At 42.2% G+C, this 128,456-nt stretch overlaps 3 protein-coding genes across 6 annotated transcripts in view; 1 reads left to right on the top strand and 2 right to left on the bottom strand.

The window, feature by feature from the left end:
- The window catches only part of si:ch211-165g14.1, a 13,843-nt gene extending 10,636 nt beyond the window's left edge, over positions 1-3,207 (top strand). Inside the window, exons 6-7 of one of the 4 annotated variants that reach the window (XR_004565594.1) lie at positions 2,758-2,871; positions 2,970-3,207. The gene's annotated coding sequence lies outside the window, so the exon portion shown is untranslated. Of the gene's footprint in view, positions 1-2,717 lie in introns of all 4 variants that reach the window. The other 3 variants (XM_034190185.1, XM_034190187.1, XM_034190186.1) reach the window with 3 other exon arrangements.
- A 9,875-nt stretch (positions 3,208-13,082) lies between these two features.
- Positions 13,083-24,699, bottom strand: LOC117527719 (serine/threonine-protein kinase SBK1-like). The gene is made up of 3 exons (XM_034190188.1): positions 24,432-24,699; positions 17,114-17,316; positions 13,083-14,183 (listed from the first exon to the last, which is right to left on the bottom strand). The coding sequence occupies exons 1-3, from the start codon at positions 24,601-24,603 to the stop codon at positions 13,371-13,373; spliced, it is 1,188 nt and encodes a 395-aa protein (XP_034046079.1). The 5' UTR covers positions 24,604-24,699; the 3' UTR covers positions 13,083-13,370.
- Positions 24,700-65,769: 41,070 nt separating this feature from the next.
- si:ch73-281f12.4 (RA_Radil_like and Myo5p-like_CBD_Rasip1 domain-containing protein) lies at positions 65,770-128,171 on the bottom strand. Its single transcript, XM_034190449.1, has 16 exons — positions 127,744-128,171; positions 125,316-125,654; positions 124,608-124,843; positions 117,787-118,115; positions 113,315-114,040; positions 113,103-113,140; positions 110,875-111,041; positions 110,670-110,782; positions 101,443-101,662; positions 92,674-92,846; positions 85,999-86,143; positions 78,813-78,994; positions 78,373-78,712; positions 68,221-68,342; positions 65,980-66,119; positions 65,770-65,900 (listed from the first exon to the last, which is right to left on the bottom strand). Exons 1-16 carry the CDS (start codon positions 127,854-127,856, stop codon positions 65,798-65,800), a joined length of 3,486 nt encoding a protein of 1,161 aa, XP_034046340.1. The 5' UTR covers positions 127,857-128,171; the 3' UTR covers positions 65,770-65,797.
- Between the last annotated feature and the right edge of the window lie 285 nt (positions 128,172-128,456).

The following is a 128,456-nucleotide window of genomic DNA, read 5'->3' as shown; positions in this document are numbered from 1 at the left end:
GACAACTTTGGATGCTGTAGCTCCTCTGAAAAAGAGAGCTTTAAATCAGAAGTGTCTGACTCCGTGGTATAACTCACAAACTCGTAGCTTAAAGCAGATAACCCGTAAGTTGGAGAGGAAATGGCGTCTCACTAATTTAGAAGATCTTCACTTAGCCTGGAAAAAGAGTTTGTTGCTCTATAAAAAAGCCCTCCGTAAAGCTAGGACATCTTTCTACTCATCACTAATTGAAGAAAATAAGAACAACCCCAGGTTTCTTTTCAGCACTGTAGCCAGGCTGACAAAGAGTCAGAGCTCTATTGAGCTGAGTATTCCATTAACTTTAACTAGTAATGACTTCATGACTTTCTTTGCTAACAAAATTTTGACTATTAGAGAAAAAATTACTCATAACCATCCCAAAGATGTATCGTTATCTTTGGCTGCTTTCAGTGATGCCGGTATTTGGTTAGACTGTTTCTCTCCGATTGTTCCTTCTGAGTTATTTTCATTAGTTACTTCATCCAAACCATCAACATGTTTATTAGACCCCATTCCTGCCAGGCTGCTCAAGGAAGTCCTACCATTATTTAATGCTTCAATCTTAAATATGATCAACTTATCTTTGTTAGTTGGCTATGTACCACAGGCTTTTAAGGTGGCAGTAATTAAACCATTACTTAAAAAGCCATCTCTTGACCCAGCTATTTTAGCTAATTATAGGCCAATCTCCAACCTTCCTTTTCTCTCAAAGATTCTTGAGAGGGTAGTTGTAAAACAGCTAACTGATCACCTGCAGAGGAATGGTCTATTTGAAGAGGTTCAGTCAGGTTTTAGAATTCATCATAGTACAGAAACAGCATTAGTGAAGGTTACAAATGATCTTCTTATGGCTTCGGACAGTGGACTTATCTCTGTGCTTGTTCTGTTGGACCTCAGTGCTGCTTTTGATACTGTTGACCATAAAATTTTATTACAGAGATTAGAGCATGTCATAGGTATTAAAGGCACTGCGCTGCGGTGGTTTGAATCATATTTGTCTAATAGATTACAGTTTGTTCATGTAAATGGGGAATCTTCTTCACAGACTAAAGTTAATTATGGAGTTCCACAAGGTTCTGTGCTAGGACCAATTTTATTCACTTTATACATGCTTCCCTTAGGCAGTATTATTAGACGGTATTGCTTAAATTTTCATTGTTACGCAGATGATACCCAGCTTTATCTATCCATGAAGCCAGAGGACACACACCAATTAGCTAAACTGCAGGATTGTCTTACAGACATAAAGACATGGATGACCTCTAATTTCCTGCTTTTAAACTCAGATAAAACTGAAGTTATTGTACTTGGCCCCACAAATCTTAGAAGCATGGTGTCTAACCAGATCTTTACTCTGGATGGCATTTCCCTGACCTCTAGTAATACTGTGAGAAATCTTGGAGTCATTTTTGATCAGGATATGTCATTCAAAGCGCATATTAAACAAATATGTAGGACTGCCTTTTTGCATTTACGCAATATCTCTAAAATCAGAAAGGTCTTGTCTCAGAGTGATGCTGAAAAACTAATTCATGCATTTATTTCCTCTAGGCTGGACTATTGTAATTCTTTATTATCAGGTTGTCCTAAAAGTTCCCTAAAAAGCCTTCAGTTAATTCAAAATGCTGCAGCTAGAGTACTGACGGGGACTAGCAGGAGAGAGCATATCTCACCCGTGTTGGCCTCTCTTCATTGGCTTCCTGTTAATTCTAGAATAGAATTTAAAATTCTTCTTCTTACTTATAAGGTTTTGAATAATCAGGTCCCATCTTATCTCAGGGACCTCGTAGTACCATATCACCCTAATAGAGCGCTTCGCTCTCAGACTGCAGGCTTACTTGTAGTTCCTAGGGTTTGTAAGAGTAGAATGGGAGGCAGAGCCTTCAGCTTTCAGGCTCCTCTCCTGTGGAACCAGCTCCCAATTCAGATCAGGGAGACAGATACCCTCTCTACTTTTAAGATTAGGCTTAAAACTTTCCTTTTCGCTAAGGCTTATAGTTAGGGCTGGATCGGGTGACCCTGGACTATCCCTTGGTTATGCTGCTTTAGACGTAGACTGTGGGGGGGTTCCCATGATGCACTGTTTCTTTCTCTTTTTGCTCTGTATGCATCACTCCGCATTTAATCATTAGTGATCGATCTCTGCCCCCCTCCACAGCATGTCTTTTTCCTGGTTCTTTCCCTCAGCCCCAACCAGTCTCAGCAGAAGACTGCCCCTCCCTGAGCCTGGTTCTGCTGGAGGTTTCTTCCTGTTAAGAGGGAGTTTTTCCTTCCCACTGTTGCCAAGTGCTTGCTCACAGGGGGTCGTTTTGACCGTTGGGGTTTTTCATGATTGTTGTATGGCCTTGCCTTACAATATAAAGCGCCTTGGGGCAACTGTTTGTTGTGATTTGGCGCTATATAAAAAAAAAGTTGATTGATTGAGTTGACTTAGAAATCATGGAGGGGTCTGAATTTTTTATCTTAGGGCATGTCCACTGTGAGAGACATAATCTAACATAAAAAAAAAAATCCGGAAATCACAATGTATGTTCCTCACTGTACACAGATGCATACCAGTAATTATTATAAGCTAATGAAGTCAGGCTTCTTCTACGTCTCCTTTCACCATGAGGTGGTGCTACATGTGAAAGAGTGTCCGTTTTTGCAGATCAATTCATTTTCCAGCATTTACAAATTTTTGTCTTGCAGATCAGGCTCAATGTTGAAATGTGCGTCTTGTGACATTTGTTCCAGAATGATCCACTGATCTCCTCAGGGCGTGGCGTGCTCCACCTTGTGCCACCCTTTGCCATTTGACAACACTAATTAAAGCGGGCACGCTCGCTCAAGCAGAAGGCAGACCTTCTGGTAAGATCTCACTCATCACGAAGGAACGCTGAAGCAGGAGCCAGTCAGGAGGCTTAAAGACGTGTCTTTGTTTTCTTCGTTCTCTGCTTCACTTGTAGGCCTTTCACACAGGCAGGTACAGCTGTTGGACTGACAAACTGAGCCAAGAGCTGGTGTGTGTGTGAGACTGACCCGCCATGTCAAAAATGGTGTTTATTATTTGAACACTTTCTTGTGCAGGAATCTTCTCTGTCCGGCTTCTTGTTTTTGTCTTTCTACAGATTTTGTACTACTTTTGTATTTCTATTCCTGTTCGGCTCCAGTTGTCAAATAAGTTATTTTTATCAGTTGCATGCACAGTTGTTGTCTGCTACGAAGCACTTTCTTAGATCCTTTTTTAAAATGTCAGTTTGTATGTCTGTGATTTTAAACTGAACTGATGTGTGGGAACTACATTTATTCTAAAGCTGCACAAAGTGAAAACTTGCACATTAAAATGTAGAAATTGTGTTGAGCAAATCCAAATCTCAGAGTAAACCTGCAGCACAGACCAACACCCCGAGAGCACTGACTAAGAAACACATGGTCGGGTAAAGATGGATCGAGACGAGCTGTGTTTATTTGATCTTATTTAATTTTTTTTAAACATTTCATATGATTTGTGCAGTCATGGATGTCACAGGCGCAGGCGCCTAGGTTTGAAGGTTGGGTGTCTGGTTGCACTCCAGGCAATTTTTTTTTCTTTTTAAAATGATGCACATGGTTTGCCTCAGTGATGTCAGCACCCCTCAGCCGGAGATGGGCCACACGAATGAACGACAGGATTGCACCATCTGTGAGTAAAAGGTACGTATTTCTCTTTTTGTGTTTGGTCCCAGGCGCTCTCACTACGCTCATATTAATTTCAGAGTCGCGACAGGCTCTTGATGATCTGTGGATCATGGTCTAAAGTGTGCAGCGCAAGTACATTCGGGGGTGTGTCTGACATCACTTTGCTGTTTTCACAAACAGTCGAAAAGGACTCACTAAGAGCACCGACGTGTAACGATGATACGTCCTTCTATAGAAGCCACAAGTCTACATAATATTCACAAAAACAAGTTTTATTCATGATGTCACTGAAAAGAACTCCACTACCCACAATTCTACATTGAAACTGTGACGCCTGTGATTGGTGGACATTGCTGTTGCCGGTAAACATTTTTTTTAAACCCTACAACGAGCAAGGTAACCACAAGACAAACATTCTCATCTACAAAGCTGTTGTCATGTCACCTGAAGACCTTTCAGTCATTCCACGAAAGCTTTGCACCCTAGAACTTTATTGCCCTGTTAGTAGAAATGCGGCATTGGCCATGCCCCAAATGCACTTGTGCTGTGCTGTTTAGATTGTGTGGATTACATCGTCAAAATGGTGTGAAAATTTTTAGTTTTAGGCTCTTAACTGTTGATTTTTAAAGACCTTATATTGAATTTTAGAGTCCTTGTCCACATGAAGCAGGTACTAACCTTCAGATCGGGGTAAACTAATCCTGGTCCTGTGGATCATATATCCTGTGTGTTTTCCTTGCCAGGATATAAACAGCAGAAAACTCGTTTTACACAGATGCTTGCATTTACACAAGATTAATATGACTTTCAAAACGGTCCTGTGGATCATTTTGCAGAAGGAAAAATGTTCAGACTGCATATATGCGCTTATTCCGTATACGGCACATTCCAAAGTAGCACAATACTCAGGATTTCTGGTAATTACTTCACCCCACCTCCCCATTTAAAGTCTCTCCTGCCCAGATAATTCATGCAGTAAGAGATTTATCAATCAGTCACAATGCATACATGATAAGATTTTCATGGAGGCAGAAGAGGAAATATTTTATGGCTTTGGCACATGAACCATGATTCACTTTCATCAGTAAGTTGAGAAATTAGACCCATTTTTAACCCAAATGTTCACTCAGTTGCCACAGCAGAGCTGACCTGTTACACAGACAGTGGGTGGCACAACACACTCAGCGGGGTTCAGACTGTGACACGTGTCTAGGATACGTATATGTCGAGATGCATCATGAAAAACTGTCTGGGTGTGTTGTGTATAGGTTATAGGCACGCCAGTCGTGAACATGCATTGTTGCAGACCTGTTTGAGGGAAAAGCACTATGTTTCTGGACCATGGACAGCTCTCACCGGACTAACAGCCAAAAGAAAGTCTTAATAATAAACAAATTTAGGCCACACACACAAACACAGTCGACGCACACCAATGTTGCAACCATCATGCACACGTGTTAATATGTGACTATATTCTTGAGGGGGCAGCAACAGAGATTGTCAGCGATGCTCTTAAATCACCAACAGTCTTATCGCTGTGATTGGATCTTAAGTCAGGTGTGTGTGCCCAATCAGCCAGGAACCACCAGGCGTGATGAATCCAGTACAAGAGGAAAACATGCAGGTTTGGAGACCTTCAAGAGCAGCTGGATGAACAAACGGAGGTGACAGATGTGGACTTGTCTGTTTGACCTTTACCCTCAAAGTGTCTCAGACACCAGCAGAGCGCTGATCATCTCTGTGCTGCAGACTCCAGGTAGTTTATTCTTCACTGCTGATACCCCAGAGCAGCAAAGGAGAGTTTCATCCAACTTATACACAGAATTGAATTTGAAAGCAGAGTAAGACCAAAAATAATAATAATTTGGTGATTTGAACAAGTCGAGCCGTTAATTAAATCACTTTGTGCAGCTTTAACGATCCATGTTTGTATGAGTTCTTGTGTTTTAGTTCACATATGTTTGATACTACTGTGCTGATGACGGCAGGTGATGAACAGTCAGGGGGTCACACCGTGCACAATGGTTTCATGTCAACCTTTGACAGTTTACTAATGGTTTTTGTTAATAATCCACAAACATCCACACTGCTATGATGCTGTGGATGTGCAAAAACTGTTTCAGCCTCTGTGATGTACAACAGCTGTGTGTTTAAAAAGTGAGTAAAGCTCAAAATCCTTAAAATAGCTTTTATTTCCACACACACAAATGCATTGGGAACACTTAATAATCTGTGTGCACTCTGACCCCTTTGAATTAATGATGGTTTCAGAAGAGTATTAACTCAGTGTGTTTGAGTCCATGTTTGCACAACAAATTATTTAATAAAAAGAAGTATGTCAAAGTGGACCTGAATCTTTGTGCTTAATTTTTTTTAAAATGCTTTTTTGTTTCAGTGTTCTTGGAAATCCTCATAAATGTAGAGATCAAGTTCCTTTATTGATTTGGTTGTTTATTTTTTGCTGACACACGAAATGTAAAACGATCTGGAGACATCAGGAGGGTCTCACATTCAAATTTTAAATTTGAAATGGAAGTTCTAATTTGTAATTTGCTGTAAATGAATAAATACTCAAAATCATCCGGTTTGAAACAATAAGGGCCAGATTTTTGAACACCCCCAAGAGGAAGAAATCTAGAGCTGCATTTCCAGAATAGATTTGCACAAAAGCCTAGTGATATTTTCAGAATGCTGACAAAGCAGAACAGTGGAATGACGGTGTTTTTGTTCAAAGGGAGTTTTTCTTACCACTGTCTCCTGTGTTCTTGCTCTGGGGGTCAGTAGGTTAGACCTTACTGGTGTGAAGCACCTTGAGGCAACTTTGTTGTGATTTGGTGAGATAAAAATGAAAATAAATTGAAATGGCATCTTTTGCCACCACCAGTTTGTCTGGGAATAGACTTGCCGCTTACACCTGCTGAATTAGCACCATGCTACACTATGAGCGTAGGGTCACCGTTTCCATGGCAAACAGCCTGCTGCAGTTCTTTGGCAGCGCAGTTCAGATTCAGGTGGGACACAGGTTTCAAATGAACATGCTGACAAACTGCTGAGGATGTGCATGAGGACTTTGTGTGAGACGGCAGGATTCTCGCCACGTTCAGCCTCAAAGGAACGCCTGGAAACGTCAGCCTCAATAAAACGGGGCACTAAGATGGTTTATAGCCATGTAGCTAACAATGGTGTGTGAGTAGAGCAGGAAGACATGAAAACATGCAGCCAGGCGAGAGACCTGCAGGAACTGGTTTTGGGAAGCTCTGGTTTATAGACGTGGACTCACTGGAACATTACGAGCCTGACATCTGGAACAGCATGAGGTCATGTCTGTGCATTGCTCAAGCCATTCTGCCATCTTGTGGTGGTTGAATTGAAATACAAGTGAGTGACAATGGGTGACTAAGGCTCGATCTTCGCGGTAAAAGTCCAGGATTTTGTTTTTAATTTGCGTTGAGTTACTGCCCCCCAGTGGAGGAATGTAAATATTTTGTGGTCTTATTCGCGAGTGGGGTAAGTTGGAGCGTGAGATCAGCAGAGTGACTGGGGAGGCATCTGATGTTTCACGGATGCTGTACCGGACCGTCATGGTGAATAAGAAGCTGAGCCGGAAGATGAGACTCTCAGCTTACCAGTCAGTTGTGAACCACTTGAACTTTTACATGTTTGGAATATTTTAGGAAGTCAAAAATACAAAACAAAAATTCAGAATTTTTATATTAAAATTTCTAAAATGATGCCTTTTAAAATCACAGTAAAAAGTAATCTGTACATCATGAATTAAAAGAACTAAAAATCTAAAAGCCAAAATGATGGTGTGAATAAGTAAATAGCATTTATATAGCCCTTTTCCATCTGCATCAAAAGCTCAAAGTGCTTTACAATAATGCTTCACATTCACCCATTCACACCAATGTCAGGGTGCTGCCATACAAGGTACTCGCTACACACACTGGGTGTTGTGTGGGCTGCCAGAAGAGGAGGTACTGCTGGCCCACCACCAGAGGGCGCCCTGCTTGAAGTGCGGGCTTCAGGCACGAGAGGGCGCTGCCGCCACGGACACAGCCCGGGGTGACAGCTGTCACCCATCTACACTACATCATCTCACTCCATAAAGACCGGACATCATCTCCACCTCGTTGCCGAGATATCTACCTGTGAAGGTAATTCTCTGCTGTACTGAAAACTGTGTCATAGTCTGAACTCTTTTGCAGCCGCTTTCCTGTAGTGTGCCTTATCTGCTGGATTGGCGTTTGGTGTGAACAGCGACGGCTTCGCTTCACACTCCAACCAGATAAGTGGTTAGACAGGAGCTGCACGACTGTGTGATTAGAGGTGGAGGTGACTTTCCACCTGTTTTTGTTACTGGGTGTGCACACACCCACATCTCACTGTTTGTGCTCCTCGCCAGCAGTACCAGATCTGACAGTCGGGGACGGTGATCACCTGGGAATTCGGGACTTGGCGGCTCCAGTATTCTCCGGGTTCTGTGGCGGTGGAAATCGTGTGGTCCCGGCTCTTCTCAGAACAGACGTCTTCTATCCTTGAGCCTGCCCACACGTCACCTTGGTGTATTGACTGCTATCAGATTCTGTGATTGTCTGTATAATCGTTGTGCACATTCACAACATTAAATTGTTACCTTTTGGCTCATCTATTGACCGTTCATTTGCGCCCCCTGTTGTGGGTCCGTGTCACTACACTTTCCCCAACACTGGGAACAACTAGGGGCTTAAGGACCTTGCCCAGGGGCCCTTAGTGATTTTCAAGTCTGGCAAGAATCCTCTGGTCTGAAGCCCAACGCTTAACCACTAGACCATCACCTCTTCCTTTAATAGTAAGTGACCTCTTTAATATAACATTTACAGTTGTATGCAAAAGTTTGGGCACCCCTGATAACTTTTAGGGTTTTCTTTTATAAATCATTGGTTGTTTGGATCAGAAATGTCAGTTAAATATATCATATAGCAAACAAACACACTGATATTTGAGAAGTGAAATGATGTTTCTAGTATTTACAGAAAGTGTGCAATAATTATTTAAACAAAATTGGGCAGGTGCATAAATTTGGGCACCCTTGTCATTTTATTGATTTGAATACATTTAGCACTAATTATTGGAACACAAAATTGGTTTTGTAAGCACATTGACCCTTGACCTCCTTACACAGGTGAATCCAATCATGAGAACGGGTATTTAAGGTGGCCATTATGTTTCCCGTCTTTGCATCTCTTCTAATGAATGACAATATGGGAGCCTCTAAACAACTCTCAAATGACCTGAAAACAAAGACTGTTCAACATCATGGTTTAGGGGAAGGATACAAAAAGCTAGCTCAGAGATTTCAGCTGTCAGTTTCCACTGTGAGGAACATAGTGAGGAAATGGAAGACCACAGGCACAGTACTAGTTAAGGCCCGAAGTGGCAGGCCAAGAAAAATCTCAGATAAGCTGAAGTGAAGGATGGTGAGAACAGTCATAGTCAACCCACAGACCTGCTCCAAAGACCTACAACATGATCTTGCTGCAGATAGTGTCTCTGTGCATCGTTCAACTATACAGTGCACTTTGCACAAAGAGATGCTGTAATGCAGAGGAAGCCTTTTCTGTGTACACGCCACAGAGTCACTTGAGGTATGCTAAAGCACATTTGGACAAGCCAGCTTCATTCTGGAATAAGGTGCTGTGGACTGATGAAACTAAAACTGATATTGACATAACAAGGGGCAGTATGCATGACTGAAAAAGAACACAGCATTCCAAGAAGAACACTTGCTACCTACAGTAAAATTTGGAGGTGGTTCCATCATGCTGTGTGGCCAGTGCAGGTACTGGGAATCTTGTTAAAGCTGAGGGTCACATGGATTCCAGTCAATATCAGCAGATTCTTGAGAACAATGTTCATGAATCAGTGACGAAGTTGTGCTGGATCTTTCAACCCTAAACACTGCTCAAAATCTACTAAGGCATTCATGCAGAGGAACAAGTACAACGTTCTGGAATGGCTATCTCGGTCCCCAGACCTGAATATTATTGAAAATTTGTGGTGTGATTTTAAGCAGGCTGTCCATGCTCGGAAACCAACAAACCTGAGATGTTTTATAAAGAAGAATGGTCCAAAATACCTTCAACCAGAATCCAGACTCTCATTGGAAGCTATAGGAAGCGTTTAGAGGCTGTTATTTCTGCAAAAGGAGGATCTACTAAATATTGTATTTTTTTTCAGTTGGAGTGCCCAAATTTATGCACCTGCCTAGTTTTGTTTAAAGAATTATTTCACACTTTCTATAAATCCTATAAACTTCATTTCACTTCTCAAATATCACTGTTTGTCTGCTATATATTAATTGAACCAATGATTTAAGGAAAATCATGGAAATCATCAGGGGTGCCCAGTCTTTGAGGATGGCGTATGTTCCTCGTGGGATGGCCTGCAGTCTGTGTTGTTGGATCTGTTTCCACCATTTCCTGAGGAACTATCACTGTCTCTTCAACCTCAGTTTCCTGAGACACTGTGATTTTCTCTGACTTGTTCGGTCCACAATCAAAATCAGAAGCATAATGATTGTTCACGTCTGTGACCATGCTCTCTGAGTTTACATCCTTTCTTTTCTTTTCCAGCAATTGGTTTACATGTCATTTGATACATGTTCCATTCACAGATACCATATAGGTAACAGGACCCAGAACTTGGGTCATTCACTCTCATCACTCCTCCCCTGTAGATGTTGACAAGCACTGCTTAACCCACATAGAATTCCCGAGCCTCCCTTTACTTTTTGCCTGTTTCTGTACAAGTCGACTGTACAAGTTTCTGGACTGATTCAGAGACATTTGGTTTCAGCAAAGACAACCTTGCGTGAACTTGTCTTTTCAAAAACAGTTCTGCTGGTGTTTTCCCAGTTGTCACATGTGGCATGTTTCCATATCCAGTCAATAAATTTGCAATACAATGGTGCAAGGACATACGACCAAGTGCTTTACTTTTTGCCAGTTACCTCTTAAAGTTTTGTACCAGCCGTTCTGCCAGTCCATTTGAGACTGGGTGGTAAGATGGGGAGTTGATATGCTTGACTGCATTCATCTTCAAAAACATCTCAAATTCTCCTGCAGTGAATTGAGGTCGGTTATCGGTTACCACCTCCTTAGGTAACCCATAAGCGGCAAACAATTTTCTCAAAACTCCAATGGTTTTGCAGCCTGCATAGGAATCTCTGGCCATCTGGGATATGCATCTATCACTACCTGAAACATTTGGTTCTTGGATTCTGCAAAATCCTCGTGTGTTTTCTCCCATGGACCTGAACACCATTTCAAAGTGTGTACTGGTAATTTATCAGGAACACTACGCTGATATTTGCAAACTTCACACAAATTTACTTCCGTTTTAATGCCCTCATCCAGTTTAGGCCACCACGATAAAACTTCTAGCCAAGGACTTCATTTTGACCATACCGCAGTGGCTATTGTGACTGAGGGACCTTTGTGGCCGAGACGGCGGTGGGATCGAACCCTGGACTGCTCAAACTAAAGACCAGAGATCTACCAGGTCAGCCAAAGGGGAATTCCCCGTTAGCCAAGCTTGCGGGAACATCTTTTCAATCCGCACTTCACCTTGCTACACTATCATGAAGCCCTGCCAGTAATCGTTTCTTCAGTCTCTCTGGAATGAATACACAAAATGCCCAAAGGAAGGAATCCTCTTCCACTGTTAGATCAAACTTCCGTCTCACATAAGGCTGAATGTTTGCATCTGACACATTTTGTCCAACCTGACAAAATGTATTGTTTCACCTTAGCCAGTGTAGGATCTTTATCAGTTTCACAGACAATCTGCAGAGCTGTGAGCTCCTCCTCACCTCCTCAAGCTTCCCCACCGCTGCGCGCAACTGATGCAGACATTCCTGCGTTATTAGATACGCAGCATATGTACTTGAAGCAGGCTTGGTGTGAAAGGGGCTTCTGATGTCCTTCACCTTTCCCAGGCTAAGTTTAAACACCTCAGGGCATCTCCAACACAGTTCCTCAACATTCTTGGGTGCCACTCTGTTTACAAATGATCAATCCAGCTTTAGCCATTCCATCTTATCTCTTCCCATTAGAGCTGGACCATTACCGCTTACCACATACAAGATGAGTGTATGACTGTTGAGTCAGTAACAGAGCAAAGAGATCAGATGTGGGTTGTTGCATCAATGCAAAGTCCAGATCACAGTTATGGCAGGTGTGGAGTGTTGGAAAATAGATGGGGGAGAGGGGGGACAGTGTTCTTTCAGGAGATGGATGTCCTGGGGGTAGAGGCTGTTGGCCATTCTGCTGGTTCTGGCAGGTTAGCATTCTAGCATAGCTTCTCAGCATCAGCCACAGACAAAATGGGACGAATCCTCGCTATATTTTGCAAATGGAAGAAGGCACCTCTAGTAACATCCCTAATGTGAAAACCAAAGGACAACACAGGGTCAAAAATCACCCCAAGGTTCCTCACCCTGTCCGTGTGATGCAGGACACACAAACCTAAGACCGGCTGAGTAAGATACTATCAAATTCTGTAAATCTAGGTAATACCTCAGTAATGGAGCCCACCTCAATAGCAGGGTGAAGTGGCTGGGTTGAGGCATGCTGGGATATGTTTAATCTAATGTCTTCTATTTTCTTCTCTAAGTAATCCAGGAAATCTTGTGCTGTAAAAGGACAGCGAACTACAGGTGGTTGTCCATGAATAAGTGTTGCCACCGTGTCGAACAAGAACTTTGAGTTATGCTTGTTTTTGTTGATGAAATCAGAGTAATAGGTCCACTTTGTAGCCAATAATGTGCTTATAGTCTAAGATAGCATCACGCCATGCAAGGTGGAATACTTCTAATTTTGAACTACGCCAGCTGACCCAACTGAACCTGACAGCAGGTGGCGAGCTCGCAGCAGTCTGAGCATAAAACAGTTTAATGGGAGAACTTGTTTATTTTAAACAATGACTTTTACTGACAACCACAAATATTTTTTGTTGTACAGCACATTTATGCATCATCAGAAAATATAAAAGGGACCAGAAACATGAGGAAAAACACCCAGTCATTTATCTATATACATCTACACCAGAGGTCATGTTTTAATAACAATAATAACAAAAGCATGATGATGAAAATAAAAATGGCAATAAATTTAACATTTCTTCAAGCTTTTAAATAATAAAGGCTTTCAGTCTCTGATGGTACAAGTGAAATAAATAAATATGTCTTCAACATAAATAATTGAAATAAAATGTAAACCCTCCTCCACACACAAAAATAAATCAAAAAGAACAAAAAAGACAATGTATGAAAATGGTGTAATACAATTCAAACACAACAGTCTCATCAACAGTTCAGTGACACAAAATGTCGCACTGATTCAGATTCAGTTTCAGTTTGAATTCGACATTTGACTGTGTTGCTCGTGAGAAGTTTTTTCTTTTCCACTTCTCCAGGTTTCTCGATTCTAAACCACAGATCAGAGACTCCGGTTTGACTGTCTCATGTTATCAGAGTGCACCTTCAGCGGAAACAAGAAAAACCGCTGTGACGCTCGATGGAGCATCAACGTCCCCGACACCAGTCACCTCTCACACTTCCATCTTTCCTTCCATCCTCACGTTTCTCCTTTCTCCCTCGGAGAAATATTCCTTCTCACTGGTCCCCCGTAAGGTGATGTCCACTGCTTCTACACACAGATTTCAATAGGGGTAGCGACTACAACGCGGCCTCGTTCATGGTTTTCGTGATTAACGCGCACAAAGCTGCTGGTGGAGGACGGCGAGCTGTTTGTGGACGTGGAAGAATAAGTGTCCATCATGATGCTCCCCTTCGCCACCACACAGGCGGGTGACAGGGTCTGCTGCTTCAGTCTGTCCACCAGCGCGTCCTCCTCGGAGGAGGATGAGCTGATGTCTACAGGTGGTGCACTGCTCACCAAGCCCGCGCTGCTGCTGTTTCCATTCTCCGTGTCCAGCATCCAGAACTCACTGAAATAGCCGAAGACCTCTTTGACAGAGCAACGGCGTTCCTGCTCTACCGAGAGCAGTCTACGGAACATCCTCAGGGCTTCGTCAGTGAAGCGACGCCACTGTGACGGTATTGTGACCATCTGGCAATGCTGCCAGCATACAAACTCTTCGTAGAAGGCGTCACTGGGCATGGCCTTCTCCCAGGGAAAGTTGCCCGTCAGCATGCAGAAGAGCAACACGCCAAACGCCCACACATCAGTGCTGTAGTCCACGCAGAAGCCCTCATGTCGCATAGTGTCACACAGTTCAGGCGCTGTGTAGGGTATAGTGCCACTCACGCGCTTCACAGGGGAGCCGGCGCGCCGTGTCATGCCAAAATCCGACAGCTTGACCTTGTGACACTCTGTGTCAAAGATGAGGACGTTCTCCGGCTTGATGTCCCTGTGGACCAGCTTTTTGCAGTGCAGATAGTCCAGAGCTATGGCCACCTGGTGGACGCAGCGCTTAGCCACAGCCTCAGGGAGTCCCACCTGAACGGAAGCAAAGAGGACACCAGAGTCACAGCAGCACAACAGAAGAAGTATTTCAGCAGTTCCCAGAGGAGCTGTTTCACACCCTGTCTGTTCATTATTACAGTGAAGTGATGAACGGTGACACCTGTTGACACATTTTTGGATTTATAGGAAACTGCTATTTATGTGGGACATTGTTTGACCAACACGGTGTATGTGACTAATGATGAGACCTCCTAACGAAAACACCAACCATGGCTAGCATACGCACTGTCATGCTAACCATGAATTAGCTGATGCACTGTGACAAACGCTAGAGAACTAACGTTTTAGCCCCACGCGCGGTCAGAGTGCTGCCTCCCATCCAGGGGACACTGATAGACAAATAAAATGTTCAGCAAAAATAGAGTTTCTCCCAAAATCTGTAAACCTGCTGATAAAATACAAAAAACTTTAATCACTGTATTGACAAGTCAAAAAATAAGCTTATATTTCATATGTATATTTTTTTCTGTGATATGTGTCACTTTTAACAATGTGTGTGTAGAAAAATCATACGAGCATATAAAAGAAAAGCCAAATGGCGCAGCAGCTGGCTGAAGACGACCCAGTCCAACAGAACCACAACACAATCGCATTCAAGAATCAGAGTTTTATACCTTTTTTTCAGCTTTACCTTCAGCAACACAGCGTCTGTCCTGCTGTCCAGACACGTACATGTCAGATTATGATGGACAGCACCTCTGACTGAAAGTTCTTACTCCTGACTTTACTTGATGCTGAACAGCAGGTTCTTTAACAGGAGTTTTAACATCACTGTGCTGTCACTGGTGGGGGGGTTCTGCTCTACTACGTCAAATCTTTGACATAATCAAAGACAAATGTTTGTTGAAACATCAAGTCGGCTTCAGCAGCAAATCAACAGAAATGCAGTAGGTGTAAATACATAAACACAAGTGAGGTGCAGCAGCTGCCACATGCACACAACACAGCGGGTGTGAAAGAACCTTCACAACAATGCAGCTCCATAGATGTGCCAAAATGATTATTAATTTCCAAATTAATGGTTATTTGCCTTTTTTTTTTTGGCAATTCATCTGTTATTTTTTATTGGAGTTATTAAAAAAATGTTTCTGCCCTGGTGTGAGTTCCTGTTGGCCTGGTGGCCTGTCAGGCCTGTACTATGATATAGATAGCTTTGTAAGAGTTAGTCTGGAGATCATCTGTGCAGCTTGTGGTGAATATTGGGCCAAATTGATGTCTTATTGAAAAGTCCATTTCGTGCACATTTTGCATTATATCTCAATCAAAAGTGCCTCAGTCACTCATTTTTCTGTGATTTATTTACCTGCACCTCCAAAATTGGATGGAGGTTCCACTTTTATGTTTGTCTTCCAGTTATCCGTTGGAAACCAAGTGCCAAAAAGCATTGACAGATTGTGCACAGCAGAGAAAACCAACGTTCTGTGAAAATGATCTGAGAAAGAATTTAGAAACTGAAAAAAGTTGAGAAAAGTAAAAACCTGAAAACCCCCCGCAAAAAACTTCAAGTGCATGAACTAAATACATCTAATTTAGTTTATGAAAAGTCACTTCTAACAGGACTTTTTCCAACATAAAAGTTTGTGGAAATGGAAACTGGTGCTGGTGTGAAGTTAAATTTGCCTCATTAATACCTGCAGACGCACAGACATTTGAAGAACTGAAACTTCTGTTTGTGAAGTGTGATTCAGCACTGGTTGATCACTGATCACACGCATTCATCACTTTGCTCAGTTACGGAATTTTGAGATGTTCTGAGCACAAAACACATCGCTCAGTAGATGGCAGTGTTGTTCTGTGCATTTTGATGCCTTCGCACATTGAACGTGGCAACAATTCAATTCTATTTCAATTTATTTAGTTTATATAGTTTATATCACAACAAAGCTGCCTCAAGGTGCCTCACACAAGTTCTAACAGGCGGCGGAGGTTTCTTCATCACTATCTGGCTTTTTGAGAGCCCAGTGAACAAGCAGGACAATTATGGAGTTAAAGTTCATCTTGGATTCGTGTCAGGAAAAAGCACAACAGCCTGGGAGAAGCTTTTTTCAGCAACATCGGGCACAGAGACACAGCAGCCGTGTTACTGAGCAGGCACTCGATCCAAAATTCTTCAGAGTTGGATACCTGCGTGAAGCTGCCCCCCCCCCCGCACTCATCGCAAAGCAATCGGTGATTAGTGATGCAACATTCAAATTGGGTTGGTAAAGTTTAATCTTACTTGTGTGAGGCACCTTGAGGCAACTTTGTTGTGATTTGGTGCTATATAAATGAAAATAAATTAAATTAAAACTTGCACGATGTGTAATTTCTCCAATCACAGCGACAGAAGCTTGTAACCTTCTGGGTGTCTTGGTGGCTTTCCTCACTCTTCTTCAGTTTTTGAGAACTGTCTCCTCCACACAGATTTAAAACAGAGTGTCATACTGTTGTATTTCCTTCATAACTGATGGAAATAAAGTTCAAGACATTCAGTGACTTGGAAATGTTCATGTATCCATCCCCTGACTTGTCTGAAGAAAATTGGATGTAAAAGTGATGGTTTGTATGTGTTCTACTAAAGGGGGCACTTACTTATTCACACCATCATTTTGACTTTTACATTTTTATTTATTTTAATTCATCATGTAGAGATTACTTTTCACTGTGAGTTTAAAGGGCAGAATTTTAGAAATTTTAATATGAGAAGCCTGTATTTTTTGTTTTGTTTTGTTTTTTGATGTCCAGGATGTATGACCTCACATCCTGTTTGGTGCGTTGTGTCGTGAAGGTTTAACGCTTTCAAAATGTCACACAGACAGAACTGTGGGACACCATCTGAAGATAACAACTGGACAAAATTTGCAGCCTGTGTCAAATTTCCAACATACATCTAAAATGCCTGTGAATCAGTCCGATGATGTCACCTGAGGAGGGATGATGTCAAACAGGTCTCCTGCTGGAGCAAACTCCTGAGCGAAGACGTAGTAGTCGTCGGTTTCGAAGGCGATGCCGTACATGTTGATGATGAAGGGGCAGGGCGACACGTACAGAGACACGCTGTACTCTCTCAGGAAGCTCTTCAGCTTGGTCGTCTTCTTCCTCAAGAACTTCAGCGCCATCTTGGAGCCTGGAAAGAAAAAAGGAGGTGGCACATTATGCGTCTTCTTCTCCAGTCTCGCTCCTCGCTTGGTGCCCATTTTTAAACACATGGGAGGATTTTCTTCATGCCTGTTTAATGACGAGTGTGAAACTTAATTAGAATTATTGTTGTTGACTAACGTGAATAATTAAACTTTCTGATGTCACCAAACTAAACCCAGAGGCAGCAACAGCCTCAAAACATCACATTACTACACATTGTGAAGTCCAAGAGTAGAAGAAAACTCAATATGTACTGAAGGACTCATGATGCACTAAGATAATACTGTATCATATAGGCGCACTGGAACGATACCCTTGAGCACCTGCCCAACCTCTTTTTAATTAAATTAATTCTTAAATGGCCACCCTAAATTAATTTTGTTAAAGTTGTATTAAATGCCCGCCCTAAATTTAATTTTTTTTTATTAAAATTGATTAAACACTCACCCTAAATCAAATAATTTATTAAAATTGATTACAACCCCAATTCCAATGAAGTTGGGATGTTGTGTGAAATGTAAATATAAACAAAATACAATGATTTGCAAATCCTCTTCAAACTATATTCAATTGAATACACCAAAAAGACAAGATATTTAATGTTCAAACTGATAAACTTTTTTGTTTGTGCATATTTGCTCATTTTGAAATGGATGCCTGCAACACATTTCAAACAAGCTGGGACAGGGGCAACAAAAGACTGGGAAAGTTGATGAATGCTCAAAGAAGACCTGTTTGGAACATTCCGCAGGTGAACAGGTTAATTGGAAACAGGTGAGTGTCATGATTGGGTATAAAAGGAGCATCCCCAAATGTCTCAGCCGTTCACAAGCAAAGATGGGGCGAGGATCACCACTTTTTGAACAACTGCATGAAAAAAAATAGTCCAGCAGTTTAAGAACAATGTTCCTCAATGTTCAATTGCAAGCAATTGAGGGATTCCATCATCTACAGTCCATAATATAATCAGAAGATTCAGAGAATCTGGAGAACTTTCTACACGTAGGCCGAAAACCAACACTGAATGCCCGTGACCTTCGATCCCTCAGGTGGCACTGCATTAAAAACCATCATTGTGTAACGAATCTTACCGCGTGGGCTCAGGAACACTTCAGAAAACCATTGTCAGTTAACACATTTCGTAAATATTTTTTATTAAAATTGATTAAATGCCCACCATAAATTAAATAATTTTTATTAAAATTGATTAAATGCCCACCCAAAATCAAATATGTTTTTATTAAAATTGATTAAATGACCACCCTAAATTTAAAAAAATATTAAAATTGATTAAATGCCCACTCCAAATCAAATTTTTTTTATTAAAATTGATTAAATGCCCACCACAAATCAAATTTTTTTTATTAAAACTGATTTTATGCCCACCCAAAATCAAATATTTTTTTATTAAAATTGACATTGAAATCAGTGGAAATAGCTGCCAGGAGCTCTTGCTTGCCTCTACTGGTGGTTGGCTCTCACTGCGGTATTGTATCACTTCCTGTTCCGGAGCACAGCGGTGTTTTTCTGTATCTGTTAGCTGTTTAATCTGCGCAGTTAGATTGATCTAGTTATCTAGATTACGATTTGTTTCCCATTGTAATCTTTACGTGCCTTAACTAAAGCACTCATTCTGCTGAATCACCTCTAAATTATTTACACATTATTCACTTTGCGTGTTTTTAGGAATCCGCTAGCTTAGCGTAGCTACTAGCTCTTAGCCGATTTAGCATGGCGGCTTCTCCTGTCTCTCCCGCACTTTTCTGCTCTGGGTGTGAAATGTTTAGTTATTCCTCGGCCTCCTTTAGCAGTAATGGTACTTGTAATAAGTGTAGCTTATTCGTAGCTTTGGAGGCCAGGCTGGGCGAATTGGAGACTCGGCTCCGCACCGTGGAAAATTCTACAGCTAGCCAGGCCCCTGTAGTCGGTGCGGACCAAGGTAGCTTAGCCGCCGTTAGTTCTCCTCTGGCAGATCCCGAGCAGCCGGGAAAGCAGGCTGACTGGGTGACTGTGAGGAGGAAGCGTAGCCCTAAACAGAAGCCCCGTGTACACCGCCAACCCGTTCACATTTCTAACCGTTTTTCCCCTCTCGACGACACACCCGCCGAGGATCAAACTCTGGTTATTGGCGACTCTGTTTTGAGAAATGTGAAGTTAGCGACACCAGCAACCATAGTCAATTGTCTTCCGGGGGGCCAGAGCAGGCGACATTGAAGGAAATTTGAAACTGCTGGTTAAGGCTAAGCGTAAATTTGGTAAGATTGTAATTCACGTCGGCAGTAATGACACCCGGTTACGCCAATCGGAGGTCACTAAAATTAACATTAAATCGGTGTGTAACTTTGCAAAAACAATGTCGGACTCTGTAGTTTTCTCTGGGCCCCTCCCCAATCAGAACGGGGAGTGACATGTTTAGGCCGCATGTTCTCCTTGAATTGCTGGCTGTCTGAGTGGTGTCCAAAAAATGAGGTGGGCTTCATAGATAATTGGCAAAGCTTCTTGGGAAAACCTGGTCTTGTTAGGAGAGACGGCATCCATCCCACTTTGGATGGAGCAGCTCTCATTTCTAGAAATCTGGCTAATTTTCTTAAATCCTCCAAACCGTGACTATCCAGGGTTGGGACCAGGAAGCAGAGTTGTAGTCTTACACACCTCTCTGCAGCTTCTCTCCCCCTGCCATCCCCTCATTACCCCATCCCCGTAGAGACGGTGCCTGCTCCCAGACTACCAATAACCAGCAAAAATCTATTTAAGCATAAAAATTCAAAAAGAAAAAATAATATAGCACCTTCTACTGCACCACAGACTAAAACAGTTAAATGTGGTCTATTAAACATTAGGTCTCTCTCTTCTAAGTCCCTGTTGGTAAATGATATAATAATTGATCAACATATTGATTTATTCTGCCTAACAGAAACCTGGTTACAGCAGGATGAATATGTTAGTTTAAATGAGTCAACACCCCCGAGTCACACTAACTGTCAGAATGCTCGTAGCACGGGCCGGGGCGGTGGATTAGCAGCAATCTTCCATTCCAGCTTATTAATTAATCAAAAACCCAGACAGAGCTTTAATTTCATTTGAAAGCTTGTCTCTTAGTCTTGTCCATCCAAATTGGAAGTCCCAAAAAACCAGTTTTATTTGTTATTATCTATCGTCCACCTGGTCGTTACTGTGAGTTTCTCTGTGAATTTTCAGACCTTTTGTCTGACTTAGTGCTTAGCTCAGATAAGATAATTATAGTGGGCGATTTAACATCCACACAGATGCTGAGAATGACAGCCTCAACACTGCATTTAATCTATTATTAGACTCTATTGGCTTTGCTCAAAAAGTAAATGAGTCCACCCACCACTTTAATCATATCTTAGATCTTGTTCTGACTTATGGTATGGAAATAGAAGACTTAACAGTATTCCCTGAAAACTCCCTTCTGTCTGATCATTTTTTAATAACATTTACATTTACTCTGATGGACTACCCAGCAGTAGGGAATAAGTTTCATTACACTAGAAGTCTTTCAGAAAGCGCTGTAACTAGGTTTAAGGATATGATTCCTTCTTATGTTCGCTAATGCCATATAACAACACAGTGCAGAGTAGCTACCTAAACTCTGTAAGGGAGATAGAGTATCTCGTCAATAGTTTTACATCCTCATTGAAGACAACTTTGGATGCTGTAGCTCCTCTGAAAAAGAGAGCTTTAAATCAGAAGTGTCTGACTCCATGGTATAACTCTCAAACTCGTAGCTTAAAGCAGATAACCCGTAAGTTGGAGAGGAAATGGCGTCTCACTAAGTTAGAAGATCTTCACTTAGCCTGGAAAAAGAGTCTGTTGCTCTATAAAAAAAGCCCTCCGTAAAGCTAGGACATCTTTCTACTCATCACTAATTGAAGAAAATAAGAACAACCCCAGGTTTCTTTTCAGCACTGTAGCCAGGCTGACAAAGAGTCAGAGCTCTATTGAGCTGAGTATTCCATTATCTTTAACTAGTAATGAGTTCATGACTTTCTTTGCTAACAAAATTTTAACTATTAGAGAAAAAATTACTCATAACCATCCCAAAGACGTATCGTTATCTTTGGCTGCTTTCAGTGATGCCGGTATTTGGTTAGACTCTTTCTCTCCGATTGTTCTGTCTGAGTTATTTTCATTAGTTACTTCAATCCAAACCATCAACATGTTTATTAGACCCCATTCCTACCAGGCTGCTCAAGGAAGCCCTACCATTATTTAATGCTTCGATCTTAAATATGATCAATCTATCTTGTTAGTTGGCTATGTACCACAGGCTTTTAAGGTGGCAGTAATTAAACCATTACTTAAAAAGCCATCACTTGACCCAGCTATCTTAGCTAATTATAGGCCAATCTCCAACCTTCCTTTTCTCTCAAAAATTCTTGAAAGGGTAGTTGTAAAACAGCTAACTGATCATCTGCAGAGGAATGGTCTATTTGAAGAGTTTCAGTCAGGTTTTAGAATTCATCATAGTACAGAAACAGCATTAGTGAAGGTTACAAATGATCTTCTTATGGCCTCGGACAGTGGACTCATCTCTGTGCTTGTTCTGTTAGACCTCAGTGCTGCTTTTGATACTGTTGACCATAAAATTTTATTACAGAGATTAGAGCATGCCATAGGTATTAAAGGCACTGCGCTGCGGTGGTTTGAATCATATTTGTCTAATAGATTACAATTTGTTCATGTAAATGGGGAATCTTCTTCACAGACTAAAGTTAATTATGGAGTTCCACAAGGTTCTGTGCTAGGACCAATTTTATTCACTTTATTATGCTTCCCTTAGGCAGTATTATTAGACGGTATTGCTTAAATTTTCATTGTTACGCAGATGATACCCAGCTTTATCTATCCATGAAGCCAGAGGACACACACCAATTAGCTAAACTGCAGGATTGTCTTACAGACATAAAGACATGGATGACCTCTAATTTCCTGCTTTTAAACTCAGATAAAACTGAAGTTATTGTTCTTGGCCCCACAAATCTTAGAAACATGGTGTCTAACCAGATCCTTACTCTGGATGGCATTACCCTGACCTCTAGTAATACTGTGAGAATCTTGGAGTCATTTGTTGATCAGGATATGTTCATTCAAAGCGCATATTAAACAAATATGTAGGACTGCTTTTTTGCATTTACGCAATATCTCTAAAATCAGAAAGGTCTTGTCTCAGAGTGATGCTGAAAAACTAATTCATGCATTTATTTTCCTCTAGGCTGGACTATTGTAATTCATTATTATCAGGTTGTCCTAAAAGTTCCCTAAAAAGCCTTCAGTTAATTCAAAATGCGCAGCTAGAGTGCTGACGGGGACTAGAAGGAGAGAGCATATCTCACCCATATTGGCCTCTCTTCATTGGCTTCCTGTTAATTCTAGATAGAATTTAAATTCTTCTTCTTACTTATAAGGTTTTGAATAATCAGGTCCCATCTTATCTTAGGGACCTCATAGTACCATATCACCCCAATAGAGCGCTTCGCTCTCAGACTGCAGGCTTACTTGTAGTTCCTAGGGTTTGTAAGAGTAGAATGGGAGGCAGAGCCTTCAGCTTTCAGGCTCCTCTCCTGTGGAACCAGCTCCCAATTCAGATCAGGGAGACAGACACCCTCTCTACTTTTAAGATTAGGCTTAAAACTTTCCTTTTTGCTAAAGCTTATAGTTAGGGCTGGATCAGGTGACCCTGAACCATCCCTTAGTTATGCTGCTATAGACGTAGACTGCTGGGGGGTTCCCATGATGCACTGTTTCTTTCTCTTTTGCTCTGTATGCACCACTCTGCATTTAATCATTAGTGATCGATCTCTGCTCCCCTCCACAGCATGTCTTTTTCCTGGTTCTCTCCCTCAGCCCCAACCAGTCCCAGCAGAAGACTGCCCCTCCCTGAGCCTGGTTCTGCTGGAGGTTTCTTCCTGTTAAAAGGGAGTTTTTCCTTCCCACTGTAGCCAAGTGCTTGCTCACAGGGGGGTCGTTTTGACCGTTGGGGTTTTACATCATTATTGTATGGCCTTGCCTTACAATATAAAGCGCCTTGGGGCAACTGTTTGTTGTGATTTGGCGCTATATAAAAAAAAAATTGATTGATTGATTGATTGACTAAATGACCACCCTAAATTTAATAATTTCTTATTAAAATTGATTAAACACCCACCCTAAATCAAATATTTTTTTATTAAAGTTGTTTAAATGCTGACCCTAAACTAAATAATTTGTATTCAAATTGATTAAATGCCCACCCTAAATCAAATTTTTTTTTATTAAAATTGATTAAATGACCACCCTAAATTAAATAATTTCTTTTATTAAAATGGATTAAACACCCACCAAAAATCAAATATTTTTTATTAAAGTTGTTTAAATGCTGACCCTAAATTAAATATTTTTTATTAAAATTGATTTTATGCCCACCCAAAATCAAATATTTTTTTATTAAAATTGACTAAATGACCACCCTAAATTTAATAATTTCTTTTATTAAAATTGATTAAACACCCACCCTAAATCAAATATTTTTTTATTAAAGTTGTTTAAATGCTGACCCTAAACTAAATAATTTGTATTCAAATTGATTAAATGCCCACCCTAAATCAAATATTTTTTTATTAAAATTGATTAAATGACCACCCTAAATTAAATAATTTCTTTTATTAAAATGGATTAAACACCCACCCAAAATCAAATATTTTTTATTAAAGTTGTTTAAATGCTGACCCTAAATTAAATATTTTTATTAAACTTGATTAAATGAACCACCCTAAATCAAATTTTTTTATAAAACTGATTAAATGCCCACCCCAAATGAAATATTTTTTTTATTAAAGTTGTTTAAATGCTGACCCTGAATTAAATAATTTTTATTAAAATTGATTAAATGCCCACCATAAATTAAATATTTTTTAAATTAAAATTGATTAAATGCCATTTTTTATTAAAATTGATTAAACACTTGTGGTTCTTGTGGTTTGGCGTCAAGCACACTGTAAAAATTTGATCAGTTATATATGACACAAGCATCATGGGAGTTAAATAAATGTCGAGTGGGAGTTGAACCTTGCAGTGGGCACTGATCCAAACACACGTTACCTCTGATTTTGTGGATGACCAGGTCCACTTTGCCATAGGTGCCTTTGCCCAGTTCTCGGATCACTTCATAATATTTGTTGATGTCCAGTTTTTCCAGGTTCTGTGCAGCGATTAGCTGCAGTTCTTCCAGGAAATCGCCGGCTGTGCGGGAGCTGAGATGGGAGGAGTTCATTGTTGTGGTGAGGGTCGTCTGGGGCAGGGGGCCGCTCTGGAGACCGAGGTTCCTGTGGGACACAAAGAGGAGCGGGAAGGAAAGCACGGGTCACTATGTGAAACACAACCACCCACATCTCCATCCCCAAAACATCCATCAATTTATTAGCATTCACACACCAGTTAGAGCTGCCAGCGTCACGGAAAACTGGAAGTGTTAAAGAGCCACCCGGCTGATGACAAACATGATCCATCAGAGACAGTGACAGAGGTTCCTCCATCTGGCACAACGCATTTTTACCTGCTGAGATACTGGACTTTAAACACCCCAAAAACTGCAGACTTTAAAAGTACGGGTGGAGATATCTTTATCAAAAAATAAACAAAAACCTGCAGGATTAACAGTGAACGTTTGATGTGCAGTAGTTCGGTTTTAGGGTTCAAGAGTTAATGAAGATGGTGGAATCAAGCTCAAATTCTGATATCTTTTTCTCGGCACAACTTATGGCCCAACATCCAGAAACCAACAGTTACAGGAGAGTTTACAAAGTGCTCAAACATGGGGCAAGGATTTATTTTATCTGAGGTACAGGGGAGATAGTGCGTTCCGGTGTCGCTGACCGAAAGGTTCCCCCTAAAAATCGGTACGCCCTGCCTTCACACCAGCGATTCACCGATTATCACCTCATTTCTGCTTATAACTGCCTCCAGTCATCATCTGTCTAAGCAACAGATATCTGAAGCATCTGTACAACAATCATTTCTACATAAATTCAGCATTATTTCATAATAAAAGAGGGAAGAGCAATCAGAGTACCACAGCAGCATGTCTGAGTCTAACTCTCTGAGTCTGACTCTCTTCACCCTAAGCTTTCAAGGGGATCAATATATTAACCATCAGATGACAAATTAAAACCTCTGAAATCATACTAAAGTCAGTTTGAAGCAGAAACAAGGTGATAATTGGTGAATCGCTGCTGATGCTCAGAAATGATGCAGGCACAGTGAAGGCGGGGGGGCACCTTCAGTCCGCGACACTGGCATCCGGCATGTTCACCATCTGCACCACAAGAAGCTGCCACCTATTATTTTCACTCAGATTTTCTTCTGTGAACACGCCGCTGAGGCTCTGTATCAAATTTCAGAGTGTCGTCATGTCACACAAATAATAATAATAATAATATAATAAAACATTCGACACAGTCACAGGCGGCTGTGATCATAACTGATTTGAAACATTCTGAAATGAAGTCATTAAGTTCTCTCTCACTGTCTGGCTTGCTCCCACAGCAAACAGCGGCGTTTGTGTGTTTTGGGGGCATGGTCTTGAAGGGATGCTGAATTTCTTTTTTACTTGGCGGGGGGGCAGTTTTACAGTTAAAACTGTGCTTAATTGAAGACATGAGAGTGAGAAATCCTAAAAATTCTGAAAGTTTTCCAGGGATCTGCCCCTGGAAGCTCCGGGGTTTTAGGCAAAATTAGGCCCATTTTAATTCTTATTCTGGCTTCAATAAATTGAAAACACACTTTTCACATACATAGAATCTTCAGACTGCCAGCAGGATGGAAAATATCTGAAAATGCAGATACTGGTTTTCAATATTTATTATCATGAGAACACAAAGTCTTCTGACGCTTTGTTAACCAAATATAGAACAAAACATCTGTCTGTCGCTTGTGTGTTTTACCAGAATAACATTTAAAAGAGTGAAGAAAGAAACTTTTCTGTGCCAGAAGTGCAAACGCTTCTGTGAGGTCACAGCAGGGACAAAAAATATGAAAAATGAGGCAAATAAATGTGCCACAAGGTGGCAAACCCCCCAATGGTAAAGAACATTTTATTGTGTGGTCATTTCATTTCTTTAGACTAAATCACTCATGAACATCATTTTAACAGGCTTTAAGAAGCTTTAACACACTCACCACAAGAAGCAGCATAAACTTTTTAAAGAACAGAATAAGCAGACAATTATTTATGGTTAGCGTGGTCCCACAATCCTTTGCACTCCTGTGACATCACTTCACTGCCTCATGCAATCTGACCAGTGAAAATAACATGGGCCAATTTTAACATAAAATTACAGGAGGGAAGCTGTTTTCTTTATGTGTAGTAGCAAATGAAGATTGAGGTATTTTTATCATACGTTTTTATTTACTTACCATATTTTCCAGAGTATAAGTTTTTTGTACTAGTTTGGGAGGTCCTGCAACATGTACTCCGTAAAATACGGTATTTAAATGATAAAGTGAAAGCTGCTGTTCAGTCCACACAGGTGTCTGTTGTAGGTTTTGGCACCAATGAGGCTGCACGTCTGTTTCTAACATCTCATGATTACTAACTCTGTGCTTATTAATTTGAGGAAAATAATCGGCAGCAATACTTTCTACTTGCAGTTTCACTGTTCTACCACTAGATGTTGCGTGTACATTTACACACATTCCTACATCTAAGTCCAGACTGATAAATTCCGAACTTTGCACAGAAATGTTCTCACACACACACACACACACACACACACACACACACACACACACACACACACACACACACACACACACACACACACACACACACACACACACACTTTAAACACAAATCTGTGCATAAGAGCAATTAATACATAAGGCCTCTAGAGGGCAGCAGTGTGAAGTTTGCGTGGCCAAAATGTCTCCATCCCTCTGTCTCTCTCTCTCTCTCTCACACACATACACACACAGTGCCAGTGATGGCGTGAAGGAGTCGATGTGCTGCTGTGGTTAAAGATCATCTGCAGAAAGACAGCGACTGACTGGAACGTTTAGTTCTGACCCGACGTCTTTCTACTGAGTTCGGCACACTGCAGATCAGTCTGACCTTGAATGATGATGTCACAGCAGGGTAACACCATCTCTCATCAACAGAGGCGAGAGTGTTGAATAAGACAGGATGTTAGACACATCCTGTGCAGCAGGTCCATCTGTGCCAGCATCAGAGACGGCTCCTGTCCACGCTGTGTGTGTGTGTGTGTGTGTGTGTGTGTGTGTGTGTGTGTGTGTGTGTGTGTGTGTGTGTGTGTGTGTGTGTGTGTGTGTGTGTGTGTGTGTGCGCGAGAGACAGAGAGAGAGATGGAGACATGCACACAAAACTCAAGCAAACAGCATGAAATAAGAAGAAACACCCACACAGGGCCCAGGTGGGATCCCATGACCTTCTTGCTGTGAGGCAACAGTGCTAATCACTAGGTACCGTGCCATACATACATACATACATACATACATACAGGGCTGGATCCAGAGTGAAAATCTGACAGATGCATTATTGCCCAATGATAAAATAAAAATCGTATGCGTCTTGTTATTCAATAATCTTCATTCTTTTATTCATGTGCAACATACACTGCCACATTTCTTTTAATATATTATGGACCATAGTGAACACTTCTTATTTGTATAAAGTGATGTCCTAAAAAAAACAACACTAACAAAAATTGACATGGTGGATCCTTGATCTCTGGACATAAATAGGAACAAACAAAATCTGTAGTTTTTGTCAAAAGCATTTCCTTTCAGACATTATTGGCATGAATGTCTTTCCATATATCTGAGCTGAGCTCTTGCAGCTGCTGTGCTGCACATTAGGATGAAATTTGTAAAGAAATACAGCACATCTCATTTTGGGAGGAAAAAAAAACACTTTAGTCGATTGTAGTTTCCTGTCTGTATTACAACGTTTGTAAGAGGTGTCATTTTATTTAAAGCAGCAATTCATTTTGAAGTCAATACCGATCGGACTCTGTCTCAGCAGAGAGCCGCGCAGTGTTTGGAGCTGTGGCAACGGAACAGAGGATGATTCTTGTTTCTTGACTGCAACAAGACAAGAGTCCCAGTTAGTGACTTTAATCCACACAAAAGTGACTCACGGTATTTTAATGGCTTTGAGAGGGGTTAAGAAGCGGACTTGGCATTTCTGAAGAGCAGTGAATTAAAGAACCAACGAGCTTAGTGGATCGAAGCATTGCTTCAATGGTTCACGCTTCAATGTGGAGTCGTGCTGCAGAAATGGTTGATTACAGACCCGCCGCAGACCAAACCCTGAATATCCGACTTTATTTGTATGTCCGTATGACTCTGAAACTCGGAAAAATCCATATAATTTACGGACAATACATATAGGTTGACATGTATGGTCGGAAAACCACCGAAAATGCAATTTCAGTCATCATAGAATGCCTTTCAAACACACTATTGTCTGAAAACTTTTTATAAACCACTCACCATTTCTTGCTGAAATAAGCGCCCAATTTTTTTCCTGGATGCCATGATCATCGACTCAACTGGACTGACGGTATGTTTGTTTGATCCTGTTTGAATTTTCCTGTGTACACCTGCGCGGCAAAGCCCCCCGAAGCAGAAGCTTTTTGAGGATTTCGAGGGGTAAAAAGCTACATAAATTTCATTTGAAACCCAAAATGTATCATTTTAGGAAAATACAAAACGTTGATATCCAGATCAGAAAAAAATCAGCAGAATTCTCGGGGGGGGGGGGGGGGGGGTCGGTTGAACCCCCTGAACCCCCTCTATATACGGGCATGCACATCAAAGGACCTGGTCTGATCCTTTTTATAGAGGATGTCTGTGTTGATGTTCCAGTCCAAGTTGTTATCCAGGTGAACACCTCGATGTTTGTATGTGTGCACACAGTGTCCTGTCCAAGTATGTTTACTGGCTGGATAGAGTTCCTTTCCTTGCTTATGGCCCAATGGTGTGAAACATTATCGATCGATTCTCTAGGTAAGTGTTTCCCCCACAGCTGGGCCCTCCTGTCTGTGGATGTCCTCCTACCTATTGAAATCCTATCTGTGGATGTTCTCCTGCCTGTATGTGAACATCTGTATGTGAACGTCCTCCTGCATATGGAAATCCTGCCTGTGGGCGTCCTCCTACCTGTGGGTGTCCTCCTGTCTGTGGATGTCCTCATGCCTGTGTGTGAATGTCTGTGTGTGTCCTCCTGTCTGTGGATGTCATCCTGTCTGTGAATGTTCTCCTGCCTGTGTGTGAATGTCTGTGTGTGTCCTCCTGTCTGTGGATGTCATCCTGTCTGTGAATGTTCTCCTGCCTGTGTGTGAACGTCTGCGTGTCCTGTCTGTGTGTGAACGTCTTCCTGCATATGGAAATCCTGCCTGTGGGCGTCCTCCTGCCTGTGGGTGTCCTCCTGCCTGTGGGCGTCCTCCTGTCTGTGGATGTCCTCCTGCCTTTGGGCGTCCTCCTGCCTGTGGGTGTCCTCCTGTCTGTGGATGTCCTCCTGTCTGTGGGCGTCCTCCTGCCTGTGGGCGTCCTCCTGTCTGTGGATGTCCTCCTGCCTGTGGGCGTCCTCCTGTCTGTGGGCGTCCTCCTGTCTGTGGATGTCCTCCTGCCTTTGGGTGTCCTCCTGCCTGTGGATGTCCTCGTGTCTGTGGGTGTCCTCCTGCCTGTGGGTGTCCTCCTGCCTGTGGGCATCCTCCCACCTGTGGATGTCCTGTGATTCTGGTGTCCACGCTCAGCGCTCATGAAGCTGTGCAGCATATCAAAGCGAGCAGACTTTAAGCAACTCAGCCTGAAGCTCCGGGTCTTTGTCCTGGCACGTCACTGGGCGCCGTGTCGGCTGTTCACCCCTACAGACGGGAACGGCCCCCTTTTTTCTGCTGTAATCTGTCTTCTATTTCTTTTCACTGTGTCTGCTAAAGAATCCAAACAGCCCGTCAAACGTCTCAAAAACAAACAGCAGAGACACGTCCTTTCTGCATCCCAGTTTAGGAATGTCTCCTGCACCATTTTCCCAAAACCAGGAGTTTTCACATCAGTCTGAATTTGTAATCATGTCCGTGTATCAGTCCTTCAGTCCAGACGGTCTGAGACAGACCTGCCAACTGCAGCGCAGACATCAAGTGTCAATCACAAATCTCACATGTCAACAAACAATTGTTTTCAGGACAGATGGATCGTTTCTTTGCCGTGATTAAATCTTCCTGTTTGGACACGGGCTCTGGCTCACAACACAGATCCAGATCTCCACCACTTCTGGTACTTCAGACTGTGCACACATGTACCGCCACCACGATCCAGTTCTTCTCTCTGTGCAGAGGCAGGAGCTCGAGTGTCGGACACTAGTCCTGAATCCCGGCTGTTCTTCCAGCACTTCCAGAACTGCAGTATTCCATCCATTTCTCCAGCACGTCCAGTTATACATCCAAAGGGGCTCAACGTACGGGTCTGTGCTACTGCTGCAGTCCAGAATGGTCCCCCCTCAAAATCAGTCTGCCCTGCCTTCATGCGTCATTTTGGAGCGTCAGTAGCGACTCACTGATTATCACATGGTTTCTGCTTAAAACTGACTTTAGAATTATTTAAGAGGTTTTACTTCATCTGATGGTTAATAATCACATTATTTCCTTTGATCACTTTGGGTGTAGAGAGTCAGACTCAGAGAGTTAGACTCAGACAAGCTGCTGTGGTCCCAAATGATGCATGCGAAGGCAGGGCGGACCAATTTTTAGGGGGGGACTGTTCACTCGGCGACACCGGACCTCAACCACTTTTGGGCACTTGAGATGGTGTCCGTGTCAAGACCCCTGCTGTATTCCAGCTGCTCTTCCGTCTCCACCCAGCCTCTTCCTCCAACACCGATCTGGACTTTTCATCTCACACATAGCCTATTTCTCGTCGTTCATTACATCTACAAAATTCTTTTGATTCTTTCTGCATTTTTTTTTTTTTTTTGCACTTGTGCAGAGACTCTAGTTCAGGTCCAGATTTCTCCCACATTCTGGTATTCTTCTAACCTTGTTGGACTCATTACATGGACTATTGTTCCGGCACTGACTGGCTGAGGTGGTTATCAGCTGGTAACATAATAATCAGGCCTAACCCGAACCCCGAGGCTGTAGTTAACCTAAACCCTGAGAACCGGGCAAACATGGAAACGGTACGACTCCATCCTCGCAGCTGGATCACCTTCATTGGCCCTGACCCACAGAATCGTTGTATTTACACAGAAATGAATAATTTAAACAACATTTTCAGAGTGTAATTACAAATAAAAACAAATGCAGAAATAAAGCATAATTTAAAAAGAACAGTAATTTCATTTCCAATGATTAAACAGACTAATTATCCCTAAGTTAAATGAGAATAAAGTCAGAATGTGAGAGTGAGTTCAGCCCCACTGTTCTGCTCAGGGTCACGTGGTGCACACTCAACTTTACTGTTTTTTTTTCTATAAAAATGTGAAAATTCATCTTTAAAATGTGGTTTTAGACGCAGATCCGCCAGCTGCTAAAGCAAACAAAGACAACCCGAGCTGTCAATCAACCGGAGGGACGAGCGTAGGTCGGTTCGGTCCGGACGGGAAACGCGGTCACGTGTCTTACCTGTCTGACGGAGCCGCGCGCGGGCTGCTGGTCCGCGGGCGGCGCGCGCGCGCACAGCTTCCAGCTGCTTGTTTGTGTGCAGAGGAGCCGCAGAGGACGCGGTCTGTCTGTCTGTCACCGTCTATTGTTTGTGCGCGAGCCGCCGGACGACACGCCCACCGCCTCCGCTAACCAATCAGAACGCAGAGCGCCGCAGCGCTCCTCTGCAATGATGCTGCCTTCCGGTGTTGTAGGATTTCTTAGTGTTGATTGTTAAAGGTGACGCTGCTGTGATCAGCGGATCATGTTCGAAGGGGTTTTTGTGTTTGACAAAGATTAAATGGTTCAGTTTTGGACAGAACTGATACGACGTCGAGTCCACACAGAACCATTTATTATGACAACATTGAATCACAAACCTGCAGCTTCAAATCATCAAAAGTCAGGGTGATATGGAAATACAAAATAAATAAATAAAAAACAACAAAAACTGATTCTTACATTTACTTTGACTTTTATTTCAATGCAGACAGATAGCCCCCCCATGACCCTTGATTGGATTAAGTGGGTATAAAAATGAATGAATGAAAGTCACAGATTGGATTGCTTTAATATATCTTTTCTTTTGACTTTGAATAATTGCAGAACAGGTGGATCAGTGGGTTAAGGTGTTGGGCTACAATAAGTACTGTAGTCGTGGGTTTGATTTCTGGTTGTGCTCCCTGACTGTTTCCTTCGGAAAGTGTTTTCCAGAGTCCATCCGGCTGAAAATGGTCCCAGCTTTGGCTGTCCTAATATTACACACGATGGAATCCAGGGATAAACACCGTCTCCAGTGGACCTCAGGACCGATTTTACTTTGTCCCTGTTGTTAGGTATATTTGTGAGTTTAACTATAGTTTTGTTTTCTTTGTTTTGGTATTAAGTAATTATTTTACTTAATGATTGTATTCTTGGCTTCATATACGTTTATTCTGTTACTTGTTGGAATGTGCATGTCGAACTGGATTTAACCGGTTTTATCACTCAGACCAAAGAGATTCAGGTTACATTATAATTCATAAACGTCCTGTTATCGCGCGGGTCAGTGGCAGCGGGTGGGACCTCCCCTGAATGCCCACGGGGACCAATAAGGGAAGGATTTTGTGAAATAAGGTCCACCTTTGTTACGTCAATCTTGTCTTTTATATAAACTATTTGTGTCCATTATTCAGGGTTCTGAACGGGCGGGTCTCATGCATGAGAGACGTTCTTCAGAATCCAGGCCTGATTTCCACTGTGACTTTGAATAAATTTGAAAATGCGGAATAGACTGAATTTGTACTTTGTGAGGAGCAGCATTACAGTAAGAGCCGGGAGGGAATAACACCAGCTTTCACAGAGTCCAGCCTCTTGTCACCTCGAGCTTAACCAGTGGACATGAAGAATGGATGGAAGCCTGCGTTTGTGGTTCCAGCTGGTGAGACTCAACGCGGCGTTCAGCGTGTATCAAGAACACATGTGAAGCTGTGACTGAGTCAGACACACATCAGGGATTTACAACCAAGATCTTTTCAGAGAAACAGTAGGTGACTCACTCACACCGTGTCATTTCCAAATGCTGCTTCAGCACAGCAAGATGTTCTTCTGGAGGCTGAGGAATCATCTCAGGAGAGACAACCCAAGAGCCACAGACAAAGAGAGGCAGCGGAAAGGGGATTTATTGATTATATATTTTATTAATCACTGCTAGATTTATTTGCATTGATAATGTGGTTGTTACTATTAATCTGTTTGTGCCTGTTTGGAAACTGCTCTTAATAACTGTGTCACATATGTTTTCTATTTCAGGAAAAGTGATTAACGTGCAAAACTAGATTATGAAAACTACAAGATTTAACATCCCCTGAAATCACGACACTGATCACTCACAGGGAAAAAAAGGATGAAACTGATTTGTTTAGGTGATGGTTTAGTGGTTAAGCGTTGGGCTTTGGCCCAGAGGATCCTTGGTTCAAATCCCAGCCTAACCGGAAAATCACTAAGGGCTCTTGGGCAAGGTCCTTAATCCCCTAGTTGCTCCCAGTGAGTAGTGAGCACCTTGTATGGCAGCACCCTGACATCAGGGTGAATGTGAGGCATTATTGTAAAGCGCTTTGAGCGTCTGATGCAGATGGAAAAATGCAATATAAATGCAGTCCATTTACAGAAGCAGTGAATTTTGTCTTCCAAGTTGTGTTGAGTAATACATGTAAATTGCTCTTAACTCTTAAAAGTGTTTGTTAGTTGGAAAACCGGCCTTGATCAGTGAAGCCCTGCAGCCGGCTTCACCTCCTTAACAGAAAACAGTGATAACTTGAACATGCTAATATTTCACTTGTTGTGGATATACTGTATCTTCCGGAGTGTGTTATGTTATTTTACTAGTTTGGTAGGTCCTGTGAATTATATAATGAAAAATCACACATTTGCTATTTATACTAATAATTTTAATAACTGTACAGACCTTTCCCAAGAATCAAAGCACTAAACAAAATAAACTCTCAAAATAAAATTTTATTTTAACCAATAATAAAAAAGTACACAATAAGAATGTACAAAAATATCAAATTAAATAAATATAGCATAGTGCAAGTTTCACCAGGAAGACAGGTTTCAAATTTTCAATCATTAATCAGGAACTGCCGTATCTCTTTTCAGAAGCACTTGGTCCACAATTTACTCATCAACTGCAGCCAATTTCATCGTGACTCAGCTCTCTGCTGCTTGCAGTCACTGTCCGGGACTTTGCCTCCTCCACCCTGTTGCCTCTGGTTGGTCCCTGTTGCTGGCTTGGGTCACATCTCCTCCATCCCACCGGCAGCAGTTAATCCCTGTCTGACACTGGGGGAAGGGTCCGACAGAGGGATTTGAGTTCGATGTACCCCAACACTGTCAGCCACTCCCAAAGACAGTCTTTCATTCATAGAAGTTTATATCTGTGGAATAAAAGTTTAACAGTCTTTAGTCTCCTGAGTCTTAATAGTAACTGATTATACAGAAAAAAAGGTGCAACTTATACTCAGGAAAATATGGCTCATAAATGGAGGTCTGTGGCAGCGCTGGGCCACAGACCAGGGGTTGGCTGGTCAGTAAAGGGCACTAGGGTTCTGCCTGCTCAAAGTAATGACTAAAGAAACTTAATACAAGATAATTAATGAATATGAAATAAGTTGTGGCAATCCTTTGGTGGTGAAGAATGGTCTCTTCTAGAGACGCCTGTGTGTGGGTTTGTTTAACATGGGAATGTCACTGCACACCAACAAACACACAGTCAGTGATGGACCCTTAGTCTGCTCTGATGGCTGGGAAATCCCAGGCGATCAGGGTCTGAGGACCTGCTGCAGCCTTCATTACTCCCTCCACCTGATCCACCTTTGAGGACTTCTTGTTTCACCAGAGCCCCATTAATGGTCTCACGTCCACGGTTCCTGTTGGGCCTTCATAGCTACTGTAGTAGCCACTGGGCACACAAGGTCCACATCATATTTCACCCCGACAGGCAATCCCCTGCTTGATCCATTGTCAAGATGAGGACAAGGGCTGGATTTGGACACCCATGAAATAAGTATGTTTCCTCAGAGTTACTGTCGGTATGTATTTAAATGTGTTCCAACACTTCATTTCAGTGTATTAGAGTTCCAACCCACTTCCTGGTTGTGGTGAAGACATGAAGGTGGGCCCTCTTAAAAATTAGACCTCCGTTTTCCTGGTGGAGTCTGGAGAGCAGATCGTTCCCTGGCTCATGGACCTGATTGCCTCCAGTGTTTCATCCAAGTATAAGGAGACCTCGAGGAGAGCGTCTCTGCACCTGCTGCTCTTCTTCATGCACACATCACTTTTCAGCAGGTAACACAAACCCACAAGTGGCAGATTCTGATTTTCATCACAAAATGCAGAATTAATCACCCTGTTTGGTGTCCCACGTTTGTCCTTACTCACACCCACCCAAAAAACAAATAAAATCCACCTAACAGCTGTGGCTTCTTCCATCATGGTTGCAGGGACAGGTTCCCAGAATGCCCTGCAGAATCCCTCCTGGGCTGATGCCCAACGTTTCTAATCCTGCCAGGAGTCAGACACGGGACAGACAGCGGCGTGTCTCTCTCTGTTCGGAACGCTCTTCAGATAACCAGACTCCATTTCCAGCCTGATGACTATCTCGGTGTGCTGGCAGGATGAAGCAGAGCCGCAGACCGGCTTCAGATCGCTGATGTTACACAGTGATAGTAAATGTTTAATTTGCATGGCAAAGGGAATCCGTTAGCCCGCTGTGGCCTGCAGCTGTTGCTGTGTCCTGACACTGAAGGATGAAGGTGACCTTATCTGGAAACCTGCCACGCTGAAATCCAGCCCTGACTGAACCTAACCAACACCGGCCCAAACATTCTGCTCCCTGCCTGGTTGTTTATGTCAAATCAAAGTACAACTCCAATTCCAATGAAGTTGGGACATTGTGTGAAATGTAAATAAAAACAGAATACAATGATTTGCAAATCCTCTTCAACCTATATGCAATTGAATACACCACAAAGACAAGATATTTAATGTTCAAACTGATAAACTTGTTTTTGTGCAAATATTGCTCATTTTGAAATGGATGCCTGCAACACTTTTCAAAAAGACTGGGAACGTTGATGAATGCTCAAAGAACACCTAATTGGAAACAGGTGAGTGTCATGATTGCGTATTAAAGGAGCATCCCCAAAAGGCTCAGCCATTCACAAGCAAAGATGGGTGAGGATCACCACTTTGTGAACAACTGCATGAAAAAAAATAGTCCACAGTTTAAGAACAATGTTTCTCAACATTCAATTGCAAGGAATTTAGGGATTCCATCATCTACAGTCCATAATATAATCAGAAGATTAACAGAATCTGGAGAACTTTCTACACGTAAGCGGCAAAACCAAAAACCAACACTGAATGCCCGTGACCTTAGATCCCTCAGGTGGCACTGCATTAAAAACCAACATCATTGTGTAACGGATCTTACCACATGGGCTCAGGAATACTTCAGAAAACCATTGTCAGTTAACACAGTTCGTCGCTACATCTACAAGTGCAAGTTAAAACTCTACCATGCAAAGCGATAGCCATACATCAACAACATCCAGAAACGCCGCCACCTTCTCTGGACCCGAGCTCATTTGAAATGGACAGACACAAAGTGGAAAAGTGTGCTGTGGTCTGATGAGTCCACATTTCAAATTGTTTTTGGAAATCATAGACGTCGTGTCCTCTGGACAAAAGAGAAAAAAAGACCATCCAGATTGTTATCAGCGCAAAGTTCAAAAGCCAGCATCTGTGATGGTATGGGGGTGTGTTAGTGCCCATGGCATGGACAACTTACACATCTGTGATGGCACCATCAATGCTGAAAGGTACATCCAGGCAGGGGCGTAGGCAGAAATCATAAAACGGGTGGGCCCAGAAAAAAAAAAAAAAAAATCAGACAGGCCCAACCTTTGGGGTTGTAGGTAAGGTATTATACCGTTTGAAAAAGTATGCCTCGTTTGGACATCGCAAGCAACGTTATCACTTAGCCTACAGCACTGGCAAAGTGAGCACACAGAAGCGACACGTCACACACAAGTACTCTTCATGGATAATGCAAGATGCAGTGCAGCGCAACACACACACACACACACACACACACACACACACACACACACACACACACACACACACACACACACACACACACACACACACAGTGCAAGTCTGGTAGCCTACTTGGCTGGGCCTAAACCCAAAACGTCAATAGGTATTTAAATAAGGCATTGTTTCACAAATGAATTCCAAGTTTAATGATGAACACATCTCAGCCAACTGCACAGACGCTGTGTGCACAGTTACACAGACGCAAAGTGTCAGACAACAAGCACCCCATGGACAATGCAAGCACCAACGCAACGCTTAATCATGTAAAGTCCTTTAAAATAAAACTCAAAATATATCCGCAATATGAAAACAGGTTAGCTCGGCGGCCAAATTATGAAATTGATAAACAATGGAAACCATGGCTCGGCAGCCAAAATTAAAAAACCAGCAGAATGGACACCAACATGATTCATGGCAGTTGCAATATAATACACTCAACAAAAATATAAACGCAACACTTTTGGTTTTGCTCTCATTTTGGTATGAGATGAACTCAAAGATCTAAAACTTTTCCACATACACAATTCACCATTTCCCTCAAATATTGTTCACAAACCAGTCTAATCTTGATAGTGAGCACTTCTCCTTGCTGAGATAATCCATCCCACCTCACAGGTGTGCCATATCAAGATTCTGATTAGACACCATGATTAGTGCACAGGTGTGCCTTAGACTGCCCACAATAAAAGGCCACTCTGAAAGGTGCAGTTTTATCACACAGCACAATGCCACAGATGTCGCAAGATTTGAGGGAGCGTGCAATTGGCATGCTGACAGCAGGAATGTCAACCAGAGCTGTTGCTCGTGTATTGAATGTTCATTTCTCTACCATAAGCTGTCTCCAAAGGCGTTACAGAGAATTTGGCAGTACATCCAACCAGCCTCACAACCGCAGACCACGTGTAACCACACCAGCCCAGGACCTCCACATCCAGCATGTTCACCTCCAAGGATCGTCTGAGACCAGCCACTCGGACAACTGCTGAAAAAATCGGTTTGCATAACCAAAGAATTTCTGCACAAACTGTCAGAAACCGTCTCAGGGAAGCTCATCTGCATGCTCGTCGTCCTCATCAGTTCGTCGTCGTAACCGACTTGAGTGGGCAAATGCTCACATTCGCTGGCGTTTGGCACGTTGGAGAGGTGTTCTCTTCACGGATGAATCCCGGTTCACTGTTCAGGGCAATGGAAGACATCGTGTGTGGCGTCGTGTGGGGTGAGCGGTTTTCTGATGTCAATGTTGTGGATCGAGTGGACCCATGGTGGCGGTGGGGTTATGGTATGGACAGGCGTCTGTTATGGACGAAGAACCAGGTGCATTTTATTGATGGCATTTTGAATGCACAGAGATACCGTACGAGATCCTGAGGCCCATTGTTGTGCCATACATCCAAAAACATCACCTCATGTTGCAGCAGGATAATGCACGGCCCCATGTTGCAAGGATCTGTACACAATTCTTGGAAGCTGAAAATGTCCCAGTTCTTGCATGGTCGGCATACTCACCGGACATGTCACCCATTGAGCATGTTTGGGATGCTCTGGACCGGCGTATACGACAGCGTGTACCAGTTCCTGCCAGATCCAGCAACTTCGCACAGCCATTGAAGAGGAGTGGACCAACATTCCACAGGCCACAATTGACAACCTGATCAACTCTATGCGAAGTAGATGTGTTGCACTGCATGAGGCAAATGGTGGTCACACCAGATACTGACTGGTATCCCCCCCCCAATAAAACAAAACTGCACCTTTCAGAGTGGCCTTTTATTGTGGACAGTCTAAGGGCACACCTGTGCACTAATCATGGTGTCTAATCAGCATCTTTGGTATGGCACACCTGTGAGGTGGGATGGATTATCTCAGCAAAGGAGAAGTGCTCACTATCACAGATTTAGACTGGTTTGTGAACAATATTTGAGGGAAATGGTGATATTGTGTATGTGGAAAAAGTTTTAGATCTTTGAGTTCGTCTCATACAAAATGAGAGCAAAACTAAAAGTGTTGCGTTTATATTTTTGTTGAGTGTATTATATTGCAACTGCCATGAATCATGTTGGTGTCCATTCTGATGGTTTTTAATTTGGCTGCCGAGCCATGGTTTCCATTGTTTATCAATTTCATAATTTGGTCGCCGAGCTAACCTGTTTTCATATTGCGGATATATTTTGAGTTTTTATTTTAAAGGACTTTACATGACTAAGCGTTGCGTTGGTGCTTGCATTGTCCATGGGGTGCTTGTGTCTGACACTTTGCGTCTGTGTAACTGTGCACACAGCGTCTGTGCAGTTGTGTGCGTCTGTTGAGTGTATTAACAATTAGTCCTATTTAGAAGAAAAAAGTAATTAATGGTCTCACACTTACATTTGATGAATCCTTTTAATGCATGCTACAGCAGGAGACGACTGGGTTTTTTGTTGAACTCTCTTATCACGTCATCATAGTCCAACGATTTGGTCAGTTTTCTTTCAAGGGAAAGCATGGAGAGTGCATGCAGTCTGTGAGTCAACACGGATGTTCTGGTGGACGTTTTTATCCATTTAACAGTAGAAAACAGCGAAATCCGCAAAGTAGTCAGCGCTATTTTTTGCGATTATTATAGTTGTTTTAAGGCTGTAAAACCCCTCATTACACACTTTATACACTTTTCTCAAACAGACATTAACATTTTCTCACTTTTCTCTCTTGAGAGATAGATTATCTCGTCAATAGTTTTACATCCTCATTGAGCACAACTTTGGATACTGTAGCTCCTCTGAAAAAGAGAGCCTTAAATCAGAAGTGCCTGACTCCGTGGTATAACTCACAAACTCAGGGGCGGTCCTGGAGGCGGGCCGACCGGGCAGCCGCCCGGGGCGGCATCGCGGGGGGGAGCACGACCGTGCGGGGGGAAAAAAAAAACCTGTCAAAAAAAAAAAAACCCCGGGGGTGGGGGGGTTGTTCTGACGGGGGGGGGGGTTCGTGGTTACAACGCACTCAACTTTTGTTCAGAATCAGCTTCTTATCACTGATAATGACCTCACTCATTCCCACAGCTTCACAGTGCTTTAAATGGTGTGGACGCTCAGCGTCCACAGAGTTCAATAGCGACACAAAGCATGCAGCGAAACGAGACGAGTCATTGGAAAAATGCTGGGCTTTGTCCCGCCCATCGGACGCTCAGCGTGTCTGAGGGTCTATGGGGCAGTGGGCCAATGTGAGTGCAGAATATTTTTTGCATCACTCTCTGGGTTTGCCACATTTTTCTCAAAATCCACAAAGAGGATGTCTTTTCTTGAGTCTGCAGGCTGCTCAAGGTTGCCCAGAAATGCTCCTACTCGATGGAATTTCACATCACGGATAGTGAGCACTGTAGCAAACAATTATGATGCCCTCCTGCAAACCTTTGAGATGATCATTGCAGATAAGTCCATGGATGATGACACATTAGACTGTGCCAATTTCTTTGTGTTTGTTATTGCAGTAGTCATTAAAACCGGAAATTTGTTCTTAAAAATAGCTGTTGTGAGTTAATTTGTGGGATTGTGGGTGTTCTGGATGAAGTTAGTGTTTTCATGGGTGGTGGGGTGGAAGTGGTGGCCATGTTAGTGTGTGCGGGGGGGGGGGGGGGGGGCGCACGCAGGGGGTTTCGCACGGGGAGTAAATCACTCTAGGGCCGCCACTGCACAAACTCGCAGCTTAAAGCAGATAACCCGTAAGTTGGAGAGGAAATGGCGTCTCACTAATTTAGAAGATCTTCACTTAGCCTGGAAAAAGAGTCTGTTGCTCTATAAAAAAGCCGTCCATAAAGCTAGGACATCTTACTACTCATCACTAATTGAAGAAAATAACAACCCCAGGTTTCTTTTCAGCACTGTAGCCAGGCTGACAAAGAGTCAGAGTTCTATTGAGCCGAGTATTCCTTTAACTTTAACTAGTAATGACTTCATGACTTTCTTTGTTAATAAAATTTTAACTATTAGAGAAAAAATTACTCATAACCATCCCAAAGACATATTATGTTCGACTGCTTTCAGTAATGCTGGTATTTGGTTAGACTCTTTCTCTCCGATTGTTCTGAGTTATTTTCATTAGTCACTTCTTCCAAACCATCAACATGTCTATTAGACCCCATTCCTACCAGGCTGCTCAAGGAAGCCCTACTATTAATTAATGCTTCGATCTTAAATATGATCAGTCTATCTTTATTAGTTGGCTATGTACCACAGGCTTTTAAGGTGGCAGTAATTAAACCATTACTTAAAAAGCCATCACTTGACCCAGCTATCTTAGCTAATTATAGGCCAATCTCCAACCTTCCTTTTCTCTCAAAAATTCTTGAAAGGGTAGTTGTAAAACAGCTAACTGATCATCTGCAGAGGAATGGTCTATTTGAAGAGTTTCAGTCATGTTTCAGAATTCATCATAGTACAGAAACAGCATTAGTGAAGGTTACAAATGGTCTTCTTATGGCCTCAGACAGTGGACTCATCTCCTGTGCTTGTCCTGTTAGACCTCAGTGCTGCTTTTGATACTGCTGACCATAAAATTTTATTACAGAGATTAGAGCATGCCATAGGTATTAAAAGCACTGCGCTGCGGTGGTTTGAATCATATTTATCTAATAGATTACTATTTGTTCATGTAAATGGGGAGTCTTCTTCACAGACTAAGGTTAATTATGGAGTTCCACAAGGTTCTGTGCTAGGACCAATTTTATTCACTTTATACATGCTTCCCTTAGGCAGTATTATTAGAAAGCATTGCTTAAATTTTCATTGTTACGCAGATGATACCCAGCTTTATCTATCCATGAAGCCGGAGGACACACACCAATTAGTTAAACTGCAGGGATGTCTTACAGACATAAAGACATGGATGACCTGTTGTGTGGGCCGCTGAAGAGGAGGTACTGCTGGCCCACCACCACCAGAGGGCGCCCTGCCTGGAGTGCGGGCTCCAGGCACCAGAGGGCGCCGCCGCCTCACGTGAGCAGCTACGGTGACAGCTGTCACCCATCACCTGAGACAGCTGACGGCAATCATCTGTGGGGTATATCAGCAGGACGGCACCTCCACCTCATTGCCGAGATATCGTTTCTACCTACGAGGTAACGTATCAAAGCTGACGGAGTGTATCCTTTTGGATTAGTGTATAGCTTGTGGATTACTGTTCCAACGAGAGGTGGAGGTAACTTCCCTGCTGTTCGGAGTCTTGGGTGCAAACGCGCCCCCATCTAACTGTTCTTTGTTCCTCGCCAGCAGTACCAGGTCCGACACGCGGAGGCAGTGGCCACCTGGGAGTTCGGGACTTGGCGGCTCCAGTATTTCCGGGGTCCTGTGGCGGAGGAAGCCGTGTGGTTCGGGTCTTACCTTGGAGAGGCGTCTCCTATCTTCGAGCCTGCCCACACGACACTTTTGTGAATTGACTGTTGTCCATTTCGTGATTGGTTGTATTCGTTGTGCACATTCACAACAGTAAAGCCTTGTTATTTGACTTTCTCCATTGTCCGTTCATTTGCGCCCCCTGTTGTGGGTCCGTGTACTGACACTTTCCCCAACATGACCTCTAATTTCCTGCTTTTAAATTCAGATAAAACTGAAGATATTGTACTTGGCCCCACAAATCTTAGAAATATGGTGTCTAACCAGATCCTTACTCTGGATGGCATTACCCTGACCTCTAATAATACTGTGAGAAATCTTGGAGTCATTTTTGATCAGGATATGTCCTTCAATGCGCATATTAAGCAAATATGTAGAACTGCTTTTTTACATTTTGCGCAATATCTCTAAAATTAGAAAGGTCTTGTCTCAGAGTGATGCTGAAAAACTAATTCATGCATTTTTTTCCTCTAGGCTGGACTATTGTATTTCATTATTATCAGGTTGTCCTAAAAGTTCCCTGAAAAGCCTTCAGTTAATTCAAAATGCTGCAGCTAGAGTACTGACGGGGACTAGAAGGAGAGAACATATTTCACCCATATTGGCCTCTCTTCATTGGCTTCCTGTTAATTCTAGAATAGAATTTAAAATTCTTTAAAATTCTCAGACTGCAGGCTTACTTGTAGTTCCTAGGGTTTGTAAGAGCAGAATGGGAGGCAGAGCCTTCAGCTTTCAGGCTCCTCTCCTGTGGAACCAGCTCCCAATTCGAATCAGGGAGACAGACACCCTCTTTACTTTTAAGATTAGGCTTAAAACTTTCCTTTTTGCTAAAGCTTATAGTTAGGGCTGGATCAGGTGACCCTGAACCATCCCTTAGTTATGCTGCTATAGACTTAGACTGCTGGGGGGTTCCCATGATGCACTGAGTGTTTCTTTCTCTTTTTGCTCTGTATGCACCACTCTGATTTAATCATTAGTGATTGATCTCTGCTGTCTTCCACAGCATGTCTTTTTCCTGATTCTTTCCCCTCAGCCCCAACCAGTCCCAGCAGAAGACTGCCCCTCCCTGAGCCTGGTTCTGCTGGAGGTTTCTTCCTGTTAAAAGGGAGTTTTTCCTTCCCACTGTTGCCAAGTGCTTGCTCATAGGGGGTCGTTTTGACCGTTGGGGTTTTTCTGTAATTATTGTATGGCTTTTGCCTTGCAATGTGGAGTGCCTTGGGGCGACTGTTGTTGTGATTTGGTGCTATATAAATAAAACTGATTTGATTTGTGTAAACACTCTTTTTTCTTCTGGGCGAGAAGATTATAACAGACACACGCAGAACTCGCCCTTTGCTCACTGCCTCCGGAGGTACTGATGCGGGACCCGCAAAGAATCCAAGTCCTCTCTCAGTGGCCACGGAGCTCTGCGGCTGCGGTCAACATCTGCATCAAAACAGCAAGTGTAGTCTCTGGACCTGTTGCCAGATTTGACGCAATTCTGCACAGCAGACAGGAGGGCAGTGAGTGGCCCGCTGCTGCATTTACCGAGCCCGCAGAAAGCGCATCTGAGGCAGTGAGAGCAATCGCGGTGATGCCGACCAGTGCCGCGACCAGTCCACCCGATAAGGACGCAGAACATAATGCGCAGTTTAAAAATAAGCATGCAAAATTGCTCTAAAAAAAATCTGCGAAACTGCGAGGCTGCGAAAGGTGAACCGCGTTACAACGAGGGACCATTGTCATTGTACTCAGAAAATGAATTAATAAAAATCACAGAAGATGAACCAGATTTTTTTGACAAAATGTATTAATTGTCGCTCAGTGTTAATGCAATACCATGTCATAGGAATACAATGAGGCAACAACAGGTGACTGTCGAGTGTCGACTCAGCCTTCTCATTGGATGGGGCGGGCCAGGCTGACAAGTGGGTGGGCCTAGGCTCATCCAGGCCCACCCCTGGCTATGCGTAAGCATCCAGGTTTTGGAGCAACACATGCTGCCATCCAAGCAACGTGTTTTTCAGGGACGTCCCTGCTTATTTCAGCAAGACAATGCCAAGCCACATTCTGCACGTGTTACAACAGTGTGGCTTCGTAGTAAAAGAGTGCGAGCCTGCCTGCAGTCCAGACCTGTCGCCCATTAAAAATGTGTGGCACGTTATGAAGCGCAAAATACGACAACAGAGACCCTGGACTGTTGAACAACTGAAGTCGTACATCAAGCAAGAATGGGAAAGAATTCCACCTACAAAGCTTCAACAATTAGTGTCCTCAGTTCCCAAACGCTTATTGAGTGTTGTTAGAAGGAAAGGTGATGTAACACAGGTGGTAAACATACCACTGTCCCAGCTTTTTTGAAATGTGTTGCAGGCATCCATTTCAAAATGAGCAAATATTTCCACAAAAACAAAGTTTATCAGTTTGAACATTAAATATCTTGTCTTTGTGGTGTATTCAATTGAATATAGGTTGAAGAGGATTTGCAAATTATTGTATTCAGTTTTTATTTACATTTTACACAACGTCCCAACATCAGTGGAATTGGAGTTGTACTGAACCATCCAAAGCTGTGATGGTGAGAGTCGTGCTGATTATATGCACAAAGCTGTTGAGCAAAGATGACAAGAGCAAAGCAGACCTGTGCAAACAGCAAATTTTTTTTTACATTTTTCAGATGTGACTGATTCTTTGTGGAAAGAATCACTGCTTCATTGGCTGCACAGCAGAGGTTTGGAATAAAGTGTTCACACCTCACAGAAGAGAAGAGCATCTTATTCACAAAACACAAATTATTTATATTTACAGTATTCATGTTTCAAATACATGTTTTTGTTTGCATAAATCAGTTTAACACTTTTCACACTTGATTTGTGAGGAGTTGGGAAATTTCAAGGAGCAAAAATGTGGATTAAGATAATATTACTTTTGATGACGACACTAAATAATAATTGTTCATAATCAACAATACAAGGAAGGTCTGTTATATTCGTAAATTATTCCAGATGTAGTATACAAGATGCACAAAATTCCAGGGATGGATCCGGGGGGAGGCGTGGACATCCCCTTATCAGCCACTGCCCAAAAAAGAATAAAGACATGAAGAAAAAAGAAAAGGAAAAAATAAACCAAAATCCCTCCAAAAATAAAGAAAATAAATCAAGATAATTTTTTAAGTTTGATAAGCTAATGTGTGCCACAACTTCTTCATCACATCGTACACTGAAAAAAACGCTGAACATATCTCACTGTTTTGAACAATATGAATTAATTTTTATACAGTATCATCTGTCCATAGAATGAGGATAAGCCTCTATATTATTATAGATGAAAATGTTTTGGACAATCTGTAAAAAAAAAAAAAAAAAAAAAAATCACTAGTTATTGTGTTCGTTAGGGTGTGTGACAGGATTGAACCTAAAAATGCAGACATAGATCAGCCAGGTGTAGGGGAAAATAAGTCAATGATTTATTTACCAGATGCTGAGGAACAGTTCACACAAACAGGAACACAGGAGCAGAGTCAGCAGCAACACCAGGGCAAGTTTGAACAAACACAGAAAAACTAACCCAAGAGGAATGTGATGAACCAGAAAAACCCAGCAACTGAGGACCTCACTGTGACAAACTTAAGTAGTAACACTAAGATGAGTAGACAAGCAACAGGCTGACAAAGACAGAGTGACAAAACCACAAACAACTCTCAGGGTGAGTAAAAACAAACACATACCATAACTAAATACCAAGCTACAAGGGGAACCACACAGTAACAAAGTCCCAAAACCAAGGAACAAAAGCTGAAACTAAAGTGGAACTCAAAAATGGCTAAAGCATGCAAAACAACACAACCAACAGATAAGACACAGGGGACAGACCACAACACTACTGCCAGTTTCTCTACTAACAACTGATGTTGGGAAAATATTTAAGCAGAACATGAATATTTTACTTTGTAAACTTTACATTTTTATATCAGTATTCATGATGGAAAGAGTTGCTTACTATAAAAATTACAATTTATTTTTTTTATATTAGTGACAATATTATGCTATCATTCCATGAATGAGCAGATTGCAGGCCCCCACATCAAATCTTTCTGGCTCCGCCCCCACAGCACACACCCACATCCGGTGAATCAGGGAGTCAGTCAGAGTTGGAAGCGCTGAGAGAAAGTCCACAGTAAGTTAGTCCCTTTGACTGCTCCCTTGTTTTCACTCATGGTAGACGCTCTTCATGATGCACGTCCACATTGCGGGGGGGTGAACTGGGAACATTTCACACTCAAACCAAGCGCATTAGCCACTTAGTCCACAAAAAAAAAAATCTCCATATATATTTACTCAGTCTAGTTAAATCAACCAGTTCCACAAAACATGATTGTTTAAATGCAAAAACTAATTGTAACAAATTATTAAAATTGTATGTTTCCCATATAAACAACTTGTGTTTACATATAAATTCTATTGTACCTGCATTAATAGTAAATGTCCATCAGGTGGAGATATTGTTCCATTTCAAGAGCGTTGAGTACATGCCGCTGCTGGACATGATGATAACCAAGCTGCTGCTGATCTTAGCAGATAAAGACCTCCAGATCGGAATCTTTTGGAGCATGTTTGAAAAACAGATATTGAGTAATTGTATTTTTTTTTTCGTCATGGTGCCTGACAGTGTTTTAATTCAAGGCTGTATAAGGAGGTGAGGAAACAGGCCATGATGGCCCTCAGGGAAGACAAGGAGGTACTCATTGGAAGTATCTGAGTCAGTGACTCTGATCAAATCAACCAAGATGAAACATTAACATTAATGTGAATGACTCATCAACTACAAAGTTCAGGACTCATCACGTTTAATATTCAGGTTGACCTAAATTCAGTGCCGTGTACGAGTGATTCAGCATTTCATGATCATTTATCAGAACTTTGAGGCCATGTGAGTTCATGGTGAACACGTGAAGCTCAGACTGGAGAATTCAGAGACTCTTGATTGGATTATAAAATTTTACAAGAAATCCTGTGCAGGAACTGACATCACCTGCACCAGGATAATATGTTATAGTCTTACTGATGGTCAGGATTCTGAGCAGAGACTCAGGCTGCTCTGAGCATGCATGAGCTGCTCTGAGCGTGCACGAGCTGCTCTGAGTGTGCAGGTGCAACAAAACCCATGACATTCTATTCTATGTGCACAGGAGAAAAATCACAGAACACACTCAGGAATGATCACATCATCCTGCACAGGATCAGTCAGGGAAAGTGGTCATATTTTTAATGTTCTTTTAACACACACACTCATCTTCAACCACTTAGTCCAATCATGGGTTGCGGGGGGCTGGAGACTATCCCAGCAGTCACCCAGGACAGGACGCCAGTCTGTCACAGGGCCACAAACAGACAAACAAACACATTCACACCCACTCGCACACCTACGGACAATTTAAAGATTCCAATCCACCTAATCTGCATGTCTTTGGATGTGGGAGGAAACCCACGCAAACACGGGGAGAACATGTAAACTCAACACAGAAAGGCCACAGGTGGGAATTGAACCCACGACCTTCTCGCTGTGAAGCAACAGCGCTAACCGCTCATCCACCGTCATGTCCTGTTCTTTTAACAGTTAAATATTATTTAATGTTTGCAGGTGATGCATGATGAAAATATGGGTTTTTTCCAGGTTCAAATCCCTAAACCGACATTAACCGTTTCTCATCCTTCTGATTAAAACAGCAGCTGACTTTAATGCATTTATGTTGATATTATGTAATCCAGCACTTAATAAAATGACTAAAATGACAGAGGCAGAGGGCTGAGAGGACGAAAACATCGAGTCTGCTGCTTCATCAGGAAAGAGAGAAGCTCAGGTGTCATTTGTTTTCCTGTAGGCATTACCTCAGTGCTGTGTGTGTGTGTGTGTGTGTTGCATTCATTCATTCATTCATTCTGCACGTTGGCTCTTCAGTAAAACCCGTCTGGTTCTGAAAGCTTCCCCTCAGTTTTGCTGAAGATGTTTTACACTTTATCAAACACACTCTTACAAACAGACGTGTTCATTATAAAGTTATATTATTATGAATAATTCAATCAGGCTGCAGTTTATTTCTCCTGACGTTTAATTTGAGTTCATGTTTCCAGAGTACTGAAATGACTCCATGACTGATGGAGTCATCAGTCAAGAGAAAATGAGGTGTCAGTTTCATTATTTTAACCACAAAATTCATCATTTGTGCCTCTGAGCACCATAAATCTCAGCATGCAAACATGTCAAATATTTGCTGGGTTCTGCTTCTCTTTGCTTCATAGTTTAATGAATGATGTCATGAATCTCCCAAATAATGACGAACAGTTAAAGATGCAAAGTTGAACCTGGGTGACAGAGTTCCTGGAACAGTTCTCTTCACGGGACAGGAGCTGGGCCACCAGTACATCACATTACATCACGTGACATGTAAGCCTTTGTGTAGTGACACGCCGTCATACTGTAAACAGCAAACAGAACAACAGCTATAAAGTCCATGTTCTGAGCAGGATTTGGTACCACTTGAGGAGACTAAACCACTTTCAATCCAGCCTGCACAAATGTATGGTGGCCATCCAGGGTAGCAGCTGTAGCCAGGTAGGGGTCAATGAAAAATTACACAGGGGTCAAAATCTAAAAATGCTCTAATCATATTGTAAAGTATGCCACATTATTTCTCTGATCATAAAGATTACAAAAAGGTATAGTTTGGACTCTCTATGGTTCTGGAATTATGGAGTAAAAACAGCAAAGATGGTGACAAAAGTCAATTTCAGTTTGTACAGGTTCAGTTATGCAGAGGAGTCGATCCTTATTCAAAAACAGTTGGTGACGAGGAAAAAGTGAACAAATAGTCACCTGCATCAACCCGTTAACATATAGCATACTGCTAACATTCACTTTTAAACATTAGTTTAACAAGGAGAATTCTGTTACAACACTATGGCTGAAGGAGTCCTCCAGGATTACTGTCCCACCTGGAAATCTATTTAGAACAATCAAAGAGGAAGCAAAGATGACGCTGCGATTGCTGGCTAGCTAACGCTAATGCAAAAAAAAAAAAAGCACAAAACTGCAGTCTTTTCATTATGAATGAAAAACACTTTCCAACAAAAGGGAGCAGCTGGACCTCACCATATCTACACATAAAAAACATGAAGGACTGATGTTTTACGATTATTAGATGTCGTTCAACTCGGCGATAACGGGAGAAGCTAGAAATGCAGCTAACCACTAAAACAGGAAAGAATTCCAGTAAGATCAGATCAAGACTTTATATACATAAAAATAACAACTGGTGCACAAACATATATGTAAGTCATAAAAGCTGAATATGAATAAAATGTCCATGTCACATTTACAAATAATCTGCTGGGAGAAAAATTTGCTTTTTCCACATTAGTTTTTATTTTTAATTAAAACTTAAAAAAAACTTTTTCACATTGCCATTATGGGGTATTGTGTATAGAATTTTGAGGGGGGAACATTTATTTAATCCATTTTGGAATAAAGCTGTAACATAACAACATGTGGAAAAAATGAAGCGCCGTAAATACTTTCCAGATGCACTATATTCCCGAAATATAAGTATAAATATAAATATGACGTGATGATGCAGAATCATTTATTGGGAAATTGTGGTTTAATGTAAAATTGCAACATTTTGGTAGTAAATCTACAGAATTACCCTACAGCACACACACACACACACACACACACACACACACACACACACACACACACACACACACACACACACACACACACACACACACACACACACACACACACACACGTGTGTGTGTGTACGCCTTCCTTTTTATTTCCCTGCATCACCAGCAGAGGGCGGTGTAACCACATATATTATTATGCACAGCCGTAGTGGACATTTTCAAGCGAGGTTGCTCAGAGATGTCCTCACTCATTACACCTTCTCCTGATAGATTGTGTCTCTGCCTCCTGATCTTCTGATCCTGGGATCCCAAGCCTCAGACTGAGACTCTGCTGGTTTTGACTTGGTTCACGTCACCTTGGTGTCATTTCCTGTCTTCACTGTTAGAGAAGAACATGAAGGATGAGCTGTTAGAAATCTTTCAAGCTGATGAAATGTTGATTTGGCTTTAAGGCAGATGTGCGTCCGGGATCATATTTAATTTATATTTTTACTTTGATTTCTATGTTATTAGTACTTTGGTGTGTGTACTGATACTGATACCGATATTTTTTGGGTGTTGGCACAAGTATGTGTTCTCTGAGCTCTCTCAAGATCAGTTCCATCTTTATGAAACAAAATTAAAATTAATGACAATTTACAAAAGCAGTTTCAAGTATTTCTACTCATATTCAGCTTCCCAGTTTTTGCTGCGGTGCTGTGCTGGTAAAGGTCGGTAAATCTGCACTCGCTGCATGCTGTCTGTTTTTAAAATGGGATGTTCTTTAGATGGTGTGTTTTCTGACAGTTTTTCTCAAAGCCACACGGCCCACTGCCTAGAAATATTGTGTTGTGTCATGACCTACAAAAAGGGTGGGTACGATTTTTTCATGATTTCATCAAAAATATTACAAGAAATGTTCAACATCTTTTCACACACAATATCTTGGTACGTTATTTAGTAATTTGGATTTTTAAATCATTACTTTGAAGATCTAAATATCTGCTCAGCCTCAAACAAAAATAACCAATTGGAAGACGTGTTCGATACATCACTTTCAATTGACCAATGACAATCACCGTAGCAGAGCAGTTCAGTCATGCGTTGAGACAACATGGTGACTTCCAGTGAGGAAGATGCGTTGTCTTCAAGTGAGCACCAAAATGTGTGTTATACGAGGTCTGTCAATAAAGTATAGGTCCTTTTTATTTTTTTCAAAAACTAGCACGCCTTGTGGGAGTCGTCGTCCAGCCCCTCGTCGGAATTCCTTTGTCGGAGAAGTTGTTAAGAGACTGGCGCTTTGTTTGATCAAAAATTTTTTTAAACCTGTGAGGCACATCGAAGTGGACACGGTTTGAAAAATTAAGATGGTTTTCGGTAAAAATTTTAACGGCTGATGAGAGATTTTGAGGTGATACTGTCGCTTTAAGGACTTCCCACGGAGCGGGACGTCGCGCAGCACTCCCAGGTGCCGTCGTCAGCCTGTTTCAAGCTGAAAACCTCCACATTTCAGGCTCTATTGATCCAGGATGTCGTGAGAGAACAGAGAAGTTTCAGAAGAAGTCGGTTTCAGCATTTTATCCGGATATTCCACTGTTAAAGGAGATTTTTTTAATGAAAGACGTGCGGACGGATTGCAGCGTCGGCTTGCAGCCGCCGCGACCCTCTGCCACAGGAAAAACACCTCTTTTGGAAGCCTTAAGGACAAGTTGGAACATGCCCAGCTGTTAAACAATTTCTCAGATACTCACTCCACTGAAAGCCATCAAAAGCCGCCTGGATTTTACAAATGGTTATCAACACGGAGCTGTTTTTCCTGTGCCACCGCACCGCGCCGGCTGTGTCCCGACTTCTAAAATAATCTTTCTTGAACTCAAACTCAAATCAAGTGTCTACAACTTCATATAAATTAATTAAAAATATAAAAGCCAAGATGATGGGTTGAATAAGTAATCAGCCCCTTTGGTATAATACCTGTAAATAATCAGTTTTATTGCCAGTTTTCTTCAGACAAGTCAGGAGATGGATACATGAACATTTCCAAGTCACTGAATATGTCTTGGACTTTATTTACCTCAGTTATGTAGAAATACAAACAGTATGACACTCTGTGGTAAATCTGTGTGCAGTAGACAGTTCTCAAAAACTGACTGACTGTGCAAGAATAGGGAGGGGTGTTATTTAAAAAAATTTGTAAATCTATAAATGTTTGCATGGAATATGGAAATATACACGGAATAAACCATAGCAGGATAAATTTAGGGTCATTTGGTTCCAAAAACCCATATGGACAGAGCCAGTGAAGATATCGGGTTCAAAAATTGCCAAAAATATCGATGAAAATGTCATACTCATATCTTGAGAACCGCTGCACCTAGAGACTTGAAATTTGGCTCCAAATGTTGCTTGACCCCCAAGTTTATATTCAACTTCTATAGTAACAATAAGCCGATCTGGTGTTTTTTAAGAGTGACAAAAAACCTAATTTCAGTACATGTATTACGATCAATTGTAACAAACATAATCTATGTAGCTTTTATTTCAAGAACATCAGTTGAGTATAATCATCACATGTAAAGAATGACATGGCCACAATGAACTAATTATAAGCAACAGAGTGGTTTTCTACTTCAACAGCACATATACGACACACGCCTTTACTTGAAATTTTCAAACGCTCCGTCCATATGGGTTTTTGGAACCAAATGACCCAAAATTTATCCTACTGTGGTTTATTCCGTGTATATTTACATATTCCATGCAAACATTTATAGATTTCCAAATTTTTTGAAATAACACCCCTCCCAGCAAGACGGAGAAGAGTGAGGAAAGCCACCAAGACACCCAGGAGAAGTTACAGGTTTCTGTGGCTGTGACTGGAGACATTGTGCACAGTGTGTGTTTTGTAGCTCCAGTTATACAGCTTCATGATGAAGTAGTGGCAGAGAGGAGGGTTTTCTTTCACCAAAACATCAGATCTATGCCTCATGTCAAATGTACCTCCTGGCAAATTGTAGCTGAACTTTCAGGTTTTCTTTTTAAGACAAGCCTAAACAAACTCTGCAACTTAATAAATTACTGTTAAGTAGATTAAATAGAGCTGTTTATTTTTAAATGGTTATTATTTAATAACATATAATACATTTAATTGTAACCGTGTGGATGTAATTCACACATCAGTTTTGACCTTTGGCCCCATGGCCCTCGGTCCAGATTACATTAAGCGCCTCTCTGCTTTCATCACCTGGTTTTGAAGTGACGTGTATCTTTTCTGAGAATTCTTTTTTAAGTTTTGGGATCTGATGGTTTTCCTGTTCAGCTGCAGACAGACAGACGAGGATCCACCTGAAGGATTCTGAGCAGCATCACTCAAATCTTCTTCTTGCTTTCATGTAAAATTATGGGATTTAGTGGAATTACTAGATTATATTCTGGGACTGGAGAGGGACGCGGGTGCGAGTCCAATAAAACACTGTGGTTGACCTTCAGTGTTTATGCCTGAGGATGAGTCAGATGTTTGATAGTGGAGGCTGAGGCTGGTGTCCTCATCCCCGTCCTCAGATAAGAGGAGGTGACTCTGGGAAACAGAAGCAGAACAATGTTGCTTTTGTATGTCAAACTTGCGACTGAAGGAGCCGTTAATCTGCCTCAGGTCAAAGCGCCTTTGATGTGTGAACACTGACGCACGTTTGTTTCACTGCTGATGAATCACAGAAGTCGAACAAACTGTTAACCAACTTTACTGAATTCTCAGCAACTGCGAACAACGGCCACGTGTACGCAACGCAATGCCGAGCTTCTTCTTCTCCACATTCAACAGCCTATCCTATTCATCTTGCAGAGCCACCTACTGGAGGAAGAGTGCAGTGACAGTCCAAAGTGTTAATGTTCGCAGCAGATAAGAGAATATTTAGAGCGGAATCCTGCAAATGGTGATAAAAGCATCAAATTTGTCACACATACTCCTTAGACATTCCTCTTTTGAATAAACCAATTGGCCACTTGAATTTTCAGTCGGCAGTCAGGTAGGGGTCAATTGAAGAATTACACAGGGGTCAAAATTAAAAGATGCTCCAATCATATAGAAAACTACACCACATTATTTGTCTGATCACAAAGATTCCAAAAAGGTATAGTTTGGACAATCTGTGACTGAATGTTATGGAGTTATGGGATTAAAACAGTAAGAATGGTGACAAAGGTCAGTTTCAGTTTGTACAGGGGTCAAAAGTTAAAGTTGCTCTAATTGTGGCAAAACGTGACGCAAATTATTAGTTAACAGGGTTTTTAAAAGGGAATAGTTTGCACCATGTGTCATGCTCAGTTATCACGTTACACAGTAACATATGTCACATGTCATAGAATCTAATGGACATTGACCTTGTTTGACCTTTACTTTGGATACCAAGCATTCAACATTGTCAAAAGTATTCATTTATTAATCTTCAATTGGCCTCTACCTGACCGCCGATTGAAAATTCAAGTGGCCAATCGATTTATTCAAGAGAGGAATGTCTAAGGAGTATTTGTGCCACATTTGATGCTTGTATCACCATTTGAATGATTGTTTCAGTTATCTGCTGCACTTGTTGGACAGAAGTCCATGTTCCCCAGCAGTCGTTAGACAGCACTGAAGCGCCACCTGGTGTCGAGTCACTGCTGGACATCATACAGCTCATTTACTGCTGAATCAGCACCTGTCACTTTTCTGCTGCTGCTCTTCTTCCATTCTCTGATGCATTCACTGTCACACATGAATCCCGCCGTCTCTCACCCACCCCATCTCTTACAGGAGCCACGCTGCTCTAAGAACAAGAAACCCACTCATTTCTGTGGAATAAAAATTGCCAGATTTGTCAGTAGACTGGATTTTTAATCAGTAGTGACGGTTAGAATGTTGTTAAATCTACAGACATAGTTGCTAAACTGGCAGTGCTGTAGGCGGGCGGTTAGTGGGTTTGTGGGTTGATAATGTGCGCAGCATCTTGACATGTTATAAATGACAAAGGATTACAATATTTATGTATATTATTGTTTTACCAATGGTGCATTTTCTGTTTTTAGGTGCACGTGTGTGCAGCTAGCAACTAAATAAGAATAAAAACAAATATATGCCCATAACAATTACTTCATTTTTAACTTTCCAATGCTAACAAGAATCAGTGATTAAAAAAAAGGCACATTCTGAATGGCTGTGGACTTTGTCCACTTTGGACTTGGCACGTGCAGAATACCGACGTTCCGGCTTGGAGAAAATGGCGGTTGCATCAACGAGGGTCTGTTATCACGTAAGTCAGTGGCCACATTTGTCACTTTCTATGTTTAGATTACACTTAGTTTAATGTAAGTAATGCTAAAATACCGCCAGTGTCACCCGGCCGCACAGTGCTGGAATTCAACACATCTTTTTATAAAAACGATATAATAAAACCGTCCGCCACATGACGTCTGAGAGTAAGAAATGAGATCAATCAATTAATAAAGTATTTATGTAACGTTTTTATGAGGTGCTTTCCAAAAGGAAAGTGAAAAGGTCAAATAAGCCGTAATTATGCAAAAAAAAAAAGAAAAAAAAATGCTTGAAACATTTCATTTATATATATATATATATATATATATATATATATATATATATATATATATATATATATATATATATATATATATATATGAATTAAAAACTTTATTTCCTCAAATAACTGACCCAAAAAAAAAAAAAAAAACTCCCTATTATTCTGATGTTTCAAGATGCACATAGAGAGGATTTTTCCAGGTATAAAGACAGGAAATACAGTAGTGTTCAGAATAATAGTAGTGCTATGTGACTCAAAAGATTAATCCAGGTTTTGAGTATATTTCTTATTGTTACATGGGACACAAGGTACCAGTAGATTCAGTAGATTCTCACAAATCCAACAACACCAAGCATTCATGATATGCACACTCTTAAGGCTATAAAATTGGGCTATTAGTAAAAAAAAAAAAGTAGAAAAGGGGGTGTTCACAATAATAGTAGTGTGGCATTCAGTCAGTGAGTTCATCAGTTTTGTGGAACAAACAGGTGTGAATCAGGTGTCCCCTATTTAAGGATGAAGCCAGCACCTGTTGAACATGCGTTTCTCTTTGAAACCCTGAGGAAAATGGGACGTTCAAGACATTGTTCAGAAGAACAGCGTAGTTTGATTAATAAATTGATTGGAGAGGGGAAAACCTATACGCAGGTGCAAAAAATTATAGACTGTTCATCTACAATGATCTCCAATGCTTTAAAATGGACCAAAAAAAAAAAAAAACAGACGCGTGGAAGAAAACGGAAAACAACCATCAAAATGGATAGAAGAATAACCAGAATGGCAAAGGCTCACCCAATGATCAGCTCCAGGATGATCAAAGACAGTCTGGAGTTACCTGTAAGTGCTGTGACAGTTAGAAGACACCTGTGTGAAGCTAATTTATTTGCAAGAATCCCCCACAAAGTCCCTCTGTTAAATAAAAGACATGTGCAGAAGAGGTTACAATTTGCCAATGAACACATCAACTGGCCTAAAGAGAAATGGAGGAATATTTTGTGGACTGATGAAAGTAAAATTGTTCTTTTTGGGTCCAAGGGCCACAGACAGTTTGTGAGACGACCCCCAAACTCTGAATTCAAGCCACAGTTCACAGTGAAGACAGTGAAGCATGGTGGTGCAAGCATCTTGATATGGGCATGTTTCTCCTACTATGGTGTTGGGTCTATATATCGCATACCAGGTATCATGGAGCAGTAGTGATGGCAATTTCGAAGCCTCATGAACCAATGAACCACTGCAACACAACTGGCTGAAAATCGACATACTGCTTCGACACGTTTGATACAGTTTGAAGGGTGACATCTGCTGGATTGCTTTGAGAATTACCTTGAGCAAGTGCCCTGACAAATGTTTGCATTAATTCATGACTGATGTGGTTTGTTCTTGAAAAATAATCATCATAAAAAAATCTCATATGTATTATTGTGTCTTTCTAATGTAATAAATAGTCCCTACAGATGCACACATAATGGTTATGAAAGCCTTTATTGTAGACTATATGTAGATTTGTGTTATCATTCCTCAAACTATATTTGGATAAAATGTGATGGGAAAAGTGAGAAAGGCATGTGCTTCTGCAACTGGTGCTTATGTTACTGTAATTTGTAAATTAGAATAGAGAGGATAGGAGATGGTGATTGTGCAACTTTCAACAATTTTTATTCAAAAAAAGAATAATTTCAACGGTGCTGGATTTAATCGGCTCCTCTTCTGCCTCATCACCTCTCCAGCTTTGGAGAAGACCCGCTCGCAAGGTACTGATGTTGCTGGCATCGACAAATATTTTTTTGCCCTTCTCTGTAAATTGGGATTGACTGTGACTCATGTCGCCCAGTATTTGAGCCGGTCTTCTCCTCTGAAGGTAGGCATACGAGGTCTGTCAATAACGTAACGGACCTTTTTATTTTTTTTTTAAAACTATATGGATTTGATTCATATGTTTTTACGTCAGATAAGCTTGAACCCTCGTGCGCATGCGTGAGTTTTTCCACGCCTGTCGGTGACGTCATTCGCCTGTGAGCACGCCTCGTGGAAGGAGTGGTCCTGCCCCCTCGTTGGATTTTCATTGTCTGGAAATGGTGGAATGATTTGGACTTTTTTTCCCCATCAGAATTTTTTCAGAAGCTGTTAGAGACTGGCACCTGGAAACCATTTGAAAAATTTATCTGGCTTTCGGTGAAATTTTTACAGGCTTCACAGAGAATAAGGACTGTTACTATAGCTTTAAGGACGGCTTTAAGGACGCTCGGCGCACTGCGCTCCGAGCTGCGATGACGAGGCAGAAAACGCCAGATCATTTCTAAGCTGATGGCTCTGTGGATACGAGACCGTCGTGTGCACATTCTCTGGTTATCACAAGAGCTGGACATCAGCCATTTTCCGGCAGATTTCAGTGACAGAAATAGAGGGTTTTCAATCACGTGACCGATTTGCTGCAGGACAGGTGCTGTCGCCATTCTGGATTACAAGGAGGCTGACGTGTGATAGAAAAATGAAGAGAATGTACGGTTATTACGATGCTTTAAATCCTCGAGATAAAGCTATTTATCGTGATAGATGTGTAGCAGTTGGTTCAGTGGATCTGTATCTTATACCAGATGGTGAGTTTAGTGTTAATGTAACGAACTGGCCGACCGTGTCACACTGCGATATTGTGAACTAGGAAGCTGCCGACCAGGTCAGCCTCGCCGGCCTTCTGCAGAGCATCACAGCGGAGCTCTGAAAGCGGAGGTCGGTCTTGAAGTCCTGAGCGATTTCTCTCACCAGGCGCTGGAAGGGCAGCTTGTGGATCAGCAGCTCAGTGCTCGAGGACCACAATGTAAATAAGCATCTGTCTTGGAAGCGTTCTTGTGTTATCATCTGCAGTATTTTTATGTATTGTTATATAATTTTATTGCCGAATAAAATAAAATAAAATTCTGGGAACAGTGGATTTCTGTTAGCGGCGGATCTCTCTCAGCGCCACAGTGCCGTGAGGCTTCTTCACACCGACATTGAAACTTCTGCAATTGTTCGCCAAATGCACGAAGTGTAATCACAGCGGCCACCGCGTCGTAATCCAGAATGGCCACGGGACACAAAATGACGTGACTGATACGTCACATGAAAACCCTCTATACTATAAACTCTAAACTAGACCTAAATATAAACTAATGCTTTCCTTGGCTCCGATTCACATGGTAATTGGCAATAGCAGTGTCACTTGCAATCTCCTCCTCTCTCAGACTGCAGGCTTACTTGTAGTTCCTAGGGTTTTTAAGAGTAGAATGGGAGGCAGAGCCTTCAGCTTTCAGGCTCCTCTCCTGTGGAACCAGCTCCCAATTCGGATCAGGGAGACAGACACCCTCTCTACTTTTAAGATTAGGCTTAAAACTTTCCTTTTTGCTAAAGCTTATAGTTAGGGCTGGATCAGGTGACCCTGAACCATCCCTTAGTTATGCTGCTATAGACTTAGACAGCTGGGGGGGTTCCCATGATGCACTGAGTGTTTCTTTCTCTTTTTGCTCTGTATGCACCACTCTGCATTTAATCATTAGTGATTGATCTCTGCTCTCTTCCACAGCATGTCTTTTTCCTGATTCCCTCCCCTTAGCCCCAACCAGTCCCAGCAGAAGACTGCCCCTCCTTAAGCCTGGTTCTGTTGGAGGTTTCTTCCTGTTAAAAGGGAGTTTTTCCTTCCCACTGTCACCAAGTGCTTGCTCACAGGGGGTCGTTTTGACTGTTGGGGTTTTTCTGTAATTATTGTATGGCTATTGTCTTACAATATAAAGCACCTTGGGGCAACTGTTTGTTGTGATTTGGAGCTATATATAAAACTGATTTGATTTGAAGTTTTCTGTCTTGACGCTTTGATGTCTTCCTTGGTCTACCAGTATGTTTGCCTTTAACAACCTTCCCATGTTGTTTGTATTTGGTCCAGAGTTTAGATACAGCTGACTGTGAACAACCAACATCTTTTGCAACATTGCGTGATGATTTACCCTCTTTTAAAAGTTTGATAATGCTCTCCTTTGTTTCAATTGACATCTCTCGTGTTGGAGCCGTGATTCATGTCAGTCCAGTTGGTGCAACAGCTCTCCAAGGTGTGATCACTCCTTTTTAGATGCAGACTAATGAGATCTGATTTGATGCAGGTGTTAGTTTGGGGATGAAAATTTACAGGGTGATTCCATAATTTATTCCTCAGAATTGAGTGAGTCCATATTTTTTTCCCTCTGCTTGGTCTAAAAAAGTAACCGTTACTGACTGCCACTATTTTTTTTTCTTGATTTCTTATAGTGTTTCTTAAAGCCAGAAAGTTGCCATTTGAAATGACTTTAGTTTTGTGTCATGTCTGTGATCTGCTTTTTTTCTACAAAATTAAACAACTGAATGAACATCCTCCGAAGCCGGTGATTCCATAATTTTTGCCAGGGGTTGTACTATTATTGTGAACACCCCCTTTTCTACTTTATTTACGAATAGCCCAAATTCATAGCCTTAAGAGTGTGCCTATCATGAATGCTTGGTCTTGTTGGATTTGTGAGAATCTACTGAAACCTTCTTTTCCATGTAACAATAAGAAATATACTCAAAACCTGGATTAATCTTTTTAGTCACATAGCACTACTATTATTCTGAACACTACTGTATGTTGCAGTATGTTGAGTATTCCCTGGAATACAAACCGGGAGTTTTGGGTTGCATCATCTGTTTCAGTCCTCGTTGTGTTGACTCTGGGTTGCGTGTGACTTGATCGATTCTTGGACCGGTGGAGACTTTTAGTTCAAATCAGTCAAACAGAAAATGATATTTCATTCCTTCACATTCCAGATCACACGCTCACGAGCACCACTAGCTTAGCTTATGGCAAGCTAAAAGTGGATGCTCTCATTTTGGCCAAACTTCCAGTTTTGGTATTTTCTGTGTTAGTATGCGCCCGCAGCCTACGTGCTTCATGAATTTCTGTGCAAAAAGTAGTTCCCACATAATTGTGATATTTGGCACAAGAACTTCTGTATCTCGTGTGTTTTTACACCTAAATGATCATAAGTCAATACTCACACTCATCCAGCAGCATCTTCTCATGTCGGCAAATTAAGCGCCATTTTGCAAACAACCGGAAACTGGGTCAGGCGAAAGTAGTCCGGCGAGGTCAATCTGTGGGCGTGAGATATCTATCCCACAATGCCAAAACAGCAGATATGTTGCTCCAACAAGAGGGGCACTCTGAGCACGGTGATTCCAGAGGGGGGTGATTTTAGTTCAGACTGACAAACAGCATCTTGCTTTTGGACACCAAACCTTGAGCTGCAGCGAGTCCGTACATCAGGTTGTATGACGACTCACACATAGAATGCAAACACCGCCATGGGCTAACCAGCTACAGAGGACGAGCTAAAAACACAAAAACACTGCCAAGAAACACCTTGTTGCAAAAATGAAGAATTGGTCAAAAATGTCAGTGTCTGGCAGCAGAGAGGCGGTCCTACAGCTGTAAACATATCTATGTTTACCTGGCTAAATGTTAATAAACCTTTTAAGATGAACCGTTATACAGTTGACCATTTCTTGGAGCCTCCTTGCCATCGGGTGGCACTGCTGCTTTCCCTCCCGAGACAAGTCAATTCCAGATGATGGGTTCATTCTGTGACACAGAGGCATTTAAGTGTTAATTGCACCGTCCAATAACATTGTATAACTGGTTAGCCCAGAGCCGTGTTAGCTTTTTAGCTCAAAACCATTGCGAATGAATTCATTTTTGTTGAGTGAAAAGATGACCCCCCCCACCACCAAAACATGTACAAGAATAAGATGAAAAATGGGTATAATTTCAAATATAAGCATATATAAGTAATATGGATTATATATTAGATTAGATAGAACTTTATTAATCCCTTAGGAAGACTACCTCAGGGAAATTTAAGTTCCAGCAGTATAGCAGCACACAGGGTAAGAAGCACACAGAGTATCAAACGTGACATTACAAAAGAAAAACAGTTTGCAAATATTAATATAAATATACAAATATAAATACCATAAACACTGATCAATACTGGTCCTCTGTCTTCCTGTTACTCCTCCTGAGTGAGGAGTAACAGTCTGATGGTCTGAGGGACAAAGGAGTTTTTCAGTCTGTTGGTCCTGCACTTGGGAAGCAGCAGTCTGTGGCTGAAGAGGCTCCTCTGGTTGCTGATGACGATGTGCAGAGGCTGACTGACCAAATCTTTTATTGGCCTTTTATTTCTAAATTCATCTAACTGCTGTTTGTCTATCTGGAATGAAACCAAAAAATGCTGACATTTGCTTTGAACGTTTTCAAACCTAGGTTTCATTTTTTTTGTGCTCATCTAAAAACTTCATTTGCTTTTTAATGTGTTTTGTCATTCAATGCACCAATGTTGGTGTTTTGCACTTCAGAGCCACCATACCTTTTATAATTTTAGGCATCAGTAATTAAAACATTCTTTCATTAATTCGTCTGATAAACGGTAAACTATTAGCTGTGATTTTTCTCTACGCTGCAACAAAAGTTCAAGTTTTGGTACTAAAATGGGGTTTACGTCATAAAGCAGCAGGAGGGACTCAAACTCAGCACCCTGTGGCACGCTTACACATCAATTACACACAGGCGGAGAACTCAAACCAGACTTTACATCTTAAAACACAATCATTTCAACAACACCACCACGAAGCAGGTCTCCGGGGGGCGCTACAGGAGCCCTGCCATCAGTGGAAAAAGTTCTGTATGGGTGGAAACCACATGAGGCTATAAACAGCAGCCGACACACCCAGAGCAACCCGCTGCTCCACCCACACATGCTGCTGGTCTCCAGCTGCAAATCCAACCAGAACCAGAAAAGAAGCTGGACCCTAGGCAGGGTTCCACACACACAATAACATTTATTCCCCCACTTCACAACATAAATATCACATAGCGGAACAGCTTTGGGGACATTAACACTGTTTACACGGACAGAGACACATGTCCACATTTATGTCCATTCATCAGGTTACACTGTGTTTCTACATCGTTTTCTGCGTTTGCATGGTTACTTGAAAAAGCTGAGAGTTGATTTTTGGGAAACATTGTTGAAATAACAGGAAGAACCCAACGTATGTCAAAAAACAAAATAAAAAATTAAGTTTTAGCATGTGGTGAAAAGGGGGTGGGACTAACAGCTCTGCTAAAAGGGGCGGAGCCACAAAAAGTGTTTCAAGACGGGACGATTAACTCGTGACGCCACTTTGATGGCGCGGGTGCAAAAAGAGAAGAAAAGCACAGCAGTTATTACCAGAGGTGGGATGAAGTCACGGTCAAGTCATTTGCAGATTGATGACTTGAGAGTCCCAAGTCAGCTTGCAAACAACTGGTGCTCATTATGACTTGTAGTGTTGTTTGCTCTGTTGTGGTGAAATATGTTAGTTTGCTGATTAATCTATATTGCTCTGCTTGTTTTTTGTTATTAGTATATAATGTTATAATGTTATTAGTATATATATATATATACTATAATATATATAATGTTATTAGTATATATATATATATATATATATATATATATATATATATACGATCTCACCCGTCTGGTCACAAGGTCGAGTCTCTGGCAAATACACACTGTATACTCCAGTCTTAAATGCCACCATGTTCCAATCCATATAGATGCACCACAGCTGTGAGTCCTGACGAGCCGCAGGTGATCAGGGTGAGGTCCTGATAACCTCAGCTACACAGCCACTCAGTCCCAAATGCAAGCCACCTGGAAGGAAAACCAAAAAACTGGGGGGAAAAACAAGAAGAGAGAAAAAAAACAAAACATACAAACAAAACAACCCCAACCCCACCCCCTTGGCGCAGTGGAAACTGGAAGCACGTCCAGTGTCACCAACCGTGACTATACCCCAGAAGCCAACCGGGAGGAGTGGAACAGCGGTTATGGCAAACGGCACAAAACGGCGCCACTCCTCCGACTTCTACACCAGCCACTAGCTGCGGGTATATCCCACTGCCCCAAACCTCAGCCACGCCGATGGCAGACGGCCAAAGGCGTGCTGAAGCCGGAGGTGGAACAGGGAATCAAAAAACACCCCCCCCCCCCCCCCCCCCCCCAGGTGCAGAGGTTACCCGGGAAACGCCCAGTATAACCAAACTGCACCACTCCAGCAACGCCGACACTACGGCTCACCGGCTGGAGCCAGAGGAGAAGAGACGGGACGCCACTTTGATGATAACAAATTGTCAGTTTGGTGTGGATCAGATCACATTACCTTTGACGTGCAGTAAATCCAGATAAAGAACTGGAATAATAATTTTTAAGAGTGCAAACCCCACACCGAGAGGACCAGGTGGGATGAGAACCCACAACCTTCTCACTGTGAGGCTAACCACTAAGCAACTGTGCCGCCCAACATGATTTCATATTAGTGTTTAATAGTAATTGTATGTTTTCATGCTTCACACAACACACACACGACCACAGATGGACACCCCCCCCCCCCCCATGTCTCCTGACGCGGGTGCAAAAAGAGAAGAAAAGCACAGCAGTTATTACCAGAGGTGGGATGAAGTCACGGTCAAGTCATTTGCAGATGGATGACTTGAGAGTCCCAAGTCAGCTTGCAAACAACTGGTGCTCATTATGACTTGTAGTGTTGTTTGCTCTGTTGTGGTGAAATATGTTAGTTTGCTGATTAATCTATATTGCTCTGCTTGTTTTTTGTTATTAGTATATATATATATATATATATATATATATATATAGCAAATGGTAAAAGCGGTGGGTGTCTATAAGCTTTTGCGTGGGTCTGCCCCCCTTCAGCCACACAGGACTGGAGAAGTGGAAAGTTGCTATGAGTTTTGTTTTGTTAAATGAGAGATTTCTTTTCCTTGTTAAGTATGTGTGTGGGACTTGATTTAGGACTTGCTGATTCATGACTTGAGAGTGACTTGATGGTGACTCTGTCCCACTTCTGGTTATTACAGTTAAATGCAGGTGAGTTTTCTCTGCATTATATTTAGATACCAAAGTGTAATTTGCTTAAAATAGTAGTAATAATAAGAGAAAAAAAAAAAAATCAGCCAGAAGTGGATAAAACTGTTTGTGTTCTTTTACTTTTCTCTCAGAATCCTGAAGGTTCTGGACTTTGTGCTCTGTGGAATATTTTAAACATTTTCAGACAGTGAGATGAAGTTTTTGTTGTGGAAAATCGACGCTGTCACATTTAAAACAGTCAAAGAACGTAATGACTTCTTTTTTTTAAGGGTGGTTCCAGTTGACGCCACACAGTAATCAGTTCTCGCTTTTCAGACAGAATTCAGTGTCTGTTAAATAGTTGTCGGACTGTCAGGGAGCCGCGGAGTCCGACAACGCGGTTTGATTACAGGCCGCAGAGACAATGACGCAGCAAAACCTGCGTTTTAAAAAAACAACCAACAATAACAAACGGGTCGTGACCATGACACAGCTGTGCTCTGTGCTGGGCACAGCTAGGTGGCGCTCACGAGCCGGCCCCGCTGCTTCCGTCGTCTCAGTGCTCCACGCTGTTTTCCTTTGGTTTCGTTTGTTTTGTTAAATTCCCCTCACAAGCCGAGTTCAGCCTTCAGCATTTGGTCGCAGCCCGGCCGCGGCTGCTTGTTTTTGGATCCATCTTGGCCACCAGCAGCCTGAGCGAGTCCGCTGAAGATCGAATCAGCTCCCGGCCACTTCGGGGAAAAAAAGCACAGACGGTGTGAGCAAACAGAGATGGGAACAGGTCAACGGGTCACACCTGCCTCTACTTACACCGTGTACTCCACGCCCACCAGGCTGGCACCGTTAACGGCCAGGATCCGGTCGCCCGTCCTCAGCTTCTGACACCGGGCGGCGGGTGAGTCGGGCACCACCGACTTCACGTAGATTCCGCTCATTCTCAGTGGCGTTTTCTACAGAAGACAGAACAAACGGTAAGAAGTGTGAACGTGGACGTGCACTCAACACCGGGTTCACCTCAGGTCTTCATGATGCCACGACACACGTGTCTGACATTTGATCAATCCTGGAAAAAAAAAAATTCAGCCACTCGGTCCAACGAGCTCTAAATCTGCTGTAAAAACAAACAAACAAACAAACAAAAAAAAAAACACTCTTCTCAAGAAGTCTCATTTGGATTCTGGGTTGTTGGAGAATTACAGATTAAAAAAAAATGTTTTTTTTATCTTTTTCTTGAAATTGCTGGAAAAAGTGGCTGTAAATTAACTTATCTTCCACCTGTCAGAACGATTATTTTGTTTTGACATTCAGAACTCGTTGCACTGAGACGGCACTCACCAAAGCAGTGAACAACCTGCTGGTGACCACGGATGCAGATTCTCCGTCACTGTTGCTGGAACTGAGCGCAGCCTTTGATACAGTGGAACAATGTACTTTATTGACGAGAACTGAAAATCACTTTGGTATTTCTGTACAGGTGCCTGAATGGCTCAGATCTTATTTGTTCACTATAACGGTACAACATCTGAATTCTCAGCTATAAAATTTGGGGTACCTCAGGGTTCTGTTTTGGGCCCCTTGTTGTTCTCCATACATGTGGCACCTCTTGCTCAGATTATTTGGAATCACAGTAATGATATTCAGTGTTATGCTGACGATGTCCAGATGTCCATGTGAGTCTCTATTGGTGATGTTAGAAAAGTGGAGGCTTGCTTGGTTGTAAAGATCCCACATAGTAAATTTTGCAGAGTAAAATTTACTCTGCCGGGACATTTGGTCCCAGTCTAAACAGAGTTAAATATACTCTAATCACAGTGCTAAATTGACTCTATCACAGTGTAAAAATCAACTCTTATTGGAGTAGAAACACTTGATTTGACAAGATGATAGAACTGATTTCACTCTACAATAGAGTCTATTTTAATCTATTTAGACTGGGACCAAATGTTATTCCAGCAGAGTAAATTTTACTCAGCAAAATTTGTGTACTGGGAAAAATGTTGAATAAATCTTGACATAGACATAAAAGATTTGCTGGATATCTGCTAGACAGGTAAAGTAACACACATCTACTGTGTCAGTTGTCCATTAATTATGTTTTCACTTGGTTTGGCAAAATGGATCAGTGGTTTTATCACAACCTAAACTGGAAGCCAAATTTCCCAGTTTCCACTGAATATAACACAAACTTCAAACCTCAAACACTTTGTCACTGATATTGGGAAATCATTATACTTACCATGGAACCCACCCCCCCACCCACTCCTAAAAACACACACACACAAAAAAAAAAACAACTTTGCCAGCAATAAAATTATTTGGAATTTTGTGATATACCACAGAAATGAAGTCACTTCATAAAAAACAGACTTCAACATGCCAAACAAAATCAATGTTAGGAAAACAAATTGCTACACAGGCACAAACTTTGACCTTGGCCTGTGATTGTGTCTTATAACCAATCTGACTCAAAATCAGACCCCCGTGTCCTCAACTGACTCTGAATCATTCCACCAAGTTTGGTCTAAATCAGATCAAAAATCTACAAATTACTGTCCACACAGATGAACAAATGCACGGGACTGGAAACAATGTTCTAGAATGTGCTGTTGCCACTGCATATGGATTTAATGATCAAAGAGCTTTAGAGTGAACAACAGAGGGCGCCGAGTTATTGATCAACTTCAAGGCCATTTGTTTACTGTAAAACAAACAAAAAACAATGAAAGCATTTTCTCAGAAGCATCGTGATAAAGTATGAATCTGACCTGGAACAGACGTCTGAGAAGGTTTGAGGTGTAGCCACAAAAAGGTGTGGAACATTCAGAGGAACCATTATAATATGTAATATTTAAAAAGTAAAAGCAGCACGTTGGCTGGTGCATGAGATCAGACGGCATCCACCTGATCAGGAAACACATTTAGTTTGATGAGCTGAGGGCCCTATCTGTTAAATCCCTGAAGGTCTGATCTGATTAGTTTCCTTAAAGCCCGAGTGACTGCTCTGGGTTTTTTGTGCTTCATCTCTTTAAAGTGAAAAGGGCGGAGCCGTACTGTTCCATCTACGAGGGCCAAGCCCAGACCATGAGGCCCCCGGTGCAGCTCCACTGTGAAGACTTCCTCTCTGTCATCTGCTTCGTCCACATCCTCAGTCTTCCTCTCTGCACCTCCGGCGGCTGAACAGAGACACAGCAGAACATGTGCTCAAAACACAAAAACACTCAGGGCACATTTACAGTCCTGCCACTCCAGTTGGATCCTGCAGTCCAGGTTCAGGTCATCATGACCACATTATCACATAACATAAAAGGAGATTAAAAAAACAAAACAAAATCTGACTGTGTGACCATGTAAAACAGGATCCTATAGAAGAATGTTTCCACAAAAGCTGCTGTTCTACTGGAACCTCCTCTGTGGTCTGTCCGAGGTCATGTGATTGCTTCTGTTTGTCTCTAAAATATCTAAAAGGGTCATTTGATGATAAAAAAAAAAAGAGTAGGTGGTGAAAACTGATCCTTTGATCTCTTTATCAAAGTGAGATCCCGCTCAGACTGGGATCTAAGAGACCCATTTTACTTAAAAAAAACAAAAAACAAAACAAAAAATATTACATACTTTATGACATCACAAACATTTGTAGATACCTGCCCTCCTCGTTCAATTACTATTTGTATGTGATATTATTCTCTTTTTGACCAATTTCCTTTTTTTTTTTTTTTTTTTATAAATTCCGGTTCTAACCTGAATGTCATAAAAAAGTTAGAAAAGCAATATTAAAATAATAACTTTTCCTGGAATGAGGAGAAACGTTTCAGTGTGTAGGAGAGGAAAGAAGTAGTCCACTATCACCCCGGCTCTGAAAGAGGATGACAGATGAGAACCTGATTGGTTGATTTCACATCACACTAAAAGTATGCCGGGGACTAAATAGTGCAGGTGATGATGCACAAACGGCTTTACACACCTCGTGCTCAGACTGCAGACAGTATAAACTGCACTGTGGAAGGCACTCATGCTGTAGACCGTGCAACCCAGATTAGCAAGATAGGGCCCACCGCCTTTACAGGCAGAACTGATTCAGAAGTGGAGTTTGGGCACAAGGGGAAACTTCATATTGCCCTCTGCACCATTGACAGCCCAGTGTCTTGTATGTTCCTCCAATCAGATGCAGGCAGGGGTCACGTGTCTGTGACCTACTGCACATGTGAACATGGACGATGTAGCGTCAGGGAAACATGGAAATGCTGTTTTTCTGCAGTTATATTTGTTGTTAAACCTGAAGCGATGAGCTTTTTTTGTTTTTTTGCCCCTCTTCCTCCGACTCACGTGGGACATCCTGTCACAACCCAACAACATCAACAGCAGCATTCCCCTCACACTGACCCCCCACCCCCGACCTCGGCCCTAACAGCGTGCGGCCTGTCTGCCCCCCACGCGGGACCTGCCCTGAACAATGTAGACCCCCGATTAGGATTCCACGCAGCAACCCGACTGTAAAGTCCCGTGATGGATCGGCCGCTTTTCTTTTCTCTCCTGACATCACCACCTCGCTGTGACTCCTGGGACCAGATTAAAGGATTAGCAACCTTCCAAAATAACACGACTGGCAAAGAGCCAAAACCGCAGACGTAGATACTGTACCCAGGAGGTCAGAGGCGTGGCTGCCTGTCAAAACCGGAAAGAAATTTATCAAAATATTCACCGTTTTGAAAAGCATATTTTCGTGAAACAATTTACAGTTTATTGTTGCCAAAAACTGCAAAATTGCAGTTATTGAAGTGACCTTGTGCACTAACGCTTCAGTGAGTAAAAATAACCAAATTTAAGATTAAAATAGAGATACTTCATTTTCTACAACTGCTTATTTCAATTAAGGGTCACAAGGGGCGGAGCCTATCCCAGGGGTCACAGGAGAAGAGGCGGGGTTCACAGACAGGACGCCAGTCTGTTGCACAGGAGAGCATGCTCCACACAGAAAGGAAGAGGTGGGAAGTGATCCCATAACCTTCTGGCTGTGAGGTTAACACTGCGAACCACTAATCCAGTAAACCGCCCAAATATTTAATCAAAATCATCTTATTCTATAAGCCTCATTTAAAATTTCACAGAAAAAGACCTGTAAAGGCTTGACTGACCTCACAGTCATGTGATAATAATTCAGCAAATCCTGTGACTGAATTGGAGACTAGAGGAGAAAGAAGAGGACTGTAAGAACAGAGAGATAATGTTGACAGAGACACTACAAATTTGGAACATTTATATCTAGGCTGCATCTCAATTTGTGGGCTGCATCCTTCAAAGACTGCATTCTATAAAAATAACACAATGCTAAAACACCCTCAGCCATACGAGCATTGTCTTCTTTATAATTTGCAGTTATTTAATTGGTGTCCCAGTGCAAAGTATTATGTATATATACACACACACACACACACACAGTAGTGTTCAGAATAATAGTAGTGCTATGGTGACTACAAAGATAAATCCAGGTTTTGAGTATATTTCTTATTGTTACATGGGAAACAAGGTACCAATAGATTCAGTAGATTCTCACAAATCCAACAAGACCAAGCATTCATGATATGCACACTCTTAAGGCTATGAAATTGGGCTATTAGTAAAAAAAGTAGAAAAGGGGGTGTTCACAATAATAGTAGCATCTGCTGTTGATGCTACAAACTCAAAACTATTATGTTCAAACTGCTTTTTAGCAATCCTGTGAATCACTAAACTACGTAGTATTTAGTTGTATAACCACAGTTTTTCATGATTTCTTCACATCTGCGAGGCATTAATTTTGTTGGTTTGGAACCAAGATTTTGCGCGTTTACTAGTGTGCTTGGGGTCATTGTCTTGTTGAAACACCCATTTCAAGGGCATGTCCTCTTCAGCATAAGGCAACATGACCTCTTCAAGTATTCTGACATATCCAAACTGATCCATGATACCTGGTATGCGATATATAGGCCCAACACCATAGTAGGAGAAACATGCCCATATCATGATGCTTCACTGTCTTCACTGTGAACTGTGGCTTGAATTTCAGAGTTTGGGGGTCGACTGTCTGTGGCCCTTGGACCCAAAAAGAACAATTTTACTCTCATCAGTCCACAAAATAGTCCTCCATTTCTCTTTAGGCCAGTTGATGTGTTCATTGGCAAATTGTAACCTCTTCTGCACGTCTTTTATTTAACAGAGGGACTTTGTGGGGGATTCTTGCAAATAAATTAGCTTCAGACAGGCGTCTTCTAACTGTCACAGCACTTACAGGTAACTCCAGACTGTCTTTGATCATCCTGGAGCTGATCATTGGGTGAACCTTTGCCATTCTGGTTATTCTTCTATCCATTTTGATGGTTGTTTTCCGTTTTCTTCCACGCGTCTGTTTTTTTTTTTGTCCATTGTACAGCCTATAATTGTTTGCACCTGCGTATAAGTTTTCCCCTCTCCAATCAACTTTTTAATCAAACTACGCTGTTCTTCTGAACAATGTCTTGAACGTCCCATTTTCCTCAGGCTTTCAATGAGAAAAGCATGTTCAACACGTGCTGGCTTCATCCCTACATAGGGGACACCTGATTCACACCTGTTTGTTCCACAAAATTGATGAACTCACTGACTGAATGCAACACTACTATTATTGTGAACACCCCCTTTTCTACTTTTTTTTTTTTTTTTTTTTTTTTACTAATAGCCCAATTTCATAGCCTTAAGAGTGTGCATATCATGAATGCTTGGTCTTGTTGGATTTGTGAGAATCTACTGAATCTTCTGGTACCTTGTTTCCCATGTAACAATAAGAAATATTCTCAAAACCTGGATTAATCTTTTTAGTCACATAGCACTACTATTATTCTGAACACTACTGTGTGTGTATATATATATATATATATATATTTTTTTTTTTTGTACACACACACATATACGAGGTCTGTCCAAAAAGTAACGGACCTTTTTATTTTTTCAAAAACTATATGGATTTGAATCATGTGCGCTTGCATCAGCCAAGCTTGAACCTTCGTGCGCATGCGTGAGTTTTTTTCACGCCTGTCGGTTTGTGTCATTCGCCTGTGGGCAGGCTTTGAGTGAGCACTGGTCCACCCCCCTTGTCGAATTTTCATTGTAGGGAAATGGCTGAGGCATTGGAGCAGCGCTGAATCAAATCTTTCCAGAAACTGTGAGAAACGGCCAGGTGGAAACCATTCGCAAAATTCAGATGGCTTTCGGTGAAGATTCTATCGGCGTCACACAGATTAAGGACCATTACAACCAGATTAAAGACAGCCCACACCGGCGGAGGGCGCGCCACGCTCCGAGCGGCCATCGACAGGCTGAAACGACCAGATCATTTCCAAACTGAAGGCTGTGTTGATCCGGGACGTCGTGTGACTACCAGAGAAATCGCAGAAAATGTGGACATCAGCACTTTTGCGGCACATTCCACTGTTACAGGAGATTTTGTAATGAAAGACGTGCAGAGGAATTCGCGCGTCGGGACGGAGCCGCTCATGGCGCGCAACAAACACCTCCGTGTTGGAAGTCTCACAGGACATGTTGTGGCATGCCCAGCTGTTACACAATTTCTCGGATACTCACTCGACTGAAAAGCCACCGAAAGCTGTCTGAATCTTCCGAATGGTTTCCAACACGGAGGTGTTTGTTGTGCGCCATGAGCGGCTCTGTCCCGACGCGCAAATTCCTCCGCACGTCTTTCATTACAAAATCTCCTGTAACAGTGGAACAGCCTTCACTTTGGAAATGATCTGGTCGTTTCAGCCTGTCGATGGCCGCTCGGAGCGCGGCGCGCCCTCCGCTGCGGTGGGCCGTCTTTAATCCGGTTGTAATGGTCCTTAATCTGTGTGACGCCGATAGAATCTTTACTGAACGCCATCTGAATTTTGCGAATGGTTTCCACCTGGCTGTGTCACACAGTTTCTGAAAAAATTTTCATGGAGCAAAGCGGCAGTCGTTCAGCCATTTCCCTGACAATGAAAATCCGACGAGGGGGCTGGACCAGTGCTCACTCAAAGCCTGCCCACAGGCGAATGACGCAACCGACAGGCGTGAAAAACTCACGCATGCGCACGAAGGTTCAAGCTTGGCTGATGCAAGCGCACGATTCAAATCCATGTAGTTTTTGAAAAAAATAAAAAGGTCCATTACTTTTTGGACAGACCTCGTATATATACACACACATACACACACACAGGGTGAACACAAAACACTCCTTGGTTTCAAATATTTAGAATAACAAAAGTCACATGAATAAGTTTACAATTTCAAGAAGAAGAATCTGCAAAAGAGAAAAAACTTGAGTTTCTGCAACTCTTGATACCAAAATTGGAAAATTATTCATGACTTTTGTTATTCTAAATATTTGAAACCAAGGAGTGTTTCTGTGTTCATCCTGTGTGTGTGTGTGTATATATATATATATATATATATATATATATATATAAAGCTCTACATATGGAGCCCAAAATTATCCTTTTGCTTTTCAAATTTATCAATCAATCTGTCTTTTTTTAATTATTTTATTTTATTTTATTTTAAGTGGAATGACTCTTGGGATTGTTTGGGCCCTGAAACATTCACCTGCTGTATCCTTCATTTCCAGGGGTTTAAGGAGGCTGCGTAGGAGCCTTCAAAACGACACACCCTAGTCACGCCACTATGACACATACGGTTGATGACTGCAGACTTCAAAGGATGTGGCCCTGGAGTCCTTTTTTTCAATTTTGTAAAATGCAACAGGAAAATGCAACAGGAAAAAGAAAAAAGAAAAAAATTGCCTATGGTTCAGTGAGTTAATGCAATAAAAATTTTCTAATATATTCTCAAACTTATGATCAACATTTCTGGAGTTTCTGGTGACAGAAACTATATGTCACTATACATCACATTTTTAATCCTCAAAGCGTTTCAGTAAGTTCACTTTGAAAAATTCACTAACGGGGAAAAGACAAAGTAGCAATCAGAGTAAAGAGGCCTGTTTCAGACCGTGGCCGAGTTCCGGAGCCAATTCGAACCTCTTACATATAAACACAGTCACATCGTGGATACAAACATTCATCATGGGTTGGACCCTTCCTCAGATTCAAACGACAGCAGAAAGGACCAATCAGACTGCAGCATGGTTCCACCTCATGAGGATAAACACTGAAACAGTCCAAGTTCACGCAGACGCCCTCCGACTCCTCCACATGACTTCATGGTGGAAGCTTCCAAAAACAATAGCGGGGTGTGGAGAAGGAAATACACTTTCTTTCACACTGAGGGTCCGCCCTGCGCAGCCCTCCACTTCAAATTCCTGACCTCCAACGTCAGCGGAAGATGAATGAAGAATCTCTTTTATGTCCGGGCACCTTTATGTTTTCTTGGAACCGGTGGCGACAAAATATGCGGCGGGTCCACGAGGTCAAGCCACGAAATACTTTCCTTAATGGAGTCCGTCAGTCACTGGAGGCAAATTAGGTTTGGGGAGGAATGACTAAAAGTGACCTCACTACTGAAGTGGGTAAGCGGGAACACAGTTTGGATCCAGGTCCATAGTCTTGATGGCGTGAATCATTTGAATCGAAGAGAAGGTGTGAACGGTATTTTTGAGATGCTGCCAGCCTGCTGATCGCTCCTGGAGGTCATGTGACTTCTGCTTTGTTTCAAACTCTTCAACGAACATCTTCCCTTTAAATTTTTAGTGAAGATGTTTCAGCTGCAAAACCGCTAAAACCACAAAAACCTATTATGTAGCTATTTAATTCGCTTAAAAATGCAAAATTATGCAAATTTCAAATCCAAACATAAAACTCAGAACTTCAATCAATCAGATCTTCAATCAGACGTAGCATGTACAACTGAAAGTGATATATAAATAATGTTATTGTAGTTATTATTATAGGATTTGAAAAGTGTAGCATTTTGTGCGTGTGTGGTTTTATGATAGGAGGCATTAGTCAGGTACATTATGTAATGATTCATAAATTTGTTAAAATTATTTTGGAAAGTCTGTAAAACATACATTTTTAAATCAGGGTTATGAAAGTTTTCAAATGTTGTTATGGCCTTTGAAAACTAACTTTTCACTTTTTTGATTTTTCCTCACCATGGTGTTGGACTCTTCGTCCAACTAAACCATTTGTAGCCTTAAAGGCACCTCGACACCTCCACAAATTTGATCCCCACACTGCCGCGCAATTCGTTGTGCCAATATGTCCCACTTTGTCCCGCTGGATGCCACACTGTATAAAACAATAGTTTCGTAGCCGATGAATCATTTGCTGTCAGAACTTGGCTGATGAAACCTTCTCTCATCGCTCCCAGAATCACAGAAATTATCTACAGCTGCAGGTTGGCTCGTGCACGTCGTGCAGTGGAGAACATATCTGTAATCTTCTCTCAAAGGTAATTATTTATAATATATATGTTGTAATGGATTAGGAAAACAGTTGCATTTTCAGTCCTTCTTATGAGTTAGATAATGTATCTGTAAAGTTGTGTTTATTATAGATATAACATCTCTTCATAATCTCAATTTCAAGTTCAGATGCGCTGCACGCAGTGACGCAGTGACATGAAGCAACATGCAGAGTTTTCAATTAAGTTGCACAATGTTTCAATTTTAATTTATTTTCATTTATATACCACCAAATCACAACAAGGTTGCCACAAGGTGCTTCACACAACTAAGGTCTAGCCTTACCAACCCCCAAAGCAAGAACACAGGCGACAGTGGTAAGAAAAAACTCTGATGATTTGAGGAAGAAACCTCAAGCAGACCAGACTCAAAGAGGTGACGCTCTGCTTGGGCCATGCTACCAACAAATTACAAAACAATTTACAAAACGAATATACACAAAATTTTGCCGGTGCACAGGACAGGGGGGTTTCAGAAACAGACACCACACCCATCTCTGGATGGAGCCGCAGCTCAGACAGAGAGACAAAACAATCAGGCGTCAGAAAGACAACAAATACAGTACCTGGGCCACAGGTCCTTAAACAGTTTTGTTGATATAGGATCAGGTTGTGCTTTCTGTAGAAGAGTTTCACCCGCATGCCTAGTGAGATACTGTCAAATTACTGCGCTGAGTTTTGTTTGGAACAATTACACAACAAACTAAACACTTTTGGTTTTGCTCCCATTTTGTATGAGATGAACTCAAAGATCTAAAACTTTTTCCACATACACAATATCACCATTTCCCTCAAATATTGTCACAAACCAGTCTAAATCTGTGATAGTGAGCACTTCTCCTTTGCTGAGATAATCCATCCCACCTCACAGGTGTGCCATACCAAGATGCTGATTAGACACCATGATAGTGCACAGGTGTGCCTTAGACTGCCCACAATAAAAGGCCACTCTGAAAGGTGCGTTTTATCACACAGCACAATGCCACAGATGTCGCAAGATTTGAGGGAGCGTGCACTTGGCATGCTGACAGCAGGAATGTCAACCAGAGCTGTTGCTCGCGGTATTGAATGTTCATTTCTCTACCATAAGCCGTCTCCAAAGGCGTTTCAGAGAATTTGGCAGTACATCCAACCAGCCTCACAACCGCAAGACCACGTGTAACCACACCAGCCCAGGACCTCCACATCCAGCATGTTCACTTCCAAGATCGTCGGAGGACCAGCCACTCGGACAGCTGCTGAAACAATCGGTTTGCATAACCAAAAATTTCTGCACAAACTGTCAGAAACCGTCTCAGGGAAACTCATCTGCATGCTCGTCGTCCTCATCGGGTCTCGACCTGACTCCAGTTCGTCGTCGTAACCGACTTGAGTGGGCAAATGATCACATTCGCTGGTGTTTGGCACGTTGGAGAGGTGTTCTCTTCACGGATGATGCGAAGGAGATGTGTTGCACTGCATGAGGCAAATGGTGGTCACACTAGATACTGACTGGTATCCCCCCCAATAAACAAAACTGCACCTTTCAGAGTGGCCTTTTATTGTGGGCAGTCTAAGGCACACCTGTGCACTAATCATGGTGTCTAATCAGCATCTTGATATGGCACACCTGTGAGGTGGGATGGATTATCTCAGCAAAGGAGAAGTGCTCACTATCACAGATTTAGGGCTGGTTTGTGAACAATATTTGAGGGAAATGGTGATAATGTGTATGTGGAAAAAGTTTTAGATCTTTGAGTTCATCTCATACAAAATGGGAGCAAAACCAAAAGTGTTGCGTTTATATTTTGTTGAGTATATTTACTCAGCAAGCTGAACACTGATGAAATGAAAATATTTCTTATTAACAAAATCAAATTCATCATATAATGGTGCCTTTATAGCAAAATGTGTGCAGTCAACAGCTCCGATTACATTAAAGGAAAACCAGCTCTCACTGCAAATCGCACTTTAATGTTGGAATGTAATGTACCTGGATGACATTCAGATGATTGTGTTCCACACAGCTGGCATGGCTCAGCGCAAGGTTAACTGGCACACTCCTGACCCAACCAGCCAGCTCCTGCTGGAATGCTCCTGTTGCCAGGATGCCCAGCGTGGTCAGCACCTGTGTGACAACCCCTGGCTCCTCCCCATATTGCGCTCTGGGATGGCTGCAGTTCTGCATGCAACTCCAGTAACAGTGGCCTTGGTAATCAAAACCGGCTTATGAGACAATTATCGTCATTTGCAAGTTCTTTGCGTTCCCTGAATACATGCTCATATCAGATTGCACCAATTGCAAGGTCCTCTAACAACGCTAATGCAGCCATTGTTAGTGCCATTTTATGCATCACTTTGCACATGCTTTTATATCCACCCATATAACTGCAAACACGTGTATGTGCTAATTGTTCATCAGTGTCTCTCTGATGTCTTGTTTTCACACTATTAACAGTTCCCAGCATCACCTCTACGTGTCGGCAGAGGAACAACAGCTGTAGAAAAGTGCGTACACCAACCAGGATTTTTGTGTGACATGCCGCACGTTTTCATGGTCATTTCACTTTTGATACATTAGAACGTTTGTGTGGAGACGGATGTACGCCTCGTTTTTGTGCATATCCAGTCTTTGTACAGGAGGCCCCAGGTTGGGAAACACTGGTCTGAACTGTAAACTGCCTGAGATTGAATGAATCACCTTTTATTTGGCAAGAACAGGATGTGACAGGTATCTTTAATTGACTGCTACCCTGAGGTGAGCTGCTCCCCCTGGAACCCCTGACAGCAGCGTGTCTCTACCATTAATGTTACCTTTCTTATTTTGACAAGCACCCTCCTCCAGATCAGCTTCCAGGTTGGCCACCTCCACTCCCTGGGGGGTGTTGGGAGGTGTCAGCAGGCAGGATGGGTCCAACGCGAGGCTCTCATGGTATCCCAGGCCAGCTTGCCCTTGAATAGTCTTCTGCAGCTCTAGGTTCTTCAGCTTCTGCGTCAGAACTGCCTCACAGCTGCTCAGGTCGTTGTGAGTTTCCCGGGCCGGAATAGTTACAGCAGGACCTGACTCTGGATCTGCATCCGGGGATAGACATGATGGAGAGTTGATGGTCCCAGGATGTGTAGACTGGTTCAGTGTTGCTGTTGCCTTGACAGTCTGAGGAAATAAAAAGTCCACAACAGATGAAGAAACATCAGAACCTCTCACTGCCAGACTGGCAGGGATTTCTCCTTACGTTTACCGGTTTACTGATTACCTGTTGCTCCATGTTCGGTTCGACTGCAGTTTCACCACGAGGAAGGTGTCGTATGAACTCCTGCAGACGACGGAGCTGCTCAAACAGAGCAGGCTCTGTGATGGCTTTACCCAGTTCCAGGTGGAAGGTGTTGCTGGGCAGGATGAGCGGCGGGTGGTCGTTAAAGCTCTCCAGGATGTCGGCTGCAGGAAGAGAGAAAGTTCAGCCGTCAAATCTCAAGTCACGGTCTACTGTCCACACTAATAATTTCAAAATGCAAACACAGCGGATAAACTTTGTGACCCGTCTTCACAGAGCACAGGCCATAATCAAGGTCATTTGGTCAAGGTCAAAACAGAGATCGTCGTCTGCTATCGGCAGCGCTATCTTCAAAAACGCAATGAGCAACTTCAATCAGACATGAAGGAAAAACTTTGGGAACCTTCTTTCCACAACATAGGTCATGCATGTCAAAGGTAAAGGTCAAATCAGAGGTCAATCTACTGTCTGCAGCAATATGTCCAAAACAAATGTGGTGGAAAATTATTTTTATCTAAAATACACTAATGACCACATCTCAGGAACTAGTTTTCTGCACAGAGTTCAGCTCCTCCAGGGCCAGAAAAAAAAAAAAAAAAAAAAAAGAAAAGCACCAAGCCTCACTAAATTTGCCGGGTGATGTGGGGGAGTGGGGGGGCAGCATCCTGCGGTTGTGTGGACACTTACGTTTTGGGTTTGTATTGGAAAGCAATGTGATTATTTTAAAAAGACAATATTAAAGTAACTGATTTTCACTTGTTACATGATGAAGGTAAAGAGGACGTAACCAGGAGCCGCGTAAAGACATTTTGTCTCCATCAGCTGATAAAATATTAACAGACATTAACCAGACAAATGTGAGAAGCAGCTATTATTTTAAGCATTTAGAGTGTGTCCACCTCCACTTTGCTTTTTACACACCCCATAAAGTGAGTGCAAACTACGGCACAGAAGGGTTCGATTTAGTTAATTAATGCATCACAGTCGCGTTTCGGGCACAACAGGAATTAAACTAATCAGATTCTCAGTCCCTTAAGTGTCGTGTGTGTGTCAGTCTGGTGCACAGGTGCTTAAAAAGCAGACTTGGGTGAGTGAAGTGAGAGGATTTCTGGAGTGGGAAGAGGATCTGCATACAAAATACACGAGCAGATGATTCATGCCAGCAGCAGTCATCCAACGACCCCCCCCCCTCCCAACAGACTGTCCCATGGTCACCCCACTTTAATGCTAACTAAAGCTATGAAAGTTTTTATTTTTGTAAAAAAACAAAAAAAAAACAACAAAAAAAACAATTGTTTTGGTTTATATTTGGTATTTTTTGCATTAGTTTTTAATTTTAATGTTTTCTTTAAATTTCATTTTAGTTTGCATGAAGAGGAGGAATCTAAGTGCCAGTGCACATCACCTGTTCAAATGTTCAATTTCAATTTATTTTCATTTATATAGTGCCAAATCACAACAAAGTTGCCTCTAGGCACTTCACACAACTAAGTCTAACCTTACCAACCCCAGAGCAAGAACACAGGCGACAGTGGTAAGGATAAAACTCTCTCTGAGGAAGAACCTCAAGCAGACCAGACTCAAAGGGGTGACCCTCTGCTTGGGCCATGATACAGACACAATTGACAAAAACTAATGTACAGGAAATTTTGGGTGTCCATGCTGGTGCACAGGACGGGAGACTTGCAGAAAAACATACCATCCCGCTAGGTGGAGCCGCACCTCAAACAGAGAGAAAAAAAACAGAATCAGGCATCAGAAAGACAACAAATACAGTAAATTTATCAGCATTTAGCAAAAAAAAAAAACAAACAGAAGAAATATTAAGGTGATCGTCAGCAACTAGCCCTAAGCTTTACTAAAAGACCCAGAATTTAGACAAAGTTGAGCCCGTGGCACGTTCTGTTAACTGATAAAATGAAACAGAAGAGTTGAAAAGCATAGTAACATACTATGCCAGTATGCTAGCCATACGAAAGGGAAAATAAGCGCGTCTTAAGTCTGGACTTGAAAGTCTCCACAGAATGACTTTTACTGATGCAGGGAGATCATTCCACAGAACAGGGGCACGATAAGAGAAAGCTCTTGTGACCACAGACTTTTATTCACCCTAGGACACAAAGCATTCCTGCACCTGACAACACAGAGCCCGGGCCAGTACGTAGGGTTTAATTAGGTCAGCTAAGTAGGGAGGTGCCAGTCTATGAACAATTTCATAGGTTAGTAACAGAATCTTAAAATCTGATCTCACTGGTGACAGGAAGCCAGTGAAGAGACGCCAAAACAGGTGTAATGTAACTTTCTGCTTCGTGTCAAAAGTCTGGCAGCAGCATTTTGAACCAACTGGAGAGCCGTAATGCTGGACTGCGGTAAACCAGATAATCGAACATTACAGTAGTCCAATCTAGAAGAAACAACAAAGCATGACTCAGGGTCTCAGCATCAGCCATCGACAGGATTGGACGAATCTTCGCTATATTTCACAGGTGGAAGAAAGCAGTCCTCATAATATTTCTAATGTGGAGGTCAAAGGACAATGTAGGATCAAAAATTACCACAAGGTTCCTCACTTTGTCAGTGTGATGTATGACACACGAGCCTAGGCTAAGCATTAGCTGGTCAAATTGATGCCAATGTCTCACTGGACCAAGAACCATCATTTCAGTCTTATCATAGTTTAAAAGTAGGAAGTTTCTAGACATCCAACTTCTCACTGAGCAAGGCAATCTTCTAAGGATTTTATGTGGATGAGATTACCAGCAGTTATCAGCATGTATAACTGTGTCTCATCAGCACAGCAATGAAAGCTAATCCCAAAACACTGCAATATGTGCCCAAGGGGTGCTATATAAAGGGAGAAAAGCAGGGGGCCTAAGACAGACCCCTGTGGAACCCCAAATTTCATGTCACTAAGGTTAGAGGTAGTGTTATTGTACAAAACACAGTGAGAACAGTGAGGTATGATGTCAACCATGCAAGGGCACTCCCAGTAATCCCAAAATAATTCTCCAGCCTTTTGAGTAGAATATGATGATTTACGGTATCAAACGCAGCACTGAGATCTATGGTGCTGCACAAACAGCAGAAAAAAAAACCTGAGCTCAACTTTAGACCAAGTTTTTGTTGCTCCATGGTACGATCTCTTTCTGCTGCATCACCACTGTAGTGCACCATCTCTGTGGTTGACCACAACTCATTTTAAGACCAATACATTGATGCAAGGAGAGGTGTAAAAATTACAACTGCATTGGTAAGCAATTCAAAACCTGCACTGTGCACTGGATGCATGACACGACCCTTAATTTGCATATTAATGTGCAACTTTTGCAACAACGGATGAAACAATCAAATCAGTGACCAGCTTTAACAGCGGTGCTGTGGAGACAGAGCACATCAGCTGTGCACCTTGATTCTAACAGCATCGTTAGCTGCGTTCTTGTGATGGTCATCAAGTTTTCAGGTTTAAACACACAACAGATTGTTCTGGAACCAGTTCACACTCAACACTGAACAACAGTTTGAGGGGCAGATCAGACACAGTGAACTGGAGAGAAAAGGTGAACACTTCGAAATACAAGAAAACTTATTTTCATCTCAGTGTTGCCTGATTTTTTTTTTTTTTTTTTTACATTTTGAGCTCTGTACTTGAGCTGTGCTGTTATCTGTCAGATATAACAACATTTTAAAATGGATATTTTTAGGAGCGCCTTGGGGCAACTGTTTGTTGTGATTTGGCGCTATATAAGAAAAAAGTTGATTGAAAAGTTGATTGATTGATTGATATTTCAGGAACTTTGTCACATTCCTCAGAAATTATGCTAATATTTGTGGAAACCATTAATCCGGAGACACTTTCAATTTTCAATTTATTTTAATTTATATAGCGCCAAATCACAACAGAATTGCCTCAAAGCGCTTCACACAGGTAAGGTCTAACTTTACCAACCCCCAGAGCAACAGTGGTATGGAAAAACTCCCTCTGAGGAAGAAACATCAAGCAGACCAGACTCAAAGGGGTGACCCTCTGCTTGGGCCATGCTACACATAAATTACAGAACTATTCACGGACGAATATACAAGAAATGCTATTGGCGCACAGGACAGGAGGATCGCCAACACAAATACAACTCCCATCTCTGGATGGCGCTGCACCTTAAACAGAGAGAAAAAACAGAATCAGGCATCAGAAAGACAAAAAATACTGTATAATTTGCCAGCATTAAACAACAAGAAAAACAGAGAAATACTAAGGTGATCGCCGGCCACTAGCCCTAAACTTCACTATAAGACCCAGAATTTAGGTAAAGTTGAGGTCGCAGCCTGCTTCAATTACTAATAAATGAATTAAACGAGTAAAGAGCGTAAAACAAAACTGTACCAGTATGCTAGCCATATGAAAGGGAAAATAAGTGCGTCTTAAGTCTGGACTTGAAAGTCTCCACAGAATCTGACTTTTATTGATGCAGGGAGATCATTCCACAGAACAGGGGCACGATAAGAGAAAGCTCTGTGACCCACAGACTTCTTATTCACCCTAAGGACACAAAGGTGACTGACACTGACTGACTTCTGCACGTTCACTAATCTCTGAAGTGACAACAGACGTCACGCACTGTCCAATTATCAACTCAACTGTTTCAGAGACAAAAAAAAAAACAAAAAAAACTGCAGCTGCCATATAAGAATTCAAATTAATCCCCAAAGCAAATTCCAGTCCTTAGTCTACTCTGGTGGACCAGATCGTTATCTGGATTGAGACGGACAATCTGAATCCTGAATGCTCACCTCTGATCCTGATCTTTGTTTCTAATCACTCATCTTTGATGACGTTTATTCCTGACAACCAACCTTTGATCCCCATTTTAATCATGATCTTGACTACTCACCTGTGTTTACAATTGATCTTTTATCCTGATACCTCATCTTTGAGCTTTGATCACTGAACTTTTGATGCTGATGAATGATCACTGATCCCATTGTAATCATGACCCAAATAACTTTTTTTATACTTACTGATCTTTGACCATGACAGCTTGCCTTTGATCATGATGACTAGCCTTTGATCCTGACACTGGGCTTTAATTCTGATGTGTAACCTTTAATACTGGTTGTAGCCTTTTTGTTTCTGATCACTTATCTTTGATCTTCTATCAGTGAACTTTAATCCTGATGACTGACCTTTGATTTTGACTAATCATGATCCTGACTACTCACCTTTGCTTAAAATTACTGATCTGTGATCCTGATCACTGAAAGTAATGGCTCATCTTTGATCATGATTGCTGAACTTTGATGAAGACGATAAACATTTGATCCTGAATCTTTTAATCCTGCTGACTGATGCTTAACTTTGATCCTAAAATGCTGTATCTCAGGTTGTTAATCAAAATGAAGAAGAAAAATTCCTGGATCTGCCCCTTGATCAAGAACCTCATTAAAGTTCATTGTAATCAACCCTGAACAGATGTGTGAACACTGCCAGAAAAACTGAATAGATGACTAAAATGTTGGAGGAAAAACATATGACATCATAAAGTCAATGTACACAAACAACAAGTGCGCCATTAAGATTGACAACACACACACAGACTTCTTTCCCCGAAGCAGGAGGTCAGGCAGTGATGCAGTTTGAGCCCAACCCTCTCCAACATCTACATCAATGAATCTGCCAAATCACTGGAACAGTCGGCGGCACCGGGCGTCAATCTAGTGGACACAAAAATCAAATGGCTGTTTTTGGCAGATGACCTGGTGTTGTTGTCTCCAACCAAAGAAGGGTGACAACAACAACTTAACCTTCGACACAATTTCTCCCAAACCTGGACCTTGACAGTGAAATTAACCAAGACAAAAAGACGATATTCCAAAAAGGACCCAGCCTCCAGTCACACAAATATCATTTCTTCCTGGGTCAGACGGTCTGAGAACACAAAAAAACTACACCTACCTCAGAGTAAACATCAACACCACAGACAACTTCAACAAAGCTGTAAATGACCTGAGAGACGAGGCAAGAAGGGCTTTTTACGACATCAGAAAGAACATCAAAGTAGACGTCCCAATTCAAATCTGGCTCCAAATATTGGACTCCGTCATAGAACCCATTTCTCTTTACAGTTGTGAGGTCTGGACCCGCTCACCAACCAAGAGTTTGCCAAATGGGACAAACACCAAACTGAGACTCTGCATGCATAATTCTGTAAATCCATCCTCCACGTCCAACGGAAAACACCAAACAACACACGCAGAGCAGAATTAGGACGATACCCACTAATTATTAAAGTTCAAAAGAGAGCAATTAAATGTTATGACCTCCTTAAAATACTGACCCCAGTACGCTCCGTAACAAAGCCCTGATCCACATAGAGACTGAAACATTATATAAGTTATATTTTATAACTCTAAACTAATAAACCACCAAAAATAATTATCGGAAGCTACAACTAACTGCTAACTTTAAGTAATGTCTCCGGTACACTCTCAGCTACTAACAAGCCGATTTTGAGTTTTAACACTGCCAATACTTCTGACTGAATCAAAGGTGGTCACAAACCCCAAAAAAGTCAGTGAGTCAGTGCTTCTGTCTATGTACGCCCTGCCCACTGCTGGAAGGAAGAGTCATTATCCTTCACAGCATGCAGTGGTCCAACCGTGAGGCAGACGTCTTGAAAAGGAAAGCAGGTTTGACTTGTGGTTTTGATTTATAAATCAAATTATCCGGATAGATATAACACATATCTTTTAATTTTAAAATAATGCACTAATTCTGAAGTTTGAACATAACATACAGATGCCCAAAGGGATTCTGGGTAAACTGAGCCTCTGCTCACATTGGTTGATTCATTCTATGTAAAAACCAACACAAGTTAATATAATGTGTGTGTTGTTGTTTACAAGTAAATGTGCTTTTGTAAAATATGTCATTTTTTTTGTTTGTTAAAAAAAGGCATTTGCAAAACCAAAAAGTCTGTTAAGTTGTGATTCGACAACCATGTGCTATAACTGGGTGCCAGTAGATGGCAGTGTTCTATGCATTTTGACCCATCTACTCAGTTCCACTATATTTGAGATTTTTCTATTTTAATGCATGCATTTCTAATAAACATATTTTCAATTGGCTACTTCCAGTTGTGCAGTCTGCAAATGGAAACTGCTGACGGTCACTCACTGGTTCGGACGGCGTCCTCCAACTCGCTGAGTGATGGACTCCATGCAGCTGCACGGTTTTTACCGTAGTTGTACTCCGTCAACATGTGGTGAAGCTGTGCAGGTTTCAGGGCAGCAAACTCAGTCCTCAAGGACGTCCAGGATGTCTGGGCCACATTAAAAAAAAAAAAAAAAAACGTAAAAAAAAAACACAAACAAGCAAACAAAAACCACAGCAAACTCCTAACAACTGTTCAGTCAAACAAGACACGGGCTTGTAAACGCAACCCTCCGACTTTAAGAGGGAACCACAGCAGCATTTTATGGAGCTCATGAAAGCGGCAGAGTGTGAGACGTGAGGGTTTTCCCATGATTCTTCTGTCCACAACAGGAAACAGACTTATTTCTACCGTCTGATTTGTGTGCAAGTACTTCAAAGCATCTATATGAGCTAATAAATTGTCTTTGTTGTGTTCAAACCAGGACCAGATGTGGTAACAAAGCCTCTTGGGAAAATATTTCTGTTTTAAATCCAGTGAATCTCCTTCAAACCCCCCAGTGTTCACAGTGTTCCTGCACATCGACAACGTGCTCTCTGGAGGACTCTGACAGCAGGTGAGTCACTGGAACCTGACAATCACAACTTCATGACGAGACAAACAATCAGTCCTCAGTTGAGTTGGCGGGAGTGAGGCTTTGCCCAGACACGCCGCGGCCACAACAGAAAGGACAGGCCGAGTCTTGTTTGGTCCCGGCCCTCCTCTTACAGACGCCTCACTGAACTCAACCCAAAAGGACTTTAAGTGGCGCTCATAAACAGAACCAGCTTTAAAGATGTATGTTTGTTCTGTCTGAGAAGAAGCGTTTGGCAGCTATATCTCTTAAAATAACTCTGCAGACGACGGATTCTCCGTACCAACAGGAAAAACACACAACGACACATCCCTCCAGAGGAACTTTCAGCTGTGCCAGCGAGCAGCTCCAGTTCCTACCAGATGAAAGTCTGCCGAGGGTGTGTGCTCCATTCCAGTGACCACAACATGACCTCATGCCAAAGGAGGAGGCACAGAACAGCACCAGCTTTCAAGCAACCGTCCAATCCCACGAGCAGATCAGACATATTCTCAGAGTCTTATCACGTGTGGGCCGGCGCTGTGCGGTGCCGTAAGGGCGTTTCACGTTGGTGCCAGCCTCCAAGCGTAAAAGTAAGCCTGGAACCCAGTTCCTCCAAACACAGCAGGTGGATTCCACCAGCACCGGACTCTACAGCAGAATCATTACTGGAGCTGAGATGATATATCTGCTGGACAATAATACTGATATGATATGCACCTTAATCAAACATTTGTTGGTATTATTTTTGCAGATATGAAAACTTTTAAGAAGAAGAAGGGCCTTTATTGTCATTGTAAATATATACAATGAAATTTGTCCTCTGCATTTAACAATCCTAATTACAGTTAGTCACAATCCAACCACTAGGGGCAGTGTGCACCCACAGTCCGGGGCCCGGAGACAAACTCCAGATGTAGAGACGCTGCCTTGCTCAGGGGCAGAGAAAGGAGCAGACCCCAAATAAGCATGTTTTTGACTGTGGTAGGAAACTGAAGGAAACCCACACAGCCACAGGGAGAACATGCAAACTCTACACTGAAAGGGCGGGAAGCGATCCTACGAGCTTCTTGCTGTGAGGCACCAGTGCTAACCACTAATCCACCGTGCTGCATTTACGTCACAGAATAAATAATGCAGAAAAACACTCTGGCTGTTGGAAATGGTGGCAGGATAGTTTGTCTGGCCCCAACATGGTGAGTGCCAATCCGAGTGAAGGCAGCATGACGTACATTGGTTGGTTGATCGAACAAAATAATCCAAGATGGCAGAATACCATCCCAAAACACAGTCATATTTCTGTATAAATGTAATACGTCTGCCATTTTTCTCTTATATTTGTAAGTTTTAGTGAGTAATAAAAACATATCAAGAGATATAAATTTTTTCCTCCCCAATAACAGTATATCGGCCCTGCAAAAATCCATATCGGTCGTACGCTAATCAAAACAAGTCATTTCATTGTTCACAGAATTACAGAAATCCACACTTTCAGACAGTGAACAGCACCTGCTAATCTGAGTTTTCATCCCCACGTATTTTTTTTCCTGTGGAATGCTGTCGACACAACACCAAACTGTATGGATGGTGGAAATCCATTTGGAGCGTGTCTGAGCACATGCTGCTATTTAAACAGCGGAAATAACAGAAATGTGGGTGCAGGGTATGAAAAAGAGCTGGTTTAAAGACCCGCATTATTCAGGGGTGTTTTGTAGTCATATTGTGAAATCATCCAGTCAGAGTGAGAGCCGTTGTGCCCCATATGACCGTGTTCAAAAAGAAAACAATGGCATGTGGGTGAATGTTTGACCAGCTGACTGCAGGAATGACTCTAAATGCACATTAATCGAGGTCAAGTCAAGTTTGTGTTTCTGCATCCACCATCTCACGGAACTACTTGGAGTCACACGTTCTGCTGAAAACAGGAGAATACCTACATGCAGACACACGGTATTTGTATGTTTGCATGATTTTTCATATGACCTTCACGCCTCGTCTATTTGGTCCACAAGTTTGTCAGTGTGTTTTATAAACCAGCCAAGTGACAATTCTGCTTCCTTCTGTGCAGCGCAAACAAGATCACCGTTCAGTGGGTAACTAAGAGAAGGTAATTAAGGAGGGATTAACAGTTCTGGTGGCAATCTGTCCCTCCACACACACACACACACACACACACACACACACACACACACACACACACACACACACACACACACACACACACACACACACACACACACACACTCAAAGACTCGGCCACCTTATTGTGGACATTAGACAGAGACTAGGTGGTTTGTTGTTTTTGGATATCACAGTAAAAACAGGAACCACAGAAAGATTCATTTAACTGCAAACTTTAAATGACAACTTCAATAAAGAGGGTTTATTTTCACTTGTTCCTGTTTTCATCAAGTTTATTTGATAAAAAATGTTCAACAGTTGGCCAGTGGGCTGAGCTGAATGTGAAATATAAGTCATTACATTTTTTTTTAAGCTATGACGTTAACATCATGTAGGCCCCGAGTTGCCAGTGCTTATTGGTGCTGTTGTTGATCCCCGGAATAACTCCTGTGAAGCGGATGAGATTCTACGACTCCCACGGGTTAATACAAACAGTTTTTATTTACACTGAACAAAAATATGAATGCAGCACTTTGTTTTTGCTCCCATTTTTCATGAGCTGAATTTAAAGATCTAAAACATTTTCTATATACACAAAAGACCTATTTGTCTCAAATATTGTTGACAAATCTGTTGGTGAGCACTTCTCCTTTGAGATAATCCAACCCACCTCACAGGTGTATTAGACACACCTGTGCAATATTCTCTCTCCCCCCCCAGATGAATCAGGCTAAATCTGGATTTTAAATTATTTTTTAATGCTGCAAAAAGATCAAGATGAGATTTTTTTTTTCCTTTTTAATGACTTCCTGGACTCAGCCATCAGAAGTGTCTGTGTACGTGGTGAAAATGTCAGACACTCTCTTATCTCAGCAGTGATGTTCGTGTCTGAGTCCTCGGCCTTTGAGGGTGCGAGGTGCATGGGAAGAGTTTGTGGAGTCACAAGGTCACCAGACAGAAGCGTTTGGTGATAGCAAAACCTTTGCAGAAGAACAAAGGTCCAAGTCTTTAGGGTTCCTGCTGCTTCCTGACCTACTGCATGGTGTGAGACACGGACACTAAAGAGTGTCCTCAAGTGATGACCGAATGTCTTTGTCTACTGAGTGCCCTTACAATTTGCAAATTTCTGTACACACTGGATGCAATTTCAATTTAGTTTAATTTATATAGTGCCAAATTACAACAAAGTCGTCTCAAGGCACTTCACACAAATAAGGTCTAATCTTACCAACCCCCAGAGCAAGAACACAGGCGACAGTGATAAGAAAAAAACTCCCTGAGGAAGAAACCTTAAGCAGACCAGACTCAAAGGGGCGATGCTCAAAGGGGCCATGCTACTGACTCAGTAGACAAAGGAAATTATACATGAAATTTTGGGAGATTTTGGGAGTCCATGCTGAAGAAAACAGAAGAAAACACCCACTCCCATCTCTGGATAGAGACACCTTAGAGAGACAAATCAGAATCAGGCAGCAGAAAGACAACAAATACAGTAAATTTATCAGCATTTAGCAAAAAAAAACAAAAAACAGAAGAAATATTAAGGTGATCGTCAGCAACTAGCCCTAAGCTTTACTAAAAGACCCAGAATTTAGACAAAGTTGAGCCCGTGGCACGTTCTGTTAACTGATAAAATGAAACAGAAGAGTAAAAAGCATAGTAATATACTATGCCAGTATGCTAGCCATACGAAAGGGAAAATAAGCGCGTCTTAAGTCTGGACTTGAAAGTCTCCACAGAATGACTGTTTTATTGATGCAGGGAGATCATTCCACAGAACAGGGGCACGATAAGGGAAAGTGCTGTGACCCACAGACTTTTTATTCACCCTAGTTACACAAAGTAGTCCTGCACCCTGAGAACACAAAGCCTGGGCCGGTACGTAAGGTTTAATTAGTTCAGCTAAGTAGGGAGGTGCCAGTCTGTGAACAATTTTATAGGCTAGTAGCAGAACCTTAAAATCTGATCTCACAGGGATAGGAGGCCAGTGAAGAGACGCCAAAATGGGTGTAATGTGGTCAAACTTTCTGCTTCATGTCAAAAGTCTGGCAGCAGCATTTTTAACCAATTGGAGAGCCCTAATGCTGGACTGTGGCAAATGAGAAAACAGAACATTGCAGTAGTCCAATCTAGAAGAGACAAATGCATGAATCAGGATCTCAGCATCAGCCATAGACAGGATGGGACAGATTTTACCCCAAGGTTCCTCACTTTGTCAGTGTGATGTATGACACACGAGCCTCGGCTAAGCGTTAGCTGGTCAAATTGATGCCAATGTCTCACTGGACCAAGAACCATCATTTCAGTCTTATCAGAGTTTAAAAGCAGGACGTTGCTAGACATCCAACTTCTCATTGATGCAAGGCAATCTTTTAAGGATTTTATGTGGATGAGATTACCACCAGTTATCGGCATGTATAACCGAGTATCATTAGCATAGCAGTGAAAGATAATCCCAAAACACCACAATATGTGCCCAAGGGGTGCTATAGAAAGGGAGAAAAGCAGAGTGCCTAAGACGGACCCCTGTGGAACCCCAAATTTCATGTTACTAAGGTTACAGGTAGTGTACTGTACAAAACACAGTGAGAATGACTGGACAGGTATGATGTCAACTATGCAAGGGCACTCCCAGTAATCCCAAAATGCTTCTCCAGCCTATTGAATAGAATGTGATGATCCACGGTATCAAATGCAGCACTGAGATCTAACAGCACCAGAACTGTAGTGGTTTCCGAATCCATTGTAAACAGAAGATCATTCACCACTTTAGTGAGAGCCGTCTCTGTGGAATGATATTTTCTAAAAGCAGACTGCAAAGAGATTATTCTCAGTAAGATAGTCCACGAGCTGCCGTGAAACAACCTTTTCCAGAATTTTAGGACAAAATGATAGATTTGATATCAGCCTATAGTTTTTTAATACACTAGGGTTAAGATTAGATTTCTTAAGTAATGATTTAATCACTGCAGATTTGAAACATTTAGGAACAGATCCAGAAGTTCATGAAAGATTAATATTTTCCAGCACAGTCAGCCCAAGAGTGGGCAACAGGTCCTTAAACAGTTTTGTTGGTATATGTATGATACACCGTCATTAACTGTGACGTAAAAAGTGACAATCTAAGCTTTTCCGTCAGGTCAGGTCAGGTTTAGGAGCGGGAGCTGATACAATGTGTTGCAATCACAGACAACTGGTCCATGCCCATTTTTCAAAAGTGGTCATCTATCTCCCACCTGCACTCAGTTGACACAAACTCATTCCAGCAGTACCTAAGGATTCTCCAAATGGACCTAATGTCAAAACCATCCCGTCGTTGCTCTCCGTCACTGTTTAATGTCCAGGACTCACAAGCACACAGTACAGATTTGGATCTTTCATTTGCAAAAGTACTGGCATCACCAAAGCCCTCTGTCCAAGTACCTTGTGACTCTATAAGCTCACCTCAGGCATGTCTACAGCTCAAAGGTTGAGCACTCAGACCCTTGAATACGGCTGCCGAGATAAGATATTTGACATGTGATATTAATATCTGTAAATTTTAATGGATTGAGTGCCTGTATTGTATTTGTTCATATCTCATCAAAGTACTGGAGTGCAATTACCGTTTAAGTATAGTTGATATCAATGAAAAGCCTCAAACTGATAACACACTTCCACACATTCCCCTGAAAGTGCTCACATAATGTAATAAGAACGATAATAATAATAATAAGCATATCAGAAGATTTAGCAACAGCAGGCTGCAGGAGAAAGAAGGAGTTGCATCAATGTACAGGGAAGGGTCACGTAAAGTTTGTTTCCAAAGATGTACCTTTCAATCCCTCCACAGACACAAATAACATTGTCCTGACACCTTTAAGACAATGAAAGCCGGCACGATGACAACAACATGTGTGGACCTGTGAGTGTGGACAAGCACATACTGACTCAAAGAGGAAAGGACAAACCAGTGTCCTCTGACCTGTAGGAGGGTTTCTTTGGGTGTGGCCAGCAGATTGACAGCAGCAGAAAGCTTCTGGAAAAACTCCGTAGCCAGATCACCCAGACCGATGCTCTGGATCCAGTCCATCAGCAGGTCCAAGTTAGCCCGGATCTGCACTCCCCGGGACCACTGGAAGAACCCAGTGACAGATCCTGAACAATGAACAAGACACACTTGAACTGAGTCATGTTTCCAGGTTAAACTGCAAATAGTTCCATCCTCTAAAAACACATTTATATGTGTAGTCAAAATATGAAATCTCTTCAAACGCATTGTTAAATTACGGCTGTCAGAAAGGTGTGTTCAAAATAATTACCATCACATACACACGTTTCATATGAACTCTGTGTAATCAAGCTATGTGATGTAGTAGAGGTTTGAAACATTTATGCAATTCAGCACCCTAATTAGCTTACCATGTATGTAATCAATGCAGTATATATACAGATATTTATATAACGGCTGAGTGGATCCTTGTCATTTGACTGGTGCTTTGTATGTCACGTGACATTTCATCCCATTTGTGTTGTGTTGCATTTACAGTGCAAATTTGGTTGCATATGTTTTGTACCATTGCACGCTGCAACCACCACGTGCGCACGCACTAGTGAGGGCAGCGTTTAGCTAAACATGGCGGAGTTTGTTTTGCTGACCGACAAGGATTTAACTGAGCTAATTAACGATGCTAATTCTTTTAATACACACACACACACACACACACAAAAAATAAATCCACTACGCCATAAACTGTCTGGAGGCATGAAGAGGATGAAAAGCTGGACAGCCTCTAAATATTATCTAAAGTAACTGTTATTCATTAATGTGTCAAAACTACAACAAATAAATAAATCAAAGAAATGTCCAGAATCGATTGTGTACTCGTGTTTCCATTAGTTTGGTAGTGAATCTGTATGTTTACACGGCATTAGACCCATCTTCATTGCACACCAGCGCTCATTTTTACCTCCAAGTGCAACTCTAGTTTAATCATGTAAACCAGGTTAATGAGAGATACTAAGCCTGGACGATGAGGTGGTTTCACCGCAAAGCTGAAATGAACTGACAGCTGGAGACAAACATGTTATCATCATTAAATAGGTGGCTGGCACAGTTTTGTCAATAGCAAAGCTTTAGCTTTATTGATAACTGGCCTTCGTTCTGGGGCCGCTGTGGCCTGCTGATGCCGGACAGCCTCCACCCTACTGGGGAAGGTGCCGCCATCTTGTCTGCGAACACAGATAGAGCTCTACAGGGAGGGTAACATTAGGAATCTACAGCAGGCCACGGAGCAGGTGATTAGAGACCCTGCAAGGCTTATGTCAAATGTGGGTGTGGAATCCATTAGCTTAGCGGGGAAAGTAGTGCAGAAAATCCACTATGGTGATAGTGCAGTTTATTTGCCAGGGAAGGAAATTCAACAAGTTGAGACTGTGGCCTGCTCTTGTAGACGTGTCCATAAAAATCATAGAGGGATATGCTTTGCAAACTTAATACCCATTACTATATTGGATCATGTTGAAATTGAGGATGGCCCAGTGGTTGTTCCAGTAATAGCAAAGATTTCGTGTCTGCTACCAACAACGCGCGTGGAATGTCTCAAACCTAAACCTACTTCCAGGCATCTTATATATGCTACTCTGGAACCACCCCTAAACCCAAACAGTTCAACTGTCAACCCCACTGAGGTCCTTAGACTGGGTCTCATTAACATAAGATCACTGTCCTCAAAATCATTGTTGATCAATGATCTAATTATTGATCATCACTTAGATATGATTGGGTTAAGTGAAACCTGGCTTAAACCTACAGCTGTCCCCCCTTAAATGAAGCCTGCCCACCAGCATATACATTTAGTCATGTCCCTCGTGATGTGAAGCAAGGTGGGGGTGTTGCTCTTGGGGGTCACAAATATAACTCGTTTGAGCATCTGATTCTCCGTTCCGCTCAGGATATTACGCATTGCCAAGGTCAGAAGAATAAAAATCATCCGTATTACTTTGTCACTGTATATAGGCCTCCTGGCCCATATTCTGAATTCTTAGATGAATTTGGTGCGTTCATCTCTAACTTGTCAACTAGTGCAGATAACATTCTGATCATTGGTGACTTTAACGTTCATATAAATAAGCCTTCTGATCCCCTCTGCAAATCATTTATGGAAATTGTGGATGCATTAGGATTTCGGCAATGCATTCAGGATTCGACGCACATTCGTGGAAATACCCTGGATCTGGTTCTCGCACGTGGTACTGCTGTCACGAATATTGACATCATGCCTCTTACATCAATGGTCTCTGATCACTCACTTATTAAGTTTACAGTTTCACTGCCGTGTTTAGTGGAACAACAACCTTATTTATCACTACAGCGATGCATCAACTTCTCAACTAAGACTGAACTAGAAGCTAGACTGCCTGATATCTTAGCCTCACTTTTGACAAATACCCAGTCAGTAGACAGACTTGTGGATAGTTTAAACTCAGTGCTCAAAACGACACTCGACATGATTGCACCACCTGTGTTGAAACTGCGCTCCCCCAAATCGCAGTTACCTTGGTTCAATGATTACCTGCGTGACCTCAAGCATAAAGCAAGAGGTCTAGAATGGAAATGGCGTCATTCAAAATTAGAAGTATTCCACCTTGCATGGCGTGATGCTATCTTAGACTATAAGCATGCATTAATGGCTACAAAGCGGACCTATTACTCTGATCTGATCAACAAAAACAAGCATAACTCAAAGTTCTTGTTCGACACGGTGGCAACACTTATTCATGGACAACCACCTGTAGCTTGCTCTCCTTTTACAGCACAAGATTTCCTAGATTACTTTGAGAAGAAAATAGATGACATTAGGTTGAACATATCCCAGCATGCCTTAACCCAGCCACTACACCCTGCTATTGAGGTGGGCGCCACTACTGAGGCATTACCTAGATTTACATAATTTGATAGTATCTCTCTAGACATGCTGACAAACTCGTAACGTCAACAAAAAGCACAACCTGTTTATTTGATCCTATACCAACAAAAATGTTTAAGGACCTGTGGCCCACTCTTGGGCCGATTGTGCTGGAAATTATTACTCTTTCTTTAACTTTTAGATCTGTTCCTAAACGTTTCAAACCTGCAGTGATTAAATCATTACTTAAGAAACCTAATCTTGACCCTACTGTATTGAAAAACTATCAGCCGATATCAAATCTATCATTTTGCTCTAAAATTCTGGAAAAAGTGGTGTAACGACAGCTCGTACACTATCTTACTGAGAATAATCTCTCTGAGCCACTGCAGTCTGCTTTTAGAAAATATCATTCTACAGAGACGGCTCTCACTAAAGTGGTGAATGATCTTCTGCTTACAATGGACTCGGACACCACTGTGGTTCTGCTGCTGTTAGATCTCAGTGCTGCATTTGATACAGTGGATCATCATATTCTACTTGACAGGCTGAAAAATCATTTTGGGATTACTGGGAGTGCCCTTGCATGGCTGACGTCATAACTGACCAGTCGTTCTCACTGTGTTTTGTACAGTAACACTACCTCTAACCTTAGTGACATGAAATTTGGGGTTCCAATCCAAGGCCCCCTGCTTTTCTCCCTTTATATAGCACCCCTTGGGCACATATTGCGGTGTTTTGGGATTACCTTTCACTGCTACACAGATGATACTCAGTTATACATGCCGATAACTGCTGGTAATCTCGTTCACATAAAATCCTTAGAAGATTGCAGCAGTGAGAAGTTGGATGTCTAGAAACTTCCTACTTTTAAACTCTGAAAAGACTGAAATGAGTCCGCCTCTGAGTCCCCAGTCTCTGCTTCCTCTTCGGAAGATGTGACGATGGGATTGAGGAGATCCTCAAAGTATTCCTTCCATCGCCCGACAACATCCCCAGTCAGGGTCAACAGCTCCCTACTCGCGCCGTAGACGGTGCTGGTGGAGAGCTGCTTCCGCCTCCTGAGGTGTCGGACGGTTTGCCAGAATTTCTTCGAGGCCGACCAATAGGTCTCCTCCATGGCCTCCCCGAACTCCTCCCAGACCCGAGATTTTGCCTCTGCGACCGCACGGGCTGCGGCATGCTTGGCCTGCCGGTACCTGTCAGCTGCCTCCGGGGTCCCACCTACCAACAAAGACAAGTAGAACTCCTTCACCGAGGTGGTTAGAAAGCTCCTCAGTGGCAAGGCTCCTGGGGTGGATGAAATCCGTCCTGAGTACCTTAAGTCTCTGGATGTTGTGGGACTGTCTTGGCTGATACGCCTCTGCAACATCGCGTGGCGGTCGGGGACAGTGCCTCTGGATTGGCAGACCGGGGTGGTGGTACTCTGTTTAAGAAGGGGGACCGGAGGGTGTGTTCCAACTAGGGGGATCACACTCCTCAGCCTCCCCGGTAAGGTCTATTCCAGAGTCTGGAGAGGAGAATTCGCCGATAGTCGAACTTCGGATTCAGGAGGAGCAGTGTGGTTTTCGTCCTGGGTCGCGGCACACTGGACCAGGTCTACACGCTCCATCGGGTGCTCGAGGGTTCATGGGAGTTCACCCAACCAATCCACATGTGTTTTGTGGATCTGGAGAACGCGTTCGACCATGTCCCTCGGGGCACCCTGTGGGGGGTGCTCCGGGGTCCTTTGCTAAGGGCTATCCGGTCCCTGTACGACCGCAGCAGGAGCTTAGTTCGCATTGCCGGTAGTAAGTCAAACCTGTTTCCAGTGCACATTGGCCTCCGCCAGGGCTGCCCTTTGTCACTGGTTCTGTTCATTATTTTTATGGACAGAATTTTTAGGCACAGCTAGGGGGGTGTAGAGGAGGTCTGGTTTGGGAACCACAGAATCTCGTCTCTGGCTGTTGCGGACGATGTGGTTCTGTTGGCTTGCATCAAATCAGGACCTTCAGTTTGCACTGGGGCGTTTGCAGCTGATGTGAAGCGGCCGGGATGAAAATCAGCACCTCCAAATCCAAGGCCATTGTTCTCGACCGGAAAAAGGTGCTTGCCCTCTTCAGGGTCGGTGGAGTGTCCTTGCCTCAAGTGGAGGGAGTTTAAGTATCTCAGGGTCTTGTTCACGGAGTGAGGGACAGATGGAGCGTGAGATTGATAGACCAGTCGTGCAGCATCTGCGTGATGCGGTCGCTGGATCGGACTGTCGAGGTGAAGAGAGAGCTGAGTAGGGGGGGCAAAGGTCTTGATTTACCGATCGATCTACGTTCCGATTCTCACCTATGGTCATGAGATTTGGCTCATGACCGAAAGAACGAGATCGCAAGTACAAGCGGCCGAGATGAGTTTCCTCCACAGGGTGGCTGGGCGCTCCCTTAGAGATAGGGTGAGGAGCTCGGTCACTCGGGAGGAGCTCGGAGTCGAGCCGCTGTGCCTCGCTGCAGAAGCGTTCCGGGCACGTCCCATTGGGAGGAGGCCCCGGGAAGACCCAGGACACACTGGAGGGAGTACATCTCTCGGCTGGCTTGGGAACGCCTTGGGGTTCCCCCGGAGGAGCTGGGGGAGGTGTGTGTGGATCAGGAGGTCTGGGCGGCTTTGCTTGAGCTGCTGCCCCCGTGACCCGACTCCGGATAAAGTGGAAGAAAATAGATGGATGGATGGAAGACTGAAATGATGGTTCTTGGTCCAGTGAGACATTGGCATCAATTTGACCAGTTAACACTCAGCCTAGGCGAGTGTGTCATACATGACAGTGACAAAGTGAGGAACCTTGGGGTAATTTTTGATCCTTCGTTGTCCTTTGGCCTCCATATTAGAAATATTACTAGGACTGCTTTCTTCCATCTGCAAAATATAGCGAAGATTCATCACATCCTGTCTATGGCTGATGCTGAGACCCTGATCCATGCATTTATCTCTTCTTGATTGGACTACTGCAATGTTCCATTTTCTGGTTTACTGCAGTCTAGCATTAGGACTCTCCAATTGGTTCAAAATGCTGCAGCCAGACTTTTGACACAAAGCATAAAGTTCGACCACATTACACCCATTTTGGCGTCTTCACTGGCTTCCTGTCCCAGTGAGATCAGATTTTAAGGTTCTGCTACTAACCTATAAAATTATTCATGGACTGGCACCTCCCTACCTAGCTGACCTAATTAAACCTTACGTATCGGCCCGGGCTTTCTCAGGGTGCAGGACTACTTTGTGTCCCTAGGGTGAATAAGAATTCTGCGGGTCACAGAGCTTTCTCTTATCGTGCCCCTGTTCTGTGGAATGGTCTCCCTGCATCAATAAAACAATCAAATTCTGTGGAGACTTTCAAGTCCAGACTTAAGACGCACTTATTTTCCCTTTCGTATGGCTAGCATACTGGTACAGTTTTGTTTTACGCTTTTTACTCTTTTAATTCATTTATTAGTAACTGGTGCAGGCCGCAGCCTCAACTTCACCTAAATTCTGGGTCTTTTAGTGAAGCTTAGGGCTAGCGGCCGGCGATCACATTTGTATTTCTTCTGTTTTTCTTGTTGATTAATGCTTGCAAATTATACAGTATTTTTTGTCTTTCTGATGCCTGATTCTGTTTTTTTCTCTGTTTAAGGTCCAGCTCCATCCAGAGATGGGAGTTGTGTTTGTGTTGGCGACCCTCCTGTCCTGTGCACCAACAACAATTCTTGTATATTCGTCCGTGAATTGTTCTGTGAATTATTTCTGTAGTTCATGTTTGTAGCATGGCCCAAGCAGAGGGTCACCCCTTTGAGTCTGGTCTGCTTGAGGTTTCTTCCTCAGAGGGAGTTTTTCCTTACCACTGTTGCTCTGGAGGTTGGTAAGGTTAGACCTTACCTGTGTGAAGTGCCTTGAGGCAACTCGGTTGTGATTTGGCGCTATATAAAGGAAAATAAATTGAAATTGAAAAATCATCTTAGTATTTCTTGTTGCTAAATGCTGATAAATTATACTGTATCTGTTGTCTTTCTTCCGCCTGAGTCTGTTTTTTCGCTTTGTTTGAGGTGCGGCTCCATCCAGAGATGGGAGTGGGTGTTTTCTTCTGCAGGCCTCCCATCTTGTGCACCAGAATGGACTCCCAAAATTTCCTGTATAATTTTCTGTATTGTCTATTGCGTTTGTATCATGGCCCAAGCAGAGGGTCACCCCTTTGAGTCTGGTCTGCTTGAGGTTTCTTCCTCAAATCATCAGAGGGAGTTTTTCCTTACCACTGTTGCTCTAGGGGTTGGTAAGGTTAGACCTTACTTGTGTGAAGCGCCTTGAGGCAACTGTTGTGATGTGGCGCTATATAAATGAAAATAAATTGAAAAATTGAACGAGACTAATGCTTGGCCTTGTTGAATGGAAAGTTCCATCTTTTCACCTCATGAAATATTCGTACCTTTGAACTCAAACATTCATTCTTTGTGTGTGTGTGTGTGTGTGTGTATGTATATATATATATATATATATATATATATATATATATATACATACACACACACACATACATACATACATACACACACACATTCTGAATTTGAAGAGTCTTATGCAACATTTTTCACAGGTCCTGTCATACCGCGTTTCTTTTAGTAACGGTTAGCTCTGTTATGTTTCTCCCCCACAGTCAACCTTTGTTCTCTGGTTTGGTTTGCTCCACAGAGCACTCCTGCAGTTTCTCTCCGTTTATCTTCCCTCAGTACACTGAGCAATGTACAGGTTTTTCTCCAGTTTACTTTCAGTTTGACACACTCTCGTCACGTTTGCATTTCTCACTCTTGTGTTTTTTCCACTGCGCTGGTTGTGGTCTTCTCACATCTCCTCAGTGACCTCAGTTTAATATTATTTTCTAATTATTTAATAGTAGCATTTGTTGTTATTTGTTGTCATAGCTTCCTTGTGCACCACTCCATCCAGGTTTTTAATACAAACTCTCGTGCTTGATGCTTCCACTGTTAATAAATGAACATCCTTTTGAAGGTGTCTCTTTTCATGTTTCCCCTGCCAGACTGTTGTGGTTCCATCCTACTTTCTAGCCTTCTCATCATGCTCCTCGTGACTGCCCTTAGCGTTTCCGTATTTATCGTTTTTGACCTCTGAGCTTTGCCTAATGTCTCAACGACACTTTTGTTGCAGAACCTCCCACTTCTGAATCTGCCACATAAATATCAACGCAACACATTCAAATGCACATGACCGTTAAGGCCAATGGCAATGATTTAATTCTTGTTATGCCCAAACCAGACCCATGACTGATTAAGAAACTAAATACAACTGCTTTGTACCCTACATCTTGATTGGCACTCACATTCTGCACTGTGTAAGGAACAAAGAAACGGACACGTGACATTTACACTTCAGAGTCATTCCAGTGGAACTCACAGGATCTTCTGAGGAGACCTCATACCAAAGACAAAAAGTTGTCATCTTAGACCTACCATTTAGGTCTCAAAACCATACTGTAAGCATGAGTGTCATAAGTGGTTAACAAAAAAAGGGTGTATGAATAAATAAATGAATAGAATGAATATAGTCATGGATGAATGGATGGAACTTCGATTGTTATCAAAAACTATTGGTATCCATATCAGCTAATATAGTTATTAAACTCTCAATGAAGAATTTCAAACACTGGTGTTAGGGAGGTGTTGCTACGGAGCAAATATATCAAGCACAAAAACCACAACACCCTGAAGAAGACCACTTCAGGATCAAACTTTGTTGGCAAACTATTGAAACTTATATACATGGTAGCTGCAAGTTTGTGTGAGTACTTTTTGTTTTTCTATTTCTTCACATGACCCAGCGAGATGATGTCATACCTCTCTCCATGAGGGCATTGAACAGCGATGCGTTGATGAAGAAGAACAGATAGGAGCAGAGCTGTAAGGAGATATCTGGGTGGACCTGGAAGGCCATGAGCAGCTTCAATGCTTCTTTTAGAACATCTAGAATTTGACTGAGACCATCAGGGACCCGCAGCTGACCACTCTCTGAGAACGGGTTTCCATCCAGCAGACCTGACAGCGCCGAATACATACTCTGTGGAGACACGGGAATATTTCAAACATCAGATCAAATGCTGTGGTGGATTATGGTCAAAGACGACAGTATTTGAGGTGTGAGCAGTCCAGACTAGAAAATACTTATATTCCAGTTATCAGACTAGTGTGTGTCAAAATCCAACCCTCGTCGTGACACCTGGGTAACAGATCAAGTAGAGGACTGCCTGTTGGGGTGAAATACTGTGGTGACCTGGAGTGCCCTGTGGCTGATACGGTAGCCACGAAGTCCCAACAGCAACCCTGAACACGAGATGGCTAACGTGGCTCTGGTGAAAGAAGAAATCCTCAAAGGTGGATCAGGTGTAGGAGGTGATGGCTGATGAAGGCTGCAGCAGGGCCTCAGACCCAGATTGTCTGTGATTTCCCAGCCATCGGAACAGGCTCAGGATCTGTCTAGAGCCATGTGCTTGTCAGCATGCAGTGGCATTTCAACGTTAAACAAACCCACGCAAAGGCGTCTCTAGCAGAGACCATCTTTCTCACCACAGAGGGTTTGCCATGTTAAGACTGGCACAGGGCATCATTTCACAATAAAATACTGTTTCCTTAAACTGAAGACAATGGTTGGTTGTTTCTATGCTCGTACATTCCTGAGGAATGCTAAGAGAGCAGTAATGTTCTGTTTTTTTTTAGTCTTGTCCTGTTCATTGTTACGTACAGAACACTGTGACAGCGACAGGCATTCGGAGAGTGTGCAGGAAACCAAGCGGGCGGTAACGTGTGCGCCTGTGAGCCAACAAAAAACCCCAACAGCAGACAATGAATGATCATGCACTTCTTTTTTTAACCCTGCAAACTGCACACATGTCCCAACAGGAGCATTTAAATACAGTTTATAACCCATTAAAAAAAAAAAAAAAAAACCACACACCACACACACACACACACACACACACACACACACACACACACACACACACACACACACACACACAACACACACACACACACACACACACACACACACACACACACACACCAAAACAAAACAGTTACAATGCAAAATCCTGATACATTTCTGGGCAAACACAAATCAGAACAAGCTGCGACGGTCTGGGAAATTTAAACAAGAAAACCTGCAGTGATTCACTTTGACTTCTGTTCCATTGCAGACAGCATGAACACAAGATATTTCATGTTTTTTTCTGCTCAACTTCATTCCATTTGTTAATATTCACCCATTCCTGCATTTAAGGCCTGAAACACATCCCCAAAAAAGTTGGGACACTGGAAATTTAGGGCTAGGAATAAGGCAAAAATATCTAATATCATTAAAAGGTTCAAGAAAGCAGGTGAATTTCGATGCATAAAGGACAAGGACGCAAGCCTAAAGCTTCACTCACAACCCCTACCAGGTCTACAACGGCAGTGTGGGCCCTGTACACGCTCTATGCATTTTTGATTTGTCAAAAAAAACCTCCATGGAAGTCTGCGACCTTCCACAGAAATGAACACACGCATGTGATGCGGAAGTCTCATGCAGACTTTTGCCAATTTTTCCCCCCGTAGAAGCAGGTACAGCGGGTTGTGGGTGAGGCTTAAGATGAACACAGGTGATCTCTGATCCCTCAGCCAGCATGGCATCAAGAACAGTCATTCATCAATAGCTGATATAACCAGAAGAGCAAGGGATTACTTTGGGAAACGTTTGTGAACCACTAGAATATGGAGTTACATTCAGAAAAGAAACTGGTGAAATTACTGATCTGGAGAACTGGTCGCTCACATTGCTTCTTTTGTTTGTTTGTTTTTTTGACTGAATGAATGAATGCTTGCTTTTTGGATTGTAGCCACACGCTAATTTACCAGTTTTAGTAAACCTGGCCCCAAACTGAAACCTTACTACGACTAGTACTACTAAGACTACTACTCGCAAACAATGATGGTGTTTTGTAATTTGGTCATATGGGAAAAGGGGGCAGAACTTCCCATTAATTATATAAATGACATAAGTAAGGAATTCACTGTTATTCATTGCCTGTTTCTCAAACCAATTGCGTGACACCACAATTAGTGAGAACTGGCCACGAGGCAGATCAGTTACTCGTTATGAAACGTGCACAAGGAGCTTACAGACTTTACAGTCACTGCAGTGATATTTTGAAAGGCCACACACCTCACATTTTTACTATTAATAAATATTTTTAAACTCTTTTTTAACAAAAAAGGGGGATTATTTTAAAAAAATTGATGCAACGTTCCAGGCATTATTACTCTTAGCTCCTGCACAAATATACTCATGTGTGCAGTTAAATAAGTAATTTAGTGCGAACCAGTAACATCTTACAGGCACTTCTACTGAATGGCACCTTTGTTGTCAGTTCTCACACAGATCCGGCTCTTATCGCCAAGTTCTACCATTGTTTCATTGTTGTACCTCTGAATGACATCACAGTGCACACACACGCACGTGCGCACACACACACACGCACGCTTTTATCTCTATATTTGTGAGGACACTCAGACATAATGAATTCCATAACCCTTAAAGCTGACCCAAACGTAGGCTAATTCTATCCATAGACCAAAAAACCAAGTCCTAACCCTCAAACAGTCTTCTGAAGTTGTGAGGACCAGTCAGAATGTACACACACACACACACACACACACGTGCTATGACTAAGACAATGACCTCAGATACATCGAACACTCATGCATGCCTGAGGCTACAGGTCGGCTGATAAACGGCGGCGAGGATGAGTGTATCTGCAGGCGGTGACCTGTACTACATGGACCCAGACCGCAGTGAGACAGCGGATGAATGATGTCGGCTGAACGGTGGCATACTGTTCACATACCGTCACACACTCTGGTTAAAGGAGCTGCTGTAAATATATAATGCCTTCTTATCAGCTGCAGTAACTTTTAACAGACTTTCATTTTTGTCCACTTTTGTTCGTTGTCGGCCTGTCGCACTGGACAGGAAACAGGAAGAAATGTTCTTCTCCCTCTTTTCCTCTTTTGGGTGTTTCTCTGATGACAACTCATCTTCCTCTGCAGGAAACAGACTGTGGTTCACAGACTCCGTTCCCACAGGCTCGGGTCTTACCTGCGGCTTTTGGCAAAAATTAAGCAGAGATTCACAGCCGGCTCACCCTGTACACTGAACATAGGCCCCCAACCCCTCCCTGGGCTGGGGGCCCCTGGGTTTGTGTCATTTATTATTTCATTACAAAGAAATGATTACAGCAAACTATCTTCCTGGCAGAATACGTATTTGTGTTTTGGGGAGTGCTGTTGTCTGACATTCCTCTTGGAAGCCGTGCTACACCGGCCAGTGGACAGAAGGACCTGTATAAACTTCTTTAAATACTTATGAACGCCCCCTTCCCATCATGAGTTGCAGATTACCACTTATAAAAGATGTGACACCAATGTCATGACCAACAGTGGCACCACAAAGCCCCACCAAGTTCCTTCCCAGTAGCAGTAGGGTGTCTATATACTAAGAGATAACTGTATGTGTGTGTGTGTATATATATATGTGTGTCCCTCTCCTGTCCAAACGGCACCTCAGAATTGAGCCAAACTCAGTATCTAATAAAGTGGCCAATGAGTGCACACCACTGCTTAACTCCATGTGCTTACTAGCAGACTTATTTATCCAAAACCTTCACCTTTCTTCTCAAACTGAAACTTCCAATTTGCCCTCTAGTCTGGAAAATCAAATCAGAGCCACAAAACTCACACGACTCACAAGGTCACCAATGGTCTGGGCAAATCTCAAAACGTTGGCGCTTTATCTTCACAGCCTGCAACAGGAGTGCAAATGTGCATCTGGAGAGGTTTTCAAATAAAGATCCACCATATTGGACCTCCAGTTTCAATGACTGAGAACGTTTTTTTTTTCTCCAGCATAAAAAGACGAGCAGTCAGGTCACCGTTTAAAAAGTTTAAAACCCAAAAAACAAAATAATACACACGACGAAATGTTGGTAAAACACTTTAAAAAGACTGCTGCGAGACAAGTCAATCCAACGTATTTGTGTAGCACCAAATCACCACGTAGGTCACCTCAAGGCCCTTCAGAAGAGCAGTGCCCAGAAGAGCGGATCCAAACAAAGCAAGCAAAACTGAAATATGAGATTATTTTTGTTTGTGGTGTAATGGATCACAGTTGATCCGTGATCCGTAGGGACCGCCTCCCACAGGTTCAGAACACGTGTGAGACCTGGATTAACTGCCAAGTTCAGATCCGTTTCCTGAGGAAGGCCTGGCCGTATTCCTAAATGTAACATCTTCCTGCCTTAAACTCTTCGATGATGTTCAAACACGCCTGGACCCTAAACGTTTCACCCTCATGTGGAAAATCAGCCCCATCATCCTCCTCTTTTTGGAGCCTGTGCAAAAAAATAAATAAATAAAATAATAATAATAAAAACAAGAAAAAAAAACATCCAAGCTCTAAATCCATACATCATGCCATCAAACAACACACACAAAGGCAAAAGGGCTGTAAATCATCAGCTGCCAGTTCATGTTCAAGACTGTACAGCTCCTGTTGAGGACCTGTGCATGACACGTGCACGATATTCTGACAAACTGCAAGTGCATCGTGAATTCAAATCAACAAATACACAACCAGAGTTCTGGGGAGTGGACACAAAGAACGATGAGGACAGCTGCAGCCAAGAAAAACACCTCTCTGGTCTAAATATTCTACTTGTTTTGAGAAACTCTGAAACTGAAGCATCTGTGATGTCGAAAACTGTTGACCTGAAAGCATCACGTGAGCCTCGGGTTGGGCTGTCACCACGCACTTGTCACCAAAAGACGAACGTTTAAACTTAAACCAGCGCGTGGACACATTTCTGGCCCTTGTGTCACTTTTTTTTTTTTTTAAATCAGTGAGTGACGGGAAAAAAAAAACTGTTGTGTTGGATTCAAGAACCAAACGATTCTCAGCAAAATCACATTCTGGGTTTGTTATTAAAAACACAACCTTGGGAGACTGGATTGTCTGTGTTTACACTGCATGGAGTGAAAACAACACCCTGCGCCCTATCAGACGGGCTCTTCCTGACTGCCGTTTCCATTCGGTTATTGTGTTTTTCTGTCTGGAATACGCTCAAGGAAAACACACCACCGTGTTTTCGCAGCCTGACATCCTGCCTCACATCTGACCCGCTCTCAGGAGCTCACAGTCAAAACAGCACAAAACACCAGGAGCAGCAGGACAAGGTGCTGGACTTTGTCTTGGTGGGTTTGATGAACTCAGGTGAGGACAAAGATTCATCTCGACACCGTTTCTCACTCACTGATGATTTTTGGCCTTTATTATTATTTTTTTTTATATTAGGTATCCACTTACATAGGAGTGTAATTATTATTGCTGAACACAGCTGAGTGTGTACGATTCCCATGACACATGGCCCACGTGCACAAACACTACTTCAGAGTTTCACGTTGTGGAGGATCAAAGGAGTCCTCTGAACGGGCGTCCTGTTGTACCTACGTGTCCACTTTCACCTACTTTCAATCAATCAATCAAGTTTTATTTCTATAGCACTTTACAACAGTTTTCACTGAACCAAAGTGCTTTCCAATAGCACCAGCTAGAGATAAAATAAAAAGAAAAGTACAAAAAACACAATAAGAGCATCCAAAATAGAATAAAAATAGACAAAAAAGTGTCAAAGCAATTATGTGCAAAAAGCTGCCCTGAACAAGTATGTTTTTAACTTAGCTTTAAACAGAGGCAAGCTATTAATGGACCTCAGTTCAGGAGGTAATGCATTCCACAACTTAGGACCTGCTACTGCAAAAGAACGGTCACCCCATTGTTTGGACCTGGACCTGGGAACCTCAAGAAAGTTTTGGTCAGCAGACCGAAGTGCTCTGACAGGGCTGTGTGTTTTTAACAGGTCACATAAATAAGAAGGTGCAATGCCATTTACAGCTTTAAAAACAAACATTAACAGTTTAAAATCAACTCTAAAACGGACTGGAAGCCAGTGCAGGGAGTAAAGTACAGGAGTGATGTGGCTGTGCTTCCTGGTATTGGTCAACAGGCGAGCAGCAGCATTCCAGTTGGAGTCGGTTTAGAGAGCCTTGAGTGATACCAACATAAAGTGCATTGCAATAGTCAATCCGGGAGCTGATAAAAGCATGCATAGCCTTTTCAAGGTCCTTTTGGCTTAGAAAGGGTTTGACTTTTGCCAGGAGTCTCAGCTGGAAAAAACTGGCTCTTACCACACTGTCAATTTGTTTCTCAAATTGTAAACAGTTGTCAAACCGCACACCAAGGTTCCTTACCACAGCCCTACGATAAGGAGCCAGGGAGCCAAGATCTGGATCAGAGTTAGTTTTAGCTCCAAACAGAATACACTCTGTTTTGGCTTCATTACTTTAACACAAGATTATCCACAATATGCACCAGTCAGATTTACGGTGCTTGTTAGGCGAGGGCGTGTCACAGTCCGAACACAACATCAGCCAGTCAAAGTGTCCGTCTCTTTAAATCGGAATGAATGACAGCGTTTAGTCTTATTTTGTTTAATGTTCCTTTTCAATCCACTTTCACATATATGTGAGTGTGTGTGTGTGTGTGTGTGTGAGTGTGTATGAGTGAGAGAGAGAATTCTGAGAAAATTCACTTGATGTTGAGTCACTGATTAACAGCAAAATAAAAGCGTCCAACAGAACAGTATCACAGTAATCCTCAGGTCACAGTACATGAGAGAAGTATACAACAGAACACACTTTAATGGTCACCGTTCTCGATCCAGTGAACTCTTGTCGTCTGCTTTTAACTTGTCCTATTTACGGTTAAGACACAATCTAACCACAAGGCGCTGTGGCGACCACAGCGCGGCACATGGGCGCCAGATCCAGGTCTACAGACAGTGTCTTGGTCAAACTGCAGCTGAAGGAGCAGTTTTGCGTAATGTGCATGTTTTGATGGAGGAAACCGCAGTGACTGGGGGGCAGCCCACGCAGACACTGGGGGGCCTTTAACGCTCCGCAGAGATAAGAAAAGCATTTTGGTAGAAATGAACCTCTGCCCGCCTTCCTGAGAGGCAAAGAGCCCAAACCACAGCGTGGCAGTGTTCAGTGGACACAAACACACCGAAACAAGACGTTATTTTTAGTGTATGTGAAGGTGTGCAGACGGGCACTCGCTGGGGAAAGTTTACACTCGGCACATTTTGAGGGTAACTGAGGAACCGTCACATGTGAGCTTCCTTTAAACAGAATCTGTAAGATGGAAAGTAAGCAAATGTAACTTTTCCATTTAAAAAAAAATTATACATATATACATATATATATATACATATATATATATATATATATACACACACACACACACACACATACACACACACAGGCAATAATTATGGAATCACCAGCCTCGGAGGATGTTCATTCAGTTGTTTAATTTTGTAGAAAAAAAAGCAGATCACAGACATGACACAAAACTAAAGTCATTTCAAATGGCAACTTTCTGGCTTTAAGAAACACTATAAGAAATCAAGAAAAAAATTGTGGCAGTCAGTAATGGTTACTTTTTTAGACCAAGCAGAGGGAAAAAAAAAAAAATGGAATCACTCAATTCTGAGGAAAAAATTAGGGAATCACCCTGTAAATTTTCATCCCCAAAACTAACACCTGCATCAAATCAGATCTGCTCGTTAGTCTGCATCTAAAAAGGAGTGATCACACCTTGGAGAGCTGTTGCACCAAGTGGACTGACATGAATCATGGCTCCAACACGAGAGATGTCAATTGAAACAAAGGAGAGGATTATCAAATTCTTAAAAAAGGGTAAATCATCACGCAATGTTGCAAAAGATGTTGGTTGTTCACAGTCAGCTGTGTCAAAACTCTGGACCAAATACAAACAACATGGGAAGGTTGTTAAAGGCAAACATACTGGTAGACCAAGGAAGCCATCAAAGCGTCAAGACAGAAAACTTAAAGCAATATGTCTCAAAAATCGAAAATGCACAACAAAACAAATGAGGAACGAATGGGAGGAAACTGGAGTCAATGTATGTGACCGAACTGTAAGAAAACGCCTAAAGGAAATGGGATTTACATACAGAAAAGCTAAATGAAAGCCATCATTAACACCTAAACAGAAAAAAATAAGGTTACAATGGGCTAAGGAAAAGCAATCGTGGACTGTGGATGACTGGATGAAAGTCATATTCAGTGATGAATCTCGAATCTGCATTGGGCAAACATTCCTTGCAAAAAGACACATAGGGTCAATGTCATGGCCTGCAAATAGTCCGGATCTTAATCCAATTGAAAATCTTTGGTGGAAGTTGAAGAAAATGGTCCATGACAAGGCTCCAATCTGCAAAGCTGATCTGGCAACAGCAATAAGAGAAAGTTGGAGCCAGATTGATGAAGAGTACTGTTTGTCACTTATTAAGTCCATGCCTCAGAGACCGCAAGCTGTTATAAAAGCCAGAGGTGGTGCAACAAAATACTAGCGATGTGTTGGAGCGTTCTTTTGTTTTTCATGATTCCATAATTTTTTCCTCAGAATTGAGTGATTCCATATTTTTTTCCCTCTGCTTGGTCTAAAAAAGTAACCATTACTGACTGCCACATTTTTTTTTCCTGATTTCTTATAGCGTTTCTTAAAGCCAGAAAGTTGCCATTTGAAATGACTTTAGTTTTGTGTCATGTCTGTGATCTGCTTTTTTTCTACAAAATTAAACAACTGAATGAACATCCTCCGAGGCCAGTGATTCCATAATTTTTGCCAGGGGTTGTATATCTTCCACAGTAAAAAAGCAGGAGTAAAGACAGTCTTCAAACCACACCCACAATCTCTCTGATTGGCTGTTTTAATTTGTGGCACAACAAATCAAGCTTGTGTGTGAATGTGAGATGACAACCAGGAAAAAAAAAAAAAAAGCTGCTCTCTTCAAGCGAGGAGTCTATTAAAAAATAAATACTGGAGTTTACATTCCTGAGATATAACTACAAGAACAGCGCATCCTAATAAATTCATGTGTCTGGCAGCAAACCTTAGTCAGGTAGTAGACAGACTGCTGGAAGGTGAACATGATGACTTCCTCCAAGACCGTCATGGCTTCCTCACAGGCTGTCTGAGTGGAAGACATCTCAGAATCCAGCAAACCTGGCAACGTGCGCACACAAGTCAGCTTTACGGTCCAAAAGCACTGCGAGCGTTACACTTAAAGTAGAAGGTAAGTTCATGCTTCAGTTCACCTTCGTCCTCCTGATTCTGCTTCAGCAGCAGCAGAGGAACGTCGTGCTGGATGAAGTGCAGCAGTTCGATGGAGTTGGCCATCCACAGCACCAGCGGCTGCAGACCTGGGATCAGCTTGTCCACACCCAGGAGCTGCAGCGGCTCAGGCTGCCCGCAGCTGGAGCTCCTAGAGGACACACACGCAGGACGTGAAATCAGAGACATCACGAGTCCAACTTACTACTGCCCCCACCCAATCCAAATGCACCGACTCAATCATCTCATTTTTTCATACACCTGGCAGAGGCGCACAGTCACTTTATTATGTGTTATTAAACAGTGGGGTGGTACGATCGTGCACGTGCGTGAAAACGTTCAGCCATAATGGACACTTAAAAAGAGGAAGTGGAAGATCTATAAGAAAGCGGAAAATTCCAAGATCACATACGTGTAAGAAACAAAAGAAAACATTTGATTCCAAGAGCGATTAAACTAGAGTCGCACTTGGAGGTGAAAATAAGCGCTGGTGCGCAATGAAGACGGGGCTAATGTAAAATAAATAAATAAATAATTACTAAAATTTAACTGCAGTATGATTGTGCTCAAACTACCAAACTTGGGCTGTTTCCTAATTGTGTTAAGATAAGCATCTGTAAAAGTGTGTTCATGATAGATTTAACATCTTGTTATAATGGATCAGATGAGCGGCGCTGTGTGTGCACACTGACACAATGACTCACACTCAAGACGAGCATTTACGCAGAACGCCAGCTCGCAAAAGAGACATTAACGGACGAATGCAAAGTTAAAAGTTGGATCACAGTGTCAAAATCATTGTAAACTGTGGAAGAAATAAAGCTAGTGAGAAGAAGCGCAGAGGTGACTGTCCAGGAACGCAGAACACCTGCTCGCAAAAGAGCAATTTTGCAGACATTAACGGATGAACACGAAGTTAAAAGTTGGACCAGGTGTCAAAATGACTGTGTAAGAAGAAATAAAGCTAGTGAGAAGAAGCGCAGAGGTGACTGTCCAGGAACCCGTGGTTCGGTTCTAGTTGGTCTGGTGGATTTAATGACTCTGGAACACAGGTGCACAGCAGCCTGGTGCGCGGATGCACATACCGTCCAGAGTGTGTGACAACATCTTGATTGGATACTATGAACTGAAAACCCACACTTTAAAGGGACCAAGTATGGGAGGGCTGGAGGTTTGGACCAAACCCATGCCTAAATGTGCACCAACGTCACGTTACATGGATCATATGCGGAGACATGAGCCACTGGAGGCTAGACAGGGCTCAAATGACAGGTCAGTCGTGGGTGATTAGAGGCTGATACCTGGCACATGTGAGGCACAAAGAGGCTTGTTCATAGCGGAAACGTGATAGCTTAAAATGTGGATCACTCTTCAAATAATCGCTGACAGCCATGCGCGGCTCATTATTTGATGGGACCGAAGCTTTAGAATAATTAATGCTATGATTCCAGAGACCTCCATACAGTAGATGGCGGTATGCACTTCTAAAGTAAGCTTGCGATCCGCCGATAAAAAACAAGTTTCATTTTTACTAATTTAGAAGATTTAAGTTTATTTTCAGACTCTGGCTGACAACATGAACAAGATGAGTGCTTTAAAGCAGCGATTCATGATGGATTTTATTGTTTAAGTGTGTTGAAAACGACACCATTTTTCAGAAGTTGTTAGCATGACACAATGGCTAGTGTTAGCATGACTAAATGGGTCATTTTATCTCAAATATCTACTACTGTGTGCAACAGAAGCATCGGGGTCGTAGTGGACATTTATCATTAATGCTGGTACAACAGAATTTCACCAAAAGCTCTAGTTTATAGCCGCATTAGTAACAATGCAGCTCGTCTCTAAGAAGCGTGTGCTGCAGTTTTTCCATCAGGTAAGGTGGCGGCTTGCCCTCACAGAAAGCCGCGATGCCGAGAGCACTGCCTTCGCTGTGGACACACACACACACACACACACTACAACAGGTGGTTTCCTCAAACCCATATCAAACTTATAACCTGGCCAGCTGCAAATAATTTCAAAATTCTAACGTTTTTACACAAAGGTAGATTATTTAAGTAACAAAACTCCTTTAACTGTTTTTCTTTTTGACATTTGTTGATTGGAGCTGGAATACTCTGAGGTGATAGGAGGGAATTTTCTAGCTAGGAAATTCCAAAAGCCCACTTGTTTGTTTTGTCGTGTCTTTATTCATGGACTGTCTACTCACGCTTCTGGCTGAATGGCAGCAAGCGTCTTCATCTTCTCCTGAAAGGAGGACAGAAAGAAAACATCCTTTTCAAGGAAACACTGTACTTAATCCTTCCTATTCACATCTGCATTCATTCCACACTCTCTGGAATCTGCTGCTTAGAACTACTGTTTATCATTTTCTGCAATTCCAGGCATAAAAATGTCACACTTTAGAACAGAGCTTCTTACCCACATAACCAGCTGGATCTGGCTGGCGATCCGCAGCAGTAGCTGCCGTAAGTGTCTCAGCTCAAACGCAGAGGCTGAATGCTGGATGCAAAGGCTGAGCAGGAACGCAGGAGTCAGCTTGGGTTCATCGCCACCGGGGTTCAACATACTCAAGACCTCCTGCAGAACCTTTTCCTCCTGGTCTAGCTCGTAGCTTATTGAAGCCTCTGTGCCGTCGAGGTCTCGCCAATGAGACGGTGGAGGTTTCCTCTGACAGATTTTCACTGCGGCAGAAGAGCCGCATGATGAACAGGAGGACAGCACCTTTGTATTGTAGTTGGGACAGCGCCTGGTCATCCACGGGGGTGTTTGGAGAACTCCAGACGGGCTGGCGGGATCTTTAAACATGAACAGATAGTGCTTGCCCAAACCAACTAAGTCCCCAGAATCCAGCTCCACCTCCTCTTTGAGGAGTTGACCATTCCTCGTCACTGGAGCACCGTGGAGCGGCTTCAGCATTGTTACTGTCCTTTTGGGCTCCTCAGTTGAGGACGGTCCGGTGGAGGACGGTCTGATGGAGGACGGTCCGGTGGAGTCCAGGCGTCTGACGCAGCAGTGTTGAGGCAACACATCGGGAGCAAAGAGGAGGATGTCGACCTTTAATCGCTCCTCATCATCACCGTTGGAGTGCTCCCTGCAGCAGCCAAAGATGGTGGTGGTGCCGCTCATCAGGTAGATGACAAAATCCTGCAGAAAGATTATTATCGTCAACACATTTCTTGATCAACTTCCTACAGCTAAGTCAAATAACAGTCAGTGCGCTGGATCAATTTTCTTATGTAACATTGTGGAAATCTGTGACCATGTGAGCAGAATCAGCTAGTAAACACAACGTGGGACAGGAACAGGAAGGCTTACGTTTGGGAGGCTGATGATGCCGGTGACCTCAGGGTCACCATAAGACTATTAGTCAGGTCATGACATCATCCGTGCAGTGCAACAGTATCTGCCAGAAACTAAGCAACCCGCTTGTGGAATATCACAGACAAAAGGTGTCTCATCAACACATCCTGGTTGATACTGTATTTTTTGGAGTATAAGTTGCACCTATCTTCTGCATTTTCAGCTCTTTGTGGTTTTTTTGTGCATTGCTACAGTGTACATTTTATTGAAATTTACACTTTCATTCATCGATTCATTAACTTTCTGCCACGGTGGCAGTTGACCAATCAGCTCATCCCACTCTTCCTGAGGGAGTCCAAGGCATTCCCAAGCTAACTAGGAAATAAAATCCCTCCAGCATTTCCTGGGTCCAGCTGGACGTGACTGAAGACGTCTCTAGGGAGAGCCGTCACAGGGCATCTTCACCAGATGCCTGAACCACCTCAGCTCTAAGTCCGTCCCGGATAGTCGAGCTTCTCACCCCGTCTCAGAGGAATCTCATTTCTGCGACCTTATTCTTTCGGTCATTACCCAAAGTTCATAACCATAACTGAGGATATTCTTTTATTATTGCAATTGATTTTGTTTACTAATCTGATTCCTTGCAAAGTTATATATAGTCCATGGCCCAAGAAGGTTTTCGGTACCACTTAAGGGGAAGAAACGACACTTAGAAGCCAGCCTCAGTGTATCATGGCCTACACAAAAATGTACGATAGCCATCCCAGGGTGGTAGCTGTAGCCAGATAGGGATCAATGAAGAATTACACAGAGGTCAAAATTTAGAAATGCTCCAATCATGTTGAAAACTATATCACATTGCTTGTCTGATCATAATGATTCCAAAAAGGTATAGTTTGGACTATCTATGATCTAGGAATGTTTTGGAGTTATGGGGTCAAAACAACAAAAATGGTGACAAAGGTCAAGTTCAGTTTGTACAGGGGTCAAAATTTAAAGTTGCTCCAATTTCAGTAAAAAATTATGCAAATTATTGTTTGGGTTAATAGGGTTCTAAAAAAAAAAAAAAGAATAGTTTGCACCATCTTTCATGCTTAGTTATCATGTGACAGGGTAACATATGTCATGTCATAGAATTCAATGGATGTTGACCTTGTTTGACCTTTACTTTGGAGACCAAATATTAAACACAGTCCAAACTATTCAATTTATTAATCCTTTTATTTCAACCAATAATTTGCATAATTTTTAAAATGAAATTGGCGCAACTTTAACTTTTGACCCCTGTACAAACTGAAACTGACTTTTGTCATCATTTTTGGCATTTTTACCCCATAACTCCAGAACATTCCATCATAGATAGTCCAAACTATACCTTTTTGGAATCGTTATGATCAGACAAGTAATGTGATATAGTTTTCAACATGACTGGAGCATTTTTAAAGGTTGACCTCTGTGCAATTCTTCATTGACCCCTACCTGGGTATAGCTACCGACCTGGGATGGCTATCATACATTTTTGTGTAGGCCATGATACACTGAGGCTGGATTCTAAGTGTTGTTTCTTCCCTTTAAGTGGTACCGATTAGGTCAAAATTGATGACTGGCTCATGGACTAATAAATAGTCATTACAATATTTATTATAAATGATGAATGTGTGATTTCTTTCAGTATATAAGTCACAGTGGAATTTGAGTTGCAGGACATCCCGCACTAGTACAAAAAACCACAAAATATACTCCAAAAAATAAAGTATTAAACCAACTGCAGACTTAATGCAAAAGAAGACCAACTCAAAAACATCAAATTCAATGTCTCCTCTTTCAGCAGACATTATTCCCATCTACAAAGACATGCGCTGCCCATCTCGACCACAACAGTCTGTGTGCAATAAGTGAAACGCAAGAAACACAATAAGTGGTGACTGTATCCATGCCTCAAAGCGAGTCTGAAAAACTCAAAACATCACATCAACAGCTGCATAATTTACAAATGAAAGAAGAACAGGCTTTTTACTGCAACACTCAATATTTGCAGAAGAGATGGATGTGCAGTTTGAGTGTTTTCTGTGTCGCCGCTGATAACTACAGTCAAAGCATCAGTAAAATCAGTTATTAGAAGACATTGGGATTATGCGCCGACGACTTTCTGACGTGTATCAGCCACGTCTCACACAGTCAGCGCGGATATCGACTGTGTGCATGCGTCGGCGTCGTGCAGCATCGGGCCTTGCAGGCAGAAGCTTCCAGTCCATGTTAAGTGGCTGCAGACATGCCTTTGATTTGGTTTCACGTTGAGTAATTTGGTTAAGATTAGTCCAACCGCACCGTTTGTTCTGCTGCTGTGCTGCCAGGACCCAGAGCGTGCACGGTCAGCAGCACTGAGAAAGAGTTTCCTGTTACTGGTCTCCAGCCACACTCTGTCTGTGGGTGACTGTGAAAAATGAGTTGCATAAACACGGGATTCAAAACAAAGCCCTCATAAACTGAAGATTATATCACAACATTCTCTGGAAGAAAGCCCCTCCCACTGAGGCGGTGAACACAGGACGACTTCTGTAGTCTGTCCTGGTTCCTGGAGCAGGTTTCTCTCCACCTGCACATCGTGACCCGGGCGTCGTTTTATGACATCATGTTGACAGGCCGCTGCCTTGTCTGTCAGAGCTCAGTGTCTGAGGCGACGGTGTGCAGACGCTCACCGAGTACTTTTCCAGCCTGACCGATGATCAGCAGCTGACCGAAGCTTCAATCTGACTCTGGGATTTGCTCTGTGAGCTTCTTAACGTAAGACGCTCTGTCCCACGCCGAGAGTACGTGTTTGTCCTGGTGTCTCTCATAAGCTTGTGATCACCTGCTGACACCCTGACAGCAGACTCATGAGGAACAGTGTAGATACCAGAGGCACGTCCCTCTCTGCGCGGTGGATATTTACACCTGTCTGCAGTAGTGTGTGTGACCACAGTAATTCAAAGGCCGTGCGAATAGAGCAGGAGCTTCAATCTGTACTGTCAAGAAGCTCCTGAAAACCCAGAGTTAGGTTATAATACTCTGAAACACAATCAGTTACTGAGTACAAATTACAGTACATTCTGTCAAACACAGTAACTTAAAGCCAACGTTCTAAATGTGAAAAATACAGACAACATCAGCACCTGTGAAATCATGATTTGTGTGCAAACCTCACCTATCTGCATATTTCCTCCTAGAATATTGTGCACTCGGGGGGACAAACGCAAAATTGCATTTTCATGAATGCATTTTTTGCGCATTTGACAGACACATTCCTTGTTGCGCACTCGTGAGTGCACTGGTATTTCTGTTTTTTATTTTTTTATTTATACAGGTAAATCTTTGGTAAATCATGTCCTATACATGGGAAACGTCCACACAGCCGGGGGGAGAGACAGTGAGGTGCCCGCTCATCAAAGGAAAAGCAGTATGTGTAGTTTATTCATTTTCTGAAGAATGAAAAAGAAAAACTTGGAGAATCTTAGTTGAGAAAAACATTTTCAGGTTGTGATTTAACATAAGACATTCAAAGCAGGAGGTGATTATAACCTGGGAGACGTGTGTCCTCTGCTGTCCCTTACCTGCCGGTGGCTGTAGCCCTGCAGCAGGAGGAAGTACGGGATGTCAAATGGCGGGTGGATAGAATACTGGGTGGTGTTGTCGTCGCTGCTCTCCGTCTCCTCCTTCTCCGTGCCCAGACGCAGAACCTCCTTGTCGACCTCGGCCTCGGGATCCTCCCTGAGGGTGCCCCGCTGGACGCGGCTGGCCTCTTTCCCCATAGCACACATGTCCATCTCACTCAGGCTTCTCCATAGCCCGAGTCCATCCACGTCCTCCCCACTGCCATCCACAAACAGCGAGGTCACTCTGGTGCGACTCTTCTGCAGTTTGCGAGCCTGTGCGTTGATCCCTGCGAAGAGAGAGGAGCTGATAACACCAGCAGAGGTTCACCTCATGAACTCTGGTACCTACGTGGACGCAGTCATGTATTTCAGCTGTTGTCGTCTTAACAATGAAAACTGGACTCAGGAACAATATCAATTATTGCAGGCTTCGTTACAAAAAGTACAACACTGGCAACTTCACCAATATATCAAAGATGCAAACATGTCACACACAAAACTAAAGAATTCTTTAAAAGTGATTAAAAGGCATTTGTAATATTGTCTCAATATTCATGATGAAGGACAACATGATTGTAGTTGTTTTTTGTCAAGGCGGATAAATGGGAACACTGAATTTCTGCCTGAGCTTCCAAGCAAAAAAAGAAAATTTCTACCCAACCAAACGTTATTTTTTTCTCCTCACATTCAAATCGATTTTTCCAAGCTGGAGCTCATAGTTTCCAGCTTTACAACATGTGATGAACATCACGTTATTGTGAGGTCAGAACGTTAGCCACAATGTCAGAGCACCGCCCGAACGCTAAAAGAATGTAAAGCTCTAAACATAAAAAACAAAACTAACTCGATATGAAAGTAACCACATATAAAGTCAAATGAATATTAAGCTAATTGAAGCCTAACTGAAAAATAACTACATATAATCTCAGCTGAATCAAAAAATAAACTGTAAAAATTAACTGAATCCAAAACTAACTAATAAATGTAAGTGATTATAAAACTAAATGCATATAATATGAACTGATCTAAAGCTGCATAAATAAAGCTAACTTTAAGGAAGCCAACTGAATATAAAACTAGCTAATTATAAGGCTAACTGAATCTTAAGCTAACTGAATATAAGCCAGTTTAATGTAAAATTAATTATAAAGCTAATGGAATATATAGCTAATCAAATCTAAAATGCACTAAATGTAAAATAAATCAACTATAAAGCTAACGGAATCTTAAGCTAACTGAATATAATTGAATATAAAATTACAACGCTAACTGAATATGAAGCTAATAAAATATAAAATTAGCTAAAACTAAAACTAACTATAAGGCTAATTGAATCTTAAACTAATGGAATATAAGCCAATTAAAACTAAAATTTATTACAAATCTAACTGAATATAAAACAAATAGACTCTAAAATGTGCAAAATCTAAAACTAATTAACTATAATGCCGCGTTCACCGGGCGCGATCAGACGCTACAAATTTGCGTGGGTCACCAGGCGACGGACGCGCTTCCTTCACCCGGTGTGTCGCTCTGCTTTTGCTGCGAAAATTCACCCTGGTGCTTCATCAAATAGAAGGAGCTTCCATTCCACTCACCGGCTCCGGTTTTCATTCAAGTTAACATGACGGACCTTGATCACACAGAGCGAATTGTTGTGGAAAGCTCCCAATACAGGGAGTATTTGCTGCAGGAGCTGCGTCTGGATGACGGCTGCTTTCAGCGGTCTTTCCTCCTCTGTGGGACCCAGCTTGAGGACCTCCTGTCCCGTTCACGCGCGCACATGTAAACAATAAAAAAAATAAAGAAAGAAAGAAACTCTGCTGCCTGCTGTGGACTGCAGCTTGCTCTACCCCCAAAAAAACTGTCATAATTGTGTTTAGAAACCAGTCACCATTTGTTTTATCATACATCTGTGTAGTTAATAAGTAAAATAATCTCCACAGACGATTCACTCACGCGCGCACGTAAAATAAAAATAAAAATAAACTCTGCTCCCATTGCTGTGGGGCTGCTGCTCGCTCCAAAAACTGTCATGATTGTGAAATAAAGGACAAAAGAGACATAAGTCCTGCTCACAGGCTGCTACCAGATACAGGACATGTTCACATCTTCAGTCAAACTCCAGACATCTCCACGTCACTACATATTCAGTCCCTGATTGGTCATCGCGGCGCGACGAGACAAAAAAGTTTAGATTTTTCAACTTGGGGAGGAGGGCAACGCGATGTGACGCGACGCAATATCGCGCCACAAACGCGCAAAACGCTCAAAATCGCTTCACTCGCGTCGCGCTGCGCGGTTTGGCGCCAAAACGTGTCCTTACATAGGGATTACATGGCAACCTGTGGCTGCAGTCGCTCGCGGTGCGCCCGGTGTGAACGTGGCATAAGAATAAATGAATAAAATGTAAAACTTATGAAATGTAAAGCTAATATAACATTTAAAATGAGCTAAATGTAAAGCTAAGAGAATTTAAAATTAACTGAACAAAAGGCTCAATATATAAGTTAACGGAATCTAAAACTCAATAAATCAAAGTTAACTGAGTTTATGACAAACCAAATATAGAACGAACTGAATAGATATTCAAATCTTAAAAAACAACACATCGAATAAAAAATAAAAGTAAATCTGTCAATCTGATTCAATATGAACTTAACATTCCTCCTGTATCCACGACACAATCTACAGGAAAAAAAACACAATGTCACTTAAACGCGGTGGCAGCTTCCATCATCATAGGCTTCATGAAGAAGGAAGCAAAGATCAGGCTGAGCACAAACATGACGGGAAATACTGGACAAAATAAAATGTGCATCTCAAACTGAAAGACTGGTGAGATTCTGCTTCAAAGTTAAAGAAAAATATTCAGTTTTAATGCTGAATTGGAAAAAACCTAACAAGAAGCCAAACTCCTCCCTGTCAGCTTGGTCAACGGAGCTAACTGCTGAGCGTACTGGCACAAACTCAAACCAAACACAACCACAGGAAAGAGAGGAAACATGCAGGGAAAGGGACAAGCAGCCACCTCTGCCGGACACAACCGCCGCTCTGTGGGTCTGATGCAACACAAACAGTATTCAGCGAGTCTGGAGCCATTACGCACGGTGGAATGTCCAAAGAGACCGTTTTTACACCCTGAGTGCTGCCGCTCTTATCAGCTGTGGAAGTGGGCGTTTTAAACATTGTACTACTCCAGTGTGAGAGACCAGGTCCCCATCTCAAAGCAAAATAAAACATTGAGGTACAGTAGTGTTCAGAATAATAGTAGTGCTATGTGACTAAAAAGATGAATCCAGGTTTTTAGTATATTTCTTAATGTTACATGCGAAACAAGGTACCAGTAGATTCAGTAGATTCTCACAAATCCAACAAGACCAAGCATTCATGATATGCACACTCTTAAGGCTATGAAATTGGGCTATTAGTAAAAAAAAAGTAGAAAAGGGGTGTTCACAATAATAGTAGCATCTGCTGTTGACGCTACAAACTCAAAACTATTATGTTCAAACTGCTTTTTTAGCAATCCTGTGAATCACTAAACTAGTATTTAGTTGTATAACCACAGTATTTCATGATTTCTTCACATCTGTGAGGCATTCATTTTGTTGGTTTGGAACCAAGATTTTGCTCATTTACTAGGGTGCTTGGGGACATTGTCTTGTTGAAACACCCATTTCAAGGGCATGTCCTCTTCAGCATAAGGCAACATGACCTCTTCAAGTATTTTGACATATCCAAACTGATCCATGATACCTGGTATGCAATATATAGGCCCAACACCATAGTAGGAGAAACATGCCCATATCATGATGCTTGCACCACCATGCTTCACTGTCTTCACTGTGAACTGTGGCTTGAATTCAGAGTTTGGGGGTCGTCTCACAAACTGTCTGTGGCCCTTGGACCCAAAAAGAACAATTTTACTCTCATCAGTCCACAAAATATTCCTCCATTTCTCTTTAGGCCAGTTGATGTGTTCATTGGCAAATTGTAACCTCTTCTGCACGTCTTTTATTTAACAGAGGGATTTTGCGGGGGATTCTTGTAAATAAATTAGCTTCACACAGGCGTCTTCTAACTGTCACAGCACTTACAGGTAACTCCAGACTGTCTTTGATCATCCTGGAGCTGATCAATGGGTGAGCCTTCGCCATTCTGGTTATTCTTCTATCCATTTTGATGGTTGTTTTCCATTTTCTTCCACGCGTCTTTTTTTTGTGTCCATTTTAAAGCATCTGTAGATGAACAACCTATAATTTTTTGCACTTGCGTATAGGTTTTCACCTCTCCAATCAACTTTTTAATCAAACTACGCTGTTCTTCTGAACAATGTCTTGAACGTCCCATTTTCCTCAGGCTTTCAAAGAGAAAAGCATGTTCAACAGGTGCTGGCTTCATCCTTAAATAGGGGACACCTGATTCACACCTGTTTGTTCCACAAAACTGACGAACTCACTGACTGAATGCCACACTATTATTATTGTGAACACCCCCTTTTTCTACTTTTTTTTTTTTACTAATAGCCCAATTTCATAGCCTTAAGAGTGTGCATATCATGAATGCTTGGTCTTGTTGGATTTGTGAGAATCTACTGAATCTACTGGTACCCTGTTTCCCATGTAACAATAAGAAATGTATACTCAAAACCTGCATTAATCTTTTTAGTCACATAGCACTACTATTATTCTGAACACTACTGTATGAAGATAAGTTTTCCCGATCACAGACAGGGGATGAGGGTGCGAGCACCATGGGAACTCCACCCATACAGGTCAATGTTTAGCCTCAACCCACGGAAGACGTTCACAGAATACGACAAACATGCGGTTAGACTCCACGAATGAAAAGCTTTCAAGACTTTTTTGGGCTTTTAAGAAGGAAAGATAAGACACGTTTAGCATTTAAGATGTGCAGACGTCTTGTGGGACCTGCGTCAGTTATTGGACTGTCAACACGGAGCCAATCATCACACACAAGGACAAAATTTCTTACATAATTACGCTGAGCGGCGGTAAACTGCACAGCAGACTCTGGTTTAATCCAGTTTAATTTGACCAAACAAAACCCAGAGGTTCTCACTACTGATGCGAGTTGATGTCATGAACAAACACTGTTGCAGTTGGCCGGTATAATCAAAACCACAGTAACAAGTTGATATCGTTTATATTGTCTGTCATTTGTACCACCCACCCGACTCAGAAATGTGTGTCCAAAAGCTACTGACAAGAACTCATCCACAGGTAGTTGAAGGGACCCAAAAACAGGAAAGGCCTTCAACACCATCAAGAAACGGAGAGATTGGGCAGCATCAACACTGACATGAACCCCGCGAAGGTCACCACAGCAAGCGTGATAAAACTGGCACCATGGACTGTTAGAAGGAGGAGCTCAAACTCCTCCCCACCCTGAGTGATGATAAGAACTAACACAAACTCCAGTATTCAGGAAGTAAGCTGTGACAGAAAGAAAAACACACTCTGGCAGATGTTGATCCTTTGGGAAGAACTGCTTCAAGGGGTCCTGATGTGCTCTTGCAATAAAACACAGATAAGGGTGGGGCTGCTCTGACCTCCTCTATCCTTCACTGCAGCTTTTGTTTCCTTCTGACCTCTCTCACATGCCTGCCATCTCCTCTCTTCTAACTGGAGATAAGCTGGACAATGAAGACTGTTACCATGCAATAACAGACCAGGAGAAAGGCTCTTCACACGGCCACCTACTGCCATGCGCACATGGGCAGAGGTCGAGTCTTATACCAACAAAGTCATGTTAGTGGGCATGACCTGGGTGATGTCAGTCAGCAGTATATGAGAGCATGTCACCCGGCATTCATTTCTTTTCTTTTCTTAAATGGCCAAGCAGAAGGATATGGCAACTAGTTACTTGCATCTACGTGACCACTATTAGTGTGTTTTTAAAAGATGAAGGGCATGATCACAGAGAGCTGAGCCAGAAGGCGAGACTCTTGATTTACTCTTCTATTTTCACCTATCAATCAATCCATTTTTTTTATATAGCGCCAAATCACAACAAACAGTTGCCCCAAGGCGCTTTATATTGTAAGGCAAGGCCATACAATAATTATGTAAAACCCCAACGGTCAAAACGACCCCCTGTGAGCAAGCACTTGGCTACAGTGGGAAGGAAAAACTCCCTTTAACAGGAAGAAACCTCCAGCAGAACCAGGCTCAGGGAGGGGCAGTCTTCTGCTGGGACTGGTTGGGGCTGAGGGAGAGAACCAGGAAAAAGACATGCTGTGGAGGGGAGCAGAGATCGTCACAAAGATGGTCACAAACTTTGGGTAATGATCAAAAGTATAAGGTCACACATGCAAGTGGTGAACATGAGATTCCTCCATCGAATATCAGGGCTTTCACTCTGGGACAGAGTGAGAAGCTCGAATATCCAGGGGGAATTCAGAGTAAAGCTGCTGTTTCTTCACGATGAAACGAGCCAGCTGAGGTGGTTTGCGCATCTGGTGAGGATGCCCCCTGGTTATCTCCCTAGGGAGGTCTTCCAGGTCACCCATGGTCCACAGAAGGCCTAGGGGAAGATCCAGGACACACTGGAGGGATTATATTTCCCAGATGGCTTGGAAATGCCTTGAAATTAGAAGAGTTAGAGGAATTGACCAAGCATTGGGAATTGTGGGATGAGCTGCTTGGTCAAATACCACCATGACACAGACCCGGATAAGAGGAGGAAAATGAATGAATAAATAATCACAGACAGTCAAAGACAGATGTTAGTGCATCTTTTCTACACCTATTTACCTGCTGTGACTGTGTCCCGCTCCTTTAAGCTTTGGTCCTCTACACGTGCTCTCCGCTGGATTTCAAAACGTCTGGAAAAGCCTTCCTTAGGCTTCCAAAGTGACTGCAGCATGAGAGGTTGTTCATTGTCACCCACCACCCGGAAACACTCCCTCTTCCACTGGTTATCTGTAGCAGTCTGGCCAATCACATCGCAGAGCACATAGTCATTGGCGTCTTCTTTTTCCAAGCAGTACCTGAGCAACAAAAGCAGAAGATCAGTGGAGAACATGGAGATGGAGAGCACGACAGAACCTCTGTGACTTTAATAACTGCTTTAGGTCAGTATAGATGTAGGCAGGTTGAGTGCTTGAGTGGCCACCATCCAGTACCCAAAACTAGGGCTTTGGCTGGTGAAGAGTTTGACTGGGATCCTGTCGAAGGGGGGGGGTCAGAGACTCTCACCTGATTCACGCTACGGAATCCAGAAATAAGCTTAGACACCGTTGGGCTTCATGGATCATATGGAACTTCTTACTTACAGTAGTTCTTAGAATGTTATTACACCAATTTGAAAGGCTGAGCCAAAGGAGCTCTGACAAAGTGCCAACAGTGGGCTTGACTGATCTTCAGTGATCTTGCCAAACCTTTTCGATTGCAAGCCATAGTCTCTCTAAAGGGACCATGACTCAGCTACAGTGGAAATGTAGCCTATAATGAACCCCTCACCTCTCCAGTGCCTCCTTCACCAGTTCCTTTGCACTGGACTGTGTGGTAGCCAGGACACTCTTGTAGTTGGTCCCCTGACAGATGTCACTGCCAAAAATCTTCAAGATGCCGGGAACAGACATTTGACTCGACAGCTCAGCCGGATCGTCTCCAGCCTGGAGGTCTCTGGCCATACCACCAGTGGCCGGTGTGACTGTTTGTCGTCCTGCTTCCCGTAAATTGGGGCTGTAGTTGAAAACAGTTGAAAACCTGTTGTTGTGGCGGCGGATTTTGCTCTTGGCCGGCTGCCTGACACCCACACTCTCTGCAGAGCGAACGGTGGTGTTTGAGTTGTTGGACCTGAGAGGGACCAGAGAAAGTGAATGGCAAATATCTTATGGGCTATAGTGACACTGTGGACATATATGTTCACATCTTTAGGTACACCGCGTTAAGACAGGGTTGGACCCCCTTTTGCCTTCAAAAACAATTCAAACAATTCTTTGTGCCAGAGATTTAACAGAGTGCTGGAGAGTGTTCTCAGAATTTTTGGTCCATACTGACATGAAAGCATCCAGAGAGTTTCCACACCTTTATCCCACTAATAGTTTGAATTGTGGATATACTGCAAAAAAAAGGGTGTCTAAAAACAAGATTAAAAAAAACAATAAATCTGATGGGAATTATCTTGTTGAATGGACAGATAATTTCACTTGACAAGATGTCTTGAATTAAGATTGTAAAATTTAGAAATAAACACGAACACTTAAAATAAGAAATTAACTCTTAAAACAAGATGTCTAAATGTAAGTTTTTCTTGGTAAGAACTAAATAATTTGCGGTGTACAAGGCAGGATGGATCCAAGCCTTTATGTGGTTTAGGCAAAATTCAGATGTCACCACCAGTGGTGGGCACAGTTCCACTAATCCAATAACCACTAATTAACGAAGCTAACTTTTTTGTTAGTGGATTAGCTTTTCAGATAACTTCGAAAATCATCAGTGGACCAATTAGCTTCCACTAAATTTAGTTCTGCTAATTTTCAGTTTGCTAACATTTTTTTTTTACTGGCATAGTTAAAAGCCGAACAAAAACGTTTGTAAACCTTAAAATTATACATATCAGTTCTTGTCTATTACGTGTTTTGCAGCAGTAAGGCAGCTAAGGAGAGCTGACCTCAACTCTACCCCAGCAGAAGTGGGCTGGCTACCCGGCTGCTACGAAATAAAGTCATTTCCATTCAACACACACTGCCCAAGATGTGTGGCGGGAGACATGAAAAGCTAAACAGTTTTGACTTATGGTTTTGATTTATAAACAAAACTAAGTCTGGACAGTTTATCGAATTAACGTCAAGTCTGTCATTTTTATAAAGGGAAAATATTGCACATGTTTTAGTTTTAAAGTAATGTGCTAGTTCTGAAGGTTTGAGCATTACACACACAGATGCCAAAAGGCATTATGGAAAAATGAGCCTCCTCTGATCACTGGTTGGTTGGTTTATTTATTTGTAAAAACATCATTTTTTTCCATTTGTAAAGAAAAAGGCATTTGCAAAACTGAAAATTCTGTTAAGTGTGTGACTGAAAAAAGTGACTGTGTGATCGTTGATTGCTATGCCATGTGACTGGGTTATTACAAATGTTTGGTGGAAAGAAAGAATTTCTCCTGTCAACCACAGCTTACAGCTGTGAATATTTAGAAAATAAAATGTCCATCATAAAAATGATTGTAAGATCAGGATTAAATTCAAAATAGTCACAAATTAATCAGAATACTTTATTAATATCAGGGGGAAACTACATTTGTCCCTTGTGCTCAGTGCAAAATAGCAAGTAGGAGACGAAAGAAAATAGAAAAACAGAAATAGAAAACACAGCAATACAAACATACAATATAAACAACAAATATACAATATAAACAGAATATGGAAATGAAAAATTTGAAAAAATACATGTTATATATATATATATATAATTAAAAAAAAAGGTGAAAAATGGCCATGCCTTTTAAGAAGACAAGCCTTTCTCATTGTACACATATATACATACATATTTATTTATTTATTTACACACTATTTATAGGTTAAAATGTGTTTACATATTAGATTCATTCATTCATCTTTTACCGCTTAGTCCAATTAAGAGTCACGGGGGGCTGGAGCCTATCCAAGCAGTCATAGAGCGCGAGGCCATAATTTTTTTTTACTTTTATTTGTACAGATTTCTGAAATTTGTGTCGAACTGTGGGAAAAAACGAATCGGGTCAGTTCAGCCTGTAATGTGAACGCTGCCTACATATATTCTTCAGCTTTTTGTCTCTGAGCGCTCTGATGCTGTTTTCAATGATGATCTCATAAAAACTTCCAAATGAATGCAAAAGAGTGATAAGCTCTGAAGCAAACCTGCCGATGTAACTCGCTTTGGGGAGAGATTTATTCAGACTTACTGCACGGATCCATTGCTGGGTTTCCTGCCCAGTTTGGCGAGGCGCTTCTTCGGGGAGCGGATGAGGAAACCCACCGGGAAGCTCCCCAGGCTGCTCCTCTCCTCCGAGATCATCCTGCTGACTTTAACTCACATTAAAACGCCAACACCGCATTTTTACTCCTCAGAACGGAGGTGGCGACGATAAACAACCCCCCCCCCCAAAAAACAGAACTATCTCATAAAAGTCCACAAAGAGCCGCTTCTGCGTCTGAATCCATCACAAAAACGCTGAGAAAAACTAGACAAAGTTAGAGGAAAAGACTGCTGGCAGTTTAAAAGTCCATGTCAGTTGTTTGGTGGATTAAATCCGTGTTTTTTTGTGGTAAAAATTAAAAGTTGCAGCGGCTGAGGAGACGAGCCGCTGACTGAGAACCACCTGCTGCTGCCGCCGCCGCCACGCGCAGACGACGTCACCGCAGCGCGAGCTGGGGGCGTGGCCACACCAAACGACAGCGCGAGCTGGGGGCGTGGCCACACCAAACGACCACCACGCCCAGTGACGCCTCAACATTATCCGAGGTCCTGGTGGATTGGGTGGGGGGGTGCGCTGCGTGCATTGATAATTTAAAAAGAACTTTTTACACATATTTTTGATTTATTGATTTTTTTCATATAAACAATGTAAATATGAAACAATATAAATACATGTTTTAAATATCATATAAATACATT

This window comes from Thalassophryne amazonica, chromosome 16 (genome assembly GCF_902500255.1).
Source record: "Thalassophryne amazonica chromosome 16, fThaAma1.1, whole genome shotgun sequence".
Classification (NCBI taxonomy): domain Eukaryota; kingdom Metazoa; phylum Chordata; class Actinopteri; order Batrachoidiformes; family Batrachoididae; genus Thalassophryne; species Thalassophryne amazonica.
This window is presented reverse-complemented; position numbering and strand designations above follow the sequence as displayed.

Coding starts and splice junctions, on each gene's coding strand:
- si:ch73-281f12.4 (XM_034190449.1), bottom strand. CDS start 127,856: ATGATCTCGGAGGAGAGGAGCAGCCTGGGGAGCTTCCCGGTGGGTTTC. Junction 125,655..127,743: donor CCCAGCAATGGATCCGTGCA/GTAAGTCTGAAT, acceptor GGTCCCTCTCAG/GTCCAACAACTCAAACACCA. Junction 78,995..85,998: donor GGAGGACGCCGTCCGAACCA/GTGAGTGACCGT, acceptor CTCTTCCTGCAG/CCGACATCCTGGAGAGCTTT.
- LOC117527719 (XM_034190188.1), bottom strand. CDS start 24,603: ATGAACTCCTCCCATCTCAGCTCCCGCACAGCCGGCGATTTCCTGGAA. Junction 17,317..24,431: donor GGTCATCCACAAAATCAGAG/GTAACGTGTGTT, acceptor TTTTCTTTCCAG/GCTCCAAGATGGCGCTGAAG. Junction 14,184..17,113: donor TTGACATCATCCCTCCTCAG/GTGACATCATCG, acceptor GCTTCCGTTCAG/GTGGGACTCCCTGAGGCTGT.